Source organism: Equus przewalskii, chromosome 15, assembly GCF_037783145.1.
Source record: "Equus przewalskii isolate Varuska chromosome 15, EquPr2, whole genome shotgun sequence".
Lineage (NCBI taxonomy): Eukaryota > Metazoa > Chordata > Mammalia > Perissodactyla > Equidae > Equus > Equus przewalskii.
This window is the reverse complement of record NC_091845.1, coordinates 76,866,908-76,996,873: the sequence shown is the minus strand read 5'-3', so window position 1 is coordinate 76,996,873 and position 129,966 is coordinate 76,866,908. Positions and strand designations below refer to the sequence as shown.

Genomic DNA, 129,966 nt, shown 5'->3' with positions numbered 1-129,966 from the left:
CAATAATTAATCATAATAAAATAAAAATATAATAAAAATAATTATCTTAATACCTGCAGAAAAACATTTGACAAAATACAGCATCCACTCCAGATAAAAACTCCCAGCAAATAGCTGTTCTTCTAAAGGGAATTTCTGCAGCTTGTTAAAGGACATTTGTGACAGACCTACAGCTGACATCTTCGTTAAGGGTGAAGGGCTGAATACTTGTGCACTTAAGATCAGGAATAAAGCAAGAATGTCTGCTCTCATTGCTTCTATTCGACATTGTACTGAAGGGTCTAGCCAACATGATAGGGCAAGGAAAAGAAATAAAGGCATCCAGATCAGTGATGAAGAAGCAGAGGTGTTCTTATTTGTGGCTAGCATGATCCACAGTGTAAAATATCCAAGGAAATCGACAAAAAGATGCTGGAACTAATAAGTGAGTGTAGCAATGTTGTAGGATACAAGATCTGCATTTAAAAATCAATTCTAATTCTCAATACTAGCAACCAATGATCCAAAGCAGAAAATTAAAAGAAAATTTACAATAGCCTCAACAAATATGAAGTATTTTGGGGTGAATCTCACAAAAGATGTCCAAGTCTTATCCGCTAAAACTACTAAACATTTCTGAGAGAAATCAAAGAAGACAAGTAAATGAGTTGGAAGACTAAATATTGTTAGGATGTCAATTCTTCCCAAATTGATCTACAGATTCAGTGCAATCCCTATCAAAATCCAAGAAAATTTTCTTTTTGGGAGAAATTGATGAGCTGATTCTAAAATTTGGATCAAAATACACAAGACCTAGAGTGGCCAAAATGAATTTCATAAAGAACAAAGTTGGAGGACTAATGTTAACCGATTTCAAGAATTACAAAGCCACAGTAGTCAAGACAGTGTAGTATTGGCATTAGGATAGACAATGGAACAGAATAAAGAGTCCAGAAAAAGACCACACGTGTATGACAACTATGTTTTCACAAAGATGCAAAGGCAATTGGGTGGAGAAAGGACAGTCTTTTTAAGAAATGGTGCTGGAACACTTGGATACCTGTATGCAGTAGCACGACATTGATCAATGCCTTACACAGTGTACAAAAATTTTCTCAAAGTGGATCACAGACCTAAATGTAAAACCTAAAACTATAGAAATTCTAGAAGAAAATCTTTGCGATCTTCAGTAAAGATTTATTTAATAAGACACCAAAAGCACAGTCTATAAAAGAACAAATTAATGATTTGGACTGCACTGAAGTTAAAAACTTCAGCTCTTAGAAGATGCTGCTAGGAGCCAGCCCGGTGGTGCAGTGGTTAAGTTCACATGCTCCACTTCAGCAGCCCAGGGTTTGCTGGTTTGGGTCCCAGGTGTGGACCTACGCACTGCTTATCAAGCCACGTTGTGGTAGGCATCTCATAGATAAAGTAGAGGAAGATGGGCTTGGATGTTAGCTCAGGGCCAATCTTCCTCAGCAAAAAAAAGAGGAGGATTGGTGCTGGATGTTAGCTCAGGACTAATCGTCCTCCAAAAAAAAAAAAATGATGCTGCTAAGAGAATGAAAAGACAAGCCAAGCACTGGGAGAAAACAAAGCATACATCTGATAAAGGATGTGCATCCAGAATACGTAAAAAACTCTAGAAATTTAATAATAAAAAAAGCCAGTTAAAAATGGGCAAAAGATTTCAACAGATATTTCAGCAAAGAAGATATATGGATGGTAAATAAGCATATGAAAAGATGTTCAATATCATTCATCATTAGGGATCTGCAAATTAAAACCTCAATGAAATACCACTTCACACCTAAACTTACGAAGGCTGACCATATCAAATGTTGGCTAGGATGTGAAGGGACAGGAACTCTTAGACACTGGGAATATAAAATGACCCAACAACTTTGAAAAACTATTTGGCAGTTTCTTAAAAGGTTAAACATACACCAGCACTCCACTCCTAGGTATTTACCCAAGAGCAAAGAGAGCATGTGCCCACATGAGTACTCATAGCACCTTTGCTTGTAACAGCCCAATGCAGAAGCAACCCAAACGTCCGTCAATGGTGAAAGGACAAACCAACTGTGCTGCATCTGTGCAACAGGATGCTACTCAGCCGTAAAAAGGAATGAACCATTGTTGCACATTGAGAATACAGCTGCATCTTAAAATAATTATTCTGAGTAAAAGAACCCAGATAAAAAAGAGCACATAAAAACCAACTATGCTCATTAGTGGTCAAAAATGAAAATAGCAAGCTATTAAACTCTAAGCTTAGATTCCAGTCAGTGAAGAACACATTGATGATACAAAATTATTAGTGACCTAGAGATCAAATCAGGGAATTTCATTTTCATTTTCAAAGATTGATGAGAAATAACAAGTTGATTTCAACAGTCAGAATCCCCCTAACTATTAACTCAAGTGATCAGATGTAAATGATCATCCTTCTAAATCAGTTCACCTGCACAGAATCTGTTCTTTTATTATTATTATTCTTATGGATAATTTTCAACAATAAGAGTAGAATGAACAGTGTAACAGACCTTTGTGTTCCCATTACTCATCTGCACCAATTTTCAACTATACAGCCCCGCCCACTCCGTGTGCCTCCCGCCCGGACATCATACCATTTCATCTGGAAATATTTGTTTGTATTTCTACAAGAAAAAGACTACTTTCAGGCTCTGTTTTAAACTTCTCATAATTCAGAAGCAGCCCCGGCAACTTCATCTGAAAATCTTGGGGAGATTTGAGAGGAGAGCGGGACTGCAGCACACTGATAAAGGAGAAGCGATTTAACCGCCAAGAGATTTTTCTAAAGAAAAGGCTTATCTTCTCCATTTACAAAAAAAAGAAAAAGAAAAAAGGTTGATTTTTCTGTAGCTAGTAGGCAGTGATGTCCTATTAGGCTCCATGTGAAAATTCCAGGGGCTGTTGTGTAACATGACCATTATCCAGGAAAGGAATGTGCATTTTTAGATGGCAATGTGAAATTCTAGAACCAGCCCCTGTGTGCAGTCAGGCTCCTAAGGGCATCCACACTTGCTTGATAGGGGGATCGCCCAACAGGTGTTGGCCTGGGAGTGCGTCTGGGACACCAGGTCCCTGGAGATGTTTTCACAAGACAGTGGGATTCTTTGTTCTTCCAAACCTTCAAATCTCTCCACCTCCTTTTCTTTTTTCTTCGTTTTTTTTCCTGCTGTGGCACCACCTCCCTTCTCAGATGTGGTAACTGTCCTCGTTGTAGGGAAATACTCCATTGAATCCATAGCATTGCTAGTGAGAAGGAACAAAGTTTGTGAGGACAGAAATTTGCGCTCCTGCTCCTTCCCTCCTTTTTTTTCCGTGAATTTAGCTACACTATACGTATACAAAGTACACGAATCCTAAGTATGTAGTTTGAGGAATTTTTACACGTTTGTGTTCATGTAACCATCACGTACGAAAGCATGTGGAACTTTTCACGGACCCCAGCAAGCTCCCCCATGCTCACTCCCAAGATCAGTAACACGCCCCCGCCCCTCCAAAGTAATGCCGCTCTGACTTCTGCAAACGGAGGTAGCTGTTGCCTGTTGTTGAACTCACCCAACCGGAACTAAGTCTTCTTGGATGTCCAGCTTCTTTTGTTCAACGCTGTCACGAGATCCATCCATGTTGTGTGTTGCAGCAATCTTTTGCTTTTTTTAATAAAAGGATGTTATACGGTCCTCCATTGGATGAATATGTCACCATTCATATTTCTCTTCTCCTGTTGATGGACGTTTGGGCCTGTCAGCAACAGTAACACCATCCCTGGCCAGTCAGTGTGGTGCACTGTCTTCTTCAGACTGCGCCCTGCCCTTTCACTCTCCTATTGTGGCCTTTGATGAAGAAGAGTTGTTAATTTTAATGAAGTTCAACATATTTATCTTTTTCTTTATGGCTACTGCATTTTGTGCTCTGTTTAAGAAAGCCTTGCTCACCCCAAGATCTTTTCCTGTTTTCTCCAGAAGCTTTGTTGTTTTTCTACTTTTCATGTTTAGGTCTATAACCACTTTCAATTTAATTTTTGTCTCTGATGTGAGGTAGGGGTGAAGATTCATGTTTTTCCCACATGGATATCCAATTGACCCAACACCGCCTACTGAAGGGCCATCTTTCCCCACTGAATTTCAGTAACACAATTCATTGGCCATGTAAGCATGGGTCTGTTTCTGGACTCTATTCTACCCATTGATCTATTTGTTTATCCTTACACCAACATCAAACTATCTCAATTATTAATCTTTGAAGTAAGTCTCAGTATCTGGTAACATAAGTCCTCTTACTTTGTTTTTCTTTTATAAGATTGTTAGAGTTATTTAAGGTCCTTTGCATTTCCAAATGAGTTTAGAATCGACTTGTCAATTTCCATAACAAAACTCTGAAAATTTTTATTGTTATTGCATTGACTTTATAGGTCATTTTGGGGAGAACCGACATCTTAACAATATTGACTCTCTGACTGACCCAATATATCTCTCCATTTCCTTAGGGTTTCTTCAGTGTCTCTTGACAATGTCTTGTAGTTCTCAGTGTAGAGGTATTGTACATCTTTCATTAGATTTTCCTATTTCTGTTACTATAAATGGCATTGTTTTAAATTTCATTTTCTAATTGTTGCTAATATGTAGACATACAAATTTCAAAATGTTGACCTTATGTCTGATGACTTTTATAAATTCTCTCTTATTAATTCTCATAGTTTTCTTTAGATTCGTTTCTGTATATACTATGATGTTACCTGCAAATCATGATGGTTTTCTTTCTTTCCTTCTAATGTTTTACACCTTTTGATTTCTTGTTCTTGTTTTATTGAGCTGCCTAGGATTTCCAATATAATGTTGCATAGAAGTGAGAGTAGCAACCTTTCTTGTTTGTCATCTCAAGAGGAAAGCATGCAATAGTGTATCATGAAACATGACGTTAGCTGTAGGTGTTGTGTCCATATCCTTTATGAGATTAAGTTCCCCTCTTCCTAGCTTTCTGAAAGTTTATTTAAAAAATCATAAACTAGCGTTGGGGCTGGCCCCGTGGCCGAGTGGTTAAGTTCGCGCGCTCCGCTGCAGGCGGCCCAGTGTTTCGTTGGTTCGAATCCTGGGTGCGGACATGGCACTGCTCATCAAACCACGCTGAGGCAGCGTCCCACATGCCACAACTAGAAGAACCCACAACAAAGAACATACAACTATGTACTGGGGGGCTTTGGGGAGAAAAAGGAAAAAAAAAATCTTAAAAAAAAAATCATAAACTAGTGTTGAGTTTTAGAAAGTGCTTTTTCTACATCTATTGAGATGATAATGTTTTTTCTTTTTTATTTGGTCAAATGGTGAATTGCACCACTTTTTGATTATTAAACCAAATTTGTACTCATGAAACAAACCCACTTTGGTTATAATGAACGTGTTTATACACCGCTGGATCGGATTTGCATTTTCTTTGATTTTTGCATCTCTGTTTTTGAGTCGTGTCTCTGGAAATGTTGTGCGCGTGGTGGGTGTTTGGATATGGTCAGATGAATAAATTCCTGAGTGTCCCTCGGCCAGACTCTGTGGGCACTGCTGTGAGGGCTTCATCTGGGTGTGGTTTCCTCATTCCCGCCCACTCTACACCAGCTTCTGCTCATCTCTCTGCAAGGGGCACTGCAGGAAAGAGACCACTCAAATCTTAGGCCAAGCGAGATGTGCTCAGAGCCGGTGGAGTGCCCAAACGGGGTCCCAACCGCCATGGGGGAATCCAACCCCAGCAGCCCAGGGGCATCCCGGAGCTGGCTCCCACTGCTAGCAAGAGCTGATGCTTAGCACTTCAGGAATTGTGCAAGCTGGTTATTGATTAGACATTATTAAAAGTTAAATCATATAAATTTGCAATTAAATAAGTTATATTAAAAACAAAGATAAGACATACTCAAAACTCATCACTTTTTAATTATTTTACTACCCTCTTTGCCTTTTCGGTCATTTCCATTTGTTACATCTATATGGCAGAAATACTGTATAATGGTTGGCTACTGATCATCTTTGCCCAACTCGGCATTTAGTGACATCATGTTAGAGCTTGAAATTGGTTGTGTTGGGAGTATTGACGATATGGAAAACACCAAACACTACAAATCAGGGCTTTTTATTTTCCCCGGAGAACTGGTTGTTAAACATTTGCAAGCACACTGCCATAGCGACATCTGCTCCCTACATCTCTTCCCACTTTAGCACCATCCGGCTTTCTCTCTATTTATCAGTTTACCTCTTTGTGTACCTTTCCTACAAGAACATAAGTTCCATGAGGGTGGAGATTTTTGTTTGTTTTCTTCATCTTAGTGTCCTTAGCACCAACAGCCATGTCTGGCACACAGCAGGCCCTCAAGAAATTTTTCCTGAATGAATGGATGGGAGTGTCTGCACACCCTCCCTTGCCTAACTCCCGCAGGCACTGCATCATTTAGCCCCAAGGACTTGGCCCATTTGCAGCAGCTCTGCCTCCCCCAGCCCCGACTCCGACGACTTCATCCAGGACTTCCTTCTCTCCCTGACACCAACAGCCTTTCCCTTCATTTCTCCACCTCTGCTCTTCCTGCTTGCTAAGACCCCTCCACAGACCCTCCAGGAAGGCTGGACCTCATCATTCCTCCTTCAGCCTCACTGTGGCTCCTGCAACAGTGTTTTAAAAAGTCTAGTTCCAGACCCTGGACCTGCTGCTTCTTGTTACACAGTCGGATTATACTTCGGGAAGAATATAATTTTGACGGCAGCCGAAGGCTCCCTGGAGACGCTTCAGGTGGTTAGCATCTGATGTGCAGGTGGGAGAGGTATAGCGGTGGGGTTTGAAAGCAGCCCAACGCACACAATGGGAACAAATGAGCTTTTATCTATTTATACACTAAAGTTTTGGATCTTTGTGATTTTGTTTGAAAAAAGAATTTTGCAGATCTATAGGATAAAGTCTACTGAATCCTCTCCTCTTGGAACATGTAGACCCACGGTCCTTCCTTCTCTGCCCTGCTCTGGAGGACCTCTGTGGACAGCACCAGCCAGGTTCCCTTGCCTGCTATGCTCCTGGGGCTTTCGGCCAATGGGAGGCCCTGACACGAGATGGGAGGAGGGACTAGAGACTGTCAGGGTGCTATGCCCCCGCTCCCGCCTTGCCAGGCTGTGGTTGGCACTGGCTGTGGTCCTCCATCCAAGACCATAGCTCCTGTCGGGTGGCTCTTCTGACAGCTCCAGTTTCCGTTTCCAGTTACCGCTCCCTTCTCTTAGCCCTCCAAACCTAGGGATGCTAACCATTTTCCCTTCCCACCGCTGCTGGCCCCCGGGCTTCACCCTCAGTTGTTGGTTTCCTGAGCCCTGCCCACACCTCTGTACATAGCCCCTTCATTAAACTCTCCTCAGCCTCCCTTTTGAGTGAGCTGGCTATTTCCTCCTGAACTCTCACCCATACCAAGCCCTTATTCTTGAGTGTGGCTTCCAAGGCCGTCATCCTTCATCATGGCACCCTTCCCCCATACAGCTTGTCCTCCGTGACCGTGGACTCGTCACCGTGCCCTCTCACACTCTAAGCCCTTTCTCACCTCCGTGCGTTGCTTCTGCTGTGCCATTTCTCCTCCAGGCTGTTGATGGTACCAGCACCAGGCACCTGATGCTGCATTCACCTGTCTGCGGGTCGATCTCCCTGCTGGGGTGTGTGGGTGCTCTGGGGCAGCAGGGGCAAGATACCCCTTAGGCCTGACACAAAGCCTGGTACAGAGCCATGTGCTGACTCAAAGTGATGACTGAAAGGCAAGTCTCCTCCAAACGCCATCCCTGCCCGCAAATCATTAGCATATCATCTCTGTTGGGTGGAAAAATCCCCAGGCACAGGCTCAGGGACAGTGTTACCGAGGCCTCTGTGCTGCTTAGAAGGATAGGGAATAACTTGAATAGGAGGATTTGAGATAGGGAGACCTGGCTATAAGGATGCTTTGGGTCCCAGTATTTCTAAACCTGGCTTCCTTAGGCAAGATGCTGCTTTAGGCCAGAACTCTGGGTGGGCTGGGGAGCCCTTCTCTGGTCTCTGATGTCCGTTCTCACTAAGGTCACCCATGTCTCCATTGAGATCACTTACTTAAGCACCTCATCGAGCGGGACTCAACCCTGGCTGCCCATTAGGATTACCTGGAGAACTTTAACCACTGCCAGGGCCCGGCTCCACCCCCAGAGGTCCTGATTTAATTGGTCTGGGGAATGTCCTGGGCACTGGGACTTTTTACAAAGTTCCTCACGGGATCCTAATGTGCAGCCAGGCTTGTCTAATCATATCGTCCAGCTCATTAAAAGGAGGACCCAAGAATTCTTGTCCTTGTCCTTCAGGAGTTCTTATCCTTGCCCTTTAGGAGTTCACTGTCTAACCAGGGACACACACGTTATCTCTGGAGTCTGGGCAGAGGTCCTGGGTATCTGTGAGCTCCGTGGACGTCGTGGCTGAGGCTGTGAGATACTTCAAAGTCAAGTCCAGAACTAGCTGACTTCCCGCCTGAAGCCTCCTTTTGCTGGTGTGTGTGTGTATGTGTGTATTACCCACTGATGTACGTTATAGTAAGAGTCCATACTACTCAGCCATAAGAAATGACGAAATCCGGCCATTTGTGACAACGTGGATGGACCTTGAGGGTATTATGCTGAGTGAAATAAGTCAGAGGGAGAAAGTCAAACACCATATGATCTCACTCACAAGGAGGAGATAAAAACGACAAAAAAAAAAAAATAAACACATAGCATTAGAGATTGGACTGGTGGTTACCATTGGAGAAGGGGGGAGGGGGGAGGGCAAAAGAGGTGATTAGGGTCACATGTGAGGGGATGCACTATAATTAGTGTTCGGGTGGTGAACATGATGTAATGTATACAGAATTTGAAATATGATGTACATCCGAAAAAATAAAAATTAAAAAAATAATAAAAAAAATAAAACATAAAAACACAAAAAAACCAATAGTCCAGAGGCGAACTCAGAGCCTTGACCCAGACAGTTAACGCCCATGAGGGAGGTTGGCAGTGAGAGGTCCCGACGTGCCGTGGGAGGGGTGGACCTAGGGTAGATTACACAACAGAGGCCTCTTCTCCAGGGGCTGTCACTACCCAGCTTCGGCCAACATCACCATAAAGGAATGTGGGACTGGTCTTCATGCATCTCCCTATTTTTCAAGAGAAGTCAGAAATCTGGGTTTTCTGTTAAATTACTTGATGTTTCTGAGCTGAGCTCAATTTTAGTAAAACACACACACACTAAGTGGGATGACAAGCATATCTGCAGAGGGCAATGGGACCCAGGCCCCCAGACCTAGAGGGAATAGCAGACCAATTCCTTGTGTTTGGGACTAAAAGTGGAGATTTCCAGTCTTTGCCAGGAACCTGAGGACCGTGGTCCCCTGTCCATTTGCCAAGGTGCGGACGCCCACCTGTTGAGAGTGTGTGGCTGGAGCGAGGTCCGGGGAGTGGGCGCAGCTGTCCTGGCACCAACTGATCGCCAGGTAACTGTGTTACTTGCTACCTGCTACCGCTTTGGCTGTAACATCGCGAGGTGACGAAATTGTTGCTTCTTAGTGAAAGATGGCCCCCAAAGAAGCCAGCTGCTGGCATGAGTGACGAGAAGAGAAGCAAGGGAAAGAGATGGCTTTTATCCAGAAAGTGGGAATGTTAGATGGGTAAGCCACGGACTTAGCAGGGCTCAGAGCTGCGGGGACCGTGCCCACCATGTGCTCCATTCGTAGACAGTCAAAAACCGATGAATGGGTCTGTTTCAGCAAGTGCCTCCACCAGAAACGGGTCAAGGAGAGAGAGGCCAAACCCCCGAGAACACACCAAGGATGGGATGGGCTGGGTTATGATGGGCACTGCCCCGGGGAGTGGTCAGGAGGCTCCCAGGAGTCTGCAGGGAAAGGCTTTTGGAGGTGAGTGTGTGTGTGTGTGTGTGCATGTGGGGCCGGCACTAACACACAAGGAGCCCTGGAGATATGTCACATCCACCCAGGCATGTGGACTGCAGCTTGGGGCAGAATGGCAGTGCCGTGGCTCACTCAGCTCGGCTCACTGGGTCACAGAAGCTCGAGCTTCGAGAAGGGACAGCAGGAAGCTCCCAGACCCAGAGAGCACCCCCCCGCCCGCTACTCCCTTTCACTTGTGTGGCTCCCTCTCCATTTTTCAGAACTCGGCATCTCCCCAGAGGCCTTCCTTGTTCACTCTCAGAAATGGGGTCTTCCGTGTCCCACTCTCTAGCCCCCACCCAGCTCATCTCTTCCCTCTATGTGTCATCAGTCTCTCCCTATGAATGTAGGCTCCAACAGGGCAGGGCCACAGCCCCTCCTTCCTGTCCCCGGGGGTCAGTGCTGGGGGCACACAAATGCCGAACACCTGCATCCAAGCTGGCTGCTGGTGCTGAAACTGGGACCCTAGGAATTGGGTGAGGCAGGGCCCTCATCCACTGGTCCAGCCCCCACAGTGTGTAGGAGGAAGTGACTTACCCAAGGTCACAGCATATAAGTGACAAAGCTAAGACTCAAACCTAGGCCTCTCGACCCCAAAGCCTGAGGCCGCACCTCTGCAGGAAGCCAAATGGCAGAACCCTGCCTGAGGCTGAGACCAGCCTCCAGCCCCAGGGTCAGGGCAGGGGGGACACTGCCCCTGTCTGCTTCCTCAGTCTGTCCTCAGAAAGGTTGTCTTCCCTTAAGAAGCAGGTGTAGAGAGCACCTCTTCCTCCAGGAAGCCTTCCCTGCAGGCCCCTTTGTGAGCTTCCTCTCTTTTTATTAGGCTGCCCTGTAAAGGCCTCCCCTGGGGATGGGACACGTCTACCCGAGCTCTGGGCCCTGGGAGGCTGGCACAGCACATGTTGGTGGCCTGTGTTGCTGAGGGAATGTGGGCAGTCCTGACCCAGACACAGCCTGAACTGGCTCCTGACCAGCTTCCAGCTCTGAGCCTGGCTAAGCCACTCAGCAATTTCACTGCTCCTTGGTGACAACGTGCCCTTCCAAAGCAACATCCAGCCCCACCTTTGGGTCCACTTTGAAAGTGTTGTCCCATAGGGTTTACCTTCCCTGACCCTGTGCCCCCCGCAGAGCTACCCCGTGGACACGATGGCCCTGGCGTTAGGAAATGACCTGTTTGTCTGCCGTCACGGCTGGCCTTGCATGGACCCAGGACGTGGGCACATTTGCTCTTCCAGGGCAGGCCTTTGTAAAGTAACTAGAGTGTAGGCTCAAGCGGGGACAAGAAGAAGAGACGAGAAGCACCTGGAGAGGTCTGGGGACGGACTGGGCAGGTGGATGGAAGAAGCCAGTCCCGCCCCTCCCCAAAGAGCATTTAACACACAGCTGAAGGACTGAACGACAAACTTTATTAGAAACGCTCCTCATTCACAGTCAAATTCACATTAATGTCGGGGACGGCAGTGCCGTCTGGGACTCCGGGATCCCACTGCTGTGACAATTTCCAGTTAAAAATGTGTCTGGGCAAAGAGCGATGGAAACAGGAGAGGGAAGCCCAGCGGTGGCGGCGGCAGCAGCAGCAGCAGCATCGTCCGTGAGAGGACAGGCTCGGAGTGGGCAGCGAAGGCACCTGCCACATCCGCCCTTCCAGTTACAAGGCTGCCCCAAGGCCCCAAGCTGATAAATAAACAGCACACCACACACACACGTGAAACAGAAACAAACTCGCACAGTCTCCTAAAGTGAAAAAATAACTCGCTCAAATAAAGCTTTGCGGCAGCCAGGCTGCCTCCTGAATGGATGGTCACCGGAGACCGTCAGCACCCCGGAGGGCTCCCCAGCCCCAGGACATCACCCGCTTGGGCGTCACAATGCCCCCAGTTCCCCTCATAGCACCTTTGGACTAAGTACTGCCCTCACCACACTCCTCTTTTAAAATGCAACGCTGCTGAAAATAACAACAATAAAGGATCTACTCCGTCCCTGGGTGAACTAATCAGACTCAGCTTCCCTGAATAGAGGTGCCTGGGGCATCCAGAGAACCCGGGGCGGGGGGGGGGAGGGGGGGGAGGGGGGGGGGGGACGGGGAAGGGAGGTAAACGGCGTCCACAGAGTCGAGCTGGGAGGCTCTCACCCGGCTTCGGCCACTTGCCAGCTCTGCAGCTGGGCATCCCCGGGCAACAGTCTTCCGAAGGGGCACAAAGTCCTAACGTGTCCCGACAAGCCCGCCGCCCTGGCAAGGGGTGGGCCCAGAGCCCCGGCCAGCAGGCGCGCTCCCCCGCATTATTCAGAGGCAGTCTCCTCCCGAGCGGGCCCGTCCCCGGGAGAGGCTCCGCCCCATGTCTGATTCTTCCTCTGGGCGAGGAGGCGGGCTCTCCGATCGAGGCGCGGCCGCAGTGTCGCTGTGGCCCCGGCGGGCCAGGCGCCAGGCTCCCCGTGGCTTCCCAGGTGGTGTCCGACGTGCGGGCTGCGCCCAAGGCAGCCAATACTGTTGGCAACAGCCGTTTCGTGTTCCAGGCGGGGAACCGCGCGTCCCGGGCGCCGGAGGCCCCTCCCGCCGCCGCGTGCGCGGGGCCGCCAGCGCCGCCCGGCCCGCTCACTGGTACTGCAGGTAGTTTTTGAGCGACTGAGGCAGGGGCAGCGCGCCGATGTCGCCGAGGCGCGGGCGGCCGAGCGCCGAGCGGATGCATCTCCGGCATAGGTCCATCAGCGGCAGCGGCTCGGCTGCAACGACAGGGCAGGGTTAGAGGCCGCGCGCCGCCCGCCGCCGCCGCCGCCCGCCGCCCTCCGGGCCCGCTCCTCCTCCCAGAAGCCTGCTCTGGTTACACCCGCTGAGGAAAGCCTGCAGCAGTGTTTTTCAAACTGTGGGATGCAAACCGATCAGACTGAAGAATTGTGGGAGCAATCCATCGCGTGGCGACCAGCAATCAAAAAAACAAAAAGAAGGAAAGAAAAGAAAGAGAAATGGAGAGAAGTGCCATTGCAAGGATAAATACTGTCCCATGAAAGCTCTGTGCGATGCAGGTGTCAGCGGGTCTCAGGGTAAGAAACCCTTCTCGCCGCAGGCCGTGATCAAAACGGGCCGCTGACCGCAGGCGCACCTGCGGGGCTTCCTCTCTGATACGGGCTAGGTCCGGGGAGGCGTCTGAAACCCCTCCGGACCCTCGGACTTCTCCTATAGCCTCTCCTGATGGTCAGCAGATGCACTTTTCCCCAATATCCAGTTCTGGAAAAATCCATGGATTAATATCCATAAACCATGGAACCCCTGGACATAGGATTGAGTTTAACTAGGTTTGTCCCAGGCATACTCATTAAGCTCTTCTTCTCTTCCAGGCCCTCTGATTGGCCCCGGAGATACAGACATCTAAGCCAAAGCCAGAGGCAGTCCTGGAAGTGGAGGAAGGCTGGTGGTCAGGGAGTTTAAACAGGCGACAACTGTAATAGAGGGTAATATATGCACTAATTCCTAACCGCACAGGGACAGAAACCGGGGAGTTCCTGCATGGAAGAGTTGTTTGAAAGCTTCAAAGAGAGGATACCTGATGGGGGTTTTGAAGGGTGCATAGGAGTGTAATGTGATGTGAGGTTGGGGAGGGTGTTCTAGGCAGAGAGAACAGACAGAGGCATAAAACAGGACAGGCTGGGAGGTCTGGAGGAGAGGAATGGTGACGGACAGCTGGATCGGGAATGAAGTGACGCTGGTCAAGTGTTGTCTCGTACGGCTTGTACAGGCCTATTTTCCCAAGCCTGCAGGAACGTGCTAGAGGCCTGAAGCTGCATCTTAACACTTTTTTGAGACCTGAACAAGTGATGTTTTACAGGTATACATAATGTGCTAAGATACAATGAAACCCTACGTGGTAGACACGAACACACGAGTTGTGATAGGGATGCTCTCCAGGGGATGGGAAGCTAGGCAGGAGCGCTTCCCAGGGATTGTCACGGACTAGAGCTGCAGTTCCTAAGGAGAGCCGTCAGGATGAAGCAGGGCTCGGCACAGGAGCGTACCCAGCTCCCCCTCACGTGGGGCGGGACCACAGGGGCTAATCTGCATGGAGCGTCAGTGGTTGCAAACACTTGCACCTGCGTAGCCTCCTGTGCGCCTCACACGACCCTCTCGGCTGGCCAGCGAGGCCTGGCATCCCCTCTTTTCCAGGCCTGAAAGACGGATCACTCACCCCAGTCACATGGTCACACGGTCACCATGCCTGGGCAAACACTTGATACCCCTGGAGGCGTCCCCATCTCTCCCCTTAGCGACACCCCTGCACGCAGATGTCCTGCGCCCTGTCCACAGCTGGGTCCGCTCCCAGCTTTGCATGCCCCCAAATCATGCCTCTAGGAACCCCGTGCCCTCCCCCCACCAATCCTCCCATCTTCCACGTCTTGCTGGCAGCTGACCTCCCCCTGCAAGTTTCCGTGCTCTCCTTCTAGTTCCTGTAGCACCAGCGCTGCCTGTGCCACCGCACAGTGGGGAGAAAGAGAACCAAGAGTGCTTGTTAAATGAGCAGCTGCTGCTTACCTACCAGGCAACGTGAGGAACGCAGCATAAGTGTAGCTGCTCGTCACTAAGGCTTATTAGGGGGCCAGGTGCTGTGCCAAGCTCTTTATTTGTTTCCACTCACATGCACGTGTGTATCAAATTCATACCACAGCAACCCCTCGGGGTTGGAACTATTATCATTATCCCCATTTTAAGGAGAAGGAAATGGAAATACAGAGAGGGTAAGTCACTTGCCCAAGGACACACACACAGCTGGCAAGTGGCAAAGTTGGGAGTTGAACCCAGACAGCTGGAAGCTGTCTTAAATCTTAACCACATTATTGAGCATCTGTTCTGTCCTCTTTGCTATGCTAGGTTTATCTCATTTAGATGTGACTGTGCCTACTTTGGAGGAAAGGAAACTGAGGCTCAGAGAGGTAGAGGCTTATCCAGAATCACACAGCTCCAAAGCCTACATTTAGAGCTGCACGCTGCCTCCCTGAAGCACTGTGCATTGATAGAGGGTAGCTTTAAGGTGAGCAGTGAAGGAGAGGGTCCCGTCTCCCAGGCTCAGTGCCGAACGTGACACAGGCCACAGGCTCTCACTCTGGCTCCCACCCCTTCCCAGCTCCCCCCGCCTGCCTCTCCCACCGGGAGGTCTGCACCCACCTCAGTGGCTGCTCTACAACCAAGATGCCCTCTGGACTCTCACACCCACCCATTCCAGTGCAGACCTCCCCAGCCACATTCCCATTCTCTTTTTATTTTTAAAATTTTTTTTGCTGAAGAAGATTCGCCCTGAGCTAACATCTGCTGCCAATCTTCCTATTATTTTTGTATGTGAGTCACTGCCACAGGTTGGCCACAGATGAATGGTGTAAGTCCACGTCCAGGAACCGAACCTGGACCACCGAAGTGGAGTGTGCTGAACTAAACCACTCGGCTGCCAGGGCTGGCCCTCACATTCCCATTCTCATGGTCCTCGGGGCCTGTCACCCTGCCTCCTCTGCACAGCCCCTCCTAGGCTCTCCAGGAATTTGGAATCCCTGATTGTGAGCTCCAGCTCTGCCAATTGCACGTTTGTGCCTCTGGGAAGGGACCTCTGTGCCCTCGTTTCCTCATCTGTAAAGCGGAGCATTAGTTCCCAGGCTCACAGAGAGGATGAAAGGATATGGCAGGTGCCAGGGCCTCAGCCAGGGCACCGTATGCAGTGGGAGCTCAGGAAATGCTGGTCCCCACTCATGGCATATTGGCTGCACCTGGGGCACCATGCACCTGGGCGCACTCACTGAGTGCCACCCTGACCAGACGTGCTCCCTTCCTCCACTCAGACAAACGTGGAGAGGATTTTCAACTTCATTCATTTAACAATGAATGCTTACAAGGGGACTGTGCACTTCTTAAAGGACATGGCCCTGACTCATCTGTCTTAGGCCCCCCAGCCCCCAGCCTGGGCCTATCACAGAGGGATGGCCCAGAAATGGTCTGCTAAGTAAATGATCAACTTGCTGCTTCAGGCATGTCTTCCATAGCTGTTTTTTGTTTTGTTTTGTTTTTGCTGAGGAAGATTCACCCTGAGCTAACATCTGTGCCAATCTTCCTCTATTTTGTATGTGGGTCGCCACCACGGCATGGCTGATAGGCAGTGTAGGTCCATGCCCAGGGTCCAAACCTGCAAACCTGGGCCACCAAAGTGGAGCACGCAGAACTTAACCACTAGGCAGTGGGGCCAGCCCCTTCCATAGCTGTCTTAAGTGATTGAAAGGAACTGCTCTTACCTGGCGGCGTTTCTGCCTTAGCTTCCCGCTCTCCTGTAAGCCCCCTGAGAACAGGGCAGGTTCTAACTGACCAGTGGCTTGTGGTGGGGGTTAAATGAGTTAGGAGGGGGAAAGCGTTTAGCATGTGACCAGCACAGACTAGGTGCTCCATATGCACCGTTCTAGCGTTCTCCTCCCATCCAGACATTTGTCTGGTGGCCCTTTGTGAGGACATGCTTGGGGAGGGCCAGTAACAAGGTCAGCTCCAGCTGGGGGCCGGGGGCCGGCAGCTCCTTCTCCGAGTGAGGCGAGAGAGGCCTGCATTTCGCATCAGGAGAGTTTGAGCTGTTCATGTCTGATCACAATGCCAGAGCTTAAGAGCTTTCTCAATCCCTTTAAAGCTCTGTGCACAGACCACGTCCTCAATGCCCACGGTGTGGAGGCTTGTCAGCACCTCAGTCCCCTGTGTGTCCCCGCCTGGTTAGGGCTGACGGGAAGGGCAGAGCCCTGTTCACCCTCATTACTCTGCAGTCACTGAAGTCAGTCCAGAGCCCAGACTCCAAAGGAAGCGAGAAAGGGGGGATGGAATTTGGAACATGGCTTCAGCTCTAAATGTGGAATATAACTCATCCTTCCTCATTTCTGAGGGAACCTCACACTGACGCCTGCGCAGCAAGCCTGAGTGAGCAGAGAAAGCCGGGGTCGCAGCTGAAGAGCTTCCAGAGCCCCGAGGACGCCGGGCAGTGGCTGTGCCACCCTCCGACTCCTGTTTCTCACTCGCGTTGGCTGTGGAACCCTTCTGAGAACTGCCAAACATCGAGGCTTAGAAACGATCCCCCAGGTGGGAAGAGAAACAGAATCTTTCAGCATGGGAGCCATTCTCAGAAATATTTTCCGACTAAAGATACAACTAAAAAGGAATCATTGTTTGCAAAAGCAAATATCCAAATGGCCAAAAAATATACAAAAATGTGCTCAACTTCATGAATCATCAGAGAAGTGCAGATCACCACCACTGTGTGACTGTGCCACATGCCACCCAGAACGGCTAAAATGAAAACAGACAACAGCAAGCGCTAGTGAGGATGTGGAGCAACGGGAACTCTCTAATGCTGCGGGTGGGCGGGGAAAATGGCACAGGCACTCTGGAGAACTGAGAGCGACTCCTAAAGCTGAACCCATGGCCTGCAGTTTTACTCCTGGTGCACGCATGTACACGAGCGCTCACAGAAGCGTCATTTGTAACTGCACCAAACTGGAAACAATTCTACTGTCCCTCAACAGTGGACTGTACACGTAATTGTGCATCTTCACATAGTGGCTCAGCCACCTGCATGAGGGAACCACAATCACAGCACAAAGATGGATGAACCACTCGAACATAATTTTGAGTGAAAGAAAAGTACATTTTGTGTGACTTCATCTGTATAGAGTTCAAAAGCAGGATGACAAAGTCAGGGCAGTGGGGACATTGGGGGAGCAGTGGTTGGGGGGGCAGGGGGGACTCCTGGGCGGGGGGTGTTGTTCTGCTCCTTTATCTGAGTCCTGCTATACCAGTGCATTCAGTTGGTAAAAGCCATCAAGCTTAATCACTGAGGTTGGCACACTTTCTGCATATATGTTACACTTCAAAAACAAGTTTACACAATAGGTCACTGACTGAGTTAGGAGCGCCTCGGACCCTGGTGGTGGGTGTGGATACAACACAAGCTGGGCATCTTCCCGCCTGCACCAACCAGGCCAAGTCAGGGAAGGGGATGGCTTGGATCCCAGCTCCTGCTCCCCCACCAGTGGGCCAGACAGCTGGCTCACCTTCTCGGAGCCACTTTCTTCTCATCTGTAAACGGGGACAGCAACACCTCCACCCACACGTTGTGATGATATGACACAACATGCCCCTTGCCTTAAAGGTGTTCTGTCTATAGTATGTCTTATTTCAGGCCATCAGCCCAAGAGGTACCTTTAAATACAGTGATAATCTGGGGCCGGCCTGGCGGTGCCGTGGTTAAATGCACGTTCCGCTTCTCGGCGGCCCAGTGTTCACTGGTTGAGATCCCAGGTGCGGACCTATGCACCGCTTGTCAAGCCATGCTATAGCAGGCGTCTCACATATACAGTAGAGGAAGATGGGCACGGATGTTAGCTCAGGGCCAGTCTTCCTCAGCAAAAAGAGAAGGATTGCTGGCAGATGTTAGCTCAGAGCTAATCTTCCTCAAAAAAAATAGTGATAATTTACTTGCGGTTCTGAAAATGCCTCAGTGCATCATCCTAATTGACAAGAATGCTCTGCTGTTGATGAAGATTTACTGGGGCCAGGGCTGGATGTCTGGTTCTGGGCTAAAATATCACAAGGCAATCATTTCCAAAGTTCTCCAGTGACCTGAATTTCCATAATACACCACTCACCCCCCGCACGACCCCGACTCAGCCACAGAACTTCCCAGGGCCTCTGTTTTGCTGGCAGCTCAATGGGTGAGTTAGCTCATCTGGTCAGGAGGGTCTACGTCTCTGATGGAAACAGCAGACATCTTGGCCCAGGGATTGGGGGTCTGAGCTGCTTCCCGGGCCCCTTGAAGTCTCCCCTGCCTGCAGTGGGGAGATGGCAAGACATGAGTCCCCACTGTCCCCACTGCTGATTTGTACTTTGAAAAAAGATGAGTGTTTTCAGGTTAAGAGGTGAAATTCTTTTGCAACGGTTTCAGACAATAGTGAGCAGATGGGGAAGGTTAGAGTGACAGCCCTGAAATCTGAACTTAAGGAGACCTGGGCACCATTTGTTTGTTTCCAGGAAAAGAAAGGAGAAGACACACACACAGGCAAGCATACACACACAGGCAAGCATGCACACACGCTGTGTGTCAGACACTGTGCTATCCACCTATCCACTGACTGTGGTGTCCGAAGGCTCAGAGGACTGCCTGCTTGCCTCTGGGCCTCCCCTCATGCTGCTCCTTCAGCTAAAACACCCTTCCCTGTATTGCCTGCCAGAAGCCGGCTTCCTCTTTCAGGACCCAAATCAAGAGTGGCCTCCTCCCCAGTGAGCTGGCTTCTCTGCCCTGTGGGTCTGCACCTGTCAGGCATCAATAGACGTAGTTACACCAATGGACAAATGTGTCATTACCCGCTCACTTCTAAAATACGGGATCCTAGTACCAACTGGCCCTGTCGTGGCTGACAGAGCCCTCAGCTCACTTCTAGAAAGCATGTGGAATCTGGAGTTTTCCTTAGCAATTTCCACTGTTTCCCCAGCAAAAAGGGTTCTGACTACCCGGGACACAAGCAGCACCTTCAGGTGAACTCTGTGCCAACAAGCGTCCTCAGCCCAGGAGGTCCCCACAGCCCCAGCGGGGCCCTCATTTTCCCTGGGCTAGAGAGCGCCCCAAGTCACTTCCCATGCACAGAGGAGTGCCGCACAGCAAGCGGCCTAAATAACGCGTGCCCTTCCCAGGCAACGCTGCCGAGCGAGGATGTGGGAACCCTCTGATGGGAGGACCCCTAACAGGGAGTTCTGGCTAGAAAATGCCACCTGATTGTGGGGCTGTGCTCAAGGGGCAGCCTGCGCCCACAGGCTTGGACCCCTCCACCCAGCATCCCCCTGAAATGACAGAAGATATGTGCACGTGTGTGTGTGTGTGTGTGTGTGTGTGTGTGTGTGTAACAGCCCTGACACCAGTGCTGGAAAGCAGGAAAGGCAGTCAGCAGTGTAGACATTCGGGGAGATTCCAGGAAGATGGAAAGCAGGTGGACAGGAGGGTGGGGAATCAAGCAGAGAACCGGCAGCCCCACGCGCCAGGGGACACCTGGCTCTCAGCAAAGGAGCCCAGAGGAGCCGCCAGCTCCAGCAAGGAAGGGCAGACCAGGCACGGAGCCAACAGCGGGGTAATCCCCTAGAGAACTCTAAGCCCGGTCTCTGGGGCGGCTGTGCTCCCCGCTCCGTCCCAGCTGAACCTGAGCCTGCTCTCTGAAGGGGCGGGCAGCCTTGGGGGGGCTCCTGGTCAGCGTCGAGGTCCAACAGAGAGGCCAAATGGAGCACAAGCGAGCCCTTCTCCACAGCGAAGGTGGCCACGGGCGATGGTGGGAACCAGAAGACACTTCCACCTAGATGAAGTGCTCAAGGGCCTGGCCGGCCCACCAGCTCCCTGACCTAGTACCAGACAGGAAGGTGTGTCCAGCAAAATATTCTCACCCCAAGACTCTGCGGTGCTCCCCGGCAGAGGGGAGCCACACTGCTGCAGAGCAAACAGCAGCTACATTTTTGATGTGTCTAAAAGAGGAGCCTCTACCCACTGAGTCTGAAAGTTACTCAAGGAGGTGCTCCAGCAAGATGAAAAAGGAATCCAAGAAACAGAATCGCAGAGTTTCCAGGAAAAGAGGGGAGGAAATGGAACACAGAGGAGCAGGAAGGTAGAATGAACGATATGAAGACCCATTAGATCTTGGTGCTTGGAAGAGCCTCCTTCCAGGGGATGTTGTTTCTCTAAAGTGCACCCCCCATACCACTCTGTGCCTCCTTCCCTCTGCCCCCAGCCCCCTGCCTCCCCACCACCCAAATCTCCCATTGTGCCCTCTGGAACCGCTGCTCCCCACACAGAAAACTGCACCCCCGACTTCTCTGAGAGCTCCTTCTACCCCCGCCTTACAGGAAGAGAGCATCCTCTCCGGGACACCACTGCCCCTCAGCATTCTCTGAGGCTGTGCGCTCTCAGGGCCAGGGGGGCGGCCAGGGCTCCTTGCTCCCTTTTGCCACGTGCAAAGCTCTGCCCCTCCATCTGCTGGGGAGAAGTTACAGCTCCTCTGTGGCTCACACCACTTGGCCTGGTCCTCTCCGGGTCCTTGCTGCTGTCATCTACTGACCTCTGGCCCCTCATGTGTCAGGGCCCTGGCCTGGGTCCCAGGTCCCTCACTGCCCACTCCTGATGATGGAACCCCGCACAGGCACATCCCTCATCCCTCAGGCTCCTGGTTCTCGACTGCCTCATCCACAGGGACCCTCTCCTCCACCTAGCTACCCTCTCACTGGGCCACACCATGGACCTGAGCCTCACCCCTAAATGCCCCTTCCTGTACCCCGGTCTCTGACCACTGGATCAGCCAGCCCCACTGTGACCATTATTTCCCCTCGTGGAAACCTCTAGGCCACAGAGCCCTCTCAACACCTCACTATTCCCAGGGACAAAGGGTACGGGGGCAGGCAGGATGGGGTGGCTGGTAAGTAGGGGGCGCAGGGCTAGCAGTAGAGAATGGACTGGGAACAAGAAGCATCTCGAGTTCGTCTATCTCTGCTCAGTTCCATTTCAGGGCCTCCCTCCTGACCTGCCGCACAGCTGAGTGGGAAGTGGCTGAGCAGCTGGCAGCCCTGGGCTCTGGCCGGCCTCGGCCACCAGCTGGCAGAGTGGCCTCGCCTTCCTCCTTGGGGCCTCAGTCTCTATCAGTGTGACAAGTCACTTGGCAAGAAGGCTCAGGGTCCTTTCCACCAGCTGACACACTTAGTGGAACAGAAATCACATGTCATCCTGGCAGTGGAAGCACTTCGACTGGACCCAATCAAATTAGGCTTAAATGCACACGAAAAAGCAAATGGCAAGGCCAGTGATGCTGGGAGATAAATGTTAGATGAGCCTTGGAGACCCAGGGCCGTGGCACCCAAGCTGCTGGCACAGGCCAGGTGGGCTTCCTGGGGGAGTGGTGTTGAGCCAGGCCCAGGGGGCTGACTGGCTATAGCCTGCTGCTACTTCTTAGGCAGGGCTGGCTGCTCAAAGGCCACGCTCAACTTGACCAAGTGAGGCTCCTTTTAGCCACAGGTTCACATTAGCAGTGTCAAAGGAACACGCAATCTGGTGACCTGAATCCCTCATCCGAGGGCCTTCCGTGCCCGGGCACCCTGTGCCACGCTAGCCAAGATCTCAGCGGGCTGGAGCTCCTGTCCGCTCACTTTGCAGCCACGCTCCGGCCATGCTGAAGCCAGCTGGGGTCAGCTGTTGCTCTCTCCCAGCTGTGAGGAAGAATGAATGGCTCCAGGCAGGTGGCAGGGACTCAGGCCTCCTGGGGGCCTTGTGGCCTCGGCCCCTGTAGGGTCTTCTCAACCCCTAGGCAGATGCGGGCGGGAGGACCCTCTGTGTCTGGGTTGGGAAGGAGCGCGGAGATGGAACAAGGTCCGTCCTGCCACTTGCCCAGCCCGGGAGCCTGGCTGGGGCTGGGGGTGCTGTCCTGGAGAAGATCCTAGCTCAGCCCCCAACCTAGCTCAAGGCCAAGGCCAGGCTCTTTCAGCAGCTTGAAACTTCTCTGAACAACGTAAGAAGTCTTCACCGGCCCATTCTGCAGATGGGAAATCAAGGCATGAAGAACATCACTGCTTTAACTAAAGGCTTCTCAAGAAGAGTTCGGAGCGATACCAGAGTTCTAATGTCATTTTGTAGACTTTGAGGATAAAGTCTTATCCAACTGGTGCTCGTCACACATGCGTGTATCCATCAAGCTTCTACTTACATACTTGATTCGCAGGACCTGAGCAGGGAGCAGGGCACTGGGAGCCTCATGGGGCTACAGCCAGGACAGGGCGACCTCAGTAAATGGTGGCAGCCAGAGGGGTCTGTGCTTAAGAGAAGGAATTGTAGGCGGAGCTGTGAGAGACAGGAAGAGGGGCTCCCAGCCCAGCCTGGGGGTGTCCAGGACGGCTTCCTGGAGGAGGCTGCAGCTAAGAGGAGTCTGAGAGGATGAATAAGAGTTAGCTCTACTGCCGGGTGACAAGAATGTTTATTGGCTCTGAAGGCATCTCTCCAAGATGTAGTCACAGAAATCTCTTTGGCGCAACATTGGGAAAAGTTCATAGTTTTCTCAGATGACACTTTGAGGAAACACTAATCAATTGTTGGAGAAAATCTAGTCTGTTAAAAAAAAAAAGTCAGTGTCCTCACCTCACGGGGAACAGAGGCATACCCTACAGATCTCAGCCAACAGCCTGTGTGGGCGCCTGGGAGTGTCCGGGGGGATGAACCCCTCAGTGGACGTCCTGTGCACCACCTGATGTCATGGACATCGCTCTTCAAGCGAAAACATTTCTGAAGAGGCCCAGATCCGCTTCCATCTTCCTATCCCTGAATTCTGACCCGAATCATCAATATTGGTATTCCTGAAGGCTGAGACACTTTTATTTTGGAGGAGAAACGAAAATGACTCTGCACACCTCAATTCAACATGCACTTAGGGCCTCCTCTTACCTGAGTTAGGGACGTTGTCGGCCTCCACCCCGGCTCCAGTCTGGGACCCTAGTGAGCTAAAGTGTGGTCGGTGGACCAGCAGCTTCTGCTTGGCCTGGGAGCCTGCTGGAAATGCAGGATCTTGGGCTCCACCAGATCGACTGCCTCAGAACCAGCATTTTAATGAGATCCCCAGTGGTTCTGGTACGTGGTCTACAGACCTACTCCCTGGGGATGCCCCACAGATGCCCTAACACCCTGCAGTGAAACCAAGCACCTCCCGTTCCTCCTCATTGCTGTGCACCTCCCATGGGATCCTTGTCCCAGGGGCCATGTCCCAGGCTCCCAGGCCTGGACCTTCAGACACGCTCACTGTGCCCCCTCCCCTGCCCTCCAAGTCCCCCAACCCCAGGCCCTTCCATGTCCACCTTCCAAACAGCTCTGTTCCATCCTGGCGCTCCATCTTCATGACCAGCCCTCTGCTCACTTCCTGACTCCTCCAGGAGAGGCAGCCGCCCAAGGCTCATCCAGCAGAGGTCACACCCCCCACGCGCAGCATCCCCTCCCCTCTCATCACTATGGTGACTGACTGAGGAGTCTGTGGAACAACCCCCGTTGGAAATAACCCCTCATTGTCGTCAGACATCGTCTAACTTTCAGTTCAGGAAACGCGGCTCCCTGCCTGCGGCTGCCTGCAGTGAATCCCGGCCGACGCCAAGTGCTCCAGCATCGCTCCCTGTGGCTGGCGTTGTTGTCACCCCTGTAGACTGTGGGCTCGCACAGACAGGGACGGGCTTTTGTTCTTGCTGCGTATGCCTTACGGCTCTGCTTTGGACACCATGGGTGCTCGGTTGGTGGGAAGGAGCTGACTGGGGTCCAGGAGAGGGGAGGCAGCTGCAACGAGCCTTTGTCTCTGTAAAGGAAACGACGGCCCCGCTCTTCTGGCTCTTCTGGCTCTTCTGGTGCAGGGAATGAATAAAAAGTCGCCCTTTCATACTGCCCTCAGTCAGCTAAAGAACCCCCGGCAAGGTGCCCGCAGGCAGACAGAATCAATAACACCCTGTGCCAGTTCCTCGGTCTAGTGGAGGATGCTCCTGACTCAGCTGAAAAGCTTCCCAGAAAATATGACTGTTTCCAGTTTGGAGGCTGCCCCGGAGCTGCACGATGGCTGGACACCCTGGCCTGGGACCAGGACGGGCCCTGGTCATGCGGTGAGAGCCTCGGGGATGGGGAGGCCTCTGGCTGGCATGCACCCTGCATCACAGACCATCCCGACGTCCTTAGGAGTTTTCTCTGCCACTGCAGCCATGGGAGCAACCTGGCTGCCCCCACAGACACTGAAGGAACCACGTCCATCGTGGGGAGATGGGGGAGGGGAGCAGGACAAGCACGGTCCTTCGGAGACAGTTGGTGCTCATCCCATCCAAGGCAGGGTGAGGACCCGCAGGGTGGGACCCCCATTCCTTGTGGTGTGTCCACTTCTAAAGAAGAATAAGCAGTGTGGGGGAGCAGGACTTGCCTACTTACTCAAAGCCATAGCAATGAACAGTGTGGTATTGACACAGGAACAGACAAGCTAGAAAGTTTGAGAACTAAAACTAAACAAGGCATTGTTTCGACACACATCTATATGTAAAAATCTATAAAGAACAATAAACACAAAATTCAGAGGCATAGGTGCCTCAAGGCAGAGGGATGGGGGTTGGCAAGGATGGACAAGGCAGGGGCACAAAGATACCCAACTGTCAACGTTCTAGTCCTTGGGTTGGATGATGGATTCATGATGGCATTAAATTATACAGAAGTAAATATATGAATAAGCAAATTAGAATGAAAGAGGGCTATGCATGGGACCAATGATGACAGTGTATTACAAGTAAGGGTTATCTTTAATCCAATTCTGTGTTTCAGAGGTTCAGTTAAAAAATAAAAAAAGAGAAAGAGAACAAAAGTGAACAAGAAAAGTTTCAAGTTGGCCTCAAACAAGAGCTTGGCCAGAAGATGAATTACAGGGAAATTCTAGTTAATGAGTAATAATGGAGTCACTCTTGCCTGTGAGAACTTAGCGTTGCTTGGGGGACGGCATCGCTGAGAAGGAGAGGCGGCCCAGGCCTGGAATGAGAAGGCACAGAGTGAGTTCTGGCCTTTTATTTTTTTGGTGAGGAATTGTCCCTGAGCTAACATCTGTGCCAATCTTCCTCTATTTTGTATGTGGGACGCTGCCTCAGCATGGCTTGATGAGTGGTGTGTAGGTCCACACCAGGGATCCGAACCCGTGAACCCTGAGCCGCCAAAGTGGAGTTCTGGTCTTACAGGGCAGGCCGCTCCTCTGTGGAATGGGGACAGTGCCTGCCTCACAGGGCTGAGTAGGGATGATGAATCAAGGGGCTGCAGAAAGGTACCCAGCTCAGGCCCTGGCATATGTGGGTGATCATCAAATGACAGCCATTATTGTTCCAGAGCAGTTACTCCTTTAGGACAAGGTGAGAGAAAGAGGTGGCAGATGTGGAGAGCTGAGGACTGGAGGCCCCGTGGAGGACGATACCCACAGGTCATTCCAACCAGGTTCTGCACGGGCCAGAGCAGCTTGAGCATCAGGGAGCCAGGGTCCGAACCCAGCTCTGTGGGACCCCAGACTCCAGTCTATCCATCTGCCTCTTCTATTTGGGGGATGTTCCTGCCAATCTTTTCATCAGAAGCAGAAGCATAAGGAAACCCATGAGTGCTGATATATTTTCAAAGTCCACCTTGACGTTCTTCCTGGGCTCTCTGACTGGATTTTGGGCAATAAGAACAGTATTAATGGGACTAGTCACACACAGCAAGCCTTCACATGGCACTTCCTATGTCACGAGATGTTCTGATCACTTACAGGTCTTCCTGTACTTACTCTCCTATGATCCAACGAGGTAGCTACTGTTAGGAATGTCCATTTACAGACTGAGGAAACTGAGGCACAGTAACTCGCTTAAAGCTACAGTTAAGTGGTGAAAATGGGATGGGAACTCGGGCAGTATGTTTGGGACGCACTCTGTTTCCAAACTCCCCAGGGGAGATGGCGTGACACTCACTGCAAAGGACCCCCAGCCCTACTGACTCTGTCACTCAGTCTCAGTGCCCCCACGCCCCTGACCCCATCCCTGCTCTGGGTGGTGGCGCTGGCTTGTTCCCTGTGCATTAGAGATCCCTGAATGGATGGAGGTGGGCCCCTCACCCGACAGAGCCCAGGCAGGTAAGCGTGGGGTGGCTCAGATGAAGGACTCTACCCAGTAGGGGACAGTTAGTGATATGACGGTCCACATGGTCTGGGATTTGGCCTGAAGACTCTGGAGGGAAGAAGGAAGCCAACGCCGACTGCATTACGGGGTCTTCTCCCCTCCAGGCCCAACCTCCAGAACCCCCACGCCCTCTGCAGCAGCCCCGGGCTGTCTCCTTGCACCCACTGGGGCTGACCGGCACAGCTGACTGCTGTTATCTAGCAAACAGCCAAGGTCAGGCCAACTTCCTCCCACTTGGGAAATGTCATCACTTTAGCCTCTTGCTAAACAGCACAAGCCACAGGGTTGACTACGAAGGCCTTCTAACGGATTTATCGTGTTTACCTGACCTTTCCAAGTGTGAGCTCAGAAACCGGCCCAGAGGAGGACGGTGGAAGCTTGTTTTTCTTAAATTAAGCAAAACTGATGAGTAAAACGAATTCTTGGATGGAGTCTGCCTAGTTTTCTCACCCAAGCTCCCCCCTCCTTTAGTCAAAGCATCCAATTAGGCTCCAGAGGAACCCCATATTTACGGGATGGCTCTGGAAGGGGTAGACCGTCTACTAAGAAGTGGTAAATGACGAGGTCTGCAAATAAATAGTTCCAGTGTGTAAAGAGCCGTGAGACAGAATAATAGCCAGCAAATATGGAAACTGCTGCCCTACTTCCACTTCTAGTTTCAAGGCAAATGATTCTTGTTTTAGGTAACTTCTGAAAAAGTTAACGACCAGTGCATGAATGAAAACCAATTCTAGGATCACAAGTATGTTTGGATTTTAGACCAGAGGCTGCAAACCCCCATGCCTGGGGGCCAGGCAGGGAACCTCAGTGACTACGACGAACAGATGGAAGCGGTGGGCCCGGGGAGAGCAGGCACCCATGGACACTGAGACACACACGAGGGGGCCGTGACTCAGCTCCAGCCTTGGCTCTAAGCAGGAATGTGGCCTGGTGTTACGAGATTTCCTGCTCTTTCAAAAAAAAAAAAAGGGGGGGGTGGGGAATCCAGATTTTTATGTGACATTTCTGTGTTATTTTAATTTAGTATGGCCAAGCAAAATACTTCTAGATCCAGACACAGCCCTGGGCTGACAGTGTCATCCCTACTGTGCAGTGAAGCTTATCCACCACCCTTTTCAGAAGCTGGTACCTGCCACCCCACCCGGGGCCAGCCCGTCCCTCGGAAACTGCCAGAAGGTCTGATCCAACCACAGAAGTACAAACTTGATCAGATCCAAGAATCTGCTCACCGTCCTTCCACGCTGTGGATGACTCTAGCTCTAATATCCAAAACTACGTGTCAAAAACCAGAACTTCACGCAAACCCCATTTTCTCTCTCTGCGGTCTCTCAGTGTGGATTCTGCTGGATTCTGAGTGTCCTAGTTGGGAAGATGTCACTCATCTGGACACCAAACACACCCACTCCCTCTGCCCGCCCAGTTTTCCTTGTGTGGCCACCAGGTTGGTAAAACGTACAGTCCCCCGGTTGAATGTGCAGGGGTTAGAATGCCGGGGAGTCAGGGCGCTGGAGGGCACGCCAGAGAGCAATAGTCGTAATAACACCGCCACTACCCCACCAATAATAAGGGCTAACAGGAGTGCGCCCCCTGCCAGGTGCTGTGTCAAGCACGTGCCCTTCGGTAACTCCTTCAGTCCTCACGGCACCCTACGACCCCAATGTAGAGATGAGGACACTGAGGCACAGAGAGGTCTCATGATTTCCAAGGTCACCCAGAAGTGAGTGACAGAGAGGTCGCTCCAGAGTCTGTGTCCCTCATAAGCTACTTCTCCACGCCCAGAACACTGATGTATTTGGTGTAAATGCTTGTAATATCTATTCTTCCATAAAATCACACACCTTCTCATTTCTTATTTTACTTCAGACAAGGAGTAGTAGCAGGTGGTAGAGGTTTATGGTCAAAAACATATTAGTAGAGGAAAATAATAGACAAAATTAATATTTTTGTGTGTGTGAGTTGGGAAAACACAGAAAAATAATTTAGTTCAGGTTGTGGCAAAACCAGTTTCCTAGAGGAACGCAGATTGAGAATCCCCTTGACATTGGATAACAATAATAACCTAATAAAATACGGTATCATATACTTGCAATTTGCTAACAGAGTCGATCTTAAATGTCCCCATCACAAATAAGACACAGTAATTATGTGACATGATGGTGACATGCAGTGGTAATCATGTTGCCATAAATAAGTGTATCAAATCAACACGCTGTACACCTTAAACTTACACAAGGTTATAGGTCATTAATAGCTCAATAAAGCTGGGGAAAAAAGACTTATTTACCAATTTAAATCATAACAATGATGATGATAATAATAACCTAAGGCAAGCAGCAGCTGCCCTCTGCCAAGCCCTGCCCGGCCACATGGGGTTTAGACACATCATCCTGCCGTGAGGGAAGCAAGCCCGGGGGCTAAGCTGCTGGCCCAACACTGCAGAGCCGGCGTGGGGAGGACACAGCCCGTGCGCATTCGCTGTGTTTCTGTCAATTAGCCCAGGAGTCCCACGCTTCTTGAGGATCCACTGTGTGCCAGGCCAACTACTGGGGAGGCAGAACTGAGCGAGACGCCCTCAGTGTGAGAAGCGCACAGCCTCCTGGGGGCAGGGGAGCAGGAAGGGTGCTCCACCAGGGCCGTGCTCAACACCCCTTGGACATTTTCTGCACGAATACAACCACCCTGTTGACTGAGGTCTGGTGACAACTTCCTTGCACTGAATTTTATTTTTTAATTGAGGTGAAGTTTACATGACATAAAACTAACTGTTTTAAAGTATATAATTCAGAGGCATTTTGTACATTCACAGTGTTGCACAACCATCAGCTCTATCAAGTTCCAAACCGTTTTCATCACCCCCAAAGGAAACCCTGTGCCCATGCACAGTTACTCCCCCGTCCTCCAGCCTCTGGCAACCATTAATCTGCTTTCTCTCTCTATGCACTGATCTATTCTGAATGTTCCATACAAATGGAATCATACAAGATGGGACCCTTTGTATCTGACTTCCTTCACGTGGCACATCTTCGAGGTTCATCTACGAGGTAGCATGTATCAGAACTTCACTCCTTTTTATGGCTAAATAATATTCCATTGCATGGATATATCACATTTTGTTTATCCATCCATCCATCCACTGATGGACATTCTGGGGCATTCCCATGTTTTGGCTATTGTGAATAGCGCTGCCGTGCATATCCGAGTATGCATATTTGTTCGAATACCCGTTTTCATTTTTCCTGGGTAGATACCTGGAAGTGGAATTGCTGGGTCAACGTCTATTCTATGTTCAACGTTTTGAGGAACCACCCAACTGTTTTCCACAGCGGCTGCGTGATTGTACATTCCCACCAGCAATTTCTCCATATCCTCACCAACACTTGTTATTTTCAAATATGTGAATTCAGTTGGACAGGATTCCTGGAGTGAGAGACGGAAGACACAGCTCCTGGCTCTGCCACAAACTCACTGCTATACCGATAACATTATATATCTATATGATGTATATATTATAATGTACAATACTTATAATGTACTATATATAATATTACTAACAGCCAGCATTTCCAGTATGTTTCACACACCAGGCACTGTTTCAAGAACTTTCATAAATTAACTTATTTAATCCTCACAACAACCATCAATTATCTTCCTCTACAGAGGAGGAAACTGAGTCACAGTGAGGTCATAACCTGCCCCAGGTCACACAGCCAGTGGCCTGGGATCCCAGCCCTGGCAGTCTTCACCCTGGTCCCAAGGGCCACACACTGCGCCTCTCTGGGCTGCAGTTCTCGGCCTGGACGACGGGAAAGGGCAGGTCTCCTTGCTAAGGCAGCTGAACCCTTCTGCCAAGTGAAATTTTATGTAGAACCCCGTCTATTTAGCAGACAGAAGGGAAGCTGGTCGGAGGATGGGGTCTCAGTTCCCAACCTCAGGGTGGGGCCTTGAGGACTTCAGAGGAACAGGGTTTTGGAACCCCCTTGCCAACTCCACGATTCTGAGAAGCGAATGATAAGACAAAACCTCAGACTCTGGCCCAATGGCTGGAAAGGGAACACTTTTGAATGTAAATTTAATATGTGAGAACAATACCTTATATGTATAGACCACGCTGCCTTGTCTGAGGATCTTCACAAACATCCTGTTTACTGTTAGAGGGAACCATCCCAAAAGCACACTCAAGGACTTATGAGGCCCTGACGAAGCTCTCTTCAAGAGGAGGGCATACCCAGGATCAGAGAGACCTGCTGACATCACCCATGTGCACACTGGAGCATGCCGACTTCCTTCTTGCTTTGGGGTCAGCTCTGTGGCCTCTCTCAGAAGCTAGTGCCACTTTCCTGCCCCATCAGTCCAACCCAGGGGCCCAGAATACAGACCAATTATGGAGCACTTGCTATGTGCTGGGCCCCGGGCTCAGAATTTTTGACACATCACCTCCCTTAATCCTCAAAACCTCATGAGGGAGGAGCTACAGATCCGAGGTCCTTATCCAAAACCCTGGGGCCAGACTGTTCCAGAATTTAGAGAGTTCCAAAGCTCAGTAATTAGATTGCATACACCATGTATTGCATAACATCCCATCGGTCTGGGGCAGCGCCTGCAATCAAACACATTAATATTTCTACAGCGAAACCTACGAATATTCACAAGAAGTGAAATAAGGAACGAATATACTAGTCTCACATCGCTTCAGGTCGAGTCTGGCTGCCAAATGAGTTTGCCCCAAACTGAGGAATAAAGTTCTGGTTTTCAGGATAGAGTCCTGCCCTGGTATCTTCATTTTACAGAGAAATGAGGCTCTGAGAGGTTAAGCAACTTGCCTCACTAGTGTAACACAGCTGGTGAAGACTGGAGACAGGCTGCAAGCCAGGAGTCTGACTTGAGAGCCTGCATCTGTAATACTTTGCTACATGGGGAAAGAACACAGATTTCTGGCAGAAAGAGCTGAGCGTTCAAATCTCTGCCACTTAGAAGCTGTGGGATCTGGACAAATCGCTTCACCCTTGGGACCCCTGGCTTCTGCAGAGGTCATTAGGACTCTTCTCAAATATTCCAGCTCTCACCCACGCGGCATGGGAGCAGCTTACCCCTCCCCATTACTTGAAGTTAGGTGCAGCCATAAGCTGGCTTTGGCTAATGAAGTGTCAGAGGAGTGCTCTGGGTCCCTTCCAACCAGAAGCCTGAGGGGCCAGTCTGTGCACAGCTGCCTTCTCTTTTCCCTTAGTGACCATCCGGGGCTGCGCCTGCCCTGCACCTGAAGTGAGGACGCACACCTTCCGGAATGGAGCCCGCAGCTGACCAGCGATGGGCATACAGCAAGGGCAAGAAGCAACCTTGGTTGTTGGAAGTCAGTGCAATTTGGGGCTTGTCTGTTACCTCAGCAAGATCTGGCCTATCCTGAGCTCCTTCTCCATGAAACGAGCTGTGGGAAGACTGAATGAGGTGGAACCCATGAAGCTCCATGACAGCGCCTGGCAGTGGACACTGGTCATTCCCTCTCCCATGCTCAGGCTGAATTCCCCAGCTGGTAGAAATGGGGGAACAGTTAACATGCTCTGTGTGAATGAGCGAGACGGATTTGTTACCCCATGAGGTACTCGTGGACGGCTCCTGTGGATGTTTACGTACGTACTCAGCCATATGTGTCCCTCATCCCTCTCTGGCGTTGATGGAGAGGCTGGGGAGAGGTGGTGGGAGACTGGGGACAGAATCCCAGCTCTGAGACAAACGGCCACTTGAGGACTCCAGGTTCCTGATGGAAGTGACAGCTGTGGACCAAATATCCCCAAAGGTGGAACTGCAAAGGGCCAGCTGGTGTCAGGCGGAGGTCAGGAGTGCCAGGCAGCCTGCTGGCAGCTGTGGAGCGCAGAGGAGGCACCACTCCCCCGGGAGGGGCTGCCAGGCAGAGGCTGCTCGGCTGACAGATGGAGGGAGGGCGGCCGCCGGGAGGAGATGCTCCGTGATGGAAATGTGCAGTTGCCGTGGGACTTGCATTAAGACCCCATTTAGCAACACCGATTAAGGAGCTATAAATAGCACCTGGGCTCTCTCACAGGCCATAAAACACAGTTCTCGGCTCCGCTCCCAGCCTGCAGCCTGCCTGCCTTAATTGGGGCTCAGAATAAAATACCTGGAAGGCACCTTTTTGACGGAAGGCCCTCGTTGTCATAGTGACTAGCTGCTGGGACAGGGACGGGGGGCAGAGACTTGACCCAGGGCTGTGAGGCAAAGGTGGGGACCAGAAAGCTGAGGAGGGGAATGAGGAGGAGAGAGGAAGGGGGAAGGGAGGGACCAGGCTAAAGGTTACCATGGGAGTCTGGAATCACACGTCAAGAGGCTGCTGGATACATCAGCATCAGCCTGCTGGCCGAAACGGCTACCAGAAACTGCAGCCTTACCCATCACTTTTTCCAACCGATGGTCTGACAAATGAGGACCATCGAGGCAAGGAAGTGGCTGGGCTGGCCTAGGTAGGTACGAAAGGCGAAAGACTCGGGTTTGAGCCCTGGCTCAGTCACAGAGCAGCTGGGTGACCTTGGTGGGCTCCCCACCTTCCTGGCCCTTCAGTCTCTCCCACTGTAAACAAGGGGCGGAATGAGAAGGTCTCTGAGCTGTGGACACACTGCTGGGGCTCAACAACCAACTCCCCCCACTGTCAGGAGGAATGAAGAAGCCCTCCGCGCACTGAGTCACCTCATCACCTCCGGGTACAGGCAGTGAAGAGAGCAAGGTGCACATCAGGGCGTGCGGGCAACGCCCTCATCTGACAGCATCGGGTGCCTCTGGGAGGGTGGCTGGGAACAGGGTTGGGCAGGAGACTCATCACTGTCATGTTTTAATTAAACCTTATGAATGTATTTCATATAAATAAAATCTAAATTTAAAAACAAGCGCTGGGCTTCAAAAGGCCCAGGTTTTAATGAATGACTAAATGACCGACTAGACCACTGGGGTCTCCCTCCATGAACCGGTCTCTTGGCTGACTACTCTCTGCCTCGTGTGCTCCTTGAACTTCTTGCAGTCTCCTGAACTCGGCTATGCAGCTGACAGTCTCTGTGCCTTTGCACATGCTGTACCCACCCCTGAAATGCCTTGATTAGCCTTTCCCATCTCGGAACATCTTTAAATCTCCACTCCAATGTCCCTCCTCTGTGAGCACTTCCTCGATGCCACAGCTGCCCGCAAACACCTGTTACTCTCTCCACCTCACTCCTCCCGCACTTCCTAGAGCGCTTTATTAATGCGTATCTCACGGAACTATCATTATTTGTGTGGCTGCCCCAGTAACCCAGGAGCTCTTGGAGGCAGGGCCCAGGTGTGACCCTAGGGTGTATGCCAGGCTGGAGCACAGAGGGCTGTCCTGTACAACGCTCTGCATCTCTGAGGGATCACACACACAGAGCATCCATTCCAGATAACCTGCTTGTGGTTTATCTGTGGAAAATCAAGTCTCTGCTCTCACAACGTTTCCTCCCTTGGCCTCATTTGAATGTACTGGGAAAGTTAATTTTTGACATTAGCCTGAGCAAAACACAATTAGGAAGGGATGCCCTGCAGCAAGAAGTAATCACAGAAGATGCACCCAGCAATGCAGGGTGAGGGGCCCACCCCACCGCTCTGTCGGACTATGCATAATTGATTTTGTGGATCATTCACAGCAAAGGCGTCCCCTGGGCCTTCACCTGGGCTGCCTTCCTGCCTGCCCACTCGGGGATCCCATGGTAGTGAGGCACCTATGGAAAGGGGCTGCCAAGCAGAGGGTCTTGGCTCTGCAATTTAACTGGCTGGGTGGCCTTGACAAGACCGTGACCCTCAGTGGTCCCCATCCACAGCATGAGGGGCTTGGACCAGGGTCTCTAAGGCCCTGCCTACTTGGACACTCTACTGGGAATTTTAAACATCAGCCCAAGCAGGGCCGAACAGTGAGAGAAGCCCACTCTAAATAAACGAAATCTCCGAGTGAACGTCAGAGCCCAGAGGAGGGGATTGTCCCCCGTAGTGACAGGATGATATTCACAGGCAAGATACACGGCCCCAGGTAAACCCAGAAACCTACGGAAATACCTCCCTTCTTCCAGGTCTTTGAATTGAAGTCACCACTGAAATGTGTCTTCACCCGGATTGTCCCTGTGGATGGCAGTGTGGGGAGGACAGGACACAGCCGCGAGCGAATGACACTTTCCAGACAGAAGGAAGTGGTGCCATCAGGATGGCCTTGATCATCACCCTGATTTATCTGAAAGATCAATCATCTATAGACTTTCATTCTACTGCTCTTATGTTAGCTATGAATGGATTCTGATGGTTTTGCCTGCAGCATCCTTGCCCTCCTCTTTTAGTAAAACATCTTTGCAATCCCTTGGAGAGGGTGTTTGCTCCCAGCTCCAGGAGTGGAGGCCATGATGGGGGCTGAGCCCAGCAGCACATGCCAATTCAGTGGCCACAGTGAGTGGTTCAGAGGTGGGCATGTGACCACGCAGGACCAATCGAATTGTGCTAAGCAAGGCAGGTACAAGCATGCTGGCTCCTGCTGGGTGAGGAGGGAACAGGTGGTCCCTGGGGCTCCCTGCAGTCATGGGGACTTGAGAAGGAAGATGAGCCCAACCATGGGGCCTCCAGAAAGTGTGTGTAGGAGGGGCTTCGGGGTCGTGCTCTGTGGGAGGTGAGATCTAGAGATCAGAGCAGAATCAGTATCTTTACTTAGATCGTGTCTTTCATGTGGGTCAAGTATGGGGACCCAAAGCCCATGAGACACCCCTGAGGCACTAGAAGGCACGAAGGAGGAAGAGCTGAGAAATGGACAGAGAGAACCCAGACCCAGCAACGGTCTGAACCCTGGACACAGGCGAGGCCGAAGGCAGAGTTGCCCGGGACTGTCAGTGACGAAAGCGCACACACTCCCTGTGTTAATTGCAGGTGGTTTCAGTCAGGTTTCCTGTTCCTTACAAGAGAATACAACAAATACCACCCCTACCTCCCCCACCCCCCCACCGCGGTGCTGGGCCTTCTCCAGACCCTGGACTCAAGTTCCCCAACTGTGATCAGAGGTGGTTCCTGCTGGAGACACCCATGTTTGGAAGAGGATCTCTGGTCCAGTGAAGAAAGGCAGGGACTGAGAAGGGGCCTAAAGAGGCTTGAGTCAGACAGGCTCCCAGAGAGGTGAGAAGCCACGGTGGGCGGAGCCGCACACCTGGAGGAGGAGACGCCCCCTCCGCGGAGTGGCCTGGGGGCTCTGGAGAGCCCTCCTTGCCCAAGACCATTTCTCCCACTGGTGCCGCAAAATCCACCTGCACGTTTTGCCCTCAAGGTCAATGCAACATAAGAGGGACAACAAAGAGTCAGGGACCGTCCAAGTGAGAGGGGTCTCCAGGGGTACCAGGCCATGCAGGCACCGCACACTCAGGGTCTGCTGCCCAGGGAGCTGAACTGGCTGCCTCGACGCCAACGTGGCCGGGCTGGGCGGAGCACAGACTAGAGTCCCTGGACTCCCACTTCCAACATGGGGTGCCCTCCACCAGCCCACTGCGGTTGTCTAGATAAGTCAGTGCTCTTCTCTTAAACCTCTCTCCCCTGCTGTGCAGAAGTGCTGCCACCAGGTGGCGATGAGGAGTCACCGCATGCCGTGTGGAAGGGAGGAAGGGGCCATCATGGATTTGCTTTTAAGACAAAGTATCTTTATTCATCTCAAAAGTTAATTAGCGTATAAAACTACGGTTAATTTGAATATAACTTTGAAGACAAAGCCAAGAATTATCATCGGGGTTACATACATTGTCTCTATAATCACCTGCCTCTTTGTAACCCCGTCAATGAGGGAGTGGGAAGAAGCCAGGCTTTGAAGCCAGACGGGCCTGGCTCTGAAACGCAGCTGGCCACGTATTAGCCGGACATTTTTGGCAAGTCACTTCTCCATGAGCTCAACTCACCCATCTGTGACAATGGGTTCACTGCTACTCTATCCGGGCCGTTAAGAAGGAGACTTTCATTGCTGCATCCCTGGGGTCTCGCACACACACAGGAGATCAGTAACCTCAGCAGAAGGAATGAAGGCAGAACCTCGTGGAGCACTTGGCATAGGACAGCACGCAGCCAGCAAACGACGCTTATTACTAGAGGTAGAAGGGAAGCAGGCTCCCAGTGAAACCACAGGGCTTTGTAGCGGATGTGGAACCCACTGGGAGGCCAGAAATCACAGCGTGTCCATGGCTGACCACTCACTCACTGCACGAGACCGATGCTTTTCAACCTCAGGATACAGCATCCCGACCCCAGCTCGCAGTCGGCTCTGGAACCCTTCTGGAATCCTCTCTGCCTGTGAGGGAGCTCTGCGGGAGGATTTCCACTCACCCCTCTCCATGAGCGGCCCGGCCTCCCTGTGAACAGGGGCTAGCGGGTCCCAGACAGCATGGTGCTGAGGAAGCTTCTCAGGGTGCTGGGTCTCCTCACCTTACACCTTCTCACAGGCTGACTTTCCAGGCTCAGGGCCGCCTTCTCTCCATCTGCAAAACCTGCCCCTGGCTGGAGGGTGCCCACATCCCCTCTGGGACCTGGGCCCACCCCTTCCCTCGGCTGACAAGCCTTTCGAGGGGCACAGAGTTGTTCTCTTAGCTTCAAACCTCCTCAGCTCTAACGGAGCAAATTATGTGACACTTAATTTTTCCCAGCTCGAACGGGCAGAGCTAGCACCTCATAAAGCGACAGGGAAAATATTTGGCTGGTTTCGTAACCCGGGCCTACAAAGACCCACTTGTGATGGGCGGCCCTGCCCAGGTCTGGGCAGCGAGGCCTGCAGACACCACTGCCCGCCTGACACCGGCCACCTGTGTGCAGGCCATGGGGCCTGGCAGCCTCTCTGCCCCGCCGGGCCATCTCCTCCCACACGCTTCCAGAACCTGAGCTGCCAAAAACAACCCCGGCCAGCGGCCCCGCAGAGGGGGTCCTGGGGGCCTGCCTGGGAGGCCCTCAAAGAAGCTTCTGTAGACTGGTCAGTGGCAGGCACCTGGGAGACGTCTGCAGTGCGGCCTGGTCATGGGCTGGCCCCAGAGGCGCCCCTCAGGGAATCCTCCCACAGAGCGCCCTCGTGCCCGACTCCGGTGCTCTCTGGCCTCCCGGCCTCCGCTCCTGGCCTCCCCCTGCCTGGAAAATGCTCCCAGCTCTCCGTCCAGCCCACGCCTGTCCCTCCCCAGCCCTGCACAGGTCCCCCTTGGCCCGGTCCTTCCAGAACTCCGCACCCACAGGGCCTGTTCCTCTCCAGGAGCTGTCAGCACTCACTGCCTGGGCCCCTCCTTAGGGTGCCTTTATTATTTAATGCTGGGATTATTTCACTGACACCTCATTTATTTGAAACTTAGGAAAAGCACTTTTTCAACATCAGTGAATTTTTCTGATAAATTATCCTTTTAAGTACGAATCTACTTTTAGTTTGATCTCCTTGGGTGGGAATTTTTTAAAAATGCATAATGCCCTCATCGTTTTTTTAAAAATTTTTTCCCAGTCTTATTGAAGGATAATTGACATATAACAATTCCTACGTTTAAGGTGTATGACATAATGATTTGATAGATGCATATATTGTGAAATATTATGCCCTTGTCTTAAATCAATCACTCTAAAACTTAACAGAAACTGTTTTTGAGGATTCAGAATTAGAAACGAAAATGCCACTTCTGGCACCGTGCCCTTGTTCTGCTCGGCTCATGCGGTGGGGCTGCCCTTGGCTGAGTGGCCCCAGGCAGCTGCGCCTGGCGAGCTCCAGCTCACGGTGGCTGGTGTGTTCCCCCGAGGGGACAGGTCTGCGCTACAGACCACAGTTGGTGGGCTCGCCTCTGGCCTCACCTACCCCCGCTCTCGCTTGGGAGGCAGACAACCGAGCCAGTGTAAATGCGACGAGGAGGTAGGTGACCAGCAAATGGTGTCGGAGAAGATCTCTTCTCAACTTCAGAACAGAAACTGGGTTCCTTCCAAGGAGCTTCCAAGGCCCAGAGGGAGTCGTCCGTTCATCCCAGGGTTGGGCTGGAGGGAGGTGAGGATGCTCAAGGCAGCTGTTCCTGTGTTGATGTCTCCTGGGGTGAAGGGCGAGCTGGACAGAAAGTGCTTTGCTCCTGTTCGTGGGGCTGGGCTGTGCCCGCCCTGTGCCTGACCCAGAGGGGTTCAGTAATAGGTCCTGGTTGACTCCCTCTGAGCGATGTGTGACCTGAATGTGCTCAGTCCTGGGCACTGCTATCAGGGCTTGCTTTAGAACTAACTGTGTCTTGAAAGAGCACGGTTGACCTGCATGTGGAGCCGGCTCGGCCTCCTCATCGCCTCAGAGGGGCAGTGGCTCCAGGTCGGTGGTAGCTGTTGTCTCCAGAAGATGTGCCTTTGGGAGGAGTGGGGACTTCTAAAGCCTTATTGCAAACAGCAGTTGCATCTGATCTCTGGTTCTTGGGAAAACAGAGATGTCAAACAACTTTATGCAGCGCACAGGACAGGCATGGCCACTTAGCGGCCATTCTGTTCCTTACAAGTTACCACAGCTGGCTGGGCTGCAGTAAATCCTCTTCGAAGGCCTGGAATAGGGGGGCTGAGCGAAGAGCCGGGCTGGGTGTGGTGACTACACAGCAGTCAGGAGCACAGACAGGGGCGGGAATGGGCCCCGGTGGCCCCTGGCGGACAGGTGGGAGATGGAGCCAGAGGCCTGGCCTGTTCCCATGGGCGGGGTAGCCTGCCACCTGAGTCTTGAGGATTCTGCCCAGCAGTGTACCCCTCCCTGGCAACACTCCCGGAGTGGCCACTTTGACCACAAGGCATCTCCAATGCCTTGGGTACTGTTATTGAGTTTGTAATCTCGCCTACACCCCAAATTACCCTTCCTCAAGATTCTTACACACACAAAGCTGTGCTTCCTCTTGCTTCCTGTAACCTTCATGAGACACTGCCTGCCCCCAGCCTTGTTTCTTGCGTGCTCCATGCATGCCATCTGCCATCTCAGTTCCTAAATTGTAACAGGCTCCTTCTTGCCTCGGGGCCTTTGCACATGCTGCTCTTTCTGCCTGGATTCACCTTTCTTGCCTAACTAATTCCTGCTCTCTGATGAAAGAATGGATGAATCAATGGAAGCAGGAACAAATAAACAGATTATTAGAATTTCAGATAATTTCTATGAGAATCACGCGGCCCTGCACTGCGCAATGGCAAAGGCCTTGCACGTGTGGCTGGAGAAGCATTCACAGAGGAAAAGGCCCACCTGTAAGAGAATTGTCGGCAACAATGCTCGATGAATTTACAAGCATCCCTCTAAAATGCTTTCGGGAAATTCTAAAAAGTCTCTGGTGAGCAAGTGCTGGTGAGAGGCAATGAAGAGTGCAGAACCTCGGATGATGAATTTAAGATGGCTTTACCCCTGGCAGCTGGACTCCGAAGTCCCTGCCCCAGCTGCAGAGAGAGGTGCTGGGCAGGCCCCACACAGGCATCCCCCAAGCTGAAGATGAAGTGCTGCCATGGGAACACGGTCCCAGCCTTTGGTCCTGCCAGGTCTGCTTCCCTGAGTCTGCAGTCAGGTCTTCCCCAGCCTCTCAGCCTGGGCGCCTGGGGTGGTGAGGGAGCAAGGGAGCGGGGGCCGTCAGGCCACTGGGCCAGACCACGACAGCATGCAGTGCCAGCCTGCTGGGGGCAGTGGCAGTCTCCAAGGGGACAGCAGTCGGGCTCTAAGATCCCCCACCTTCTGCACAGGGACCTCCTCCACTGGCAGCCTCGGAGGGTCTGAGTGGCATGTCCTAGGGTCAGTGCCGTTCACCTCTGACAACCCGCACTGTCCTCCTGCAGAGCTGCAGGTCCCGGAGAAGTCAGTCCTCTGCCTCCTTGAGGTTCCATTCCCTGCGTTGTCACCAGGTACCTCCCCCGCCAGAAGAGCAGCCTCCTGACGTGGGCTCTGACCACTTTGCAGGGACTCCCTGTCAGGTTTACGCAGCAAGCTTCCCCAGAGAGCGACCATGTGGTATAAGGGCACCGCTGCCCCCTCTCTCTAGGCCCACTCTGCAGGCTCTGCTCCCCTCATGCCCCTCCTCCCCCATTCAAGCCATCTTCCTTCCTGAGCCCTGGGGGCATCGGCCTCACACTGTGGAATAGATGAGCCCTTACCCTGTGTCTTGGCTGGTAGGGCTGCCATAACAAAGGGCCACAGATGGGGCAGCTTCAGCAACAGAAGCTTACTGTCTCCCCGCTCTGGAGGATCAAGGTGTGGGCAGGGCTGGCTCCTTCTGAGGCCGTGAGAGAGAATCTGTTCCCTGCCTCCCCCTAGCTTTTGGTGGTTTGCTGACAATCTTTGGCGTCCTTGGCTTGTAGGCACGTCACCCTGATCTCTGCCTTCATGTCACAGGGCGTCCTCCCAGGGTCGTGTCTCTGTGTCCAAATGTCACCTTTTTAGAAGGACACAGCTATATCAGATTAGGGCCCACTTACACAACCTTGCCTTAACTCATTACCTCCTACTGCATCTTATTTCCAAGTAAGGTCCCATTCTGAGGTGCTGAGGTTAAGATTTCAACATGTGAGTTTTAGGGAGACACAATTCACCCCTTAACACTCTGTTCACCCTATGCAAAGGAGATGAAGCCTACTAGGGAAGAAAAAGACACAGCCCAGCAGCTGATCACAGGGTGGCTGGGTTAACAAGACCCCCAAAGACCCCATCGGAGAGCCACGAAGGAAAGAGGGAGACACCTGTGCAAAAGGCAGCACAGAGGGGCGGGGCCGGGGAGCCGGAGGAGGAGGCCCTGCGGCTGCCGTGTGGCTGACAAGGACCATGGCCACAGACTCGTGGCTCCTGGGCGAGGGCAGGACCAGTCGAGGCAACACTGGGCATGTGTCTGATGGTTGTGTGGTTTACAAGCGTCTCTAAGAGAAAGGATTCGCAGAAGGGCAACATCCACTGAGCTGGACTTCAGCCCAGGGGACCCCAAGAAGCCAGCTGTGGCCACAATCTCCCGTTCTGAACTAAAGCTGCGTTCACAATACAATGTCTTCCCGACAAGACTGACCACCAGCTCACTTAACACAATCCCCTCTATGAAAGAGGTCTCCCAGGCCTGAGATTCTGCGAGGCATCAACTAACAGGTGTGGCTTTCAAATCACATGTTAGTTTAATTAATTAGAGAAAGCTTTTCAGCAAAATCAGTTGGCATTATCAGCAATCTCAAAAAGAGTTCGCATTCCTTGACCTGTTACTTTTGCTGCTAACAAGGTACCAGGCTGATATAAATGAAAAAGACAGCAGGCCTAAGCAAAGGCACGCACTGCAGTGTTATTTGTAAAAGGGAACAATCAGAAACAACCTAAATGTGCAGGACAGAGGATGGTCAGTTAGACGATGGTATAACAGACGGAGACAAATTATCCCGTCATTAAAAATTATATTATCCCACCAACACCAGCCCTGCTGATCACTGTGCTGTAAGTACTGGCCAAACAGCGAGATAAGAGAAAGAAGGCAAAGTCGTCATTATCTGCGGACAATGTGACTGTACACCCAGAAGACCCCAGGGAATCAAAAGGGAATCTGCTATAGGAATAAAAATTCAGGGAGGCAGGAAACTGCTGGTAATCAAAAATCAACAGCTTCCCTCCAGACGTAGAACAAGTTAGGAAACGTAACGGAATGGATTCCTTCCGTAATAACAAAAAAGACGAAATACCCAGGGATGAACATGACAAGAAATTCATAAGACCTGGAAGGGCAAACACTGAAGTCATCCTGAAGGACCCACCAGGCGACTTGAATAAATGGAAAGATGCAAGTCCATGCTCGGGCTGGAGCACTCCACAGCCCAGAGACGCCAATCACACCTAAAGTCATCTACAGATGCAGTCTGATCTCAATTAAAAGCAAGACAGGATTTTTGGGGACCTTACCAAAATGATTAACTGAAGTTTATCTGGAAAAGTAAACAGAAAAATACTAAAATTAAAGAGTAGTGAGGTGGGAGCAGTCCTGCCAGCTTTAGAGTAGATTTTCACTCACAGCATTACGGGAACTGAAACCATTCGGGGACGGTCTAGACAGGTGGGTCAGCGGAACGCTGCATTTCTCAAAGAATCTGCACGTACTTGCTGCCTGGTAAGAAGATGGTCCGGTGGAGAAGAAAGGGAGTGGGTTTGAGAACCTGACGGACCTGGGCTGTCCTCCCAGCCTCGGTGGCCTTGGACACTGTGCTGTCTGCTCTGAGCCTGTTTGTGTTTTGTGTGAGTATTGTGAGAATTAAGGTAACATACGTAAAGTGCTCAGAGTAGGTTCTAAAAGTAGTAGATACTCGTTGAAAGGTCACTAATATTATCAATAATTTTTTTTTAAGATTATTTTAACCATTGAATAGTACCACTTTGCTACTGAGCCAGAGGCCCACTGGCCTTCCGTCCTGTGGCACCAGCTGCACCCCAGCTCCGCCTCTGGTCCTCCTTCCCAAATACAGCTGCCCACAGATCCCAGAGCCCATCCCGCCCCACTTTAACAGAGGGCAGGCCAGTCTCTTCCATGGGAGACAAGCAGAAAGTCAAAGGGCAGAGGCCTTAGAAGGTATTCCTGAGAAGGGATCAAAACTATGGGCAATGTGGGTATCTGGAGAGAAAGGTGGGCAGCCTCAGCAGCACAGTCTCTATTGTTGGAAAGCCTTTTGTCACGGGCCCGGGATGGTGTTACGAAGCTCTTCCCACGCCTAGGCTGGACAAGGCACAAGGGTGGAGGCGGAGGAATCAGCATGGTGGGTCCAGGGACCGACAAAGGCCCTGGCCTGGCTTCAGGGATGGCCTATGTTAGGGCAGAAGGACACTGAGTCACACAGGGGCTGGGAGCTAGTGATGCAGAGCACACCCCCACGCAGGCCAAGTGGGCTGCCCTGCTTCTGGCCCCCAACACAGACTGTCAAGAAAGGATGGAACAAAAAGAAATGCTATTTCAGGGTGATGAATCTAGAAGCCGTGTACGAAAGACACCAGGTTGAGGACGGGGACCCAGAGCCAGGAAGGTCAGCCAGGACACTGACGCAGCTGACCAGGGACGGGGGGGACGACGATGGGCCTGGTTCAGCTGTGGGGCCCTCCAGGCACGGGGCTCTAGACTACAAATTTTCCAAGGGACTTAAAAATGTTTGAGACCTGGGATGAATTTGCTGGTTCAAAAACTACTGAAAGTTAGTTGCAAAATTAAAATTAATACATGTTTAACTTAATATCTACCAAAAAAAAAGAGCATTAGGGCCGGCCCAGTGGCGCAGCAGTTAAGTGCGCGTGTTCTGCTTCGGCGGCCCGGGGTTCGCCAGTTCAGATCCCAGGTGCGGACATGGCACCACTTGGCAAGCCATGCTGTGGTAGCCATCTCACATATAAAGTGGAGGAAAATGGGCACGGATGTTAGCTCAGGGCCAGTCTTCCTCAGAAAAAAGAGGATCGGCAGCAGTTAGCTCAGGGCTAATCTTCCTCAAAAAAAATAATTAAAAGTACATTTAAAAATAAAAGAGCATTATGTCAGTAAGTCAAGAGCAACTCAATACAACTCAGTGACCCTTCGACATGTTTAATGGAGGATGTTCTGTATTTAACATGTTTGTAACAGTGTTACCAAATGTGTAAGCAGCACAAGCTGGAAAAGACAGATAATACAGAGTATGGAATTAGAAACTCAAATGATCTCTATACTCTAGGAAATTTGGCACAGTGCAATAACATGAATCCATCAGGGATTCCTATAAAGTTCCGCTTTTACCCTTGGAAATAAATCCAGCTGGCAGGACAGGGAGAGGTAGCCTGGCAGTATATTCTGTGACAGAGAGTCACAAGCTCCTTGAGACGGGACAATGGGAGCTGGCTGCTCAGTTAGCCAAGATTAAGAGACTGCATCAAAAGAAGTATGAGGTCCAGATGAAAGGAGGTGAGGTCCCACTATAACCTGTGTTGGAGAGGCTCTGACTGTCTACCATACCATCTCCCTCCTTTGGTCACTAAACTCACTTGCTGTCTTATTAACCCATTTCGCTGCTTCCACCTGTGGTCCTAGGGGGTTCTCACATCCCAGGTTTGGCTCCTCTTCTGGAGAGAAGCATCTAAGAGGCTTCTGGCTGAGACAGAAAATGTCTCCAGTTCTTCCATCTTGGGTGTCATTTCTAGCCCCTCTACGCTCTTCTTATGGCTTCCCAAATCCAGACCTGGACTCCCAGCCCAGACCTGCTCACAGGGGTCTCCTGGCTGCCCTCCTGCTTGGACCCAGGATCTCCAGTAATGCCACATCTGCTCCCTGGTCCTCCCAGCTCCACCCTGGTTGGCCCCCAGCCCAGCCTCCTAAGCAGACAGTCCAGGGCAGATTACCCAGAATGTTCCAGAGGGACAGGGCACAAAGGGTCCCGAGCCATCCCTGCATCCCAGGTCCCAGCTGCTTCCCAGGAAGTTAGGCTGTGCACGGGCCTCCCGGCCGTTCCCTTCACTTAGAGAGAAGAGTGACAATTCCCTCCTTCATCCTGACGCCTGGGGCCTTGCAGACAACAGAGCCAGATGACACTAGGATTTATATGAGTTTTGACAACATCAAGTCCCAGCAAAGTCCCAGGGGGAGCTGGACAGGGAGCAGGTGGAGGAGCGGGGAATGAGTAAGTCAGCCCTGAGCCCCAGGACAGCCCCTCCACCACGCGTCTGTGTTCCTCCCGTAGCCATGGCGCTGCAGGCAGCCGCCCAACAACACAGAGGACGCAGCTGTGGAGGAGCCGGCAGCCTCAGATTTTCCGCCTCGGAGAGCCCGGAAATCCCTGCCTGAACATGCCCTCCGGTCTCCGTGCAGAGCAGTCCCCTCCTGGGCCCCGCGGGCGCGGGGCACCACCGGCACCCCGGCCCCGGCCCAGGCCGCTGCCCCGGCCCCTCTGCCACCACCAATGGGACGCAGGCCAAGAGCAGCCAGGGCATTCTTCAAGTGGGATGGCGATGGACACGCTGGTGGGGGCAGAACGCTTCCCTGGTGGCTGGGGAGGCACTTCTAGACCCCCATGTTCTCAAGATGAAAGTGCAGCCACAGAGAAACTGCGTAGGGCTGGGGACAAGGGAGTGGGGGGCAGGACGGCAGGGAAATGACACTAGGAAGGGCGTGTTCTTCAGCCAGTAACCTGGGACCAGAGGAGGCACTCAGAGGGACACCTGAGGGGGAGAGAGCTGGGCATTTGCACACCACCCTGCAGACAGGGCTGGGGGGGCTGCTCCGGGGCACGGCCAGCTCCGAGGAAGCCTTCAGTGCAGCCTGCTACGGCCAGAGTGCCGGGCCTGGACCACGCTCAGCAAAGCCAGCGCAGCCGCCTCCTCAGGGTGCAGTAACGTGGTTTCCACTTGAAAGCGTTCTGTTCCAGGACTTTCGGGGTTGGTTAAAAAAGAAAGCCAGGAGCAAACTGAGAGGCAGCCTGAGTTCTCTTCAGGCCCTGACTCAAAACCTGCCTCCTCCAGGAGGCCTTTCCTGCTCCACTTGCCCGCCTGTGAGCTCACGCACAGAAGTGTGTGGAAGGAAGAGCTGTCCAGCTCGGTTGCCCTGGAGGAGCTGCCGTATCTCGCCGGGTGAGGGCCGCCCCAGCACAGATCTGCAGAGCGAAGCACGAACTGACGATGCACTGAGTCCCCCAGCACTGTCTCTGTGCCGGCTCGTGGCGGGGCAAGGAGCGGGAGGCCGTGCCGGTCAGCATGGAGAGAAGAGGGTTGCCTGGGAGCCACGGGAGGGAGAGAGTGACGGACACGAGCTGTCAGCTGCGTGGGGTGACCACTGTCCTCCAGCTGGCTCCGGGCAGCCAGGCTGCTGGAAGTACTGTTCTGGAACAGAGGGAGCATGCCCAGCCACCAGTGACTGAGGGAGCCAGGCCAGGCCAGGGCGGCATCTGTTAGACGTCAACTGCATGCCAGGCACCTGGCTGGGTTTTCATAGACACCAGCACAGTGGGGCCCCCTGGCCATCCCAGGAGGGAGGGGCTGCCTGCTAGCCCCCACTTCCCAGAAGAGGAAACTGAGGCCCAGAACATGGCAGTGACTTGCCCAAGGTCACACAGGAGGTTTATGTGGTACTAGGGGAGGGGGCTGCCTGGCCAGGGTGCAGCGAGGCGTGCTCAGGCTCTGGACGGCCGAGGGCATGGGCATGTGGCTCCTCGGCCCCAGCTGGAGGAGAACCCTCGGCTTCCGGCTTGAGCCTCCCGCAGAGGCTGAGCTGCTCACAACAATAGATGTGTGCGATAAGTATGCGTGTGGGAGGAGGGGGAGGAGTGCACGGCTGGCCTGGCAGTGGGCACACAGCCCTTCTCCAGGAGGGCAGGGTGGTATAGTGGCTCTGGAGATCCGGAAGCTTCCCCAGCCGTGACTAATCCACTGTGGGCCTGGAGCCCAGCTTAACCTCTCTGGGCCTCCTCTTTGTCACCTAAGATCAAATGTTCTGATGGCTTAAATTACACCTCAGTTAGTGTCGCAGAATGAGCATGTTTTTGGAATGAGGCAGACTCAGGTTTGGATCCTGGCCCTGTCACTTAGCTGGGTGACCTTGGGCAAGTTAAGTGACCTCTCTGAGCCCCAATTAACTCATCTACAAACAAAAGACAGTAATGTCTACTCGGTAGATTTGCTGGAAAGATGTACAATGTGAAAAGTGCCTACTACAATATATGGCATTCCTACATATTCTATTATTGCTGTTGTTATCATGCCCAGCTGGCATGTTAGGTTTAAGATCTGAGAAGCCTTGATTTCTCCCTACAGACTCTATTATGAATGGAACAGCTTCATCACCCTGTGTGATCTCTGCAAATGTTCCCCCCGCCCCCCAAGGACTGGCACCTTCCACCTCCTCTTCCCCTCACCCAGGCAGGTCACGCTCAGCCCAGGGCCCATCACTGAGGCCTGCCACAGCCCCTCTGAGCAGGGCCAAGGGAGGGAGGGAGGCAGAGAGGAGAGAGCATGAGCCCAAGCATCAGACTGGCCTCGAAACAGCTATGTGGTCTTGGGCAAGTTGCTTTACCTCTCTGAGCCTCTTAAAAAGGAGAAAGCAGCCCCTCTGTGCAGTGGAGCAAGGTGAAGGAGTCAGTAAGACAGCACATGCACACTGTCCCACAGGAGGGGCTCCCTTCCTGCAGAGGGCAGCCTTGCCTCCTCTCTCCTGTCTTGGCGTGGTGCCCAGGCCACTCACCCAGCCTGTTTCCTGCCCTGCTCTCCCTGTCCCAGGGTGCTAAGGGCTGGAGGCCCACTCCGATGCAGCCAGCAAGCTTGGGAGGCCTCTGGAGATGCTGCAGACCCCACAGCAGGAGACTGAGCCCCCACCCCAGTCACTCCTCCAAGGCCAGCTTGTGGGCAGGACACCAGCCAAGCCAGCGGCTGCCTGAGTGGGCCCGGCTGCCCTGAGTTGCTCTGGCAGAGCCTGGCCGCATCCTCGCGTCAAGCTCGCTCCCGGTGCACAGGGCACACAGAGACAGCAGTTGTATCGATGATGAAGGCCTTAACTGTAGTAGGTTCCAATCAAAACTTCCCGACAGACCATCTGTCGGCAGTAGAGAACGGCAGATGTGGTTAGTGAAGAAGAGCTTTCCTTGAATGGAGGTTGGTTGCACCCCGGAAGTCTTCCTTTTGCTTGCTAACAATGCTAATCGTCATAATAGCAACATCATCTACAATTTTCAAGTCCTGTTTTGTGCCACTCACTGTACACACGCTATTTCTAGGCCGTGAACAATGCTGAGGACCAAGGGTTACCCTCCCATCCTGCAGAAGAGAAAGCTGAAGCTCCAAGAGGTGAAATAATTTGCCCCAGGTCCCCCAGCTGGGGATAAAGGCAGCTGAGATGCGAACCCAGCTCAGCTTGACTGACAGCCAACCCAGGCCTTCCCCGGCCCCACACCACTAACTCCGGGTTCACAGCTTCCTCCAGAGTCAGTTTACTGCTGTGTCGGACAACACACCGACTGCAAAGAGAAGCAGCCTCCGGGGCCCCAGGTCAGCCAGGATGGATGGAGTTAGACCGTGAATGAGCTCTAACTCTTCATCTGCTCTAAAAAAGGAAGTTATCTGATGAAAGCAAGTTGCCCTGCCCTGTCCCCATCTCTGCAGGCTTCAGCCTGTGTCCCCTGGCCATTTGGCATGAACCTGGGCCCACCTGCAGTGGGCACTGCCATTGGGGCTTGTCCCCGGCAAAGCTGGTGTCCACATTCTCGCTGGCGAGCAGCACCTGGTCTACCTAATTAGGTCATCTGTCGGCATCAACAGGCTGTGGTGGAAAGATCGGAGCAGCAGGCGTCTGCGGTCTCCACCACTAACGTGCGCCGGAGCGCTGGCACCCCCTAAACCGCACTGAAGCCCAGGCTTCTCTCCCGCCAGAGGGGAGAGAGTACACCCCGTCTTATTGCTCGGGACACTGTTGATGGTCGAAAATAATAGAAAGTGCAATTAAAAGTTGAAACGGACTTGTAAGGAAGAGGCATTAGGCTTGCTGAGACCCACCCTAGTTTGCATCATCAATAACCACGCACACTGATGGTGCTCTTGCTCTAGGGCCTTGGTTGTGAAAGGCATCACGTGCACCGGCTCACGGAACCTCCACAACAGCCCTGAGAGGCAGAGACGGCGTCATCCCCAGTTTACAGAAGGAGAAACTGAGGCTTAGTTTCTAAGCACTCAGTGCCCAAGGGCTCGGTCCTGGGACTCTTCTCTTCAGTGGCTACACTCTCTCCCCAGGGCATTTCCCACTGTGTCATGGCTGTAAACCGTGTGTCTGGGGCCCCCCCTGCACTCCACAGCTGCCTGCGCACGCAGCACCCCCTCCTGGATGCCCAATGTCATCTCAACCCTCCCATGTCCGAAGTTGTGCCCCTGGTCACTGCAGTTCTCCCCATCTTGGTCCACATCCTCCCAGCTGCGTGGGCCCCAAACCTGGGGAGCATCCTTGACCCTTCTCTCTTTCTCCCCACAGCAAATTCTGCTGGCCCCACTCTGAGGATGCACCCAGCAGCCAGCCACTTCCCACCACCTCTCCTGCTGCCGACGGATCCAAGCCCCCAGCCTCTCTCACTCGTACTGAAATGGCCTCCCAAATGGCCCCCTGCTTCCACTCTGGCCCTGCTACAATTTACTCCCAAGACCACAGCTAAAGTGATCCTGCTAAAACCCAAGGCAAATCATGTCACCCCTCTTCCCAAAAGTCTGTAGTGCCTCCTCCTCCCACTCAGAGAGAAAGCCAGACGCCATCCTTGATCTGCCTGCCCCATGCCCGGATCCTCTCTGGCCTCATCCCCTGCTCCTCCTCCCTTCACCCTTCAGTTCCAGCACTTGTGCCTCAGGATCTTTGCACTTGCTGATACTTCTGCCTGGACAGCCCTTCCCAGACATACCCACATGGCTCATTCCCTCTCTTCGTTTGAATTCTTTGCTCAAATGTCACTTTCTCAACATGGCCTTCCTCAAACACCTGATTTAAAATTGCAAACTCCAGCTCCTCCAACACGTCTATCCCCTTGTAGCATTTATCACTAGCCAACACTTTAATATTCATTTACTGACTGATTGTGTCTCCATCCACTAAAACGTAAGCTTCGTAAGGACAGAGATTTTCGTCTGTCTGTCCCTGCTGTCTTGTATCCCCAGTGCATGGAACTGGGCTTGGCACACACTAGCTGCTCATTAGTATGTGCAGAATGAGTGAATTTAAAAAAAATTACTTGCCATGGTCACATGGTGGTGGAGGTGGGGTTTAAATTCTGGGCTGACCCTAATGTATATTCCTAATCTGGGAGGCACGGGGAGAGGGAGGGAGAGCTGTCCTGCTGAGTATGTCCTTTGATTAATAAGTCGCCTGGAAGGGGGCGAGGGCAGCAAAGAGGGGTAGGTGGCCGGCATCACCCCAGACCAGTGTGCATGGATGTCCCCATCCCCCCCAAGTAGATACACGGAGATGTGGCAGCTGCTTTAAAGAAGCAAAAGGAGCAATTCCAACACAGGCTCTAAGGCGACTTTCCCAAGGTCACCCAGCTGATTAGTGGCAGAGCTGTCAACACCCACAAATTCTGGAAAGATTTCTGTGGAGTACCTGAAAATTGGTTTCTCAAAGATAACTGGCTTTTGACAAATTTCCCAAAGAATAAGGTGAGGGCTTCTGTCCAAATGCGTCCATTGTCTCATCTGCTCCCTGACCCCAGGGCTGCTGGCAGACACAGGCCTGCTCAGGAAAGCCTGTGACAGAAGAACTCAGTGCAGTCGAGGAGCGCGACAGGCTGACGGCTGGAGACACCGCACGTGCTCGCTGCCCCAGCCTCCCCGCGCCCCTTGCACACCCACACTGCTGCTCAAGCTGGCCCCGTGGCAAAGAGGCTCCTTTGGGCTCCACCCCACTTGGCAGAGGGCCCTGCCCCTGCAGAGCCCTCCTTTATCTGATTTTCATGTCCCCTGTGTGGCCTCCGTCCCCTTTCTGAGGTCCATGGGAACCTGGGGACCTTACTGGACTGTTCCACTTCCAGTGGACGTAAGGGCTACACCCCATTAGCCCGTCTTTGCAGCTGCAGACCCAGCCCAGGCCTGGCCAGCGGGGGCAGGCAGAGAAAGCTCAGCCAGAGTTTGTGAGCACTGACCCGAGGACGAGGATTCGTCACTTGCTCCCCTTCCTCGAGGACCAGCAACCTCTAGCTGGGGTTGGTCCCGTCCTTAGGGGTGTGGGTGTCCCCACAGCAGGATGGAGGCAGCCAGGAAGGGCTCCCAGTGCACCACCTGGCACCTAGAATTCCCCTGCAGCGTTTCATTTGGTCCCGAGGGAGCAGATTGCAGGGCGGCAGGCATAGTGGGGTCCCGCTCGTGGATTTTTTTAACCTCACTCAGTGAATGTATGGAGTGGATGGAAGAAGACAAGCAGAAAGCTAACAAGGCGGGAATCTAGACTCAGTATTTAGATACGGACACAGATGCGCTGCGTCTGCCTGCAAGCTGTCTGAGCTCTGGAGGAAAGTGGGCAGAGTGGGCCTGTCTCAGCAGGGGGTCCCCTGAGACAAGGCTCTGGGCGTAGGTGGTTTTGGGGCCAGGTGATCGCGGGAAATAAAAATGAGGGAGCGGGGCGAGCGTTCCGGAGCCCACACTGCCGGGGGTGGCTGGGCTCATTAGCTCGGGGCCCCCTGAGCAGCCCAGCAGAGGGCACCTCCGAACTGTCCCCTGGAGGCTGGGGAGCAGAGGCGTTTATCACTGACCCTGCGCCCCAGTGGTTGAGGGGGACCTCCAAGGGTATGTTAGGTTGTGACTGCATCCAGCTGAGGGGCTGCCTGCAGCTTAGGAGAGAGCAGAGCAGATGGACCCAGTGCAGAGCCAGGACAATGGGGCCTGGGACCGGCCACCCCAGTGGCTCTGACGTCAGGCGGCTGAGGGATGCGTGCTGCCTGCAAGAATCCGCTAGGAAATGGCGACGGCTGGGGAGCACACGTGTGTGCTGACTTGGAAAGGACAGTAAGCATCAAGAAGCAGGAAATTCACGTCTTCTTCCGCTGGCTATAAGGAACCTTCCAGAATCTATGTGGAGTCAAGCCTTCCAGCATCATTTTCTTAGAGTGGAGATTTCTGTGGAACATATAACTTTGTGCCTCTTTTGCGTGTCCCCACGTAACACGGGCGACACCTTCCCCTGAAGCTGGTGCTAGCCGCCTCTGCAGTCCAAGGAGGGGATGGGGTGGGCAGTCGCTGGCTCCACCTCCAGGACAGGCTTGGGAAGGAGTCCAGGGTCCAGATGGGTCTCGGGTAGCAGGGAGACCCCCGTGGGCCAGCTCCCCACCCCACGGCGCGGAGTGGATTTATCACTGACGCCGGGGTCCCAGCTATTAAACACGGGGCTGCCTAAACGGCCCACAGAGCTGTAGATCTCGGCTCCAGGGTCACTTCCATTTTCCTGCTCACTGAGCACAACCAAACTTTTGCTTCCTAAAGAAAAGTCTATCCTTTAAGGCGGTAAGCACAGAAGTGGCCCCCACCCCTACCCCTGCAGACAAGGCAGCGACTCCTCCAGTAGGTGGCTGGAGATGCTTGCCGTTCCCCACCCCCGCCTCCCCCAGCCACGTCAGCCTTGGCGGCAAGTGGCGGGTGCAGGGCTCCCAGGTCCAGCTCTGAGGCCCCGGCTGTGCAACCTCAGGCAAGCCGCTTCACCTCTGGGGCCTCCGCTTCCTTGCCTGGAAGATGGGCCCCTCACACCCACTTCCCAGGACAACCTGAGGACCAAATAGATATAAAGCAGCTGCCACTGCTGGGACCCAAAACTGGGGGCTCCCAGCACATCCTGGACTTTCCGTCTCCTGCTGGGTCCCTCCCCCAGGTCATCTCGCTAGCCCTCCCTGCATGGCCCTCCTCCCTCTTCCCCAGCCTTGTCCGCAAAGTCCCTGGTGCGTCCACCCCTCGGCTAAGAAGACCCTCCAAAACCCTGGCTTTCCCCGAGCTCCTCCGGCGCCTCCTGTGGCTCCCACCGTCCAGGGGCTGGAGGCTGAACTCGGCCACTGGGAGCTCCACGCCTGCCTCACCCCCACCCTGGCGCCCCCATGCCTGCTGCCTGCCACAGTCACGCTGCTGTCCACACTGCCTGCCATGCGAGCCCCACGAGGACGGCCCTGGGTCGAGGCAGGCCCATCCTCTGAGCAAGGGCCAGGGTCCCGCGTGCGGATTTGACTGCGAGGGCCCCGGAGCCCTGGTCCTCTGTGCTGCATGTCTCAGGGTCGGCTGTCCCTGAAGCTCTGGGCCACCTCCACCCCAGCCCTCCCCTCACACGCAGGGCCTGCTCCTCCTCAGAACCAGCGTTCCCAGCAGGCAGCACAGGCTCCAGGTCAGCTGGCTCAGAACGGCAAAGCTCAGTGTCGTTCTTCCCCAGCTGTGACCTTGGGCAAGTCCCTGTGCCTCAGTTTCCCCAGGAGGAATGTTAATAGCAACCCACCTCCTTAGTGTTCTTCTGGGGTCAAGGGGCTGAATCACAGACCCAGAACACAGCATCGTCTGTCATCAGAATCTGCAGCATCGTTCCCACTTACTGAGGATGCCCTACGTGTCACTTGATGGCTCTTCTGTCACTAATCCTCACTCTGCAAGGCAGGCCACACTATCCTTGTTCCACAAATGAGGAAACCAGGGCCCAGAGGAGTAATTTACCCAGAATCATAGCCCAGGCCTGCCTGATCCCAAGAGGTGCTCTTCAGGGCCCTTTCTCTTACACCACACGCCCGTGCCGGGTCCTGAGCCTTCATGCATATCATCACGTGTGTGAGCCTCACAACAGCCCTGAGAGGTAGGTATTAGTATCATCATCCCCGTCTCACAGATAAGGAAACAAAAGAACAGAGAAGTTAAGTAACATATGCAAGGTCACACAGCAATCAGCAGCAGAGCCAGGACTGGCACCCAGGCAGTTTGTGCTCCTAGCCACTACCCTCTGTGTGTCTTCCCTGCACTGCCCTCTCTCATTTCATGCGCTCCTCCCAGGAACCCCTTGAGGCGGGTAGCATTAGTCCCATTTCACAGCTAAGGAGACTGGGGCTCTGACACAGCAGGTGTGAAATTAAACCAGGAAACACTGCATTTCCAGCTGTGAAAACAAAACGGCTTAAAGTGTCCCTTGAATTCTTTCTGTATTGTTACATTCGGGAAAAACTAACCCGGGGGTGAGGATGCAGCTCCTCAATGACAGCGTCTCTCTTTCTCATCCTGCTGGTCCGCGCTGGAACCACACAGCCCACTGTGCAGATGCCACGCTTGCCGCAGGGCAGCAGATCCTGAAGGAGGCTGCAGATCAGGAACAAAATCAGACTGCAGAGCCCAGGAAACTCTGCCCCTCGCGTCCTGCTCGGCCTCGGGGCTTGGGGAGTGGCTGGCCATGTGCCTGGCTGTTTGCAGGAAGTGCACCAAACACCTCGGGGATCCCTGGGGGGAGGACCTCCTGGCAGTAGCCCAGCAAGACAAGCAGCCGCTGGCTCCACGCCCACAGCGAACGGAGGCATCATTAATTGAGCAGAGCGTCCTTCCCAGAGAGGCGAGGCGGGGCCTCAGGATCCTTTGCAGAACAGTGTTCTGGGCAGCACCTATTGATCAGAACTACATTTCCTACAGCTTCCTTGCAGTTAAGAGTGGTATTTGATAATGTTTTGGTCATTGACCCATAAGCAGAAGTATAGGATGGTATTTCTGAGACATCTTTTTAAAGGGAGACAGTGTGCCCTCCCCTTCAGCTCTTCTTCTATCTTACTGCTTGGAATATCGGTGCAAAGGCTGGAGCTCTGGCAGCCATATGGACCATGAGGTACCTTTGGGAATGGAAGTCACAAGCTGTGAAGGGAGAGCAGCAGGCAGAAGGAGTCTGGGGCACTGATCCCCTCATGGAGCCCCACAGTGTCCTTGGACTGCCTGCTTTCAAACTTGTCTTAAATGAGAGAGAAATGAACTTCTGTTCTTGTTTGAGTCTATATTATTAAGGATCTTTGATTGCATACAATCAGAACTAATTCATACTGATATACCTCTAACCCCATCCACTCCCCCAGGTATACTTTCAGCATGCTCCCCAATTTACAGGCCCCCGAATCTATGGGGCTGCTCCACACTCTGACTCTGTACCTGCCACATGCTATTCCTCTGTCTGAAACACACTCCCTGTTCCTCTCGTCATCGGGAAAACCGACTCATCGTCCCAGACTCAGCTCATGTGCTCCTCCCTGGGAAGCTGCCCAGGATCCAAGGTTATAGTGCACCCAGCTTCTGCGCCCTTGCGGTGCTCTGGGTCTCCCACTCACCTGCAGCCCCAGCAGCCTGTCCTGTAATGATCTATACCCATAGTTGTTCCGGGGGATCCTGGTAGCAGGGACAGTGTCCAAGCCTCCCCACGGGCCCAGGCAGAGGCAGCACAGTGAATGGAGAAAGAATGAAGAATACTGAATGAGTGCCTGGGGGGTCAGCCACTCTACATTACAGAAGCTCCCGCAGCTGCGGCAGCCAGGGCAGGCTCCCTGGAGGCGGAGGGGTAGACGGTGGCACAGAGCACACCAGCTGGGGCTACTGCACCAGGCTGCTGCCTGTGGCACAGAAAGCAGACACCGCAGACCCTCAAGAGATCTTTACGTGGCTTAATGGAATGTCTCCCAGACACTCCCCGGGCATCTCAGAGGTCACGGCCCCCCGCGGCTGCCAGCGCCCGGGACCACCAATTGGTGGTGATTGACAGGGCAGCTGCCTCAAGGAGCTCCAAGGCCCTGGGCGGGTAGGGAGGGGTCAAGCATTGTTGGGAGCTGAGCTTACTCTGTGCTGGCGATGTCCCGCCATCTGGTTGGGGTCAGAGGTCTCCGGGGACAGGTTTGATTTATAGGCTGGTGCAGCCGCCCAGGCGGCATGGGGGGAGGGCAGGGAGAGGCCAGGGCGGGGGTGTGGGGAGAAGGGGGAAGGGCAGGCAGAGCCCCTCAGAGGCTGAGCCAGCACCATGCTTCTGCTCTCGGCCTCAGAGCCCTCACGTTGCTTTTAACAGAAAAACATCGCAAAAGAAAGTATTGAAAATTCAAGAGGTCTATATTGTGCGCTGACTGTCTGCCCTGAGCCGTGTCACAGGCTGTTATCCGGGAGAGAAAGCATCTGTGAGCCGCATGCACTGGCGCCCCCCGCGGGCGCTGTGCTGGGCTCTCTGACGCCCTGCCACCCTCCAGCACAGCCATCATAGCCGCAGTTTACGGATGCTGACAACAAAGGAAAGGCAGAGTCCCACAGGCCTGAATGGAGAGCTGGGATGCACCCGGCTTTCAGAGCCCTCCCCGCTCCCTGCAGGGCCTCCGAGGGCCCCGGGAGAGAGGCGGGAGAGGTGAGCGGGGGCCAGGGTCCAATGAGGAGCAGCCACAGGGGAAGATGTCCAGGTGCTGGTCCCCAAGGGGGCCGTGCCGTCCTCTTTCCCGGGTTATGAAGCCCTGCAGACCCTCCGGCGCCCAGATGTGCTCCAGCAGCACAGAGCAGAGTTGTCAGCACCCACTGAGATCATTAAGGAGGACTCTGGACACGACGACGGCATCTGAGCCCTGAGGAAGGACAGTTCCAGGCAGGTGGAGAGGTGGGCTGGCATCCAGGCAGGGGCACAGCACAGCCCAAGTGCGGAGGCGAAATCTGCCTGGTGAGACACGGGGCTGGCCCGAGGACCGGGGAGACACTCCTGCGACAGAGTGCTGAGAAGCCGGCTCTGGTGAGGGAGGCCACAGCCCGGGCACATGTCCCCGGGTCTGCCTGGAGAGGGGGCACAGCCTAGCCAGCTGTGGCCTCCTTCCTGGCAGGAGGCTGAGAACATGGGACCTCAGAAGGGCTGACGCCTTCCCATGTCCTCTGCTGGACACGTCCTGGGACCAAGAGGGACACCACCCAGGCTTCTACTGGGCACAGGGTGGTGGCTAGCATGGGACAATAGTGAGTGTCTCCTCTGAGAAACCACGGAGCACAGTTCCCAGGGGCCCCCCTAAAGAAGCTGGGAGAAGCCGAGCACCTGACCCTCCAGCTCCCCCACATGGAGGGCGCCCCACTGTCTAGTGGGGGCTCCGGGCCTCCGTGGCTGCCCAGGTCACACAGCTCGGCAAAGCCTGGCCTTAACCCCCATCTAGAGAAGTTCCAATGGTCACGCAGGGGCTACGCGAGGAACACGGGGACACCACAGACATCTCAGGTGTTTAAAGCCTGCTGCAGCTCCAGGATCAGAGGGAGGGTACCGGGGGTGGGAGGGGAGAGCCTCAGGACACCCCGAAAGGGGGCCTTTGAGCTTGGGAGTCAAGAGACTCAAGTCCAAATTCCAGTCCTGGCCCTGCAACCTTTCAGCCTCTCTCAGCCTCAGTTTCCTCATCCACAGAATGGGGATGTTCACCCGGCCCACACAGGGCCAGAAGGATGGGACAGAATTGCACACACAAAAAGCACTAAGCTCAGGGCAGGTAATGTTCACGGCCAGCTTCGTTGGGAAGAACAACAATTCTGTGGCGGGAAAGGTGGCTCTGGGGGGATTCGAACACCCCTCCCCGTTCTGCATGTCTGCAGCGGGGACTTCACGAAAACCAAAACCGGAGCCAGGCCGGAGCAATGACCCGCCCCGGGCTGGGGTGTAGGAGGCAGACCACCACCAACACGCTGGCCAGAGCCGTCACCTCCCAGCTAGGAATGCAGACGAACAGCCCCTTCAGCCCAGGAGGGGCTGCATCATGAAAGCAGACACCAGGCCGCTTCCTACCAAGCACACCCCTGCGGGATGCTGGTGCAGCCCAGCACTGGCCTTTGACCTCTGCCCCTGATCTGTTTACACACAGCAGGGCTGGGGTCAGAGCTCAAAACAGACGGGCCGGCCTGTGAGTTCAGAAAATGACAGCCAGACCTGGCTGGCCGCACCCACGCGTCAGGGGCAAGGAGAATGCTCAATGACTCGCAGAGCACGGTGCTGAGGACAAGCCGCCAGGCCAGGAGGGAAGAGAGGGAGCCAGTGGGGCCTGCACATAGTGACCCGTGCTGCTCTGTCCAATGGTGGCTGCACAGAAGGGACAGAAAGCCCCCTGCCTGCTCGGGCCGCGGGGACACGGGGAGAACCCGCTACCCCTTCTCCAAAGAGTCCCTGCCCAGCTGGAGAGACACGGCGGACACCCCTGGACCTCCAAACCACCCCTGGGGCAGCCCCTGGCCACAAGTCAAAGTGGATAATCCGCAGTGCGGTGTGATGCGTCTCTAACAGATCCCAGACGTGTACAAGGGCTCTCACCCCATGACGACCCTCCTCTTTCCTCCTCCCTCCCACCCCCAGGGGAGGAGAGGGGCTCCGCAGCTCGGCTCAGGGACTCCTCGAGACCTCGCAAGGGTGCTGCTGCTCCCCACCTGAACCTGCCTGCTCCTGGGGGTGTGGCCTCCCCCTCACCAGGCCGAGCTCCCCCAGGCCCCCCTCCGTGCATTCCTGGCATGCCTCCTGGCGCTCCTCACCCTGACCTCTGACATTCTCTGGGGCGTCCTGGCCGTGCTGCACAGCTCTTCTTGGACGGCATCTGCACTGGGTCTTCCTGCGCCCACCCGCCACGAGCTGGGACCTGGGGCCCTGGAATAACTCAGGGGAGAGCTGACCCGCCCCTGGCGTGGGTCCCAGAAATAGTCCATGATGGTCACATGGGCCAGCGCCCTCTCCATTATGCTCCCCAGCCCTCCCCCGTGGCTCTGAAGCAGGGCTGTCCACTGGAACTTTGTGCGGTGATGGAAATGTTCTACACCTGCACATCCAATATGGCAGCCACCAGCCACATGTGGCTACTTGAATGTGGCTAGTGCAAGTGAGGAACTGAATCTTTAACTTAATTTTAATTAATTTAAACTTAAATGTAGGTAGTCACACGTGGCTAATGGTTACTGTGTTGGACAGCACAGCAGAAAAACAGAGACCATTCATGGTCCTCTTGTCCCATCCCCTCCTTCCTGAGATGGAGAAACGGAGGCACAGAGAGGGGAGGTGACCTGCCCTAGGTCACACAGTGGTGGCCAAGCTGGAAAGAGCTGAGCCAGGTGCCCTGGTCCCTAGTCCAGTGCTCTTTCCAGGACCTGTCCCCCCTCCCTCCTTTCCAACCAACACCAGGCTCGGGGAAAATCAGGTTAGTTCAGGCCGAGATGCTTTTTCAACTTCCACACATCTGAAGAATCCATTTTGGCAAAACACCTTGAAAAGCCAAGGAACTCTGCTTGCAACAGCCAAAAAGGAAAGAAAAGCCCTCAACCCACCATGTCCCTCATGGGTGGCTTGCCCAGCCTGGAGGTGACAAGCACCCAGGCCAACAGAGGCCTCTCAGAGCCTTGGGGCTCTGCCATGCCAGGGGATAGAGCAGATGGCAGAGCCCATCGGAGCAGCCCCCGCCCTCGTGCGCCCTTCCCAGAGTGCAGCCAAGGACATGGAGAGGCCACAGCACAGTGGCAGTGGAAGCCCAGCCCTCAACTACACGGGTCGGGAAGGCTCCAGGCCATGGGTCACCTGCCCACACCCAGGTAGGGAAGGCTGTGAGCTGAAAGGCCCCAGCCACGGTGTAGCTCTCACCCAGTTCTGGAGCCTGAAAGAAGGAGAGGAGGCGCAGGGCAGACCGGCCAAGGCGCCCTGGGCTCCCGCTCTACGGAGCACTCTTGGCTGGACGGCCAGAGCGTTCTCAGTGGACCTGTGGAACTCTGTGCTTAAACACACATGCGTGAGCACAACCCCCCCGGAATTCTGCTTCTGGAGCCGTCATGAGGTGGAAGACGAAAGACGGGGTTCAAATGGGCTCTCCCACTCCCAGTGCGACCTGGGCGAGGCTCCCAGACGGCCTGGGCCCCAATCACTCGTCCAGTAAACTGCAAATAGCAACGTCTACCTCAACGGAAGCCACCCTCACCACAGTTTCAACAACACGCCATTTTGTAGAATAAGGAGACATGTCCCAGTGGAAAAGACACTTTAAATTCTGCTTTTTAAAAATGAGGTTGTTTATGACTTTTTTTAAACAGTGAAACAGAGTCCGAGAGATGGAAGGAAACGGCACAGCCTGCAGGCCCTGCCTCCAACCCCAGGGCCTTGCGCCCTGGCTCACCCGGCGCCCACCAAACTCGCCAGCCACCCTGTGGGCCACAGACTCACTCTTCCCGCAGGTCCTCCCACGGCTGCCTCCGCTGCAGCGTGTGGGTCTCACTCAGACGCCCCTCCCCAGGCAGGGGGCCGAGGCAGCAGCTTGGAGCAACCCTCCCCGGGACATCCTCCAGTCTCGTTCTCTTAGTCACATTTATCTGTACGGAGATTTACTATGGCATTTATTTGGGTTTTTTTCTGTTTCTGTTTGTCTCTCCCCCTAAATGGTCATCACAGTATCCCCAGTGCCTGTCACATAGGAGATGTTCGAAAATAGCCCTTGTGTGATTGACTGACTGATAAAAAGTCTCTTCTAAAAAGTGACTGTGGCTCCTCAGCAAACTGGGCTCCAAAAAGAGTGGAGACCCACCTGCCTCGCTCACCATGGCAGCCTGCTCTTGGCCCGGCTCCGGCAGGCCCCTCACAAACACCGAGTGAAAGGATGAACGACGGGGTCACTGTCCCTCCCCGCGACGTGCACAGACTGGCCTACGCAGGACGTGTGTGGCTGAGGATGTGGCTTCTTCAAACCCAGATCAAGTTAGTGGCTGTGGCAGGGTGCGACTAATGTCAACATACTCTTTCTAGGTAACTGGAAACTTCTCAGGATTCCCTTCCCTGGATTTCAATGAGAGGCTTGTAAACTCTTTCTGTTTCATGCAGATGCTGTGGGAAGAGGGTGCTCTTTCCCTGGGCCTCGCCCTCCACCCAAACGTGCTCTTTCATCCTGCCGTGTAGACTCCATGTATCCAGCCATTCATTCGACAGACGCTCACTGAGGACCTGCCGCATGCCAGGTGCTGCGAAACAAGGGAGGTGGATGGCCAGCCCTGCCACCGGGGAGAAACGCGGCCACCGGGAGGTCTCCCGGCTGCACCTGCGCCATCTTGAGGGGGCAGAAGTGGTCACACCGGAGGAAAGAAGTGGAGGAAAGCGGCCTTTCCAAACTCAGGCGCCCAGCACTGACACTTTGGCCACGTGGACTCACCGTCCGTTTCCTTGGTGCTGGGGCCGGTAAGAGCGATCTTCAGTCCCCCAGGCCTGACGGAGTCAAGACTGGGAGCCCGACCCCTGCTTCTACCTTGGACCACACTTCCCAACCAGCAGTTCCTATAAATCTGGGACATCACTGCTTGCCAAGCCACGCCCTTCTCTACACGACCCTGCACCCCCACCCACCCCAGCGGCCGCCTGCCAGCCAGGCAGCCCATGCAGCTGGATGGCTGGGTTGATGGCATGATCAACTGGGAAGCTTGTAACACACACAAACACACATGCACACACCCCAGGGCCCATTGATTCACTAGGTGACAGCCGAAATCTGTGTCTCTCACACTTTCCCTGGGGGATGCAAGTGTGCTAGGTGACCAGCTCCAGGACTCCCACTCAGAGGCTGGTGGGACCCTCTGCCTGAGCCTGGAAGCTCTGGGCCCGGCAGAGGCCGTCAGGACTTTAACCCAAGCCAGCCAGCAGTGAGGCAGGAGCCGTCAGGATGTGGGGCGGGGACAGGGCCACGGGGAGCCGATGCCATGGGGCACCCACACTCCAAGGGAACAGAAAAGGTACAGGAGAGGCTGGGAACAGGTGGATGGGAGGGGCTGGGGCAGACGTGCAGTCGAGGCAGCACTGGGGCCCCTGTACGCGCTCCTGTTCCCACGCCTGCCCAATCCTCACGCAACCTTCCGCTCACCCGAGGCAAGTGGGGTCTTCTGGACTTCTACGGGAGCCCAAGGAAACATCCCACCCCCACTCTGGGCACCTGGCCTCCCTCCGCGTGAGCAGTGGGAGTGGCCCCACGCTGTGACTCTGGCACCTGACCCCAGCGGCGGCCACACTCTGGGAGAAGAACAGGATCCCACACGCCCCTCCAGCAAGGCCCAGGCGTGAGGCAGAGAGCTGTCACCCACCCCACTACACACCAGAAGCGAACCCGCTCTCCCCTGGAACACCCTGGTGAAATGCATTTTGAGGGAGAAACAGCAACAAACAGGTAAGCTCTGGCACGCGGCCGTGGCTCCAGATGGATCAGCTCAAATGCTTCTACTTAAATGGCTCCGAGGCCGGATGATGATGTCTGCGCAGCAGCTCCGGCCCCTCACTGCTCCCAGCGGGGTCACTGGCCTCGGAGGCAGGAGAGATGGGGCCACTGCGTGCCCCGTCGAGTGTGTCCCAGGGCTCCTGATGGGGCAGCTCGTCCCCATCGGGGCTCCCAGCAGGCGTCACAGAGCAGGGCTCGCAGCTCTATTTATAGAAAGTGGTGGCCACGAAGGATAAAGAACAGGGAGAGCCGGCGGGGCGGTATTTTCCAAGCTCACTCTGTCTCAGCTTAATTTCATCCCAAGCAAATAAATCACTAAGGAGGCTCCGAGTCCTGGAAGATCTGATGAAGAAGGGTTATTAAACCGCACAGGCTGAACTTGAATTATGGAAGGCCTCAGACAAGCAGCCTTATTAGTGTCTGGGCCGGGCCGTAACTCACGCTAACCGCCCCCTTGCCTCAACCAAGCGACAGGACTGGGAGAATGCTGGCTCCTGACCGTGGGCAAACAAAGGCTGTGGCCAGCCCAGAGGCTGTGCACTCTCCGGTCATTTCACCACCCTCCTGCAAACCTGCGTTCTCTCTTCCTGCTTCCCAGCAGCACCCACTGAGTCAGCGCGACTCCAGCAGCAGAGGTGGCAATGAACGCAGCCTGGCTGGCCTGTGTCAAGCGGGTTTAATGCCGTGGCAGAGGGGGCTGCTGACGCCAGCTTCGGTAAAGTCTGCTGCTAAACACACCAAAGCCAAGGCCTGGGACTGCCAGCAAAGCCACGGACGACTCTCTGGACCCCATGTGGCGTGGAGGGTGCAGGTGTGGGTGCGGGATTGGGTCTAGACGCAAGTCCACGGGTGGTGGCCTCCCCCGCATGCCCCGGGAGGGGGCTCCTCCTCCCGCTCAGCCTCAGTCTCCTTGGTGTGAAGTGGGGAACAGCACCTTCTCCCCATCCGTGGGGGATGCACAGCTAATGTGCACAGGGTGCTTGCCAGTGTCTGAATGGAGCTGTGGAGGTTTAAATAAGATGATGCACGAGCTGGGCTGAGCAGTGTCTGGCCTTTCCTAAGTGCTCAATCAATGACTGTTTAACAAAGAGCTATTTCTAGTCGCAATAATCCCTTCCCAAACAAAGTCGGCCCCACGGGAAATTCATGGATAAGAGTATGGATCTACTTGTGTGTACCTCGCTGGCAACCGGGAGAATTTGGGTTCCAGGACATGTAAACTGAGTCACGGCGGTGGTTGGGGAGAATGAGAACAAGAGGGAAGTGGGGCTGGATGGGAAACAGAGGGGATGCAGAGGGCACAGCTGGACTGGGGGCGGGGGGCAGACACAGGAACCACCCTCGCATCAGCCAGGCAGGAGGGGTGGTGGGCAGAGGCAGGCTGGGCAGCACTGGGCCTGGCTGGGGCAAGGAAGGGGCCATTTCCAACACAGAGGTCAGCACGGACAAGGTGCGGAGGAATAAGCAGATTAGCTTGGCTGCAGGGTCAGAGTGGGGTTAGGGGGTGGATGGTGGGGACGAGGGGACAAGCTGTGCACGCAGAGGCCTTGCCCTATGCCCGCCCTCAACAGGCAGCATTGCAGGCATCAGCCAGGAGCCTGTCAGAAAGGCAGAACCTGAGCGCACGTCATTCTACCCAGACCTACTAAGTCAGAACCTGCATTTAACAAGGTCCCCCAGACCCAAATGCACACTGAGGTTTGAGAAGCACTACTGACAACAAGGCTTGGATAAGTCACATCGCCACACCCACTTCACAGGTGTGAGAAGTCAGGAACTCAAGCCAGGGCATCCAGGTGGTAAAGGGAGAGACCCGTTCTCTCTGGTCTCTGACTGTGCTGAGCCCCGTCGTTCTGTGCTTTGAGTGCGGGCCGGGACAGGGCGTCTGACACATGAGGGCACTGAGAAGCTGTGGAGGGTCTCCACGTGTGCATCTGTGGGGCTGGGAGAGCACCCATCCAAACTCTGCCCCAGCTCCTAAGGCCGCTCCCTAGGAAGCCTGCCAGGCCCCGCCAGACCCGCCCATCACTCTCCTAAACTCCTACATCCTCCATCAACTATGCAGGGTTTTTCAATACAGACTCATAACCCACACTGAATTCTCAGTCTTGTTTCTGGCAAGGTGCATTTTCAAGGGGGACTGGAGGCCTGGGTTTAGTCCTGGTTCTGCTGCTAATCAGCTGGTGACCTTGGGCTCCCTGGTCCATTCAGCTCGCACCTGTAAATTGTGGGTCTTGCACTGGCTGCCAGACGGCCTCTGTTCCAGCCCTGACGCCTGGGGCCCGCCTTCACCCTCCCGCCAGTCCCTGAAAACCGGAGACCCGCTACCGCTTCCCCCTCCCCTTTGCTCCCAGGTCCCTTAGCGGCGAGCCCAGAGCCAGGCGGCGTAGCCATCTGTTCAGAGGCAGATGCTGCCCCTCAGGCCCACCACCCAGCAGCTCATCCCCGCTGAAGGTCCATGTGGCACAGCTGGCGGGGGCACCGCTTCTTCGGACATCCTTGCTGGACACACGCCCACCATGCAAGTCACCACCGGGAGCTACAAAACGCCTGAGCCAGACGCTTAGCTGGAAACTTTTGAAGCTGCTCACAGGAAGACAGACGGGCCCAGCTCATGTGTGACAGATCACAGTGGCCCTTGAACCTCAGGCGGCATTTCCATCCTGATCTTAAAGAGAGTCAGACTCCCTTAAACCAGTGTATTCTCTTGTGTGAAAGCCCTCAGATTTCACGATGTGGACCCAAATTTAATAACAATAATTATTTCCACATTTAATAAGGCTAGGTAACTTTACTAATCTATGGGAGCTACAATAGCCATAATTGGCAATTATTAAACCTACCTTTTTGAGCACCTCCTATGTGGCAGGCTGTAGCCCAGGCACTCTCCACAGAAATCCACAATCCCGATGCCTCATGGCAAGGCACATTTCTATCACTATTACAGATGAGGAAACTGAGGCTCGGGGTGAAGGGACTTGCTCAGGGTCACAGCTTATTAGCAGCCGAGTCAGGATGGAGTCCAGGGATGGGAGACCTGAGCCCCATCCTTCCCACGACACCACGTGTGGCCCCAAGAGGAAGAAGGCAGCAGCGTTTTGTTCCAGCACCCTCCACACCAACTCCGCGGAGGCCCACAGGGGTCCTCGTCCAGACCGGGCCTGCTTTCAAAGCCCCCTTCCTGCAGCAGAGTCCTGGATTGAACCTACTCGTGACTGTGTTAATGTGAAAAAAAACCCTCAAAGCAGGGCCCTGGCGTCTGAGAGAAACCTTTTTTCAGCTGAAAGTCTGTTCCTTTTTGTGGAAAACAAAGGGCAGGGGCCAGTTTCTGAATGTCGGGATCCTGAATTGAATTGCCAGGCCCATCAAGCAGCCCCGCTTGGCCTGGGCGTGGGGACAGATGTGCTGTGCACGGCGCACAGTGAGAGGTGGGAATGAGTCACTCAGGGGTCGGTCGGGCTTCATGGGGCTGGCAGCCAGCCCCACTCTGTTCCAGCCAACTGAGGCTCAGGGCCCGCTGCGGTGCAGAAAAGAAAAGCTATGAAGGTAGTGGGAGGCCAGTACATTAATGTGCATTTATTGAGCACCTACTGTGTACACTATGCCAAGGGGTGAGATGAGGGGTGGCCGAGAAGGCTAACAGGCAGTCCCCACCTCAAAGAACTACCACTTTCAGCAGGAGCAGCAGCAGCAGTAACAGAACAGCAAAACACAATTACGGACCTGCTCTGTGCAAGTAAAGGGCCCATGGGTCTTGTGGTGCTGACATACACCCCACGTAAGGATTGACTAGACTACACAGCTCGGATGATTTTAGTCCAATCAGGTGTTTGAAGCCTCGACAGCAAATTAACGTGATTCTAATGTCTTTTAAACTAGAAACCAAATCATTCACAAGCTTTCCTCAGGTGCCCGGGACGAGCTTGGCACCGGGCATGGCAGTCAGTAACCCAGGATAAGCATCCATTCACACCCCCACCGGGAGCCGTGGGCTGGACCACGATTCACCTCTGCACCAATTCTAACACTCGCTTCACCTCGGCACCAATTCTAACGCTCGCTTCACCTCGGCACCAATTCTAACGCTCGTTTCACCTCGGCACCAATTCTAACGCTCGCTTCACCTCGGCACCAATTCTAACGCTCGCTTCACCTCGGCACCAATTCTAACGCTCGTTTCACCTCGGCACCAATTCTAACGCTCGCTTCACCTCAGCACCAATTCTAACGCTCACAGCAGCTCGGCAAGTGACATTGGACTATTGCCAGTGCGTAGATGGGAAAACGCGAGGATGTTAACTAGCCAGAGGGGCAGAAATGAAATTCAAATGGGGGATCAAAATTTTCTTTTCAAAGATAGGAAACTGCCTAAATGTCCAAAAATAGGGGTCTGAATAATTAAATTATGATACAACCATACCATGGAAACCTATGCAGCTGTTAAGAAAGAACGAGGCGGCTCTGGATTAATCATACCAAACAATCCCAGGGTCCAGGAAGGGAGAAAAAGAGATGCAGAGCAACGCTTACAGTACGATCGCGTTTGTGCCAAACTTCTCTGTCACAAAATTCTAGAAGGACGTGTGAAAGGCTGCTAAGGGTGGGTGCCAGCAGGGAGGGGCTGGGGCTGTGGCACCCCACACCCTTTTGTACTGTTTCAATTGGTTGCCGTGTGCACAGTTTACCTTTCAAAAGTAAATGCGTGCATAATTTGAAGTCCCTACTCTGTCCACCTCCCACGCATGCCTCTTGGGTCACCATCATGCCCTGAGGAACTTCATATGCAGCTGGGGAAGAAGGCTCATCCACGTGGGAAAGGGAGCGAATGGGGTGGACGGAGGAGAACTCGGCGCTGGGCTGAGGGTGCAGGGGCAGGAGGCAAGCGGAGCCGAGTCCTGATGGCAGGGATGCTGAGAGGACCGCGCCACGCGGGAGACACAGGGGAGTTGAGCAGGAAGGTCGCGAGTTCAGCGCAGGCTGGGAGAACAGCTCTGGCAAGGGGACGGTGTCCTTGCAGTCATCCTGGAAGAAAACTCTCTCTGGCCTTCATCAATACCAGAAGCCTTGGCTGGCTGGCTGGCTGCCAGCCTCCTCTGCTGAGCCTCTGTGCCAATAAATACTTGCTGGCAGATCAATTAAACCATCTAGGAACACGGTGGCTCACGGTGGCGGGCAGGCCCCCTCTGCCAGTCAGGCCCATGGTCCTCAGGGTCCCACTCTCCACCCCCAGAGGTCAGCCGGGCACCAACACCTGCTCGGTGGGCCAAGGGGAGGCAGGGCTGGCCCAGGGGCGGTTATGACCTGGGCTTAGGGACAGCTCTGCTACTTGCCAGCTGTGTGGCCTTGGGCAAATTCTTCACCTTTCCAAGATACAGTTTTCTCATTTATAAAGTAGGGATAATAACAGGAACATTGCCTCTGGGTTTATTGGGTAAACCAAAAAATGAGTAAAACACTTGGCCCAAGACACAGAACCTGGGTGGCATCCAAAAAAAAGTGTAATTATTATGACCTGCAAATCAAAGCGGCTCAAGACTGCAAGCCTGCCCATCTCTGTCTCGGGCTCTTCCCCACGTCGTGTGTCACCTACACCCCTCTCACCACCCCAGGACTGCAAGGCATGAGACGAGGTGACCCTGTCAGCCCTCCCGGCGGCCGGCACGGGGAAGGAGGAGCCAGGAGACAGGGAGCAATTGCAGAAACCAGCCCAGAGCAGATGGCCAAGGCCCGGCCCACCCAGGGGCCGACCCTCGCAGCAGTTGGGACATTTTCAGTGACATTCTCCCATTAGCAACCAAAGCCTGCCAGATTCACAGCCACTGCTGGGGCCTTCTGTATGCAACCAGCTCTAGAGAACACCGCGCAGAGCTCGTGCTGAGCCGAGTGCTTGAGGGCTCGAGATGAAGCCGGCGGGAGGAGGCAGAGCATCTCAGGACCTCACCCAAACTCACTGCTGATGGCAAGGGCCCCGCCCTTTGCTGCCCGGCCACCTGGCCCAGTGGAGCAGTCTCTCCTGTTTGTTCTCTTCCTGCCTTGTCTGCGCACGTCTCCACAAAGGGCCCACTGGGCCAGCCTGCCTTGGTGTGAATCTTGGCTCCCCCAGTTACTAGCTGTGTGACCTTGAACAATTTACTCAAGCTCTCTGTGCCTTAGTTTCTTCATCATAAAACAAATATAATAATACAGGTATTTGCTCAAAGAGTTGTTACAAGTATTAAATGAGTTAAAATTTATGAAGTGCCCGAGGACCGTGGGCCTAACTGGCAGAGAGGGCCTGCCCACCTGCCTCGAGCCACCGTGTTCCTAGATGGTTTAATTAATCTGCCGGCAAGTATTTATTGGCACAGCGGCTCAGCAGAGGAGGCTGGTGGCCAGACCAAGCACAGACTAAGCACTATCTAAGTGTCCATTACTAGTGGTGGTGTTACTACTTTGTCATTATCTGGGCCCCGGCCCCAGTCCCCTGCAGACTGCTTGCCCATCTGCCCGGCCTTGGCTCTGTGCTTCTCAGCTCACTCGGAGGGCAGGGCCCCTGGACGCCCTGCAGCTCCCAGCAATGAACCCCAGACACCGAGCTGTTTCACTCGAGGCACGGCAAAGAACACGTCTGCAATAGGAAAACGCGCTTCCAGGAGCTCCTGCCTCAGCAAACACGTGCTTCCCAGTTAAAGGCGGTCAGCCCTTTCTCAGTCTCGCCTGTACAGTCACAAAAACTGAGAAACTGGGAAAATGATATCCATGAGCTCCCTTCGTCACATTAGTGGAGAAGGCTCTATTCAGGCCGCTTTTGTTCAGTCCACAGGTGAACCCAGGACCTGGCCCGGCTCTCCTGGTTAACAAAGCACTGAGCGCCGACTGCTGCGGGTCTGCTCCGTGCCGGCGAGCTTTACCATGCCCATTCTACAAAGGGGAACACTGAGGGTCGGAGAGAGGAGGTCATCCTTGTCCAGGGCCTCCACAGTGCTGGGGCCAGGGTCTAACCCAGTCTAGGAGGGGTCCTGGGAAGAGTTCTCTCCCCCATGATCTTGCGAAGCAACCCCAGAGAGCAGCCCCGCCATCCTGCTCTGAAGCCTGTCTCTGACTGCGGCCCCCTACACGCCAGTCAGGCCTGAGTTTGGAGACCTGCCACCACGTCACAACCAATGTTGGCTCAGAATTCTCCTCATGCACAGAACCCCACCTTGGGTAACCCTCCCTGCCTAGGACTCCATAGCGCCACACCCTCTCTGGTGCCCAGGGACCCACTGGTGGACTTCAGCCCAAGTCACCAGCTATAGGCATCACACAGTCCCTTCCCAACCTGCCCCTGTCAGACTCCCCTGCAATCTGCCCTATGGCCCACCCTGTAGCCAGGGCTTGTCCCAGGCTGACCATGGGCCTGTCAAAGCCCAGAAAAGCTGGGCTCCCCCTTTCTGCAGTCACACCCTGCCCAAGATAGACACCATTACTCCTATCTGGAGACCAGGCCAGAGCCATCGCAGACAAGCCAGTCCTCTCACTGTACAGGAGATGCCACAGGCTAGCATCACATGACATCTGGCCTCCCTTGCCTCCTGAACGGGCATTCCAGCTTCAGCCAACCTGAAAAATACCAGTGGGGAGGAGGATGGAACACTCCAAGTTTAGTCTCACCAAGCTTCTCCAGCCACCTGAAGGATCCAAGAGCTCACGATGCCCCAAACACGACCGTCCTTTCCCACCCAGCCCCCACCAGCATTGCACCAAGGACACCAAGGAGCTCACCTGCTCCTGCTCCTACCACATGTGGAGGGTCACCTGTGTCAACCTAGCTTTGCATCTGAAAACCAAGCAACAGAAACTACCCGAGTGTGGGTCAATAACCAAGAGGAAGCCCACCTTGTGGGCCCAACCGTGGCTCAGGTAGCTCCCACTGGGGATCAATGTCAGCTCTTAAGCCCCATACCACATTATTGGTGCTGCCACCCATGATCTCACAGCAGCTCTGAAAGGGGCCTGATACTGTCTCATTTTACATTTTAAAATGAGTAAATTTAAAATGAGTAAAATTAGAGTGATCCACCAAAGACACAAAACCACTGAGCATTGGGGATGCAACGTGGGTCAGACTCCAGAGCCTTGGTCCACCAAGCCCACCCTTCCAGTCCAGTGATCGATGCTGGCAGGAAATTTTCCAATTCCACTTAACAAGAGTGTTTGTTGCTGCTGTTGGTTTTCTCAGCACTAGGGTTTACCTGGTCCCCGTGTCTACGAGGGTTCCAGACATTCTCCACAGGCACGGGGATGACTAACTAGCCCTTCTCAGGACACACTCATCTGCTCCTGGATTTACCCAGATAATCAAAGAAAGCAGAACAACACCTGCCATTCAACAGCAATCTTAGCCAAACGACCATGAAAATGAAATAGGAGCAAGAAGGTTGCCTATGATACCAGAGGGCTGAGCACCAGCCACTCTCTGCCAGCCTGCCACCCTTGGGTCAACCTACCCTACACTTGAGAAAATGTAAATTTTACTTGAGTAAAATCTTGTTCTTGACTTCTTTTCTGGTGTTACTCTCATCCCTCAACTAAAGCGGGGAGCATGGGAAAGAGTGGGCTTCGGAGGCTGAGAGACCTGGGGAGGCCCTGGTTCTGCTCTCCATAGCTCTGCTCTTCAGTTTTCTCATCTCTGAAATGGGCGCAATTATATCTCTGGCTTTGAGTGCCCACCTCCATGAGCTTCGTCAGGGGTATGCCAGGAAGTCTGTTTGGACAAGGAGCGTGCGAGCCCACGAGGCCCCACTCAGCTGGAATTCAAGGTGGACAGGTGGCCGCCCCGCCTCTCCGAGGCTCCCTCCTAAACCCATACTGTTTTCTTACCACGATTTTAGGCTGCCTCACAGAATGATTGTGCACGTAAATAAGAGGCGGCAGAGAGGGGTCAGGGGTCAAACCCGGCACCCTGTGGGCTTGGCTGCAGCCTGCAAGGGTGTTTTCTTTGCCTACACACTGTTTTCAGTAGCTGTCAACTTTAAAAGTTGGGACAGTTCACACAAAATCTGGATTTCTGGGTCCTCTTGGAAAAATCTGAAGATTCCACAACTCGCAGCTCTCATTCGCATGAGGTAGTAATCAGCTAGAGATGAGAGGCGGCTGCCCCCTCTAACAGTGTACCAGGAAGAGCCGGAATCTGGGTATTCAGCCCCTGCATACAGTAGGTGGTCAATAAATGATAGTGTTATCATCATTACTTATTATCCATCAGTAGCTCGAGCGCACGGCATTCAAGTGCAGGCACTGTGTTTTCTACTTGTGACTCTCCTCCCACTGCGAGTTTGCGGCTGGGCACACAGGTGATATCATTTTGAATACCCTTACGCAGACTGAGAGATTCATAATTGGTATCAACACTCAAAGCTGTTGCTAGGTGCCAGGCACTGTTCCAAGCCCTTCACACATGGGATTATCACATTGTTCGATCCTCACAACAACCCTGACCAAGATTACTATCATTGTGCCACTTTTGCAGATAGGGAAACTGAGGCACAGCCCAAGATCACCAAGCCAGCAAAGGAGTGAGGCAAGGTTCAAACTCAGGAGCCTGGCCCCACAGCCCAGGTCCAAGCCACGACTCCACACTGCAGGATTATCCCCAGCGATGCTGGAGGGCGGGGCCTCCCTCCCCAACTCCCCCAGGGACAGGCAGGCGGCCCCCGAAAGCCCCTGGCCTCCCCTCGCTCAGCAGGCCACACTTACGGTCAAGGCCGTTGATGTAGCGCATGGTGACTTCGCAGTGGCCCCACACGGCACTCACCACCGGGTACAGCTTCTTGCCCTTGAGGCCGCGGAAGGCCACGCCCAGGTACTGGCCGTCCACGACGAAGCTGAGCGTGCCCTCGTCCATGTCCAGCACCACGAGCAGTGAGTCGGGCAGCGCGAAGGCCTCCTCGGGGCCCAGGAAGGCGGGGTAGGCCACCCCGGGCCGGTTCTTGCCGTCGTGGTAGAGGCGGCTGCGGCCCAGGTCCCAGCCCCACGACTCGGCATCACTGCCCACCAGCGCGGTGTAGCCCACCGAGTGCAGCGGCGCGCGGGCGGTGGCCACACCCACGACGGCGTGCGTGCCGCGCTGCCGGGCCGGCCAGAGGATCTGCCAGGCGTGCAGGCCGCGCGCGTGGCCCACCTTGCCGCGGATGCCGTCCGTGCTCTGGGCCACTGGGTGCCGATGGAAGGTGAGCCGGTCGTCGTCCTTGACGAAGACGTTGAGCGAGCGGTCCTCGGGGTTCCAGGCGTGCCGCAGCTGCACAGCAGGCCCGGCCGCCGGCATGTCCAGCAGCTGGTCCAGGCGCGCCGGGCGCCCCGGCTCGGCGCCCCGCAGCTCGCGCTTGGCTGGCCGCAGCGCGGGCTCCCGCACCTCCACTGCCTTGAGGCTCCCCGAGAGCTTCTGGCCCATGGTTCCCTGCCCGGCGCTGCGGGCTGCCGCTACCTCCTAGGAGCCTGCGCTCCCTGCAGCCGGGGACGGGCCACCGGGCTGGGAACCAGGTGTCCGGATCGTACACCTCCACAGCCTCTACTGGGCTGGGGCAGGGGCCCAAGCTCCTGGAAGGAAGCAGAAGACACGGGTTATAACAGCAGCAGCAGCAGCGATGTATGCCCAAGCCTTGGCTGAGCTCTTTGCATGAATAATAATAATTCATCAATATCGTGATATCTGGCACTTATCTACTCCTTGCCGTATGCCAGACACTGTTCTAAACGATTTCCATTTAATAGCTATTTAATCCTTAAGATGTCCCTATAAGACTTATACAGTATTTTATTCCCATTTTATAGATGAGGAAAGCAAAGAGCTGAGAAGGGATAAGTCATTAACCAAAGACCCACAGCTAATGAGGTGCTCCGCCAAGATTCACACTGAGGCCATCTGGCTTCGGAGTGCATGTTCTGCGCTTAGGGCAACCATAGGCAATTTTATTTTGGATATAAGGGTTGAACCCAGAGAAGTTCAGTGATTTGCTCAAGATCACAGACGCTGGAGAAGAACCCAGGTGCATTTGGGGACAAGCCCTGTGTCAAGGCTGGGGGGACACAGTGCCCAAGACATGGGGGCCGAAGATGTGCAGGGTGTAGCCTCTTGGTTCCTGTCCTGGCTGCCCTGGGAGCTTAAATAGCACCCAAAGAGCACCCAGGCTTGAGAAGCAGGACAGAGGGAGGATCCACAGGGTCACCCAGGGACATGGACATGGACGCAAGGCGACCATCTGAGGATGCGGGGGGCGGGGGCGGGTGGTAAGGGATCTGGGGTCCAGGCTCTGGAGCCGACAAAACTGCATCCACATCCCTCTCCCCATCTTTTAGCTGTGTCCACAGGAAGGTCTCTTAGCCTCTCTGAGACACCAGTTTCCTCATCTGTAAAATGGGGATAAAATGCTCTCTCTGGGTGGTGTGGAAATCTGAGAGATAATAATAAAAAGGGCCAGGTCTGAGAATCTGTGGGTGGGCTTTCCTCTCTGGCTCTATCCTCTGGGCATCCCACATACGTCCCTTCCCTTTGGGTAAGCTGTTTCTTTGGGCAGATAAGCACCATTAACAGCACTGACCCTGGGCAGCCTCCTCTGAGGCAGGATCCTAGTTTTCAGGGAGGAGGGCTTGACCACCCTCTCCAGGAGACCAGCTGGAACCCAGGGTGCTTGGGCTGGTTGGATGTGCCTGGGTGTGGGGAGAGATGAAGAGCTGAGCCCTGCAGCCCCACCAGACGAGAGGCCTGTGCCCTCCCCTTGCTGGCCTAGAGCTGCTAGGCTCAGAACAACTTCCCCTGAGACAAACCAAGAGACAGACGTTTTTCATGCCCTGCTCTGCCTGGCCCCAACCTCCCACCCAAACAGGGGCTCACTCCCAGTCAAAGTGCAGGTGGAGAAGGAAAGGGCCCCCTGCACACAGCACAGGCCGCTGGGCTGTGGATTTCTCCTTTAGCCCTCCTATTTTATTCTCAACTCCCATTTTCTTTCCTTTCTCTTGTCAGACCCTAGCTTCAGCTCATGCCAGCCCATCCAGAGAGCTCTGGCTAACGTCTAATCTGGGAGAATTCCAGAACACATAAAAATTTGTGACACTAGACTGTTCTAAGATAGCAGAATAAAGTTACTCCTTTTCATGTCCAAGATCACCCATAATAAAGGCGAAAGAGAAACAGAAATGCAAATTCTATCTTCCACAAAGCTAGAACACATTTGTAACCCGAACCGCGATTTATAAGGAAAGGCTGCCAAAAATAGTGAAGGGATGCCCAAGGCAGGGAAGACCCAGTGTGAGAAAACACCTACAGAAGCCACCAGTGGCTGCAGCTCCCAGAGAAAACTGGCAGATTTCTTCTAGCTGGCACTCCCTCAAGGAAAAAAACAATGATTCCTGATCAGGAACCGTGGGAACAGGGTATGTGGCCTGGCAGTGGGAGCTGCCTCTGACACCCTGGGACAGAGAACAGCGAGGCTAACAAAGGAAACCACAGGCTGCCATCTTTACAGGAAGCAGCGTGTGGGTGAGGCAGAGTGAGAGAAGGGCCTGAACTGGGGGAAGCCCATAGCTGCAGGTCTCTGGTAGAAGCCGAGAGAAACCACTGCCTCAGTCCTCTGAACAACATCATCGTGAACCAGGGTGCAATCCTGCTCTCCTAAGACACTTCCTGGCACCCCTTCTTTGGGCATCCCCTGCAAAATGAGGATCCTAGAAGATTTGCCTCTTCCAAAGAGGAACCAGCACATGACAGAGTCAACGATGCTAGAGGAGAAATCAGGGGGACAGGAAAAAAGAGGCAAACCAAGAAAATTCACCAGAAAAAAAGCTGTCACAAAGCAGATAAAAATTGTGACCAAATTTGTAAACTAATTTTGGGATCACTTATTTCAGAAGGGAGACAAGTAGTACAGTATTTTAAAAAAGATGAAATACATTTTACATAGTTATAAAGGCAACCTCCAGAAGACTAAAAATAAAATGAAAACCTTCCAAACTGTCAGAAAAAAAAAAACCACAAAATGAAACAGACTACACACTGAAAGATTTTGCTGTAAGAAGCAATAGAAGGAAAAACACAAAGAGATAGGCTATGATACTAAAACTAGACCAAAACACTCGCTATGTCAATGAATGACCATAATAAACTACTAGAAAGAAAAGATCCTGAGATTGGGGAATAAGACAAAATGCCCAACCAGATGCTACTTAAGAGAGACATCCCCAAAGTGACGTGACTGAGGGATGCTGGAAATGAAGGGTGGATACCCACCAGGGAAGTGTTACCTCGCACCAGGCAGGCATGCAAACCTTAACACCAGCAAGTAAAGTGGAATTCGGGGCAAATGATTTTAAGTGAGACAAAGATGAATGTTTTATAATAATAAAGAATACAATCCACAATTGAAGCTCTAACACACCAAACAGCACCAAAATTCAGAGCAAAAGCTACAGGAAATACAAGACAGACAGACAGATCCACAGCAGAGGGAGGTGATTCTAATTCACTTCTTTTAGCTCGTGACCAATCACTGGGCCAAATTAACTAAATACACAGAAAAGCCAAAATTGCAAAATTAATAAGACAAATTAAATTGATGTATATTTCAAAAAAAAAAAAAAAAAAATTTCCCATAAGCCACAAATAAAACCTCCCCCAAAATCAGAAATATACAGAATCTGACAGCACAGAAGAAAAACTAGAAATTAATCACAAAACCATGGATACAAAACCCTAGCACTTGGACATTTTTAAAAATTCCCTTTTAAACAACTCGGATCAAAAAAGAGATCTATACAGAAATTGCAGAATATCTAGAAAATAAGAATCACAAAAAACATTCCATATACTGTAACCCGTGGGATCCCACTTAAAGTAGTGCTCAGAGGAAATAATAGCTGGTGTACTTATATCAGCAAATAAAAAAGAATGAAAATACACAAGTTAAGCATAATAAAATAGAAAATAGAACTAATCAAGAAATCTGTGGAGGCTGGCCCCAAGGCCAAGTGGTTGAGTTCTTGTGCTCTGCTTTGGTGGCCCAGGGTTCGCTGGTTTGGATCCTGGGCAGGACCTAGCACTGTTCATCAAGCCATGCTGTGGAGGTGTCCCACATAGAAGAACTAGAATGACTTACCACTAGGATATACAACCAGGTAGTGGGGCTTTGGGGAGGAAAAATAAAAGAAAGAAATCTGTGAGCTGATCTTTTGGGGAAAAAAATACCACAAAAACAAAACCAGTAAAACATAGAAACTATTTAGTTCAATCATTTAATCTATCATATTATGTTCTCTATTATGTTGTTATTAATTATATTATCTGTTATATTAATCTATCATGTTGATAGTATGTATCCTTGATATGATGTAATGAAACAACACTGTACCTCTGTGGTCTTCCTCCCCCAAATCTGGAGCCCCACTCTACCCATGAGAACAACACAGGACAAACTCTAATTGAGGAGCATCCAAGAAAATACCTGACCAGTATCCTCAAAATCGTTAAGGCCATCAAAGAAGGAAAGTCCAAGAAACTGTCACAGCCAAGAAGCGCCTAAGGAGACACAACGGCTACATGTAATATGGTGTCCTGGATGGGATCCTGGATCAGAAAAAGGATTTTGATAAAAACTAGGGAAATCTGAATCAAGTATGGCCTTTAGTTAATAACACTGTACCCACATTGGTTCACTAGTGTGATTAATGCACATTCTTATGGAAGATGTCAGTCATAGGGGAAACTGGGTGTGAGGATATGGGAACTCTCTGTACTATCTGCTTAGTTTCTCTGTCAATCTAAAACTATTCTAAAAATTAGTCTGTTAATTAAAAAACATTAAATTAACTTCCAGATTTTGGAAAATTGAAAAAAATGTACAGAAACTAACACCTCCTATCTCATTAACCAGATACAAATATTGTTAGTGTTTGGATTATTTCATTTTATTCTTTTTTTGTCTACAAAATATTCATGAACTTTCTTTTTAAAAACTGGCATCGTGGGCCTCTATTAGGTTATTTCACCTAAAATTAAATAATTAACATTTTCACATGTTACTAAATATACTTTCAACGCATGACTTCAATAACTAAATTTAAAAAACAGTAAAGCTTATAAAGCATTTAATCTAATCATTTAAAAGGGTGGGGGGAGAAGACGCATATCTGAAATAAGAAAATGGGAAATAACCCAATGGTCTAGCAAAAAGCACTCATAAAAGAAGCTTGATTTGTTTGTTGTTGTAACATGGAGAGATATGTGCAACACAATCACAGACAACTATATGACAAACTCCTACAAAAGAATAAGAAAAAACCACCCCAAAGGCAGAATGTGGAAAGATACAGCAAATAGTTCACACAAAAAGAAAAACAGATGGCTCTTTTGAAAAGATGTTTTACCAAATGCATAACAAAAGAGCTATGAGTTAGAACTACAATGAAATGCCATTTTTGTCTGTCAGATTAGAGAAGATCAAAAAGCTGGATAACATCTTCTTGGAGAAGCAGACAGGCTCATCCATCGCTAAACTGAAGATAAAATGGTAAAATGGTGTAACCTCAGCGGATGGAAAATTAGCACCATCGCTCAGAATTGCAAAGGCACATGCCTTTGACTTAGCAATTCCACTTCCAGTGTTTATTCAGTATTAAATGTCCAAAACCACATATATATGTATAACACACAATACATATATAATACATATTGTGTATAATACATAATACATGAGTATATAAAATATTATATTACATATATACATATGCAGCATTGTTTATAATAGCAAAATATTGGGAAAAACCCAAACTAAAGACAGGCTAAATAAAGGATGGTAAATCCATATAATGGAACACTACGCAGCTGGAGAAAAGAATGTATGGAAGATCTAACAGATAGATGAAGTCAAACCAACAGGGGCAGAACAGTGTGCTGCCGTAACTGCGGAGGGAGAGGGCGGGGAGGAGGGGAAGGGGGAGCGGAGGAAAGGGGGAGCGGGTGGGGTGTTACAGAACTGAGGACCAGCTGAGTCTGTAAGAAAACTAGACACTTCAGTTCCATTTTACGAGACAACTCACTTTTCTCCACTCGCCACAGAGCCTCATGCTGATCTTCGCCCAGCCCGGAGCCTCAGCCAGGTTAAGAGAAATATGCAAGATGACTGCCTCTGAGTAGCTGACTCTTGGCTGTACCAAGTCTTCCCCTTCAGTAGACTCTGCTGTGCACCCTTTCTGCTTCTAGTCCTCATTTATTCATTCAACAAACATAGTGGACGCCTGCCACGTGCCAGACTCCATGCTGCTGAGAGCTAGGGACACAGCAGTGGCCAAGTCAGGCTCAGTCCCTACCCTCTCCAGCCAGAGGAAGTGGGCGCTTGCCACATTTCTCTTCTTGTCTCCACCACAGCACACAGAGTGGGCCAGGCACACGGGCGATATAGCAGAGCCTCTTCTGATAGGAATAGCACCATCTCAGCCCGGTAAGCAGAGGGCTTACTGAACAAGGCCCACAGTGCCTCCACCACCTTCCCCCGGAACCAAACTTAATTTCTTAGGCCATGCTTGGATGGGGATGCTTAATGACATTATCCAGAAGGATCCACCCCGGGGCTTCAGTGATGGCTGGGCAAGAAAACAAAAACTCCAATTGCCACTTGCCCTTCCCAGGACTCTGGCGGGTGTTGCGGCCTGACAGGGAAATGAGGAGACGTGAAGTGTTGATGTCGCACTGCTAAATGAGCCTCGGTGGTTTGGAATATGTGACACTCAGTCTTCAGAGGCCCAGGACCCCATTCTTGGAGGCCTGTCTGGCGGGCTCGCCCAGGCACAGGGTCTGCCAGGGGACATGACTGCCGCAGGAATTGGCACCGACTGGGTGAAGTGCCCTCCCCTGGGTGGCCTCTGGCTTCAGATTTGGGGGGAGGGTGTGGGGGTGGACTTCATTCCTTCTTTTAACCAGCAGTAATGATGCCTCCCTGGGGATCTGAGGCTACAGGAAGTATAAGACCCGATCACTTCCACCTAAGGAGAGCTCACACCAAAGGGGTCAGACCCAGGGACAGGTCTGAATGATGACGGGGACTGTAGGAAGCAGGGCCACCTGAATTCCTCTAAAAGAACGCATGTTGCTTTCAAACATATACCACAGCGCTTGTCAAATGCAAAGCTGACCTCATCACGCTCCCCGCTGAAATCCTCTGCCGGCTCTCCATGATGGTCAGGATAAAGTGCAGGCTCCTACCCCTAACACTCCCAAAATGTTCCCTGAGGCTTCCGGGGCCCATCTCCCTCTGGGACCTCTTCACTGCATCCCCACCAACCTCCTGAATCCCCCCACAGGCACACGAAGGCCTGCACATCCAGGGCCTGACACTGTCTGTCCCCTCCTTCTCCCTGCACACCCCCCCACATGCACACATCTGGGTAATTCACTCAGCTCAGGTCTCGACGCCTCTGGGGAGCTCCCCACCCCCTGCTCTCAGAGCCCCTGCACCTGTCTCCAGCACAGACTCATCACAAGGGGTCAGGATGTCTCCCCAGCTGCCTCCCTCCCACCAGACGGGGGATGATACAGGAGCAGGGCTGACTCTCCTCACTGGAGACCCCAGGACTTTGCATGGCTCTGGCCTGGAGAAAGGAGTGGGTGGACATCTACACAATGCACAAGTGTGAGCTGAGGAATCAAGCAACCTGCTGCCTTAGAAAGAAGCTCCACCGAGCTGGACCTGGAGGGCAGAGCTTGCTGGGTTCAGACAATTCATTTCACATCTTCATCCCTCAGCTCTCATCTCTGTACCATGATGCCAATGATATGTACCTAGACCTGATTCGACTGGGATGTTTTTAAGATTGTCTTAGTACAAATATTAAGAAGCGGGGCTGGGTTTTATTAAGAGATGCTAATTCAGAATGAACCCGCCAATGGTGAATGAATGAAAGAACCCCCAAGGTTTTATTCATAGACATCCATTAGCTTTTCCCTTTATACACATGCACGGAGCTCACGCTACAACTGGCTGGGCAGCCCTTTCTTCCTGAGAGCTCACAAAGAGAGCCATCTGCCCAGTTCCAGGTGGAAGCATCTCACGCCTGTCTTCCTGGAGTGTAAATCAATGAGGCTTCCCTGAGCCTCTCCTTCTTGTGGGGTTTCCATGGGAATCCTCCCACGCGTGACTGCGCCAGGAGCCCCCAAGGCAGAAGCTCAGGCTGTCAGCCAGTGAGGAGAGCAGGGGATGGGATGAGCGAGGTTTGCTGGGCGGTGACCAGGCCAGCATGCTCTGCAAGGTCATTTGAAAGAGACACGCCTCTGAAGGAGCAAAGCCAGAGGCCCTATGTGCACGTGCAGCCCTGGCAGCCCTGGTCACCGTGGCCGCTGGCCCAGGCACAGGTGGGGCGTTCTGCAGGATGGCTGGCCTCTGTGAGGCCCAGCAGGGCTTGGGCAGGAGCAGAGCAGGAAGAGAGGGGATGGGGAGGATGCTACACAATGGGAGTCTCTTGGGAAAACTTCTATGAAGAAAACACAATAATCTTCATGTCCAGCCCCTCATTTATCTCCCAGGCTGAACTTTGCCCACTTAGTATAAGTGATTGTCTCAAAACTCAGGACACCTAAAGAAAAGCAAAACTATTCATGCCTCAGGCTTGATCTAGATCATATGAGGGAACTGCTGGGGTTTCTGAAGGTCCCTCTCTCAAGCCTGAGGTGTCTCTGGGAGCAGTCTTGAGATACCAGGGGAGAAACTAGAGAGGAAGAGGGGAAGAGGGGATGGTGAGGAAGCAGGGAGACAGGGAGACCTAGAGAGAGAGGAGAGAAGGACCGCCAGAGGTGAGGGAGTCACTCGGCCCCAGGAATCTGAGGGACTTGCCTATCTCATAGTACGTGGGTGACAGCTGAGATGTCCCTGTGGCCTGGCTAACTGGACCAAGCCCCACTCCTTTCTGGAGAAGGCAGAGCTCCAGGTTCACCATAAATGACATTTCACAGCACTAAAAGCCAGCGGGTGGCTTGAGCAGCTCTGGGCCTCTCCCTCTGGGCACAACAGCACACGGAGGCATAGAGCTGACAGCAACTTCCTGCCACCTCCTGGCTCCAGGCTCCACCCTGCCTGCCCCATAAATGGGGCACCCTCTAGGTCACATCTTCAGTGTCTGCTCCTCTCTCTCTCCTTGCATCTTCTCTTAGAACTGACATTTCCAGCTCTCTGCACATTCTCCCAAACTGGGTCTCCAGCCCCGCCTTCTCTCCTCAGCACCAGACCCACCTACCTGGAGGCCTCTGACCACCCCAAACTAGGAACTCCTTCAAACGACCTTGTAAAGCCAGCTGGCCTCATTCTGCCATAAGCCTTCCCCCGTGGGCATGCCCACCCTCTCGAGAGGTCAGACATCTGGGGGTGCACAGGCACCTCAGAACCCACATGTCCAGAGCTGAACTCTGCCGTGGATCCCCATCTCTCCATCTCCCTCACTCAACGCCTTCAGCTCTCCCTTAGCTCAGACCTTGCCTGGATTCCGCAGTGGTCTCCCTGACTCCAGTCTGTGCCCCACAACCCACCCTCCACGCTGCCAAGGGGTAAATCTGACCAAGCCACCCACACACCTTCTCGTTTAACTCTCCAGGGAGAAGCTGCAGCCCTTAGCTTGGCACACCAGTTCTCCAGACCTGCTCTTACTTATCTCTCCCCCGCCCAGTCTCCTAGCACGGCCCACCAGTCATGCTAGACTCCCCCAGGTGCCACATCCCCTCCATACCTTGGAGTCCTGGGAGCCTTTCCACCTTCCTGTACCTGGCTGGTACTCTCTCACTCTCCCCCACCCCTAAGCGGGCCAGGCAGCTCTGTAGCAGCCTTCCATCCCCCTGCGTCCTTGTCCTTGCGTCTTCTGTACCACATGCTGCATTTCCTGCTGGTGAGGCCAGTGCCCAAGCAGCCTCTGTCTCCCACCAGCACCCACCCGGCACCTGCCACCTCTGGCTGCACTCTAAAGCATTTGTCAGATTGAAGAAGGAATATCCGCTCCCCATCTCTTGTATAGTTTGCATTTCTAACAACAAACATTTTTTTCATAATTAAAGTGTCCATTTTAAGTGGGGATTAAGTTCTAAACTCAATATGTGAAGCAAAAACCACATGCAATCAACACTGCCCAGGAGAGCCCTTCTGAAGGTCCCAGGTTCGTGATAGCCGATTTGGGTTTGCCGCCCTCTTCCCCAGAGGGCTCAGCACAGACACAGTTTTCGCTACAGCCTCAGAACAGATCCCTATTTCTTGGGCTGAGTGGCAGCAGAGAAACCAGCTGACTTATTTAGGGACCATGTTGTATTAATAATGTGTTGCTGTTTTATTTATTTTTTACTGTTGATCTTTTATATCAAGTATGTATGGCTCACATAAGTTAAGGGCACACATTTATGTACTTATTTTTAAAGATGACTATGAGGCAGAGACTTCTTTCTAGCAACTTCACTCCAGGTCTCCCCTCCCCTGATTTTCCACATTGAGTGGCCTGTTCTAGGTGAGAGCTGCCCGAGACGCCTGTCGTTCCTGTACCAACAGAGAAGCGACATTTCAAGGCCTGGCTATGTGACAACAGGCCAGGCAACTTGGGGAAAATGAAGCAGCCCCTGTGTCGTGAGTTGTACTGGGTCTTTTCCCGAAGGGATGAGGAAGCACTCTGGCCCGGGCCTCGGCCACTTCCTGGGGTAGGAATGAAGCCCCCCAAGGACTGGCCTGCCTAAATGAGCAGAAGGAGCCGGTCTTAAGAAACCCCAAGGGAAAAGTAGCCTACGCAGGGGGAACAGCAAATAAAAAAGTCCCTGGTGTGTTGGAGCAAACCCAAAAAGTCCAGGGGGTGAGGGTAATGAGAGAGGAAAATGGTCAGAAAGGAGGGGAGGGGGCAGTCCCCGGACCGGAGGGCCTGGGGGGGAGGGCCTGGGGGCATCGAGGCTTTTCTGAGGAGGTTCTAAGGTAGGGAGGGTCTTGATCTAGTTACATTTTAAAAAGATGTTTCTGAAACACGGTCATTACTATTTGCTAATCTGATACTTGAAAAATTGCATCTTATTGTAGTTTTAATTTGCATTTTTCTTATTGAATGAGGTAGAGCATCTTGCCACATGTTTAGGTATTATTTTCATTTCATTTCATGAGTGTGAACTGTTTATGGTCTTTGCCCATTTTTGGTCCTTTGCTTGTTGACTTGAGGAACATTTTACACATTAAAGAGGTGAGCCCTTTGTGACAGAAGTGGCAATTCTCTCCCCAGTTTGTCGTATGTCTTTTGACTGCTTATGGTGACTTCTTTTCCCTGCAGATTTTTTAACATATAATTGAATTTATCAGTCTTTCAAATAAACTAGTTTGGTTGGAAGACAGAGGCGCAAGGTGGGGATACAGAGACAAGAGGCTGGGAGAGTCTGGTGCACTGATGTCTTCCCCCAGGGCAGGGACAGCATGGAGGGCAGATCTGGATTCTCCCGTGAAAAGCGTTTCCCTGAGGCTCAGGCCTAACATTTCACATCCTCCTGATTTAGGCTCATCAGGTTGGGAGGGTGGGGGTTTAGGGAGAGATGGGTGGAAGGATGGGCCCCAGATTCCTAGAGAGGAGAGAACTCCTGCCTTCACCCCCAAGCTCCCCCAGGAGGAGGATGCGGCAGATGAGGAAACTGAGCGGGGAGAGATTAGAGTACTTGCTCAAGGTCACACTGGGGCTGGTGGTGGAGACGGAATTCGAACTCAAGCCTGGCTCCAGAGCCGAGAGCTCTCCACCACCTCGCCCCAGCGGTACAGAAGTGTCCTCCTCTCACTTCCAGTCCGCAATAGCCCGTCTTCGGCCACCCGGAGGTGGGAGCAGCCACTCCCCCTCTTCTCCTGCCAGGGAAAGGTCCTGGGCTCGGCGTCCCCTCCTGGCGCGGAGCCCGTGGCGCGTCCTGCGCTACCCCGGCTGGCGGACGCATTTGCCGCGCTCCAGGCTCTGGCCTCCTCCCTCCTACCCAGACCCCACCCCCTACCCCCGGCCCACGACTCGCGAAGCCCGCGACCCCCTCCCTTCAGGAGCATCGCCAAGTTTGTCTCCAAGCAAGGCCAGGAACTGGCCCTGAGCAGCGCGCGGGCCGGGCGACCAGCCTCACCACCCCAGCGTCAAGAGTAAACCGTAACGACAGCCACCACTTCACCAGCGCCTACTGCGTGCCAGGCGCTTGACTTCCACCGCTCGGAATCCCCCCACCCCCGATGAACAGATCCCCAGAATTTATTGTCCCCATTACATAGACGAGGGAGCCACTGCAGCACCGGAAAGTTGCATGACACGCTAGGGCTCACACAGCTAATATTAATGCTCGCTAACATTTGATTGCTTCCTATGTGCCAGACACAGGTCTATGTACGTTACAAGCACCACTCCACAGCTCCTACCAATACTCCTATAAAACGGGTATCATTATCATTCCCATCCTACGGATGAGGTAACCGAGGTTTGGCGCTTTGCCCAAGGTCACCCAGCCAGTTGAATGACGGCTCTTGGATCCAAGCCCCGGCAGGGTTACTCGGAGGGGCGGTTTCTTGTGCCGTCTCCATTACGCAGAGAAGCAGCGGGCTTCGAACCTACGGCATCAGAGGCTGGCCCCAAACGCCCAAAGCTGCGCGCAAACCAACCAGCTCGGACTGCCACAGCTGGCAGAGAGGAATTCCCGGAGACCCGGACGGGACTCACGCCGGGATCGCCGGCAGTGGGCGAGTGCCGGCCCGCACGAGGTCCGCGCGGCCAGATCTCGGCTACCGGCTCCTGTGCGCCCCAGGGCGCCCCTCACCAGAAGCTGGAGAATACTCACCATAAAAGAGAGGGCGAGTGCCTGCCCCGGAGGAATCGCCAGCGCGGGCAGGTCTTGGACTCCCGGGAGAGGCGTCTGCCACTGCCGCCCACTCAGGGGCGCCCGAGCGACCCCGAAAATGCCGGCTAGCTCCCCGAGGCCAGGAGCGCGTCCTCACGGCTGGTGCTCAGCTGCAGCTCCCCCTCTGCCTGGCAGGGTGGCCTGGAGTTGGAGCGTTCTTGGGGAAGTTGGCGCTCGAGCGCGGCGGGAGGGCCCGGGAGGTCGGATGGGAGTAGGGGGGCGCCTTCCTGCGCGGATCCCGGGGGCACGCCAAGGCCCGCGCTCTAGCCTTTCCGAAGCTCCGCGCCGAACGCGGAGGGCGGCGAGGACCCAGCTCAGAGCGCACGGGCCGCGCCTCGGCCGCTGGCCCCTAGCGCGCCCTGCGTCTTCCCCCGCGCCCTGGGCGCACGCAGCTGTGGCTCGAGCTGCGGCCGGGGCCCGGGCTGCGGTGTGCTCATCGCCCTCCCCAGGGGCTGGGCGCCTTTGTGCGCCGGGCGCGCCGGCCGCCGCGGCCAGCTCTGGATGCTGCAGCTGCCGCCGCCTCCCCCTCCTCCGCCGCCGCCGCCCGCTCCCCGCCTTCCCGGCCGGCCCGGAGGCTGCAGCTGAAAGCCGATCCGGCTGAGCTCATCCCTGAAGGCCACTAATCCAATAGCCGCGGAAGGCGCGGCCGCCGGGAACGCCCCTTCCCCCACCATCCCGCGCCCCGGCCCGTCCCAGCTCGGGCCGCTGCCGGCGCCGCCACCTTCCCGAGGCCACCAGCTGGCGGGAGAGGGAAATGGAGCCCGCGCCCGCGCCCCTGTGTGGAGTCGGCGCCGTCGCCATTCACCCGCCCGCTGGCCCGCGCACTCCCTCACTCACGCACTCATTCATGCGCGCGGGTCCTCCCCCATTCATTCAAGCGCGCCGGGAGCGCCAGGGTGGGTACCCCTGAGGGGGAGGAGACACCCACAGTCGCTCGGCAGCTTTGGTGTCTTTACCCAACGCACGTGGGAAATAGCAGCCGGGGAAAGAGGATGTTTAACGTTCTCTTCTTCAGACACGTGCGCACACTTTATTTTTTAAGATCAAGCTCCAACTCGTCTTTTCTTTTAAAGCGCAATTTCGTCCCGCCTCACAGGGCCTTCCCTGCCCACCTAGGGGGCAGGGAGGTGCGTTTCTCTGCTCTGCTGGCTGCCAGCGCTGATGGTGGGCTGCTTCATTGCGAAGAATGGGAGCTGGGAGAGAAGGAAGAGGGCGTGGCCAGGGCGGAGGCCGAGAGGCTGCTTCTAGCATGTGTGTTTCTTCGGGGAAATTGAAAGTTTCTAGTCTGGGTGCCCTCGTTTGTGCTCTCAGAGTTGACTTCTGTTCCATTCCACAATCATTTGGTCTGACCCCAGCCCCCTCTGTGCCAGGCACCAAAGAATCTAAATGCAGAGTGCCTGTTTCATCAGAGACACAGACGACAAAAGAGAGTTCCCCAGGGAAGGAAATCTTTAACCAAAACTCTGGGGCTTCTTTCCCAGACTGGGAAGGGCAATCTAGGAATGCTTCCTAGTGGAGGTGGCTACACGAATTAGCTCCTGGAGGCAGGTGGAAAGGATGGCCACCTGGCTAGGTACTTCCACAGCACAGAGCCTGTGGTTTGACTGGTGATAGAAAACAGTGCTAAGATGAAGCTGGAGGGACAGGCAGTGGCTAGGGTCTCTCCCTGAGGTCAGTTGGGGAAACCTTTAGCTAGGGTGGTGACTGTCAGATTTGCATTCTGGAAAGGTCTCTCAGCAGCAGAGTGGATGGATGGAGGAAAACAGCCTGGAAGCTACTGAAACAGTCCAAGCAAAAGATGAAGCTGCATGAACCAGGGCAGTCGTGGTCGGGTGGCAAAAAGCTGTCTTGATCAAGTATTTCTTGCACATATTCTACTGTTTTGTCATTGCCAGTTTACGTGTCTGTCTCCCTCCTAAGACTGTGAACCCCCTGGAGGATGAGATTCTGCGTTTTATACATCTCTGGATCCCCTGTACCCAGCACAGAACAGCTGTGGAGTAAGTGTGAGTTGAACTGACCCAAGTGGCAGTTCTGACTTACCTTCACACTCACTACGTTTCAGGGGGTCTCACAGCAGTCTGTCCTATTCCCTATCAGGAAGTGCCTGTAACACCCACTCAGCAAGCTACCGCAGGGGCTATGGACACAACTGAGGAGCAAGAAAGAAAAATTGAGGAAAGAAGATCAGAAGCAAAAGGGGAGTTTAAAGAAGACTTTCAAGCTGATGGTTTCTCCACCTGGACCCCAACCCAATCTGGCTGGTGGGGGCGGGGGCAGGGGTAGGGAGGCGTTGCCCACCCCCACCCCCACCCCCACACCTACCCCCACTCCCACTGCTTCCCCTTCTTGCTGGGAAACATTACAGCAGCTTCAAGGACAACTCCTCCCTCCCTTGGGGGCTGCAGGTAGGTTCACCACCTTGGCCTCTCCAGAGTAGACCATGCCTCAGACACAAAGAAGTGGCCATAACAGCACCCCATGTGTCCCTGTAGGGCCCCCCAAATACTCCAGCCCCTGGATATAAGAAGAAATAACTTGCCATTTTGGAAGACACCAGGATAGCCAAGCTATTAACTCTTCAGGTTGAAGTGAGCAGCCTCTACGGTGGCCCCAGTGACCCCTGGCTCTGGGTTTCCCCCCCTTGTAACCCCTCCCTTCAGGTGTGGGTTGACCTTATTGACTTCTCCTCACAAACAGAATACGGTAGAATTGACAGGATGTGCCCTCCAAGATTAGGTTATAAAAAGGCAGTGGCTTCTGTTTTGAGCATATGCTCTCTCTCTCTTGCTCTCTTTGGGGATCACCTCTCTGGGAGAAGCCAGCTTCCATGTCCCAAGGCAGCCTTGTGGAGAGGCTCATGTGGTGGGGCCCTAAGGCCTGCCAACAACCGTGTGAGTGAACTTGGAAGTGGATTCCTGCCCTGCCACCCCCGCCCCAGCCGAGCCTTCATATGAGACTGCAGCCCTGTCTGGCACCTTGACTGCAATTTCATTAGAGACCTTGAATCAGAGACAGTCAACTACGTTGTTCCCAGAAGCCTGAGCCACAGACACAGTAAGAGAATAGATGTGTGTTGTGTTAAGCTGCTAAACCTAGGGGTAATTAGTTGTGTAGCAATAGATAACTAAGATAAGATATTCTTAACTGTCCAAGGGTGATTTGAAAAATAAACTCTTGAAGAACTAGCCAGTCTCACCCCAGAGAAAGCACAATATTTCATGGGCATAGTCAGGCAGCCCTGGCCTTAAATTTCAGGTCAGACTCTTTGGGTCTTAGTTTCTCATTCTAAAATGAGGACAGAAGAATTTCCTGAGTTCGGTTATGCATTGTAGCATGTTACATAGTAGGTTCTCCATAACTGTTTTATTCTACTTCTCAGCAGCAGACCAAGATTCTTGGAATTCTTGGGCTAAGGCGAAGCCGTGCTTGGAGCAGAAGGTCTGTTTGGGTGCTGTTGCAGTCATGGGTCAGATCCACTATGTAAAATGCAAAGCTGTGAGCCCACCACCTGCTCCTCGCCTCTTCTCCCAACAGGGCTTGGTTTCAAATCTATTTCCTAGGTTTCAGCTATTGCAACCCTGGTCTCCTTCTCTGTCTTCCAAATGTATCAACGATGGTTTAACAGAAGTTGAGGAAAAATCCTCAGTTCTGAGAAATTCTGGAGCTTGAAGCTTGCTCGGAGGAGGTGCATGCCAGGCAGGAGAAGGGTGGTGCGTGAGATCTGCATGTCTTCTGCCCCCACTCAGAGGAAGCCCCAGCCTACAGTGGGGGGGTGCCCAGAAGGTGCTCATCTCTCGATCTTGTTCCCCGCTACAGCTCAGGCTCCACCACCTCTTTCCCCAACAGTTGAGGCAGCCTCCTCACCTCTGCGCCACTGCCAGAGCTGTCTTCATAAAGTAAAGATCACCCCTGCACTCTCTTCAGAGGCACCCCGTAGCCCACAGAGTGGTTTTCTCACTTCTTAGCTGCTTCTGGCTCCTGTGCACTAGTCCCCCCTCCCTGCATCTGTGCTCTGGGCCAGGCAACTCCTGTGAGCCAAGTTCTTTCTCCCTGATGCAGGCCTTTGCACACACTGACCTTTCTCCCCGGTACAGACTTTCGCTAGGTAACTCGGTCCACCTTTTGGCTTTCTGCCTGCGTGCATGTCATCTGCTCCAGGAGGCCTTCCTGACACCCTAGGCTCAGCATGATGCCTCTTGGGTCTGCCCTCAGGCCCATGCTTCCCTCTCTCAGGGCCCCAATCCCACTGTGGTTGTTGCCTCTCTTCTTGCCACCCTGCCCCCTCCAAGAGGCACTCAGTTCTAGAACAGAATTGTCTTTTTCATCTTCGTAGCTTTTGCACTCCCACCTTCATTGCATCTTACTAATTTCTCAAAGCACAAAGCTCCACAGTCTTCCCAAGTAGCCCCAGTGGGTTAGGGGCCCCTTCCCTGAGCCCTACAGCCCTTGTCATCTTACCTCTGTCAGAGCGCTCTGCAAACCCTCCGGGAATTGTCCGACTCCTGCAGCAGAGAGCCACTCTGCGAGGGCAGGACTGTGTCTGTTTCACCTGGTGCTCCTGGCACCCAGCCCAGGGCCAGGTACACAGTAGACATCCAATAAATGTTTGTGGAATAAATGATTGAAGGCAGGGCAGAGGGAAGGAAAGACAAAGGTTGGAAGGAAGAAAGACTGACTCCATTGGCCTCTATTTTTCTTTCTTTCTTTTAAAACACTGAATGTTGAGAATTGGATTAACCATCACCCTTGGTTCATGACATGCTGTCGTCATTAATCCACGCATGGCCCTTATTTATTTAAGTATTTATTCATGGTAAACACCGCGGAGCCCACACGCAACCCAAGGCCCCTATGTCTCCCAATGTGCTGCCTTCCTAGGCCATCTTTTTGCCTCCCTTTCACATAAAACCACTATCCTGATTGTTAAGGTTTATCGCTTCCTTGGATTTTCCCCCCAAATATATATATAAACACTTGAAAGAAGTTAGGCATATATATATGTCTAAACCTTATTTTATTTAGTTTTACTTGTTTTTTGAACTTTATTAAAAGACGTCATACTGTATATTGTTTTCTAGGACTTACAATCTGGACTCAAGAAGATTCATCCATGTTGATGCATCAACTGTAGCTCATTCGTTTTCACGGCTTATAATAGTTCATTGGGTGAACAGACACAATGTTAAAAAAATTATGCCTGACATTTGCTGAAGACGGTAAGGAAGACTGTTCAAGGGGCCCTACTACAGTGGGGTTTTGCAGTGGGGACAGAGATCAGGCTCAACTCTCAATGCAAGAAGAACAAGTGGAGATTCACAGCCAAGGAAAAGGTGGGCGCCAGTGGATGGAAAATTACTAAGAGCAAACACGAGGGGTAAGGAGGATTCTTGCTAGACCGACTCAACAGGGTTCTTGCTGCAGGCAGGCCAGAGTGAGGGACGAGGAATTTGATCAGATATCGGTGGGGGGTTGGGGGGTGGGCATGGGGTTCTCGGATACCAAAGGGTGGGGGATTTTTGCCAAACTAACTTAGCAGGATTTTTGCTCAAATTGGATTCTCCAAGAACAGAGAAGGAAGCCCAAAGTCAGGCCTAGTTGAGCAAAGTCTCCTGATTAAAGTTTAGTCAAAGGAAAGAATCTTTATCAGTAGTTTATTTTTCCATGCTCCCTCCAAGCGGGGTTTGGATTGATTCTGCTTTGGGGCTGTTACGAACACCCTGCTGTGAACGTTCTTGAACAAGCTCCCTCGAGCATCTGTGCTAATGTTTCTTGGGGCTACTCTTAGGAGTGGAATTGTTGAATCACTGTCTACATGGGTCAGCCCATCAAAATAAAGTGCTAAAAACTGTTTCAATCCTTCACATTGTATGTCATCAGGGAAATGCAAATTAGAACAACAGTGAGATATCACTACATACCTATTAGAATGGTCAAAATCCAGAACACAGATCACATCAAATGCAGGCAAGGATGGAGAGCAACGGGAACTCTCATTCATTGCTGGTGGGAATGCCAAATGGTACAGCCACTTTGGTAGTTTCTTACAAAACTAGACATACTCTTACCATACAATTCAGCAGTCATGCTCCTTAGTATTTACCCAAAGGAGTTGAAAACATGTCCACATAAAAACCTGCACATGGATGTTTATAGCAGCTTTATTAATAATTGCCAAAACTTGGAAGCAACCAAGACGTCCCTCAGTAGGTGAATGGATAAATAAACTCTGGTCCATCCATACAGTGGAATATTATTCAGCACTAAAAAGAAATGAGCTATCAAGCCATGAGAAGACATGGAAGAATCTCAAATGCATATTACTAAGTGAAAGAAATCAATCTGAGAAAGCTACATACTGTATGATTCCAACTATATGACATTCTGGAAAAGACAAAACTATGGAGACAAAAAAAAAGATGAGTGGTTTCCAGGGGCTAGTGGGGAGGGAAGGTTGAACAGACAGAGCACAGAGGATTTTTAGGGCACTGAAACTACCCTGTGTGATGCTATAATGGTGGATACAGGTCATTAGACATTTGTCAAAACCCATGGAAGGTACCACATCAAGAGTGAACCCTCAGGTAAGCTATGGACTTTGGGTGATGATGATGTTTCAATGTAGGTTCATCAGTTGTAACAAACACACCTCTCTGGTGGGGGATGTTGATAATGGGGGAAGCTGTGCATACGTTGGGGCAGGAGGTATATGGGAAATCTCCATACCTTTCTCTCAATTTTGCTGTGACTCTAAAACTTCTCTGAAAAAAAAAACAACTATATTACTTGGAACATCTGAGTCACTATGCAGACTAATAAACCTGAACTAGAGGGAGAGAAAAAAGCCTATTAAAGAAAAATCCCAAAACTCTTTTACTCCAACCACAAAACAGGAAGGGTCATATGTTCCAAAAGTAATTTGCATCATCCACAGGAGACAAAAATGATTGACCCAGAGATCCCCAACACCATTTCTTTGGAATTATTTGCATACAAATAAATGATTTACATCCTAACTGGGATGCAGATCCAAGGCCACTCCATTCCCCATCCCATTGCTCTTTACCTCTTAGGTAATTAGGGTTAGGGGTGCCCAGAGGTCTCAGCACCTCAGGACTGTGGAATACACCTGAATTAGTCTGTAGTAAGAAAGAAGACAGGTGACAACTTGGTGACAGAGGCACCCAAATTCATCCGGTGAACATTGAACTTGGTGCAGGACAAGATATTAAGGACACACACACACACATGCACCCCTACACCCAGAGGCCTGGAGAGTTCTGCTGTTATAAAATGCCTTGGTATGCAGGGGCGAGGTGGCAGGATGGAAGGGGCAGATCATGGCAGGGTCACACCTTGGGAATTTTAGCTTTTTAATTAATTTCTGTAATCCTAATTTTTCTCTTATATATAATGGACGCAGTAATATCTACCACAGATTGCTGTGGAGGTTAAAGAAGGTGATCACTCTAAGGGCTTGGCAAATGTATTTTCTTCCAACTGTGATCTTGAACAAGTTACCAAACGTCTGGGCAGCTCAGTTTCCAATCTGTAAAATGGAACTAATGGAAAGCACCTTTCTCTAGTGGCATTTGTCACTTTTGGACGTCCAGCTGCTGAGCCACCTTCCTAAGCTTGAGGAATTCCCCTCCATGAGCCTGGGTAGGAAGCAGTCACTTCCCGGTGACGGACAAAAAGCCCAGGGCTCGGTCATGGCTCTGAAATCTCTTACAAAGCCTTTTCACGTTTATTGTTGGTAAAAATGAAACCAACAAACCTCTTCATCTCTCAGCCTCCCTCGCCGCTGGAAGCGGGTGTCATCTGGATTCTGCCCAATAGACTTACCAGTCTGATTCCGAAGTGGGTCACTTGAGAAACTCCGTAGGGCATCCATCCCAGCTGGTACTTCTGGGGAAGTAGAGGCAGCTCTTTTCTGGGATCAGGGGCGAGAGCAGCCGCTTCCGGATCTCAGCTGTGGCGGAAGCTCCCTTACCCGGCCAGAGCTGCAGTGGTCACAGGTGTTTTCCTGAAAGCTGAGTCCAGAGTCTAGTTTTCAACCGTCCCAATGATTCTGTGAGCTATTTTATCTGTCTTCCTGAGTCCCTACCTGCCTGAGGCAGGTGGAGTGGATTCTCTTGTTGGCAACTAGGAACCCCTTCTGTTACTGCCCTTTTTCCTGTCTCTCTGACAGCTTGGCCTGTCAGAACCTCCACTCTGGGTCTTCAAAGCTGGAACCAGCCATTCAAAAAAGCAAAGATGGTGGAGAGTTCATTCTGATGAGTACAGGGTTGGCAGCAGCGACATCCAGACCCCAGGGATGGCATTGGCAGTGGTGCCCACCCCTGGTCCAGTGGTCAGTGCTGGGAGGGGCAGCAGTGTCCTCACCAGACTGGGTTTTGGCCTGATTCCAGCTGTAGTTCCCCCGCCCCGCATTTGTTGTTGGGTTGTTCTTGCCTATTTTTTTCTGGATCTGGTTCTCCAGCTTCCCAGTCATTCTGCGATTTCTCAATTTCCTCTCTTTTTGAGGCTGGTCATACAGTGAATTACAATGATTGAGAGTTGAATGTGGAACTAGCTTTGTGTTCCCGGGCTAAACCCCACTTGCCACGATGTATCATCCTCTGACTACGCTGTTGGATTCCACGTGCACGCATGTTCACAAGGGATATTGGTCTGTGCTTTTCGTTTCTTGTGAAGTCTTTGCCTGACTTTGGCACCAAACTAATCCTGGCCTTCAAGAACGAGTGAAGAAGTATTCGTTTTTCTTCTCTTTCCTAGAAGAGTTTGTGTAGAATTGGTACTATTTCCTCCTTAAATGTTTCGTGGAATTCACCAGTGAAGTAATCTGGCCCTGGAATTTTCTTTGTGGGGAAATTTTTAAATAGAAACTCAATTTCTTTAGTAGATATAGAGCTATTCTGGTTATCTGTTTCCTTTTTAGTAAACTATGGTAATTTATATCTTTCAAGAAGTTTATCCATTTTATCTAATCGTGGAATATACCAGCATTAAGGGGTCCATAATATTTCCTTATTATCTTTTTTATATATGTGACACCTGTAGTGATGTCACCTCTCTTGTTTCTGACACTAGTAATTTGGGTCTATTCTCTCTTTTTTTGCCTGGTCAGTCTGGCCAGTAGTTTATCAATTTTATTGATCATCTCAAAGAATCAGCTTTTGGTTCCATTTATTTTCTCTGTTTTTCTGGTTTCTATTTCATTGATCTTTTGCTCTGATCTTTCTTTTCTCCTCTCTTCTGTTTGCTTTGACATCCACTTGCTCTTCTTTTTCTAGTTTCTTAAGGTAGAAGCTGAGATCATCAATTCAAGACCATTTTTCTCATCTAATATAGGCATTTAGTGCTATAAATTTTTTTCTAGGTACTGTTTTAGCTGCATCCTGCAAATTTTGCTATGTTACATTTTCATTTTCATTCAGCTCAAAATACTTTGTAACTTAGAAAAAATTCCTTCTTTGACTCATAGGTTACTCAGAATTGTGTTGTTTCCAAATATTTGGAGATTTCCCAGGCATCATTCTGGTATTGACTTTTAGTTTAATTCTATTGTGGTCAGAGAACATTCTTTGTATAAGTTGAATAGTTTTAAAGTTACTGAAACTTATTGTATGACTCAGAATATAGTTGATGCTCATAAATTGCTTGGGTGCACTTGGGAAGAATGTGTATTCTGCTGTTGTTGGGTGGAGGGTTTGGAAATACCAATGAGGTCAAGTTGGTTGTGTTATTCAAGTCTTATATACTCTTACCAATTTTCTCTCTCCCTGTTCTGTCAATTATCAAGAGAAAGATGTTGAAATCTATGACTATACTTGTGGATTTGGCTGCTCCTTTTTGCCGTTTCTGTCAGTTTTTGTTCCATGTATGACGAAGCTTTGTTTTCAGTGCATACACCTTTGGGTTTTTATGTCCCTTTATGAAATGACCCTCTTTGTGCCTGCTGATACCCACTGCTCTGAAACCTATTTTGTTTGATACTACTTCATCCATTCTGGCTTCTTGTTCAAATTAGTGTCAGCATGGTGTATCTTTCCCCCATCCTCTTATTAACCTCTCTGTGTCTTTCTATTTAAAATGGGTTTCCTGTAGGAAGCATAGAGTAGTGGCTTGATTCTGTTATCAGAGTAGGTAATCTCCGCCTTTAGACCGGGATATGTAGACTATTACATTTAATGTGATTATTGATATGGTTGCATTTAAATCTACCATCTTGCTATTTGTTTTATATTTGTTCTGTTTGTTCTTTTTCTCTTTTTCTGCTTTCTTTTTGATTACTTTTTATAAGTCCATTTTTATTTCCTTTGTTGGTTTACTGGCTGTAAGTCATTGTTGTGTTATTTCAGTTGAGTTTAGTTATTTAGTCATTGCCGTGTTAGTTATTTCAGGTGGCTTTGGGGTCTATAGTCTACATCTTTAACTTGTCACAGTCTACCTTCAGGTAATATTTTACCATTTCATGTATGTATAAGAACTTCACAACAGTGTATTTCCATGTCTCCCCTCTTGGCCTTTGTGTATAGCTGTCATATATTTTACTCCTACATATGTTATAAACCATTTAATACATTGTTATTTTTGCTCTAAACAGTTGGTTATCTTTTAAAGAGATTTAAAGGCTAATTCAAAAGTCATTATATTTACCCATATAGTTTCCATTTCAAATACTCTTCATTCCTTTGTATGGATCCATATTTCCATGTGGTATAATTTCCCTTCTGCTAGAAGGATTTCCTTGTAACATTTCTTATAGTGCAGGCCTGATGGTGATGAGTTCTTTCAGCTTTTGTATGTCTGAAAAAGTCTTATTTACCTTCGTTTTTGAAAGATATTTTCTCTTGGTAAAGAATTCTAGGTTGATGGATTTTTTTTTTGTTTCAGCATGTTAAAGACGTTCCTTCACGGTCTTTTACTCAAGTTGTTTCTGATCAAAAATCCACTGTCACTCTCACCTTTGTTCCACTGTATGTCATGTGTTCCTTCCTCCTCCCAGGCTGCTTTTGACATTTTTTGCTTTATCAATGGTTTTAATCAATTTGATTAGGGTGTGCCTTGGTGTAGTTTTCTTTACGTTTCTTGTGTTTGGATGTCATTGAGAGATCTATGGCTTTACAGTTTTCATTATATTGGGAAATTTTTTGACCATTATTTCTTAAAATACTCTTTCTGCCCCCTCCATTTCCTTCAAGGACTCCAACGACACATACCTAGGCTGCCTGAAGTTGTCCCGCAGCTCACTATTATTCTGTTTATTTTTTCCACCTGTTTTCTCTCTGTGCTTCATTTTCAAGTTTCTGTGTTTATGTCTTCAAGTTTACTAATCCTTCCTTCTGCTCTGTCTAACCTGCAATTAATCCCATCCAGTGTATTTTCATCTCAGATGTTGTCATTTTTGTCTCTAGAAATTCAACTTGGGCCTTTTTAAAAAATATCTCTCGTCTTTAATTAATGTGTTCAATCTCTCCTCTAGCATCTTGAACATATGGAATACACTCATAATACTTTCTAAAATGTCCCTGTCTACTAATTCTATTATCTGTGTCATTTCTGGGTTAGTTTCAATGGATTGATTTTTCCCCTCACTTTGGGTGGTATGAACCTAGTAATTTTACATGCCTGGTAATTTTTTTCCCCACTGTGGAGCAAGATTCTTCTGAATATTCCATTTATGTCCACTCTGGCTGGTGGGAATGGGCAGTATTTCTAGTCCTATGTGAGCTCCAGGGATGGCTCCCTCTAGTCTTTTTGGTAGTTATTTTCCATGCCTTCCATAATTTCCTCTTATGCACACTCCCATCTGTACTCAGCTGAATCCCCAAGGGGGAGTTTTGCAAAGCTCCGTGGTCCTCTCTCTGTGTAGCTTTCTCCTTTCCAGTATCCTGCCCCGCAAATTTTAGTCACCCCGGCCTCCCACTCCAGATCCTTATTCCCAAATCAAGGAGGTCACCAAGCTCTGCCCAGCTTCCCCTTTTTTCCGCCGTGGCCTGGAAGCTCTCTCCAGGCAGTAAGCTGGGTCCACTGCAGGTTCATCACGGTTGTTTGCCATCTCTCAGAGATCCCTGTCCTTCACTGCCTCTTGTCTAATATCTTGAGAACCATTGCTTCATAAATTCGTCTGTCTTTTCAATTCTTTCAGGTGGGAGGGCACGTCCAGATTCTTTTGTTCCATCTTGGCTGGAAACAGAAGGCTTCCTTTTGCACTTCCTTCTGTACACAGCCAGAGCAATTTTCTCATGTTTATAAAGGAAAACCGTGGCTGAAACATTACTTTGCATGATTAATGTGAAGATTAAATGAGAGAACATATGTAACTACTCAGGAAAGTGCCAGCACAGAGCAAGCCTTCAATTAATGTTGATGTATTAGGCAGCTTTTGCTGGGGCAACAAACAGCCTCCACATCTCAGGGGCTTACAATAACAAACGTTTCTACCTCTTGGGTCTGCTGGTCTGTTGGTCTGCTTAACGGTCTGTCATGACTCAGCTGTGCTTGGCTCACCTTGAGCACCAGACTTCCTCATTCTGGGACCCAGGTTGACAGTAGCATCATTGGAGAAGAAAAGAGCATGAGGCCAAATGAGCCATTGAAGTACATTTAATGTTTCTGCTCTGATATGCTACCTATTATAACCTCTCATATTCCACTGGTCAAAGCAGGTCACATGGCCCTTCTGCAGATTGACGGGACATCGCTGTACTCTGCCCACAGAGAGTCCCCGCAGAGAAGGGAGGTATGACTTTTTTACAGATGAGGGACTTGATAATGGGGAACAGTAACACAATTTGCCATAGCTGGTGATTGTCATTAACCTCCTCTTCTGCAAGGAAATTTCTCTGGACATTTATGTTCAAAGCAACACTTTGTTAGGAGTATTGGGGGGAACACATCTCAGTCCACAGCATTTCCTTTATCCTAGGTACATATCTGTCCTCCACTTGGTTTGTTATTGCCTAGTGGACTGTGATAGTTCAGGAGGAGGGACTATTCATTCACAGCAGGCAGAAGGCCATGGAGACAGGCGGATGCTGAGAACTGACAGTTTGAGGGCAAACGGTATCATTGACCTGGGCATTGGGTGGATAAGTGAATGACTTTCTTCAGTCTTCAATGTGCCACTTCTATCTTGGGTGCCCAAGTCCTTATTCCTGATCATTGGTGCAGGAAACAAGGCTCCCATGAGACATCAGAAAATCGGCCCATCCTTGAGGATGCCAGTCATTTCCCTTCTCCATCCAGAAATCAACCCCACTTACCTCAGCCGCAATGGTTCTGCTTTCCACTGAACGCCAAAAGCCTTTATTTCAGGGCATTTCATTTAGCAATGAATTACAGGTTGTCTCGTAATAAATCTTCTGTTATACTATTTAACTACCAGATGGTCTGAGTGTGAAAGAATTCAGATTTTTTCCTACTCTGTGCCAGGTCCCTTACACGTAGTGGCTATTTTAAACCTCCTGATGACCTGATGACGTAAGTACTGGGGGTGGCTCTGTTTTACAGGTGAGGAAAGAGAGGTTCAGGGAGGGTAAGTGACTGTGCAAGGTCACACAGCCCGTTAGTGGCTGAGCTGGGATTTGAACGTAGGTCGGTCTGTTTTGCATTATGCTTATTTTAGGTCCTTAGTGGCAATTTGTTTTCCTGGAAAGCAGGGCCTACATCTTATCCTTCTTCATATTACCCACAAAATCTGACAGAGAGACTGAGCACTGGATAGGTGTTTTAAAACATGTACTAACTTTTCTTTTTAAAGAGAGAAGCAGGTAACTTCGTGCTGAAAGAGATCCTGGGTGTGGTGTTGGAAGCAGCATCGTCCCTCTTGGCTCTGTTACTCTGGTGGTCTGATGCTCACAGCTGGCTGACGGTACATTAGGCTGAGGCCACTGTGGGGCTGAGAGGATATGGAGATAAATAGGGCTTTGTCGGGGCACAGAAACAAGTCCATGGAAGTTGCAGAGGGAGAAAGGAACTCACACTTACTGTGTATCTGTGTGCTTGGCTTTCGTCATTCATTATCCCGCCAAAGGCACATAATATTTTATGGGGTCAGGATTTCTTACCCCGGTTTAACAGCCCAGCATCATACAGCAATAGATAACAGAGCTTTAATTTGAATACAGGTCTGGCTGACTCCAAAGGCCCCGTTACTGCCAATACAACCCACTGCCAACATGGGTGGCAGCCCCTCTGTTGAGAGGAAGCCCGGTGAAGCCATCGCTGAGGATGGCTGGCCTCAAGCACCGGGGCATTAGTAACTCAGGCTGTCTGCCACCCACGCCACTGACAGTGACCTGCTCCCCTCTACCTGATCTATTGCTGCCTGAGAGATTTTTGTCAGCTATTACCTGCGTGGTAGTGGAGCATTTCATCTTTTTCACTGAATTATCTCATGACGTCCTTGACATAGTCTCTCATTCCCTCTGAAAATAAAGTGGTTTAAAATGAAAACTGCAATTACAATGCCATCTATTAAAAGGATCTGGGCTTCCTGTAGCATTAAAAGGAACATGTAATTGCCAATTAAAGAAAAGCATGCTATTGCCCAAAGGTATTGATTAGAAGTAAATTTGGAAAAGTTCTCTGAGTGACACCATGGACAGGCTCACATGCTTTCTCCTAGAGCCAAAGTGACCTGTGTGAGGCACAGAGAGGTTAACGACTTGTCCGAGACCACACAGCTGGTATTCTCCTGACACTGGAGAATGCACACTTGACATATATTATCCAGGGAGCTGGTACAGATGAGAGTGTGTAAGATTCTAGAAGGGCTCAGTTGATTACATGGGCAACATGCCTGTAGGAGGCCTTTATCATCTCTCCCCTGGGCCTTGGCAGTCTAATCACCTCTCCTTCACCTCACTCCCTTCCCACAGTGTTCTTCAAATAACACCCAGAATGATGGTGGCAGTTATTGTTGGTTGCCCACCGAAAGGTCTCACATCCCTTTTCCACTAACAGACCAAAAGTTTTAGTCCAGTAGCAATATACCCAGCTTCAGGGAGAAATCTTGACAGGTTCCAGCCTTTCCTGACAACTGCATCAATAAGTAAATAAGTCTGTGTTTCACTTAATAGATTTGGATTTTCTTTCTTTTTGAGGAAGATTAGCCCTGAGCTAACATCTGCTGCCAATCCTCCTCTTTTTGCTGAGGAAGACTGGCCCTGAGCTAACATCCATGCCTATCTTCCTCTACTTTATACGTGGGATGCCTACCACAGCATGGCTTGCCAAGTGGTGCCATGTCTGCACCCAGGATCCAAACCAGCAAAGCCCGGGCCGCTGAAGTAGAACGTGCAAACTTAACTGCTGCGCCACTGGGCCAGCCCCCTGGATTTTCTGTAGTCGCATGAGTGTAAGAATTCTGAAACTATTTTCTACGTTTTTAGGTCTGAACAAGTAAGTGGATACACTAATGTTGTCGGAATCAGTGTTCTTGCCAAGGAAGAAAGGAGATGCAGCTGTGAAATGGGGCAGAGCAGGCAAACTCCACAGAGCAGGACGGGAATCAGACATCAGTATTTCCTGCTCTGTCCAGAGAACGGCCTGGAATCACTGACACCATGGGGAGTGAGCACACAAGATGAGTCTGGAACATCATGCTGTGACAGAAAGCAAGAAACAGCAGGAATGTATCAAAAGGACGCAGGAGACACCTGAAGGCACTTGGGATCCAAATCTCTGACAGTGCTGGATTCTAACCATTGAACAGAGTAAGAATCCATAAGTCCATACAAAGAACACGGACTACCTAAGGACAGCTCTTCCTCGTTGTAGAAGGTCAGCGAATGAGCACAGAAGAAATGACGGTATTAGAAAGTCACCATTTTGCTACCGTCCTAGGAATAGAGCCAGGCAAGAATCATCAGGGGATGCTAAACATGTGCGTGGAAGCCCCTTGAGGAACAAGATACTTCAGTCTCAACAATTCTTTCCAGAAAAATAATTACTAATTAGAAAAGGCAAAATAGAAACTTGGCAGGCACCATTTTAACAAAATGGCCGAAGTTAACCTCACCAGCAATCAACATCATCAGTAATCAAGATCATCAGTAATCAACAGCAAGGCAACATCATGTGCTTCCTGATACGTTGCAGTGAGAAGGACACAGCATCACTTCTGCGGTCTTCTGGCCAAAGGTACACAACCTAAAACTACTAATGAAGAAATATCAGACACACCTAAGTTATTGGACATTCCACAGAACAACTGGCATGACTGTGCTCTTTAAAATGTCAAAGTTATGAAAGAAAAAGAAAGGAAGAGGAATCACTCAGAGTAAAGGAGCCTAAAGGGATCTGATAACTACTGCAATATGTGATTGGATCCTGAACCAGAAAAAATTCGCTATAACTGATATTATCGGACAATTGGAATATGGGCTATATTATATAACAGTAGTTGTCAATGTTGAAATCCCTGCTATACTGTGGATATGTAAAAGAATTCTTTGTTGTCAGGAAATATATCAGGAAGTATTTGGGGTAAATGAGCATCATGTATGCAGTCTACCCTCAACTGCTTCAGAGAGAAGAATGATACAGCAAACGAGGCAAAATGTGAACAGCTGGTGACTTGTGGTACAATAAAGATGGCCACAAATTCTCTGCTACTCCTCCGATTGGGAGGTGGAAACTAATTCCCATCTTCAGATCTGGCCTGGCCCTAGTGACTTGTTTGATTACTAGAACGTGGGAACGCGATGCTCTGGACTTCCGAGGTGACGTCATGAGAAGCTTTGCACCTTTGACCTGGGCCTCCTGGAAAGCTTTCTCCGGGGGCCTTGAAGACGTCCAACTCCCTGAGCCCAGCACACTGCAGAGGCCCTGTGTAGGTGCTCCTGTCGACACTTCCAGGTGAGCCCAGCCCTCCGCCACCCTCACCAAGGCGCCAGACTACGAAACGAAACTGTCTCGGCTTCTCCAGATCAGTCCATCCATCTCTCCACGACCTCTGTCAACACCGCATGAGACAGAAATCACCCAGCTGAGCTCTGCCCAAATTCCTGACACAGAAAATCATGATATGCAATATAATAGTTGTTGTTTTAAGCCATTAAGTTCTGGGGAAGTTTTTAATACATAAGTAGATAACTAGCACTAGGTGATTGATTAAAAAAAAAAAGGCACTCTTTGTCATGTTCTTGCAACTTTTCTGTAAGTTTGATATTATTTTCAAGTTAAAAGAAAAAAAATTTAGGGCCATAAATTAATGGTTGAAATGAGTATGTATTTCTGCTTAAACCAAATGCTCTTTTTCTCAATAGGAAAATCATGTAACGATTCCTTAAATCTGTGCCAACCTCTGGACCCAAGTTGAGTGTTTTGAGAGAAACACTGTGAGTCAAGACCCTGAAGGGGCTTGTTGAGCCTTGATCCTCAATGTGGAAACCAAGACTCAGAAAGTGGAAACACACCTGCCAAAACGCCTCGCCTCTGTGCGCCATCACCATTGACTCCTTCTCCTTCTGTGCTGAGCAGCTCAGAGGTGCTTCAGCTCAGCACGTCCTGACCTAATTCTCATTCTCGCCAGCTTGAGCCCCAACCTCCACCCAAACAGACAAACAATAAGTAGATGATAACCTAGCTCTTCGTCAATGTTTGCTATACCAGAGAGAGGCTTCCAGAACGATGCCTCCCTCGCCTCACTCTCTATCACCAGGTATGTTGGTTTTGCCTCCTGATGTCTCTCCCATTTGTCCCCTTCAGGCAAAGCTACATCACCTCCCACCTTCTAACCATCCTTCCTGGGTTTAGTCCTGTCCTCCTGAGATTCCGTCTCCAGTTCTCCGCACAGGAGCCACATTTAAAACACAAATCAGATCATATCACTTCCACGCTGAAAACCATTCAAGGCTTCCTTTTGTTCTTGGACTTCCTTCAGGAAGCCATAAAGGAAAAATTTAAATTTAACTAGGAAAAATATATAAAACTCCCAGAGGCAAAGAAGAATACATATAAATTATCAGAAGCAGGCAGAAAACAAATAACAAATTGGAGGGCAATATTTGCAATACCACATGTCTAAGAAAGAGCTATAGTCCTCATTATATAAAAAGCCCTAACAAAGCAACAAGGAAATGATCGACATCCAATAGCAAAATGGATCTAGAACACAAACATTCAGTTCACAATAAAAGAGAAAAATGACAGATACAAACACAAAAAACTGCTCTCATAGTTAAATAAATATGAAACTAAGAAACAAGCAGAAAAATTGCCTATCATGTGGGCACAGATTAAAAGTTTTGAAAATATACAACATGGATGAAGGTACAAGGATACAGGCAATTTCCTACACAGTTTGTACAATTAAGGACCTTTTTAAGCCCTTTACAGATCTCCGGCACTCTTACTTTTGGAAGCCAGGCCTTAGATCATATAAGATATATTAAAAAATACATATGTCCTATATTAAACACAATTTTTGCTGATATTGATATATTGAAAGGGTTTTATAATTTTCCCTTTGAAATTACTTGGCAATAAGTAATTCTTATGAGAGGCTATTTAATTTATCATAGTTTATTTCTCAATAGTCATACATACAAAATGAGCAAAATATATAACCTACAAATTGCTTTCAAATATAAGGAATCTTTTATGAATAATAACAGTACAAGTAATGCATTGTAGAGATATTTAATTAGAGATTTATTGATCTCAAATTTGCAGTTTCTCTTTGTGTCAGGAAGCTAATACTACATTCAGCGCCCAGACGTTTCCTGGGACCTGATGACAGGCTATGCCGACAGAACATTTTAATGGGGAAAGCGCCTGGACAAACAGCCCCCCAGGACAACTAGTTAATGCCTCTCAAAATTATAAATGTGCATCATTTTCACCGAGAAATTCCACTGACGTGAATCTATCCTACACATACACTCACACATGTGCCCAAATATGTCTTTACAAAAGTGTTCCCGGCCACACGGTTTGTAATAACAAAGTATAGAAGGGGCTTAAAATATGCACCCATCAGAGACTGAGTAGATGCACGTTGGCACAGCACGCATTGGAGTGTGTGCAGCCCTTGAAAAACTGATGTGGACCCAACTGTGCTGATGTGGAAAAGGCTCTACGTATTTTGTCAAGTGAAATAAATGAAAATACAAAACACTGTGCATAGAGCCCCACTCCTTTCCCCACACACTAGTCTTTTTAAGAAGAAGCTGTATATCCTCACTCGTGTGTGTTTGTGAAACAGTTCTGGAAGCGCATACAGGAAAGCTGGACAGTGGTTATTTCCATGCAGTGGGACAGGGCTGGGGGGAGGGCACTGTGTTCTTTGAATACAGTCCATGAGTTATTTTCATAACAATTTCACAAAGGGGTGAGAGGGAAGGAGGATGGGGAAAGGGAGGAAAGGAAAAACAAATTCCTCAACTGGACCACAAAGTTCGCGTCTTTGGATGCAAAGGACCTCCCCCTCAGGCTTGATCTTGTGCTCCCTGCCCTCCGTTCTCCATGCCCTAGCTCACTGGCCTGCTCCCAGTTCTTCGAAATGTCCATCCTCCCTCCCATCTCTGGGTCTTGACACATGCTGTTCCCTCTGCCTGGAATTTCCCCCACGAGCACACACACTTGGTTAACTTTTCCTCCTCTTCCCAGAAGTCTCCCTTCTGAAGGAGGCTTTCTCTGACCTTTCAGGCTCAAGCTCCTTGTTATGCACCCTGTGCTTTTAGCACATGGCACCAGTCACAGTTGAAAATTCTATGCCGGTGGGTTGCTGTTTCCCATCTGGCTGCCTCAGTCGATTGCTGACGATGTCATCCAGCTCCTCGTCTGACACATGTTAGGTGCTCTGAACACATTTAATGAGTAAATAAATCGCCAAGGGCGTAGCCAGGGGGACAGTCTCCTGTCATGGAGGCACGGGGCTTCTCCAGCAGGGCCCCTTACAAGTTCTTCCCTCCCAACAGCCTCACAGTAGGAGCTAGCAACTTTGCCTTCCTCGCAGAAAAGTGTTCTGCAAAGAGCTTCCTCTCAGCACTGTTAGAACACACGAGAGCGGACACTTCCTTGTGGAGGACTGGATGGGGTGTCAATAGACTTCATTTTAGTAATCTGGGATTTTTCCTGATGTCAAGGTTGTTAGAACATGGCAAAATAAAAGTCCATTTTACATTGGACAATATTTTGTCACATATGAGTCAAACAGGCCAAAAATAAAATTAATAGGTGCAACTATATAGACAAAACAAAGGTAAGAGGAGATTTCCACTGCCAGTGTGGCCAATGGACCTGACCTTCTCAGAGAAAACAATGTAAACTTTGGACAAGCTTACCAAAAAAAAAAAAAAAGAGACCTGATGACACCAAAGAATGAACCAGAGCAGGCAGATTCGGAAGAGGAGTCAACAGTTGGAAAAACGAGTGGCACGGGATGAGTCACTCATATTTATGGCTTTAGCCTTAGGCTAAGCCTAAGCCAACACCATAGGGGGCAGCCAGACCTTTGCTGGAACACCTGTACTTTTTGGCCTGAAACAGTAGAGGTCAGAGTGCAGGGCAACCGTCGTCACTGAAAAGTGAAGGGAGATCCTGCAAAGGAGAGAGCCGAGAGAGAGAGTCGCAAATTCTGTGCAAAATCTCTACCCAGATCTCAGATCCCATGTGTGCCTGGGGCAGACTGTGAACAGCCCGGTTAAGGAAAAACGAAGTGACCTGAGATTTGAGCTGCCACTCAAGAGACAGAATTTGCAGTTGTAATCTAACAAAGGTAATTGCCTACTAAGAAAAACAAATGTACAGACCCAGCCCCGATGGCCTGGTGGTTTAAGTTCGGCACGCTCTGCTTTGGTGGCCCTGGTTCAGACCGCAGGCGTGGAACCACACAGCTTGTCCGTGAGCAGTCATGCTGTGGCAGCAGCTCACACGGAAGAACCAGAAGGACTTACAACTAGAATATACAGCCATGCACTGGGGCTTTGGGAAGGAAAAAAGAAGAGAGAGAGGAAGATTGGCAACAGATGTTAGCTCAGAGAAAGAAAACAAAACAAAAAACCATATACACTAGAATCTCCAGTCTCTACAACATGATATTCACACTTTTGGGGATATAATCCAAAATTATTGGACATATGAAAATCAGGAAAAAGACCCATCAGCAAGAAAAAGGAAAATCAACACTGACCAACTTTGAGATAACTCAGATGTTCAAATGAGCACATACAGATTTTAAAGCAGCTATTATAATTATAATTCTATAGAATTCTACACCAACTCTTCCAGAAAAAAGAGGAGAAGGGAACACTTCCCAAGTCATTCTATGAGGCCAGCATTACGCCAAAGCTGAAGACACAGCAAGAAAAGAAAACCACAGACCAATGTGAACATAGATGCAAACATTCCTTTGAAAATTAAGCACATTTAATCCAAGAGTGTATTAAAGAAGAGAATACATCACGACCAACTGGGGTTGATCCCAGGAATGCAAGACTGGCTCAACATTCGAAAGTCAATGTAATTCACAATGTCAAAAGACTAAAAAGAAAACTAAGTCCATCATCTTAGAAGATACAAAGAAAAGAGTTCAATAAAATTCAATTCCCATTTATGATAAAAATTCTCAGCAAACTAGGAATAGAAGGGGATAAAGGGAAATTTCTCAACCTCATGAAGGTTGATACTAAAGATACTAAAAACCTACAGCTAAATTCGTACTTGTTGGTGAAAGACTGCAGGCTTTCTCCCAAGAATGGGAATGAGCATGTCCACACTCATCACTCCTAGCCAACATCATACGGTAGATCCTAGCAGGAGTGATGAGGCAAGAAACAGAAATGAAAGGCATTTAAATAGGAAATAGAGAAATAAAACTGTCTTTATTCATCAATGACATGATCACCTGGGTGAAAAATTCCAAAGAATTGACAAAATGCTATTAAGACTATCAAGTGAGTTTAGCGATATCAGAGGACGCAAAGCCAATATACAAAATCAACTGCATTTTTATACACTTTCAATGAACAATCATAAATTGAAATTTATAAATTTATAAAACGGTGCCATTTACAAAAGCATATAAAACATAAAATATATAGGGATAAATTTTTTAAAGTACGTGTGAGATTTGTATGCGAGAAATCAAAGAGGACTTAAACAGATATACCATGTTCATAAATCAGAAGACTCATGATTAAGATGTCAATTCCCCCACACTGAAGCATAGACTCAACACGATCCCAATCAACCTTCCAGGAGACTTTTCAAAATTGACAAGCTGGTTCTAAAATTCATATGGAAAACCAAAGAATCTATAATAACCAAACCATTTGGAAGGAAAGAATAAGTTAAAGGACTCACACTGCCGGGTTTCTTGGCTTTCTATAAAGCTGTAACAATCAAGACAGTGTGATACTGGCAGGAGAGTAGACACACAGATCAATGGAACGGAATAGAGCCCAGAAATAGACCCAATCATGTACAGTCAATTATTTTCCAACAAAGAAACTAAGATAATCCAGTGGAGAAAACATAGTCTTTTCAAAGAAAAGAACCTTGATCTTCAACTTGCACCACATATAAAAGTTAATTCGAGATGGATCATGAAGTTTACGTAAAATCTCTCTGACCTTAGATTTAGGCAAAGATTTCTTACAGAGGACACCAAAAACATGAACCTTACAAGAAAAATTGGCAAATTGGACTTGCTCAAAGTGAAAAGTTTCTGTACTTTGCAAGACTTTAAGATTATGAGAAGACAAGTCACAGTGGGAGAAAATATGTGCAGAACACACATCTGACAAGGGACTCGTATTCAGGACTTATGAAGAGCTCTCACAGCTCAATAATAAGAAAGCAACTCAGTCACTTTAAAAAATGGGCAATAAGATTTGTATATGTACAAAATATAGAATGTTAATAGATGTATAAATCATCCATTTTTATACTTAAGGGAAAACCAAGTGGGGTCTTGGAGACCCTCGCTGTTTGGGCGTGTGGGCTGGGAAAAGCACGGGCCGTAGGAAGTGTGCAGGCACCCAGTTCATGTTGGGGGCCTCCAGAGTCACTGGAAGGTCAAGGTGCCCTGACAGCTTTCTTGCATTTGTGTGTGGATTTCTCCCCGCCACGGTCAGGCCTCCGCCCTGGCTCGGCCTCTAGGACGCCCATCACGCCTCCTGCCCTTGCCTGTGGCCGCCTCAGCCTCCCCGTCTTCATCCTTCCTCTGCGGAGCCATCACAGTCAGCCACCTCTCTCTGGCTGGAGCTGCTGCAGCTCTCCCCTTCCCCATCCGTCCGGGGGACCCCTGAGCCACAGTGGAGCATGCCCGGACTGGAGCGCAGCCTGTCAAAGAAGCAACAGGGCTCACGGCTCGGGATACAGAGCTGCACCTGCACAGGGAACAGCTGCTCTTTACACTTTGAAGGATTCCTCCATCTCTGTGATCTCACTGAAGCCTCAGGGCCGCCTGGGCAATGGATGAGTAACATTCTCGCTTCTCGGGGAAGGAGACTCAGGCCCAGAGAGCCCTCCCCACTGCCATCAAAATGAGCAGGGAAACCACCTTGCTCACAGGATGCTCAACGTCTCCCCGGAGGCTGGTGAGCGCTGAAATGAGCACAGGTTTTGGAACCAAGGAAACTCAGGTCTGAGTTGGCCTCCCGCTTGCCAGCTGTGTGACTCGAGGCAAATCACTTACCTTCTCTGAGCTTTCATTTCCTGTGCTCTGCTGTGCTAATACTACCTGCTTCCTAGGGTTATTGATCGTGATCAAATGCACAACGAAGGTAAAATTCTTCTGCAAGGAACTCATTTGATTTCTTTCTCTGTGAAGACAAATCTGCTTATTCGTAATTTTTCTTTGTGAGTGTCTTTCCTCACCTATTGTATTTTGAAATATTAAAACCTAAACATTGAAAGCCTCATGTTTTGTATATAAATAACAATGGAAGTATTTCCCCCCACAGTTGTTTGAAGCCGTTCTCTTTATTTTTCCTTCTTCCCTTTCTCTATTCCCTCCCTGGCCCCCTGCACATGGCAACACACCCTCAGTCCACAGTCCTCCCTGTGCCTGAGTCCAACTCAGAAAAAATCCACCAAGGAAAAGGGAACCCTGGCGCGCTGTGGATGGGAAGGTAAATTGGTGCAGTCGCCGTGGAAAACAGTATGGAGGTTCCTCAAAAAATTGAAAATAGAACAACCATATGATCCAGCCGTCCTACTCCTGGGACTATATCCGAAGGGAAGGAAATCTCTATGTCGAAGAGCTCTCTGCACCCCACACTCACTGCAGCATTATTTACAGTAGCCAAGGCAGGGAAAGCCCCCAAAGGTCCATCAGCGGGAGAATGGATAGAGAAAATGTGTATACATGCAACGGAATGTTATTCAGCTATAAAAAAGAAGGAAATCCTGCCATTTGCAACAATGTGGATGGACCTTCAGGGCACTATGCTAAGTGAAATGAGACAGAGAAAGACAAACACTGTATGTTCTCACTTATACATGGAATCTAAAAAAAAGCTGAACTCACAGAAAGGGAGAGTAGAATGGTGGTTGCCAGGGCCGGGGGTGCAGGGGAAGTGGGGAGATGCTGGTCAAAGGGTACAACCTCCCCGCCCTAAGATGAGTAAGTTCTGGGGCTCTAATGTACAGTACGGTGACTACAGTTAACAGTACCGTATTGTATAATTGATACTTAAGAGGGTGCATCTTAAATGTTATCACTACACACAGAGCAGAGGTGATTATGTGAGAGGACAGAGGTGTTAACTAACCTTACTGTGGTAGCCATTTTGCAATACAGCTGTGTATCAGACCATCCCATTGTACACCTTACACTTACACCTGTTATACGTCAATATCTTAATAATACTGGAAAAGAAAAAATTCACAGTCATTCTAAGAAAATTAAAGGAGAGAGAGAACTTCCTTATGGTCACCTGAGCACATTGTGTGGGTTGCTGTCCAGGAGGGAGGAAGAAGAGGAAGAGTTTACAGGAGACAGAGTTAACTTTGCATAAAGTTCCCACAAATGCAGACACACGTGTGCCCCTGGGTCTGGTCAGCCCCCACGCACACTCAGAACCATCTCTGCTGCGGAAACCAAGGCCAGGGAGGGAGCAGCCAGGGGGTCTGGGAGGCTGCGCTTGCCTGTGGCCATCCCTGTCCTCTGTCCCCTGCATTCCTGTCCACGAAGCCCCCCTTCGATGTCCTCCACAAGCGTCTGGGCCGCGGGCCCATCTGGGCTTGGCTGAGAGGGAGGGAGGCCGCCACACAAAGCCGAGGCCTGGCCCGGCCCCAGAAGGCGTCCCGCATTGTTCTAGGGGAGGCCCAGGGCAGCCCCGGGGCGGGGGAGGGGACCAGGCGCGGTCAGACGGCAGGCGGACGCGACCAGACAGATGGCGAACAAAGAAGGCACACAAAGGAAGCGGAGGCACCAGGGCATCCCCACCCAGGGCCCCGAGCCGCCGCCCCACACGCACGCTGGCCCCACACGCACGCTGCCCCGACCCGAAATCCTCGGCGCACGGAGGGAGGAAGGAGCTGCCGTCAGGGGTCGCCTGCGGAGCTGGGACCCAGAGAGTTTCTTCATTCAAAATTCACAGCCGAATTCTACAGACAGGGGACTGGGTCTAAGGAATGCTTGCCCCGGGTCACCTGTCAGGATTGAAATTGATTTGTTTCCAAAGCCCATGTTCTTGATCCGCGTGGTAAATGTCGAGCTCCTGGCCTCTGGCACAGACTTCCAGTCAAGGTAGGACAGACGCAACTCTCAAAGTACCTCAGCCTGTGTTACCCAACCAGGAAACAACAGAATTCTCAACAGGACAAACGAATCAAGATGCCAAACTGCTTGACTAGAGATGTTCATATCACGATAAAATGAGTGTTTTCAGATGTTTAAAATAATTGTTTTTAAAAAGAGAGAGGTTTTGACCCCACGCAGCTGTGCTGAGGCATGACAATGTGAACAACTGCTGGCTCCGTTGGACACTTTCTGCAAACATCTAGAGGTGGCCTAACTATTGCATTCCTCCCCAAGGGCTTGACAATTCGGGGGCTCTCTGGTACCATGGGGAGGGAGGATGGTGACATGAGGCGGCTGTCATGCAGCACACACCTGCTGACTCAGGGGTACCTGTAGCACAAGCTCTGTCTCCACGAAGAGGAACAGACATGGAACCATTAGCCAGAGTGGGGTCAGAACTGTCCCATTGTCATATCACCGAGCACAGGACTTTGCAGATCCCACTGACTCCTCAAGTAGGCAGCATCAAGGAGGCAGATACGTGAGCAGGGCAATACCCAATTTTTATTAAGCCCGTTGTTTTTCATTTCCACTGATGTCCCTTCCTTTCCTGGTCCATATGGTGGGTTAATCATATTCCTCAGTCGCGATTTTCCTCATTAGTCACTGGAAGGCTCATGGGCAGAGGATGGGCACACGGGAAGACAGACTTCCTAGCCTCCCTTGCAGTTGGTAGGGTATGTGGCTGAGCCTAGCCACTCGTCTTTCACCTGGACTATCTATTGTCCACTCACCTTTTCTTCCCTCTGGATCTTTCTAAAGGAAATTCTAGACATCTTATCATTTTACCCTAAGATGAGGACTTTTAAAAAAACATTACCACAATACCATTATCACACTCAATAAAATTATAAAATTATGCTAATTTCTTAAAATCACCTAATACTCAATCCATGTTCATGTTTCCCCAATTGTCTTAAAATGTCTTTTTGTATCAGTTTGTTGAAACCAGAATCCAATTATGTTCCTTTTGCACATGGCTTATCTATCTTAGTGTCTTCTAAGTTTATTTTAATCTATAATAATAGCCTCCTTCACTCTTTACCCCACATCATTTATTTATTGGGGAAACAGTCATTTATCCTGTAGAAGTTCCAACATTCTGGCCTTGGAGGATCGTATCCTCACAGTGTTTCTTAACATGTGCCTCTGTCCCTTGTATTTTCTGTAAAGTGCTGGGAGGCTCTATAGGCGTGGTTTGACTCAGGTTCAAATTTTTTTGGCAAGAATACCTCCCAGTGGTGCTGGGTGTTTCCTATAGTGTCACAGCTGGAGGTGCATCCCATCTGGGTGCTACACTTTGAGTGATGTTCAAACTGATCGGGGTTCAGGCGCCAACCTGAGCGTCCATCATACAGCACCTTCATCTTTCCCCTCACAGTGTTAGCAGTGTTGATGATTGTGGCTTAGATCCAGCATTTCATTAGGGCTTACAAAACGGTGGTTTTCTGGATCAATCATGTTTCTTTCTTATTTTTAATTTATTTTATTTTTTTTGCTGAGGAAGATTAACCCTGAGCTAACATCTAGTTGCCAATCTTCCTCTTTTTTTTCCTTTTTATGTGGGTTGCTGCCACAGCATGGCCACTAACAGGTGAGCAGTGTGGGGAACCAAACCCAGGCCACCAAAGTGGAGTGTGCCGAACTTAGCCACTAGGCCACCGAGGATAGCCCCATGTTTCTTGCTTTTATTAGCCATGATTCTTCTATAAAGATAAACTTTTCCCTATCAACTATTTTTTGGAAGATTTATCCTGAGCTAACATCCATCCCAATCTTCCACCGCTTTTTGTATGTGGGTCACCACCACAGCATGGCTGACGAGTGGTGTAGGTCTGCACCCAGGATCTGAACCTGCAAACCCAGGCCACCAAAGCAGAGTGCGCCAAACTTAACTGCTACGCCATGGGGCTGGCCTCCCTATCAACTATTTGATTACTCTGAAATATAGCCCATCTAGTAAAGAAAGAATAAATGGTTATTTCTTTCCTTTTATTTACTTATTTTCAGAATAATGACTTATTCCCTACCAAACTTAAACAAAAAACCCCAATAACTTTTTAAATGGATGTCATTTAAAGTGGATTTAAAGTATATGTGATATTTCAATAAATTGTAATCATTATTCTTTTATTTACTTATTTATTTTTTGCTGAGGAAGATTAGCCCTGAGCTAACATCTGTGCCAGTCTTCCTCTGTTGTATATGTGGGATGCCTCCACAGCATGGCTAGTGAGTAGAGTAGGTCTGCATTCAGGATCCTAACCTGTGAACCAGGGCTGCTAAAGTGGAACAGGCCAAACTTAACCACCAGGCCATGGGGCCAGGCCTGTAATCACTACTCTTTTTGATTCTCAAACTGTCTTCCCTTTGGCCACCGAGAGCCCCTTCAAGTTGGACTCGACAGCCTTATATCCTTTCCGCAGGATCCAGGAGTCCTGATAGCTTCCGTGCTTTCTGGCACGAGATGTCCAAGGCTTATCTTGTCCATATCCTGCCCAGCCCTGAAGTCAGTCCTTTCTCCAAGGAGCCCTGACTCCTTTCGGTAGTAAATGGTGCTTAAAATAACACCATCATTTTAAAAGCCCTTCCCCTGTGGAAGTGAAGCAGACAAGCAGTTCCCGCCGCCACTGGTCAGATCTTGTCTGGTGCAGCCACGGAAGACAGATGCTGCAAAGCAACCTCACTGCATTCGAGATTCTGGCCTCTGGCTGGCCCTGCCGGAAAGGACCATGGAGAAAAGCCCAGAAAAACCAAGCCCAGCTGTCTTTGCATCCTTTCCGCAGAGCAACTGGCCAAGAGCTGACAGGTGTGAGGCGGTGTTTTCCTGGAGACCTGCTTCCTCTGTTCACCAAGCTGATATCTGAAACAGAGTGTGCCAGGCTTCCTCAGAGGACCCAGGGGTGCTGCTGCTGAGGCTGTAATTGTGTATGTTTCGGGGGGGTGGAGAGTGAGTGTTCCTAAGGGCTTTTGGTAAAAACTTTATAAACAATTTGTACCTCACAACCACCCTGGGGCTAAGTACCATTTCTATCCCCGTTGTAGAGATCCGGAAAATGAGGCTTCAAGAGGTTAAGTCACACAGTTAAGGTCACCACATAATGAGTAAGTGCATGCAGTACAGTGTGACCAGGGTCCCTAGGAACTCCACAGTAATGAAGCTCCCTAAGCTGGGGGAGGGAGGTCCTTCTCCAACATCAAAAACACTAGCAGCAGCAACAGCAACTGAAATTGCTAAATGCCACCCCAATATCCGTTCTCCCTTTCTTTCTTGTGATCAGAATTCTGCTTTTATTCTGGAGAACAATGTGCACAGCTGAAAAACTACATTTCCCAGCCTCCCTTGCAGTTCAGGGCAGCCAATGAGATGTAAGCAGAAGTTGTTGGATGGGACTTCTGGGTAAGATCCTTATAAGGGGACAGACAGCTGCAGGGTACCCCATTGCCCTCTTTTCATTCCTAGCTTCCTGCTTACATTGTGACCAAGATGACTGGAGCTCCAGTGTCATCTTGGATCATAAAACAGCTTTGAAAATGGAAGCGTGGCACCAAAGATAAGGGAACAGAAAGCTAGAAGGAGCCTGGGTCCCTGATGACCAAGGAATTGCCGTGCCAGCTGGACTGCCTTGTTCAAACTCTCAGCAGGCTCCCTGAACTCTCTTTTCAATTAGGCTCTGACTCGAGCTTCTGTGGTCATCTCCGCACAGTCCAACTTTAGCAAGAATCCTACTAAGTCAGTTTAGCCAGAAGCACCTCATTCTCAATATCTGATCACCTTTGATATCTGAGCAGCTTCCCCGACCTCCCCATCCTCTAGGTGGTGTCTGATCACCCTGGCCTGCCTTCAGCAAGAATCTTGTTGGGTCAGTTTAGCCAGAATCCTCCTCACCTGTGATGTTTGCTCTTAGTGATTTTCCATCCACTGAATCCCACCCTGCTCCTTGGCTGTACGTCCCCACTTGGCCGAGTTGTACTGGGAGTTGGGCCTGATCTCTGTCCCTACTACAAAACCCCATTCTACTAGGCCCCCTCGAATAGAGTCTTCCTTACCGTCTTTAACAAGCGTCATGCATAGTTTTTTCTTTGACACCCATCTTTGGACTTCATTTATGGGAGAGAGAAACAGACCTCTGTCTTTTTAAGCCATTTACTTGGGTATTTGGTTCAGGGTAGATGAGCTTAATCCAAATAGATATAAACAACAACATCAAAAGTGGAAGCAGTGCAGAATTCTGGATCTTCAGCGATGCCCTAGTTCAGAGGCTATCAGCCTTCCTGATAAAACTTATCAAATGTCAAATATTTTGCAGGGACCCCTTCATCATCTTGAAATAAAATTTACACGTAATATACCCAAGTCAATGTAATGTCCCAATTCTAATATAAAGGAGAAATAAAAAGAAAGTAATTTGTAAAAATAGGTATTTCAGTATATAAATGCCTGGGCACAATTACCCCAGCAGACACACTGAAGCAGTCAATGCTAATACCTATGAAACCACTGTGTGGGCGGCAGCTTCCGATGCAGCCTGACAGGTACGTTTTATCAGTGACTCAAATACAGCAGGCTATTGTCCTTGGTGTTGTGATTTTCTGAAACGGCAAACAACTCTTGGGGAAGTTTCAATCATAATGAAACAAAACATAATCTTACCTTGATTTACAGAGTTAGATGCATTTCTAGGAAACACATTATTAAAACTACACACAAATACTTTGTGTTTATATATAAAACTGAGAGTTGTAGGATGAGCTAATTATGACCAGGTTTCTCATCTACATGAATTTCTGGTAGGACACTGAGAATTCACGTGGGGCGCAGGACAGTTTTGTAGTTGGGACTGTCTTACACAGGGCAGGGGACACACCTGCCTGGACGCTCTCCTCTCCAGTCAACCTGAGCCCCAAGGGCACCGCTCAAACTTCCTAAGCGCCCCCTAGCGTGTGGTCCTGCCCTCTCTGAAAGCAGCCGGCAGAGTGCGGCTCTCTGAAACGCACGCGTCAGCTCTGCAGCTTCAGAATGACAGCAAAGTCGCCACAATGAGAGTAGGCTTCTACTTCCATGCTCCTCCTTGCCCCCAAGGGCGTCTCGGGGCATGGGTATCATTGTCCCCATGTGCCAGATGAAGAAGCAGAAGACGCTGGGAAATTACTGATGCTAAAAGCGCTGTGCCTTGAGCCCCTCAATGACTTAAATTCCAAATCTCTAAGAGCCCTAACAAAGAATAAGGAAAGATAACAGTCAACACGACTCTCTCTGTTTTACAGACTAACACCTAGCCAAGGCTGCACATTTTCTCATAAGACATTTGCTGATTAACTTGGGTTGGCTAATCAACCCTCGGATGATATGAAATTATAATCTAAGGATGCTTTGCTTGCATGGAAAGAAGAGAGAGGAAATGGCTGTGTGGCAGATTTCTGCTAACGACCACTCGGCCTGAAATGCAGCGTGGATGAGCAGGAACCCTCTGTCAACTCCCAGGCCCACAGCCAGCCCTTGGCTGCTATTCAGCTGCAAGAAGGACCTTATTATAGGAGCTCCCAAGAACAGTGACATGAGAGGACTCAAAGCGAAATACACAAAAATTTGTATTTTTTCTACGAAAGTGCTCACCAACCTTTTCATAGCCCGGCCCCAGCTTGGTCCGGCAGCGATGTGGGCACGGCGCACGTCTGTGCTGGTCTCTCCTTCTCCCTGAGGCCCTGGGGGAACACCCAACTGACTGACATGTCCCTCTCATTTTCAGATATATTTTTCCTTTTAAAATAAAGAAAAATGCTTTCTTCACTGAATTCTTCCCTTTCCAACAAGTTTTTGCCTTTTTTTTCTTGAAACAACAAAGATGGAGGCAGGCAGGAGTTTCTCAAAGTCTGGGTCAGGCAGATACCAGGTTTCCTGAAGGCGCAGTTCACTGGGTGGAAGGGAGGCCCTGAAGGACAGTGCAGGGGTTGGCCTTCTGCTGTGTGACAGGACGTCTCACACGTGTTTGTGACATTAGTGCTTAAAGCAGCCCTGTGCAGTAGCTATCAGGGTCTTCTTTTTGTGTGTGTGAGGAAGATCATCACTGAGCTAACATCTCTCCAGTCTTCCTCTATTTTGTATGTGGGATGCCCCCACAGCGTGGCTGGACAAGCAATGAGCAGGTCCGCCCCAGGATTCAACCTGGGAACCCGGCAGAGCACAGGAACTTAACCACTACACCACCAGGTGGCCCCCAGACCCTCCTTTTACAGTTGGGAAAAATAGAAGACTTGCTCACGTTCCCAGAGCGGAGATGCCCGACGCAGGATTTGAACTAAGATCTGTCTGGACTAGGAACCCACGGTGATGCCATCACATCCTTTGATAACTACCTGTCTGAACAACCCTGCCCTCCCCCACCGCCTCTCCCGGAGCTCGACGTTCACTGCCCAGCGCGAGATTCCTTGCTGGGCGCATGGCGCTGGACACCCTGCCCTTGGAATCCGCCTCAGTCCCCAAGTCTGAAACTCCAGGAGCCCGACTGTAAATGCAAATTCTATCTAGACAGTCCTTTGGAGAGTGGTTCTGGCTCCCAGTTCTGTCTCTCTCACAAATGTCACAGAGTACAGTTGTATTGGTCTTTCACGATAAACAATGAAGAACTGTTGCACGATGTTCCAAATTCTAGCGAGCTCCGCCAGGATTTCTCTCTATTTCCATAAACATTTGCTGAGTATTAATAAACGAGTAAACAAGAAAACTGATGAATGTGCTCTGTGCTTCCGTACACTGGGAGTCCTTCTCAGCGATGGGGACTGAGGGAGCGGCTGTGCCGGCCTCCTGCAGTCATTGGCTCTTCTCCGCATCCCACCTGCTTTAAAAAGTGAGACCCTCCAGGAACGAAGAGGAAATTGCACCAATAAACACAATCTGACTCTAAATCCTTGATTTCCTGTATGACGTGGCCGTGTATTTAATGCCCACTCAAGTCACGTGAAATCCCAGAGGAGAAGGGCCAGAGGGAGAGAAACAGGGCGTTCATCACAACTGCAGCTAGAATCAGGACCACAGCGTTTTAAAGATACAGCGTCAATATTTTGCAGACTATTCCCTTTGAGTTGGAGAATCTGATCCCCAGCTGCCGTTTTCAACTTCATAATCTCATTCTGCCTAAATTATACCATTAAATCATAAAATTACTAATATGCAGCCCACATTTGGACATATACAACGGTACCAAATAGTATCTTAGAGGACAAGTATATTTATTCAAATATATTTATACAAATATATGTATTCAAAGTACACTTAATTTGCCCTCTATCATCGCAGAAGACTATAAAACCATTCTTTATGTCTCTTCGTGTTTCAATGTTGGTAATTTATCAGGCCCTTAGGCATCTCCCAGATTTTCCTAAAATGTTAATGTAAGGACTTTTGGGGGTGCTCCTCTGTGAGTGGCTGCTGTTTCCAGGTTCTGAGGGTTCTGAGTCCCAGCTCCTGGACTCAGAGCCGAAGAAGCTGCTGCGGAACCAGGAGAAAGCTGAGCTCTACAGCGGCTGCTGGGCGCCCCCTAGGGCTTTGGAAGGGGCAGGATGCCTTATTTCTGTTTAAAACATACTAATTCTGTTCCTAAAGTCTTTTCAATTAGGAACATGTTTAGATTGAGAGAAACGTTGGGGTGGTTTTTTTTTTCTATTTTTCACATAAATTAAGAACTGGGTTGCATGGTAATCATTTTCTAGTTGTTTCAGGAATAGAACTATCAGCTCGTTAAACGCCGGGCAACAATACAGTATCCTTTCCATGGTGTTCCTTCCCAAAGTGCATAACCTCGATTGAATGACATGGAGAAAATAAGGCAAACTCAAATGATGGGTCATTCCGCAAAAGAATTGGTCTGTACTTTGAAAAATATTGGTTTCTTGAGAGTGAAAAACTGAGAATTGCTCCAGAGCGAATGAGACTAAAGAGACACAACCACCAAATGCAGTGTGTGATTCTCAACTGGATCTTTTTGCCATAAAGGGCAGCATTGGCATAACCGGCAATATCTGAATATGTGCCATACGTTAGACAACAGTATTGTGCAAATGTTACTTTTCCTGACTTTGGTAATTGCACCATCGTTATATAAGAGAATGTCTTTGATGTAGGAAACTTACTCTTAACTGAAAAACCTAAACTGAAAAAAGATTTTTGAATGAGAATGTGTATATAATATACACGCTGTATTAATTTCCTATTGTTACTTTAACAAATTACCACAAACTTCGTGGCTTTAAATAACACGGATTTGTTATCTTACAGTTCTGGACCCCAGAAGTCTGCCGTGTGTCTTACGGGGCTAAAATCAAGGTGTCTGCAGGACGGCGTTCCTTTCTGGGGGGTGTAGGGGAGAATGCGTTTTCTTGCCTTTTCCAGCTCCCAGAAGTTGCCTGCATTTCTCGGCTCATGGCCCCTTCCATCTTCAAAGCCTGCTGTGGCGGATCACGTCTTGTCACGAGGCCAGCTCTTTGGTTCTGACTCTTACCTCCCTTTTCCCCATTTATAAGGCTTCTTGTGACTACATTGGACCAACCTGGCTAATCCAGGAGAATCTCTTTATCTCTAAGTTGGCTAATTTGCAACCCTAACTTCATCTGCAACCTTAATTGCCCCTTGTCATGTAACATAAGACATTCACAGACCCCAGGGATTGGGATGTGACATCTTTGGGGGCCATTATTCTGCCTAACACACACACACACACACACACACACACATACATAAGAGAAACAGACAGACAGAGCAAATGTGTTAAGATCTTACCAAGTTAACAATAAATGAAGAGTATACAGAAATGAATTGTAATATTCTTGTGACTTTTTGTGGGTTTGGAATTTTTTCAAAATCAAAAATTTAATTTAAAAAACCCCTCCCTTACAACAGTACTGGATATTTAAAGCAACACAAACGCACAACCCCTTATGTGAAATTTAAAACTCTGAAAACTGACCATTTTGTCCTAACTCCTTTGGCTTCAGAGCTGCCCCGGACTTCACAGGGCTCTTCACCGCCTCCGTTGACTCCTTGTCCATTGACTGTTCCTCAGCATCCGTTCCCCGCCTCTGCACTGTTGCATCTGGGGTGGCTCATGGGTCGGGCTTTGGGCGAGGTCCTGGGAGGCAAACAGGGGGTAGGGCCCCCCAACTGCCCAGAGTTGACAAGGCCCAAGCTACCGTGAGATCAGCAGAACCCAAGCTGGGCGTGCAGCGGGGAGCAGAGGAGGGGGAACAGAGATCGCTTTTGGGGGAGGTGATGCATGTTAGTAAAAGAGTGGAGAAGATCAGTGGGGAGCAGACACCCTCCACGGGGAACAGTGCGGGAACATGCTTGGAGACTGGAGGGCACGCGGCCTGTTTAGAAAATCAAGTCAATGAGTCTGATGGGAGAGACAGTGGAGGTTGGAGCGCACACAAGTCCAGGCCATGGAGGAGGGCTTCTTAGCATCGGATTACCACGGTAAGGAAATTATTTTGACCCTGAAGTTCCTGGGGAGCTGCCATAGGGATTTTTATTATGGAATATTTAATAAAGGACACACGCATACTCAAACACATGTGGTAGGCAGCTTTTTAAATGGCTGTCAGTGGTTCCCGCCTCCTCGTGTTCACACTCTCGTGTAATTCCTCTCCTTGAGTGTGGGCTGCACCTGTGACTTGCTTCTAATGAATAGAATGTGGCAAAAGCGATGGGCCATCGCTTCTGACATTAGTTTATAAAGACCCTGAGTTCCCTCTCACTCACCTCTTTCACTGCCTTTCACTCTGATGAAGCCAGCTGCCATGCTTGAACTGCTCTATGGAGGGGTCCACGTGGCAAGGAACTAAGGGCGACCTTTGGCCATGAGCTATCGAGGATCTGAGGCCCTCAGTCCAACAGCTCGTGAGGAACTGAATCCTGCCGACAACCACACGAGTGAGCTTGGAAGCAGACCGTTCCCCAGTGAAGCCTTGAGTTAACCGCAGCCCCAGCTGACACCTTGCGGCCTCTGAGAGTCCCTGAGATGGAGGACTCAGATCCACGGAAACTGCGAGGCAGTTAGTATTTGTGGCTTTATTAAGTTTTGGGGTTATTTGTTATGCAGGGATAGATAAGAAACAGTTTAGGAATCACCTGACCCACCAGCTGCTCGAAGAACCAGAGTATCATTTCCTTCGAAGCCTCCTGCGTGCCGTTCCTCCATCCCACCCTACCCCACTTCTCCCGCCAGAGGGAGGGAACCACCATCCAGAATTGTTGTTCATCGTTCTCTTGCTTTTGTCATTTTAACACATTCATATTTGCTTAAACAAATTTGAGTTTTGCAGGTTTTTGAACTTTATATAAATGGAACCTTGCTACACATACGCTTCTGTGATTTGTTTTTCTTATTTAAAATTAAGTCCCTAAGATTGAGCCACGTTGATCTTCTGGTTCATTCATTTCCAGTGATGTGCGTTTCTCCATTCTCCTGTCTTTGGACACTTATTTTCAGTATTTTTCTTTTGCAACCAGGCTGCTATGAACATTCTTGTGCATGACTCCTGGATCATATGAGCCAGGATTTCTCTGGGGTGTAGACCTAGGAGCGCAAGCGCCAGTTTATATGGTATAAGCATCTTCAACTTTCGCATATAATGCAAAATTTTTCCAAAGTGATGGATACTGCTTTACACTCTAACTGGAGTGCATAGGAATTCCTTTGTTCTGCATGCATTTGGGATTGTCTGATTTATTCAATTTTGCCTTTTTGAGGTTGTAAAGTGACATCTCATGATGTTCATTTGCAGCTTCCTGATTACTACTGAGATGCACTTTTTTTCACACGCTTACTGCACATTAGGTTTTATTCTCCTGTGAAATGCTTCTTTATGACCTTTGTCCAGGTTTTATTGGGTCTTTGATTGATTCGCAGGTGTTCTTCATATATTTTGATTCTATACCTTGTCAGTTATATGTGTTGCAAATATATCCTTCTAGTTTTCGGATGATCTTTTCATTCTTTTTGAAGTATTTTTGAGGAAAGGAAGTTATAAGTTTAATGTAGTCTAATTTATTCATCATTTCCTGTATGATGTGCACTTTTCATATCTTGCTTAAGAAAGCCTTTTTCTCCCACTAGTTTATAAAGACTTTCTCTTACATTTTCCTCTTAAAGTTGTGAAAGTTTGCCCTCTCACATTTGAGTCTAATCCATTTGAAATGGTATGATGTATGGTGTATGGCATGGTGTAAGGTATCCACCTTATATGACTATTCAGTTTCATACTTTTTCACATGGATAACCTTGAACCAGCACCATGTTGAATGGTCCATCCAGCCCTCGCTGGTTTGCGGTGCTATCTCGACTACAGTCAAGCGTCTGTGTCCGTGTGTGTCAGTGTCTGGTCTCTGTCTTCTGTTCCATTGTTCTAATTGTAGATCCCTGTACCAATACCATATGTCGTAATGACTCCAACTTTATAATAATAGTGTCACCTTATGCTCCTTCTTTAGGAATATCTGTGTTATTCTGGCCCTTTGTTTTACTATGTACATTTTGCAATAATTTTAATTAAATTCTAAGAAAAATGCTGTTGAGATTAAATTGTGTAGATTGCCACAGGTCTAGTAGAGGCAACTGGTGTTGTTCTAACACTAAGTTTTCCTGCTCAGGACGTGTTGAATCTCTCCAATTATTTGGGACTTCTTCAATAGGTTTCCAAAAGAGCTTTATCATTTTCTCCATATTTGCTTCATATATTTTCTGAGCTTTATGTCCAGGTAGGTTACTTTTCACTGTTGCTATTGTAAATGTATTATTTTAAATTTACATTTTGTTTGTTACTGCTATAAAACATAATTATTTCTATATATCCAGCAACACTGTTCAATATACATCTTAGCTCTGATAATTTATCTATAGATGCTCTCGAGTTTTCCATGTGGATAATCCTAACAGCTTAGTTCTTTCCTTTCTAATCATTTCAGGCTAGGCTCTTAAGCACAGTGTTGAATAAAAGAGGTAATAGCAGGCATTCTTGACTTGTTCTTGATTTTAAAGGAACTACTTTAATGTTTCACTTATAAGTATGATGTTCACTGTAGGTTTATTGGCGATATTTTTTTATCAAGTTAAAAAATCTATATCCTGGGGCTGGCCCCGTGGCCGAGTGGTTAAGTTCACACACTCCGCTTCGGCGGCCCAGGGTTTTGCTGGTTCAGATCCTGGGCACGGACATGGCACCGCTCATCAGGCCACGCTGAGGCAGTGTCCTGCATGCCACAACTGGAAGGACCCACAACTGAAAATACACAACTATGTACCGGGGGGCCTTGGGGAGAAAAAGGAAAAATAAAAAATCTTTTTAAAAAAAATCTATACCCTATTTCGAGCTTGTGATGAGTTTTATCATGACTGAATATTCAATTTCCCTGGATGTTTTTCCATATCTGTGACGATCATATGGTTTTTCTTCGCTAATTTGCTGATGTGAATACGTTTACATTAATAAATTAGTTAATATTGAACTAACCTTGTATTGTTGGGATTAACCCAATTTGGTTATAGTCTACTATCTTTTAGGAAAAAATACTTTCAATTAATTTACTTTGAGTTTAAGTCTGAGTGAGATTGGCCTGCAATTTTTCTTACTATACTCTTGTTGCCAGCTTTTGCAAACAAGATATACTGACTCAAAAAATGAATTAGAGAGTATACCCTCATTTCCTTTTCTCTGAAAAAATACAAGTAAATTTGAAGTTATCTGCTCCATAAGTGGTTGGTAAGAGTTGAGATTAAAACCTTCCAGGATTTGTGTGTCTGCTATGAAAAATTTTTAACTACAGATTAAATTTTGTTTCAAAGTCAGTTTGGAAAGTTTTGGTAAGTGATTTTTATTACAAATTTGTTAATTTCATTTAATTTACAAATTTATTAGCATAACATTTTCATAATCATACAGTTAAGAATTGCATTTATCTGTGTCGATGCAGATAATCCATAACCAATCTATAAATCAAAATTGGGTGAGTTTATTCTGAACCAGATCTGAGGACCACATAGCTTGGGGCCTTCCTTCCCAGAGGAAGGAAAGGAACCAAAAACTGGGGTGAACAGAGTAGTTTTACACTGTCTTGGAACAAAGAGCATACCTCACATATGACAGGAATGTCCCTTTTACAATTGTCCCAAGATGCTTAGCTGGCACAGCAGGTCGGTGGTCAGCAGGTCAGTGGTCACAAGGTGAGCTCAGCAGGTCAGTAATCAATCCTTAGTTTCCAGGAAAAGATGCTTATCCTTAAAGAAATGCTGATACGTGGGGAAGCCACATCCCTATCTTTAAAGGCATCATTCTTGTCTTTGGGTCATAGTAACTGTTTCAAGCAGATGTACAATGCATGCTGGACAGGCCGCGTCAGGCCCTTTTGGAAAAACAAGGTCAGGCTGAATTAGTTTTACACCAAATGGCTTCCTCATACACTGCAGTATATCCTATTGCTTGTCATTTATTTATCATCTGTAACAGAAATGCAATATCTAGTGGTTTAATCAGGTTTTATTTTTCTCATGTAATGGGAAGATCACAGGTTGGTGGTCCAGAGTGGGATGACAGCTCCACAGTGCCATCTGGGACCCAGATTCCTTTGTGTTTCTGCTGTCACATTCTGTATGCTTCTAACTGCCTTGTCACAAGCTGGTTGGCCTCAAGGATGATGACTGCATTCCAGGCAGGATGAAGTGAAAAGGTAGCAGGAATAAGACATGGGCTGCATGGAGATAGACGCCTGGCACAAGGTTTCTAGCCATTGTTAAAACCATAGAAGCGAATGCACTAAGTGGTGTAATATATCATGTATTTGAAAACTACGAGTGGGGGAGGGACTAGTGACCACAAGGAAATGGAATTGAGTGGCTATTGCTAAGTTCTATTGCAGCTCTAGAAAAAAAAAGTCAATAAAAGGCCAAGAGTGATTAACATGCAATTGAAAGCCACTGTGAAAGCGAGAGGACTTCCTCGGCAGCACAAAGAAGGACTCCTCTCTGGGGGAAGGCAGAGAGAGCTGAGGCCCAGGCCCAGGCCCGAAGCATCAGAGTAGTCAAGCTCCATAGAAGGGTGAACTCTCAACCAAGGCAGGTCTGCTATGCCCAGGGCAGGGCTGTGGTTGGGAAAGAACGGGACATTGACACAGGTGATAGAGTGGTCACTCTAGTGCTGACAAAGGGCACAAGAGCAAAGTAACCAGAGCACTAGAGAGGGAGGCTCTGACTGGACCCAGCAACATGGGCTCCCTCTTAGTAAGGCCGACCCAGCTAACGCTGCTGCCAAGGGTCCTGCCTGCCAGTAACAGACACCAAGACTCAGCACCCAACATGGCAGCATTGCTTGAGAGGACCAAGCAACCACTGAGAAGGAAGTTGAATATAATTGGCCTCTTGCATTTGAGAAGGGCCAGTAATTTGTTCTGACAGGACTAGACACATATTTCAGGTGTGGGTTTGCCTTTCCTGTCTACAGAGCCTCACCATCTGAGAACTCAGAGTCTGATCCACTGGCACATCACGTCAGATCAGGGGGCCCACTTTCCAGTGAAGGAGGTGAGGGAGTGGGCCTGCAATCATGGGATTTACTGGTTGTACCATATGCTGCACCATCCAGAAGCTTCTGACCTAATAGAGCATTGCAATGGCCTGCTGAAGGCACAGCGCCTGCTCCAGTTCACGGGTGATACTCAATTAAGATGGGCTGCCATCCTCTAGGATGTTGTATATAAACCAAAGACCATTACAGGGTTCTGCATTCCCAATGGGAAGAATGTGTGGGTCCAAAGGGGAGACCCCACTTAACATCACTCCAGCTGGTGAGATTCATCTTCTCGCAACTTTGGGCTCTGCAGATTTAGAGGTCCTGGTCCCCAAAGGGAGGAAAACTTCCGTCAGCACATACAGCAAGACTCCATTTGAACTAGAAGCTGCATCTGCCATCTGAGCATTTCAAGATCTTTGTGTTCAGGGACCAGCAGGCAAAAAGAGGAGTCACCATTTTGTCAAGGGGAATTGACCTCAATCATTAGGAGAAAGTTAGGGTTTCTGTTGCACAATGAGGGCAGGGAGGAATATGAGTGGTACCCAGGAGATCCACTGGGGAATGCCTCTTGGTTCTCCCTTGTCCAGGTTCAATGGTAACTGGACAAGTCCAGCAACCTGTGCTGAAAAGGGCATGGGGACCAGAGACTCGGGCCCTGCAGAGATGAGCATCTGGGTCACGCCACCACATAAGCCACTGAGATCGACATAATTGTGACTTCAAACTGAGGGAAATCTAGAATGGACAGTGGAACAGGTGAACAATGAGTATTGGTTGCAGCTCCGAGACCAGCTACAGTGCTGGGGGTTCTGGTTCATCTCGCTAACCTTCCTCTTAAGTTTTCCCGAGGAAGAGGGGCCCACTGCTTTCAGCCTGGAGCTGCTTTCAGATCACTTGGGAAGAGGTGGGTCTGACTGGTGGGGGGGGGTAGACTGTAATGTCTGGGGAGACGCATCACACAGGAAGCTCTGTACGCTGAAAATGACGACACTTTGATGAAAAAAAACTGAAGAAGACACAAACAAATGGAAAGATATCCTGTTTCATGGATCAGAAGAGCTAATATTATTAAAATGTCCATACTACCCAAAGCTATCTATAGATTCAATGCAATCCCAATCAAAATTCCAAAGGCATTTTTCATAGAAACAGAAAATCAATCCTAGAATTCATATGGAACTACAAAAATCCCTGGACAGCCACAGCAACTTTGAGAAAGAAGAACAAAGCTGGAGGAAGCACACTTCCTGATTTCAAACTATATTACAAAGCTGTAGTTATCAAAACAGTACAGTAGTGGCATAAAAACAGGTACATAGCCCAATGGAATAGAATAGAGAGCCCAGAAATAAACCCACACATATGCTGTCAACTAATACTTGTCAAGGGACCAAGAATACTCAATGGGGAAAAGATTGTCTCTTCAATAAACGGTGTTTGGAAAATTAGATATTTACATGCAAAAGAATGAAATTGGACCCCTATCTTACACAACTCATGAAGTCAAAATGGATTATAGACTTAAATGTAGGACCTGAAGTTGTAAAACTCCTAGAAGAAAACAGAGGGGAAAAGCTCCCGGACATTGGTCTTGGCAATGATCTTTTGGATATGACACCAAAAGCGAAAATTACTAAGTGGGACTACATCAAACCAAAAAAAGGTTCTGCAGCAAAAGAAAAAATCAACAAAATGAAAAGGCAACCTACTGAATGGGAGAAAACATTTGCAAACCATACATCTGATAAGGGGTTTAATATTCAAAAATATGTAATGAGGGGCTGGCCCCAGGGCGGAGTGGTTAAGATCGTGCGCTCCGCTTCGGAAGCCCAGGGTTTCACCGGTTTGGATCTTGAGCACGAACATGGCACTGCTCGTTAGGCCAGGTTGAGGTGGTGTCCCACATGCCACAACTAGAAGGACCCACAACTAAAATATACAACTATGTACTTCGGCGACTTGGGGAGAAAAAGCAGGAAAAAAAGAAAAGAAGATTGGCAACAGTTGTTAGCTCAGGTGACAATCTTTAAAGAAAAAAAAAATATATATATATAATGAATTCAAACAGCTCAGTAACAACAAACAAATAATCCGATTAAAAAATCAGCAGAGGAGGGGGGGTGGGGGGTGGGCACAAAGGGTGAAGTGGTGCACCTACAACACGACTGACAAACGATAATGTACAACTGAAATTTCACAAGATTGTAAACCATCATAATCTCAAAAAAAGCTAAAAAACAATCAGCAGAGGAACTAGTTTTGTTGTGGTGGTTGTTTTAAAATCCAGTCTTTAAACTGGAGTATTTGGTCCATTTCCACTTAATGTAACTACTGATATATTTGGATTTAAACTGTATTATTTCATGCTGTTTGTCTCTCCTTTCCGGCCACCTTTTTAACAGATTTTTTAAAAGAATAATTTCATATTTTCTCCTTCTGCTAGGACGGAAGTGGTCCTCTTCCCATTCATTGGTTATCCTACATGTTACAATTATCCTACATGTTACAGTGCTTACTTAAAGTGAATCAAAACCTTCCTCCTCCTCCGGGCTGACATACACTTCCTAGAACACTTTATCTGCTTGTCTCCTACCCTACTTTCATAAAAGTGTACTGCGCTGTATTTTCCTATCATGTTTTTTTTTTAAATCCCATTATTATTACTCTTTTATATGGCAAATCACCTTTTGCATTTGCCCACCTAACTTATTGCTTTTTTGTTTACCATTTTTTCTTGCATCGTAGGCCTCCCGTCTGGAATCACATTCTTTCTGCCTAAAGTACAGCTTCTAGGCTCTCCTTTGGTGAGCTTCTGCTGACAGCAAACTCCCAGTTTTAATTCTGAAATTCGATTTCTGAAATTTCTTTATTCTATTTTCATTCCTGAAAGATTTTTACTGGGTGTAAAATTCTAGTTTGGCAGTAGCTGGAGGAAATTGTTTCATTGTTTCCTGTTATAAATGTTGTTAGTCATCAGGCTAAGCTGCCACTGTTCAAAGTTCCGTCAGAGGAGAAAGTCTGGATGCCTTTATGCCCAAATTTTCTCTTTGCCTTTGGTTATCTAGTTTCCCGATACTGTGTCCAGATGTGGATTCATTTTTATTTATTCTGTTTGGGATTATCTGTGGAGTAGTGTTCTTCACTAGTTTTGCAAAATTCTCAGCCTTTATAGCTTCAGATGCTCTCTGATCCCTTCTTTCCTTCTTCTCTGGGATGCCAGTCAAACCTGGATTGGACGTGCATATCCTCTCTGCTCTGCCCTTTCCTCTGTACTTTCTCTTTCCTCTTCGCTCCATTCTGCATTTCTTCTGCTCCATCATTCAGTTAAACAGTTCTCTTCAGCTTCATCCTACTGTGCTTTACATTTTTTCATTTCTACAAGTTATATTTGGCTTTCAAATCTGCTCTACCATTTTTTAGTGTCCCATGCTGCTATTTTCAAGCATGCCTTATATTTTGAAAAGGTACTAATTTGCATTTTACAATCTATATTTGACAACTCCAGAATCTGCTGTGTTTTGGGGAGAGTGGGCTGTCTTTGCTTCTATTTTGCAGTTGTCTCCAGGTGTGTGGTCTCCTTGTGTACTCACCGTTGTCTGTGTGCTGCTCAGTCCTTGAGAAAACCATCAATGTGGTTTCACCGTGACTGGGCCGAGGACTGATTTCCCACCAGTGAATGGGAGCTGCTTCTACCATGCACTTGGGATTCTATGTCTGCAACCACTTAAATTCATGACCCGAGGCCCCTCCCCACTCCAGCAATGCAAATCTGGGCTTTGATTTTGCTCGAGGCCGGTACTTGATCTACCGGCTCAGGGATGGGCTCTCTTCCTTTTATTTTTCTTCTCCTCTCTTGTGCTCAGCACCAAGGAAACTTTGTCCAGTCCCATGGAGGTGGAAGAAAGAATCCAAACTTATTCCTGGGGTCTCAACTTAATGGGTAGGGTCTACCAGACTCCTCAGCTTAGGTGGGGCCTGACCTTCTACTTGTCTTCCTCATCCCGAAAGGTTAGCAAAATCATAGTTCAATCAGCGAATGCGTCTAGGTCTTAAGTGGCTTTCTAGGTTCTTATCATGTCAGATTTTGAGCTGCTCATCCCTCATTATGATGTTGCTCCTGGATGTTAAGATTTTTAGACTATGTTATCGAGCATTTTAATTGCACTCTTTAGGAGCACTGATCTGAAAACCTAGCCCTCCACGCAGGTAGCAGAAATCAAGATCTTCACTTTGCTTTGATGTCGCTCAGTTCTACTACGTTCACAGGCATGTTTAATCCTACTTCGGATGCACTGTGGTTCACGGAGCTATGGAGTCATGTTTATCAATCCTGGGAATCTTCCGGCGACCTTTTAAAATACTGCCTCTTCTCCATTCTCTTCATTTACTTAACGAAGTACAGTAGACATCCTCATTCCATCTTCCACGTCTCCTAACTTATCTTTAATACAGTGCTTCTCTTTCTCTCTGCTGTCTTCCAG

At 50.2% G+C, this 129,966-nt stretch overlaps 1 protein-coding gene and 1 long non-coding RNA gene across 2 annotated transcripts; one reads left to right on the top strand and one right to left on the bottom strand.

The window, feature by feature from the left end:
- Window positions 1–12,086: 12,086 nt before the first annotated feature.
- Window positions 12,087–72,853, bottom strand: SPSB4 (splA/ryanodine receptor domain and SOCS box containing 4). Its single transcript, XM_070577573.1, has 2 exons — window positions 72,021–72,853; window positions 12,087–12,676 (listed from the first exon to the last, which is right to left on the bottom strand). Exons 1-2 carry the CDS (start codon window positions 72,712–72,714, stop codon window positions 12,549–12,551), a joined length of 822 nt encoding a protein of 273 aa, XP_070433674.1. The 5' UTR covers window positions 72,715–72,853; the 3' UTR covers window positions 12,087–12,548.
- LOC139076215 (uncharacterized) lies at window positions 12,670–17,600 on the top strand. Its single transcript, XR_011527593.1, has 3 exons — window positions 12,670–12,994; window positions 13,289–13,402; window positions 16,843–17,600. It is a non-coding gene; the product is annotated as an uncharacterized lncRNA (long non-coding RNA).
- Window positions 72,854–129,966: the final 57,113 nt, after the last annotated feature.

Excerpts from the sequence above, each read along its gene's own strand:
- SPSB4 (XM_070577573.1), bottom strand. The coding sequence starts at position 72,714 with ATGGGCCAGAAGCTCTCGGGGAGCCTCAAGGCAGTGGAGGTGCGGGAG. Across the intron at positions 12,677-72,020 it reads CTACATCAACGGCCTTGACC|CCGAGCCGCTGCCGCTGATG; the intron begins GTAAGTGTGGCC and ends CTGTCGTTGCAG.